The following is a 121,366-nucleotide window of genomic DNA, read 5'->3' on the forward strand; positions in this document are numbered from 1 at the left end:
CCGCTATGTGTCCCAACAGCTGCAGGCAGTGCCTGGCTGTCGTGGGGGACCTGTGGAATTGGTCGATTATGGCAGCCATCGCCTTGAAGCGAGGCTGTGGGAGGAAGGCTCTGGCCTGAGTGGCATCCAGGGTGGCCCCGATGAAATCTATGTGCTGCACCGGGGTGAGTGGATTTCTGCTCGTTTATGAGCAGCCCCAGTCTGGTGCATGAGGATTAGGCTGTTCCGAACGTGGGCCCTGGATCTGCCCCAAAAATCAGCCAGTTGTCCAGGTAGGGGAAGATCTGCACTCCTCTGCGGCGCAAGTGGGCCGCTACCACTGCCATGCATTTTGTAAAGACCCTGGGGGCAGACCAGAGCCTAAAGGGGAGGGATAAGAACTGGTAATGGCAGCCAGCTACCATAAACCTGAGGAAGCGCCTAGGGCTGGGAAGGATGGAAATGTGGAAGTATGCATCCCTCAAGTCGAGGGCGGCATACCAATCTCCTGGCTCCAGAGTAGGGATGATGGAGGCTAGGGAGACCATGCAAAATCTGAGACGCCTGATAAACTTGTTTAGACGGTGGAGCTTTAATATGGGTCTCAGGCCCCCTTTTGCTTTCGGAATGAGAAGATACCTGGAGTAAAATCCCCTCCCTATTTCCTGAGAAGGAACCACTTCCACTGCCCCGAGGCGGAGGAGGGAAATGACCTCCTGCGAAGGGAGTTTCTTGTGAGAGGGGTCCCTGAAGAGGAATGGGATGGAGGGGCGGGGGGAAAAAAGCCGTAAATTGAAGGGCATATCCCCTGAGGACTACACCGAGGACCCAACGGTCTGATGTAATAGCTTGCCACTCAGTGTAGTAAGGTCTGAGCCTCTCCGCAAACGGGGAGGTGCGGATCCAGGAGAGAGGTATCGGTGCCACCCTCGGGCACACCCTCAAAACAGTGTCCCGGGGTTTGGCCCTTTAGAGGGCCCTTGCTGGGGGGGCCCCCGGAAGATCCCGGGTGGTTGCGGCGCCCAACCCCCCTATTTCTATCGCGGCACCTACAGGGCTGTGATAGTCTGGGTGATCGCCTAGGGGGCAGTTGGGCCTGGCGCTGGTGCTTCAGCTGAGACTGGCACCTCAAGGCCTGGGGGGTGTAAAGGCCCAAAGAGCGGAGGGTCGCCCTAGAGTCCTTCAGGACGTGCAGCTTCTCATCCGTTCTGTCAGAGAACAGACCTGCCCCATCAAAGGGCAGATCTTGGATGGACTGCCGCACCTCCTGGGATAGCCTGAAGGCTGCAGCCACGAGCAGCGGTGCATGGCAATCGCAGAGGCCATGGCTCTGCTGGCATTTTCTGCAGCGTCGCTAGCAGTCTGTAAGGCCGCTGCTGCCACCATGGCACCCTCTTCCAGTACCGTGGCAAAGTCTGCTGCTTGGTCCTGGGACAGGCCCCCTGCAAGCCTCCTCAATGAGTTCCACAGGTTCAGGTTATAGCGACCCATGAGTGGTTCACTATTCGCAACAGCATGGCCCCTGTGGAGTAGACCTTGCGGACAAACAGGTCTAGTTTCTTGTTCTCCTTATTTTTAGGCGTGGTGCCCTGTCCACCTTGCCTATCCATTTGGTTGGCCACGTCAACCACCAGGGTCCTGGGTGCGTGTACAAAAAACACAAACCCCTCCAGTGGCACATAATATTTTTTCTCGGTGCCCTTAGATGTAGGGGCAACCGAGGCAGGGGTTTTGCCAGAGAGCCTTGGCCAACTTCAGGACTCTCTCATGGACAGGCAGGGCCACCCTGGACGGTCCCGCTGACCCAGCTACCCCAAAGAGGGGGTCCTCCTCCTCCGAGAGCTCCTTCAGTTCCAGGTTGAGGTTGCTCGCCACCCTCTCTGGGAGCTCCTGGTGAGGGTCCCTCCTCAGGGTCTGATTCCTACTCGGAGGAATGGCCCTTGTCTGGATGAGTAGGCGGGGGAGGTGCCAGTTGGGCCACTGATAACGGGACCGAGCCTGAGCCTTGCCCCATCTGGGCCCCCCATGGCCCCCAGTATGGCCACTGCCATGGTCCCTGTGGCCAGCCCGGTGCCAGCACGGGTGCCGGCTGCGGCGCATCTAATTGGCGAGCTTGGGACCCCGAGCCGCTGGAGTGGCGCTGGCGGTGTCTATGGCTCCTATCTGCTCTCGTCAAGAATCTGCTGTGCGAGGACCCCGATGACGAGGAGCGCCGGTGCCATTGTGTGCGGTGCCGGCTAGGAGGCGTGTGGCTGGACGAGGTTGAGTGCGACCTCTGTCTCGATACCAAGGTTTTGCGGCAGCGCTTCCCCTTCGGGGACCAGGAGCGGTGCCAGCCATGCCTCCACAGTGCTGAGTCCAAGGAGCTCAAGCGGCGGCGCGGAGCTGTCGGTGCTGCTGGTGCCAGTGCCGCTGGTACCGTTGGCGCTGTTGATGCCGTTTCCTCCGGCACTGGGATCCACGCCGGACTGCGGTCCGGGGATCGGGACCGGTGCCATGGTGAGGGACTCTGTGCCAAGGAGCTGTGCGAGGCGGGACTGTAATGACGTTGCCTTGAGTGGGACCTTTCCGGTGCCACGGGCTCGTCGACGGCACCACGGAGCTCGATGACCCGGAGTCGGAGCTGAGCCCGCACGCTCTACCCTCTCTGACCGTCTGGGGGGAGACTTCGACTCCTGTCTCTGCCACCCACCGGGGCCACTCAGCGTGGGTTTACCCAGAGACACTGGTCCCTGTGCCCTCGGCCGAGGGGGGGGACGGAGGCGTGGGCATACCCATGAGGGCGCATGCTGCAGCGAACGCCTCCAGCATTGATTGTCCTTGCAGGGGCGCTCCCCCACCCCCAGGAGTCGGGGGAGGCTCCCTGTGAGGAGATGCAGGTGCCAGAGTAACCTCAACGGCCCATGGCTGGTGCATCTCCTGACTCCCCCCAGGCCGCGGTGCGGGGGAGTCCCGGCGCTCGATGCCCTAGCGCTTCTTCTTTTTCGGCACTGGTGACTTACGACGGGTCGGCTCCGATGCCGGTGGAGTGCTCTGCACCGAGGAGACGCTCGGTGCCGTGAGCAAACGCGCTGGTTCAGAATCCTGGCGGAGCGCGGCCTCCATCAGAATAGCCTTCAAGTGCTCGTCTCGTTCTTTTTGCGTGCATGGCTTGAAGGCTTTGCAAATCCTGCACTTGTCCTTACGGTGCTGCTCTCCCAAACAGTGGAGGCAGCAGTCATGAGGGTTGCTCACGGGGACGGGTTTGCCACATGCTGCGCAGGACTTGAATCCTGTTGTGCCAGGCATGGCCCAACAGTACGCCCCTAAGGGCTTCTTATCTAATCTACTATACTTTAACACTATTTAACAACTAATTAACTCTAAATGTTCAACTATAAAGAACAGTTCAAACGGGGAAAGCTACTTGCTTGTAAGGCAAGAGGCAGACGTTCCAGTAACCGTCACGGGCGGAAAGAAGGAACTGAGGGCCCGCAGAGTCGGCGGTGCCCTATGTACCGCGGCATGAGTGCGGTACTCCAAGGGTCACCTGAGCCGACCCTACGGGGTCTGCTAAGGGGAAAAAAGTGCTGGGAACCAGTGCACAGTGGCGTGCACTCACCTATATTGGAATGGATATGAGCACTCACTCAAAGTAGAACACTAAATTTAAGAATATAAAGAGGGAAGCAATCCCACCCCCTAGCAAGTGCACTTGAAGACCGAGAAATCATTCCAGGCACAAAACTGTCATCTTGCCCGGCTTTCTTCTGAGACTACAGATCCAAGCTCTTGAAGAAGCGATCAAGAATTGAAACCACTGCCTCTAGCCTGCATTGGTGAGGAAAATTGCTTTTGCAGCTAATATATACTAGACTTTTGGTTTGGGGGTTCATTTTATAAGCGTAGTAATTAAAACCTATTATCGAACAAGTGTCATGTCAATTCCAGAACGCACTAATATCAGATTCCAGTTGTTCAGGTAACATGCAGAAAAGGCAGGCATGTTCAATAAATATTTCTGTTCCATATTTGGGGGAAAAACAGATGTAATCTCATCATATGGTGATTATAACATTCTTTCCAGTTCTCTAGTATCTCTGGAGGATGTTAAACAGAAGCTACTAAGTTAGATATTTTAAAATCAGCAGACCCATATAACTTGCATCCAAGAGTTTTAAAAGAGTTGGCTGAAGAACTCACTTGACTGTTAATGTTGATATTCTGTAAGCCTTGGAACACTGGGGAAGTTCCAAATGACTGGAACATAGCTAATGTGCCAATTTTTAAGAAAAGGTAAATGGGATGACATTATTATGGTAAGTATAGGATTATCAGCCTGACATCGATCCCAGGCAAGAGAATGGAGAAGCTGAAACGGTCAAATTAATATGGTATTTCTTTTGAGATTACAAATTTGATTGATAAAGATAATAGTGTTTATATAATATACTTAGACTTCTGTAAGGCATTTGACTTGGTACTGCACATTATTTTGATTAAAAAATAGAATATAAAATTAACATGGCACACATGAAATGGATTAAAAACTGGCTAACTGTTAGGTCTCAAAATATAATTGTAAATGAGAAATTGTCACATGACCAGAAGCAGGAAGTTCGGGTTTTTCAGCTGGCCCACCCGTCAGCCAGAGGCCCTGCCAGCATATTATGTCTGGTTACGCCCCTCACTGATTCAGAGAGATTTAAATTGCTTGGTGAACCAGATGCAAGGAAACAATTTGCATTTAATATGGCTAAATGTAAATGTAACCATCTAGGAACAAAGAATGTAGGTGTCATGACAGTTCTGTGCATCCAGTGGGGTTCACCCTTGTTTGCTCAGTATGGTGTTTGTACACTCTGTCACACGCTGATCTAGATTCCCTGCTGGGTCAAGCAGTCACGATTAGGGACTCCAGCCCTCAGGGAAGGGAGAAGCAAACAAACGAACAGTCTCTGGCCCTTGGCCAGGGCAAATAAAGACAGCCCAAGGACTCCAACCCTCTGGGTGGGGCGGAGTGAACAAACAGACTGTCAAAGATTCCCCAGGGGCAAGTGTGGGGTTGGGGTAGGGGAACCCAAGCCCACCATACTCCCTGAGTTCTGACCCAGGGCCCTATGGAGTCAGTAAACTCCTATTAAGGGTTCAAAGTTTTGGGTCCCAACACATTCCCTGGATCACCTCCTACCTTTAAGCCTGCCTCAGACATCTTCTTGGTTGGCAGTGGTTTGGCAACCCTGTAGGTCTCCATGGTTGGCATTTCTCCATATTGGAGTCAGGGTCCACAGCCTTGGCAGTCTGGAGGGTCAGTGGTTCTTCTGCAGGAGCCAGCAACACATCCTTCCTTCTCCTCAGCCAGCCCAGACTGAACTGACGCGTTGCCTTTTATCTGTTCCCACCACAGGGAACATGTGCAACGGGGCAATGGGGTGTGGCCTCCTCAGCCAAAAGTGATTGGTTAAGCCCCATTTGCCCAGTGTGGGGTTTATACACCCAGTCATAGTAAGTCATACTTACAGTGTGGGAGACACTGTCCTAGGAAGCAGTGATTCTGAAAAAGATCTGCGAGTCATGGTGTGTAATCAGCTGAACATGAGCTTCCACGGTGATGCTGTGGCCAAAAGAGCTCATGTGATTCATGGGATGCATAAACAGGAATCTCGAGTAGGAGTAGAGAGGTGATTTTACCTCTGTATTTGACACTGGTGTGACCAGTGTTGGAATCTGGTGTCCATTTCTGGTGTCCACAATTCAAGAAGGATGTTGATAAATTGGAGAGGTTTCCATGAAGAGCCACTAGAACGATTAAAGGATTAGCAAACATGCCTTATATAAGGATAGACTCAAAGAGCTCAATCTATTTAACTTAACAAAGAGAAGGCTAAGGGGTGACCTGATTAGAGTTTATATGTACCTACATGGGGAACAAACATTTAGTAAGGGGCTCTTCAATCTAGCAGAGAATGGTCTAACACAATCCAATGACTGGAAGTTGAAGTTAGACAAATACAGATTGAAAAGAAGGCGTACATGTTTAACGGTGAACATAATTAGACATTGGAACAATTTACCAAGAGCCATGGTGGATTCTCCATCACTGACAATTTTTAAATCAAGATTGGATGTTTTTCTGAAAGATCTGCTCTAGTAATTATTGTGGGGAAGTTCTTTGGCCTGTGTTATACAGGAAGTCACCCTAGATGATTACAACAGTCCCTTCTGGCCTTGGAATATGTGAATCTATGAAAATTGAGTGTCACAGCACACCACATACCTAAGACTAAACTCTGCTCTGATTGAAAGCAGAGCTACCTCCTGACATTAATGGACATGTCCCAGAACAGCCTTTAGTATCAACAACCCTGTGACTTAGTCTTAAGATCAAGGATTACTGGAAGTTACTTATACTACAGGCACATTTTGTATTAGAGCTTATTTGCGAAACTAACAAAGTAATTTAATGCATAATTTACTGACTGTAATAATAAAATGATAGGCCATCAATTACCCAAGCAGGACCACAACCAGCTTTGCTTTAATTTCATGACCAGCTATGTTCCGGTACTCGTTGTAGAAGCCCTGATAGTCTGGGTAACAATGGTGCAGTAAAAGCGGAGTTCAATGCTCAAAAGCTGTTATGGGGAAGGACCTGGTTTCAATTATTTGGTTTAAACTGATGCAAAACTCCTCCAGTGCGCTACCCATTAATGCTAAGGAGAGATGTGGTAAGCAATAAATGGTGTTTGGAACGGCCCATGGTGACATGAAAATACATCCCAGAATTCCTCTGCGAAATTTCCATACTGGTCTCACACTTCCATCCCAACAGCACCACCTATAGGTGAGTTGCATCCTGCAGTCCCAATCTCACCACCTGAGTTTGCATCCTGCCTTTGGGTGAGGCTGTCAGAACTACCTATGAGGGCTAGATGCTCAAATCCCACTAAATTCTTTGGTATCTAACTCCCTTCAGTGGCTGAAAATCTCTGCCTCTGAGTGCAGAATCGGTTGTTTCCTCTGAGGAGGGGAACCAGAGAAATACCAGTTTACACCCCAGTGTGTTTTCTCTTCGAGGAGGCAACAAGCATCAACTGGTACGGCTGGCCACAGACAGGTATTTGCACCCACCCACTCCTGGGCATGGAGGATGCATAGCTAATTAGTCATTTTTGAAGTTTTCAGCAAAAACCTGAATATTTTAATTGAAAATGAATTTTCTGAGATTTTTTCCACCACCATAATCCCATTTTTTTCAGTGCAAAAGTGTTTGCTGGGATCGAACAGATTTCACCCTGAAGACTTAGAATCTAAGTAGAAAAAAGCATGACAGAAAGCAAGATATAGTCTCCATTTCACAGCTGGAAAAGTGGGGAACAGGAAGATTAAATGCCTTGTTCCAGGCCACTCCAGAGTCTGGCTGAGTAGGGAACTAAATCCAGATCCTGTAAGTGTCAGGCTGGGGCCTGAACCATAAGATCATTCTTGCCCTCAGTCTTATTTTGAAATTCCTAATTCTGAGGGTTTTCAGTACTATTGAGAAGAAGTGTGACTCTCACAGCAACCCCAGAGGGCCAGGGCTGGTTGAAGTCAGTGCCTCCTTGAGATTTGCTTCTCAGTAATGTTCGAAGAGCATGTGGGAATGTGAGGCACCCCTCGCCAGCCAGAGCTTCAGATGCTAAATGTTCCAAATGAAGGCAGCAATTTTCAGTTCTTTGCAGTTCCACAACCCAGGTTAATGGTGCTGCTTTGTGCATGGTGATCATCACTGTGGTCTCTACTGCAAAGTTCTGAGAGCAAGCCCACGCTTATTACCTGAGTGCCCGGCCTGGCAAACAGCAGGTCTTGATCAATGCCCTGTCACCTTGCAATATTTGAGCTATGTGATTCTGCTCCAACAGCTGGCTTTGGCTGTCTCCACTCAGATCTCATTTTGCAGTCAAGTAACAGTTGCTGTGCGACTTCGGGCCATCTCCTCTCTAAACTGTGAGCTACATAATGTAAGGCAATGATCATATCAGCTTATCAATTCACAGACTCAAGTAAAAGGAAGAAACATTCAAACAACAGCTATTTAACTATTTCCTAGTGCTTTAAACACCAGCTTTCAAACAACTGCCAAAAAGAAGCCTGTCTTTAAAAAAAAAAAAAAAAAAAAAGCGCAAGCTTTGGCTGGCCACGTCTTGGCAGGGTATAAAAGGCATTTTCTCAGCTCTGGCGCCAGACTCAGGGAAGCCTACTGAGCCCAGGTATCAGCGTGCATGTTAGATGAGGCTAGGGTCAGACCCTGGTTGCTCTGTCTGCAGGTCTGGGATATGCTTTCTGCTCTTTGCAGGCTGCAGACATTCTGACCCTTTTTAATGAAGAACAGGTGCCCAGGTACTGCATGCCCACACATGCTTATTTGCAACCTTCAGATAAAAGAAGGAATTTCATTTTGGTTTCATTACATATAATCTTGCAAAGTGCAGGCTTCATCAAGATACTCTCACCACAGGCATCCAATGCCCTTCACTGCTTTTTCCCCCACAGATTAAGGCTGAGCAAAATGAGCAAAATAATTTTAACATGGATCAAATACAGCAACCATACCACAAACCTGTTTTGAGTTTCCTCCTTATCTTTCATTTTGAAAGAAGGTTCTGGTCCTAGTGAGGGGTTTTTAATCTGTCAGGCACTTTGAACAGCGCTCTCAGAGCTCTGCCCAGCTTGAAACGCTGCTTTGTAAACTCAGAATAGTTGACTCCGAGTGTGTTTATTGCATTTTGAAAGAGCAGAGCTAGACTGAGCACGAGATGTTATCGGATGGTCCTGCAGCCCCCACTGTCTGGAGGGGAAGATTCCACAGCAATGCAGTTAAACAGGCTGCTGCTTTATCTCCTGCAAACACATTCCAAGAAAGGGGATGCCTGGAGTGGAGTCTGGGAAGAGCCGTTGCTTGTCATTTGATTACCCGGCACCCCCAGGAGCAATCTGTCCCCAGATCCGCAGGATGGCAGCCCCCGCACAGACTCACATGGTATAGTGAGCCTGCACACGTGTTGTCCTCTCACAGTAGCCAATAGTGGAGTCAAGCAACCTGATTCTACACCCATCAGAGGGGTTGCCACCGATTTTCATAGGAGCAGCAGGACCGGGCCCCAAGAGCTGACTGAAACTGCAGTCAGAAGGGCAGATCTGGGCTGCATACTGGGACCGGCACCACTCCATTTGTACTGTACCTTAAAACTCCCTGTGTAGACTGTCTGAAAGAGGAGGGGCTTTTCCCAATTTAGCTTAAACTGTTCCCAAGTGACAACCTAAACTGCACAATGGCTCTCTTATCCTGGAACAGGAGCATCCTACGAGGTCGAACCAGCCTAACCAGAGCTTGATGAATTCACACTTTACCCCATAGCAATGTAGCGCCCCCATGCCAGACTCTGATGGACTTCTGCGGCCTCCTCAGCGGATTCCCACAGCAACAGGAGCATGGCTAGCAAGGCAGCTGTGCTGCCACTGACTGGCCATGGTCTCTGAAAGCCATAGCGGGGTGCAGGGCTGCCCAGCACATCAGGAACACACGGACACACATGGTACTTTGTAAATGCCACTGGCCTGATAGGTACCCCAGCTGCAGAGACCAGATGGAAGTGCTCAAGGAGATATTTACGATGGAGTTTGAGGAAGGGTATCTGTATCTGGCTTTTAGGGATCCCTTTTGACAATATCATAGAATAGGTTTTAATTGTGTGCAACATTTCCCATCACCGGGCATGGATCAACACCAGAAGGCACAACACTACATGTCCATAGGATGTTTATTTTTTTTTTAGACCCCCTCTTCTTGTCCCTTCAGCTCCAGCCAAGTGAATGGGAAGGGAGAACGACCCATCACTGATGGAAGTTGTTCTATTGGGGCTTTTGAAACAAACACGGACACACATCTTCCTGTTTGCCGCCATTACTGCTTTTCATTACAGCCCTCACCACACACGTTCTCCTCATGCTTTCCTGGGGAGCCCACTCCAACAGAACTTCCTCCTCTGTCAGTGGAGTGCTGTCTGGTCTTGCTGCCCTAATTGCCTGGATGCAGGACCAGATCTTTCCCATAGTGGCATGGGGACAGCAGAGCACTGTCATGTCTTGTAACAGGCACATGATGATATGCTGTCTGGGCAATGGCCCATCCTCATCTCAGGGGAGGATGCCTAAGACTGGCAGCTGGGAGCTTGTGTGGCAGACCTCTAAACACTTCAACACATATTGCTTTTACATTGTGCCCACCCTGCTGTGGGTCAAAAGAGACTAACCATGTCCTTGGTAAGGTCCTAAACCTGCAGGATCTGCCCCATTCTTACTCGTATATCTCCAGGAGCATTGTGCTCATGTGTGGAGTTTCAGAGATTCCAAGACCATAAGGGACCATTAAGATCATCTAGTCTGACCTCCTGTATCACACAGGCCAGAGAGCCTCTCGGGGTTAATTCCTGCTGCATCTAGAGCAGACCTTTTAGAAAAGAAATCCAATCTTGATTTTAAAGTGTAGATGAAGGAGTATCCTTGGTAAATTGTTCCAATGGTTAATTGCCCTCGCTGTTAAAAATGTGTGCCTGTTATGAGCTGGGTGAAACCTTGTTATGGGTTGAGTTAAAAAAAATCCATTGAGTTTGGTAGATGTGAACTCACCCTTCCATTAACAAACTGAAAGACCCACACAAGACAAAAAGGTGTGAGAGAGAACCTGCCTAGGAGCTTTTGGCTGAGTGTAGTTTTGGATACATACATGTGGGGGCAGGAAAGAGATCACATAGAAACTGAGGCCAGCTGAAAACTGGAAAAGAGACAGAGAGAGAGCACGCCCAAATAATCAGCTGAAATCAAGGTGGCTGACCCTGAAAGAAACCTGGGAAGTCTGGGGTGCAGTGTGAAAAGAGCACTGCTAGTGCTATGAACAAAAGAAGCTGTTTCCTGCTATTTGATTCCTTGTAATGCTCAGAGACAAGACTATGTATATTCTTTGTAAATACACAACTGAACCAAAGACATACCTGCCTCCCACGATTTTCCACTCCCAACTGGAACACTCCCAGGTCACCAAATTTAGATTAACTGTTCAGCTCAAATGAGGTAACAATCCTCATTTCCAGTCTGAATATGTTTATCTTCAACTTCCAGCAACTGAATTATGTTCAGTCTAGCAGAGAAAGATCTAAGAGCCTATTATTAAATATCTGTTCCCCATATAGGTACTTATAGACTGATCAAGGCTACGGCTACACTGACTGTGGCAAAGTTGCCGCCGTCAGATTGATTTCTCTGGATCGACTGAGCGGTGAAGACCCACTCAGTCGATCCAGAAATCGACATACTAAGACCACCTAAGACCACCTTCGCAACTGGTGCAGTGCAGTGAAGACGGCGCAGAGAAGAGAAGCAGAGAAGTCGACGGGAGTTACGCAAGTTTTTTGCATAGCTTGTGTAACTCCCGTTGACTGCCGCCAAATCCCGGAGGTAAGTCACCACTGACCACTCTCTTTGTTAAGCTAAATAGACTGAATTCTTTGAGTCTATCACTCAAAGGCATGTTTTCTAACCCTTTAATCACTCTCATGGCTCTTCTCTGAACCCTTCCGGTTGATCAACTTCCTTCCTGAATTGTGGGCACCAGAACTGGACACAGTATTCCATGAGCAGAGAAACCAGTGCCAAATACAGAGGTAAAAATCACCTCTAATAGGAGTAGAGATTTCCCTATTTATGCATCCAAGTATCACATTCACCCTTTTGGCCATAGCATCACACTGGGAGCTCATGTTCAGCTGATTATCCACCACAATCCCAAATCTTTTTCAGAGTCACTGCTTCCCAGGACAGAGTCCCCCCTCCTTCTCCTGTCCCCTCCTTCCCAGAAATGGTTTAGAAGAGGAATCCAGAGGGAGGGTGTTTAAGCCAGGATGCTCACATCAACCACACCCCACCAGACCCACCTCATTCAAAACTGGTCCGTGTCTGGCCCAGTGCGAGCAGGGATTGTAGCTCCATCTGGGGAGCTGTCTGCCAGACCATCCGCTGAAAAGGCAACCAGAGAGACTTGGTCTGGCTTCCATTTAATAGATTAAGAAAACCTAGCTGTAAACTGCTGGAGCTAACTTTATATGCACGAGGCGGATCACAGAGCTAGCACTCAAGAGAGCTGGGTTTGATCCCTGGCTCTTCTACCAATTTCTTGTGTGAGCGCAGACATGTCTCTCAGTTCCCCCGGGACAGACTGCACCCCACCTCCATGCAGGATCTTGGGAGACACTTACCATTTAGTGGAAACAATCAGAGTTGATGCAAAACTCGGTGTTTGATTGCCTTTTCCTTAAATAAATCTAACACCCAGAGTCCTGAGTTGAGCCCATGCCAGCATGCCCAGCTGCTGAGCTGTGAGAGCATGTCCCCTGCCACAAACCATGGCTGGTCCCATGGACAATAACAAGGTTGTACCATGCCTGTGGCACAGGATGATGGAGGTGATATCAGGGTGGACATGTCATACCCAGGAGCATTACTCCGCTAGCCACAGGGGGCACTGGGCAGTGGGCTGCAGGGTCAGCTCTAGCCATCTGATGGAAGATGGAAATCCAGGAAATGAGTCATCATCATCATGAGGCTCAATAAGGGGAAGCTAGACCGTATGTAGGAGCTGAATGGCTGAGTCTTTACAAAGCCCTGTGCAGGGAGTGCAAAGTCCTGCCCTGGGATCTCTCTGGAAGTCCAGTCTCAGCCAGAGCTAGAGTGAAACTGAGTCACTGGGTGTACTCAAGTGCCAGCGCTCCCCACCTCACTCCGTGTCATTAGCTCTTCTGGATCTCTAAATCCAGATCCAGTCTGAGGCGCACACTCCCAGGCAGGGGCAGCATCTGCCTGAAACAGTGAACAGCTAATGGTCAGAGGGACTAGCAAGTTCCAGATAAGAGCAGACCATAGTCCAGAGTGATCAGTGCCAAATAAAATCCATTGGGAAGTCAGATAACTGCAGAAAGTGTCTATAAAACAAGCAAATCCCTAGTGATTCTGCTTTGAAATGGCCTAATCTAGGATTTGGAGTACAGCAAGCAAAGGAACTTGCCCCAAAGTTATTGTTGCATAGGCCAAGTTTCTGCTCAGAGCAAATGTTTAAAGCCAGGTTCTAAGCCCTTGAAAAAAAACAGGTTAATAATGCAAGTGCTGACAGGCCTTTAACTCTAAAGTCACGTGTGACATGGCAGCGATTCACAGGCCTGACAAACTAGAGTCTGGATTCAATGCTTTCCTGTCAAACCTCATCAGTTTAGCCGTCAGCTGAAAGGCTCATCTCCCCAGCGCCCAGTGACAAGTGGCTGCAGATCAGCCCCGTGCTCAAGTTGCGCGGTGCACTTTGCCAGCTCTGAACCATAGTCTCCTGCCAACGCAGCTCTCACCAGCTGACTTGCCCTCGCTCTGCTCTGTTCCCAATGCACTTTCTGGGGTCGAATTGCTATATTTTAGCTGAGCAAGTGGAAAACAGGTGAAATAAGGAGCAACCCAAAATTAACATTCTTGGGGAGCATGAAAGTCTTTCCTCTTGGGTCCCTCGGCACTGCCCACTTCCCGCTGCAAACCAAAGCGCCCATGAGAGCCGGTGTCCTGGCCAGGCCCACTGAAAATTCCAATTCTCATCGAAAAGCCAAACCCTCCAAAGCTGAAACTTTTTGAACCAAACCCAAACATTTTCAGCCAAGAACCAAAAATAAAAATTGGGTTTGGGGTTTTCACTTTTCCAATGGAAAAAGTCAAAAATCTTCAAAGAAAGCAGATACTTTCTAGGAAAACATTCATTTAATCCAAAATTCAATTTTCTGTCAAACCTTCTCTGACGGAAAATTTTTGACCAGCCCCAGAAACAATGTTCTTGTGCCACTTTCCACTGCAGTGGGGCCTGTGCTCTTCTGTGCTGCCTGTCCTAAGATGCTGTGCAGTATTGCTATCCCCTTTCAGAGCCTGCTGCACTTCAGTGATTTCCATATCTACACAGCTGTTTAGAAATCTGAACCTAGAACTAAATTTCCCCATAGTCTAGAGCTATTCAATTCCCTCCAAATTTCAAGGCTGTTTTGATCCAGGGGTTCAGTTTGGGCCAAGCGCTAGTACTACATAGGACAAAGCATATCTCAGGCTGGCGGTCTAGGCGTTAGCGCAGAAGGCAATGGGTTGCCATTCCAGGGTCGCTAAGCCAAGATAGGCCTGGATTTAGGCGCCTAGTTCCATGAGAGGGATAGGGCTTAGCACACCCACCTCTCATCGGCATCTCCCATTGGCTAGCTTAGGTGGCTCCCTGCCTAATAGGCTGGCTTTTCTGGATCACATTCTTAGGCACCTGGCTCTCCCCGAGTGTTGTACTGGGAGCCTGGGCACCTAAGGCAGCTTTGTGGTGAGCACTGTCTGTATTCCTGTGATTTTTCAGGCACCTAAAAGTTAGTTGCCATGACGCTCAGTATTGCAATGCCTAAATCCCTTGTGATTAACTTCTCCTTAGTTATGTTAATTGAAGGGGGAGTTCAGACATGAGGCTCAGTGAGATCTGTGATTCATCCAGTCATTAGTACCTCTAGGTAATAGTACAGAGCAGCAGAAGGAAATTGTTGTTTTTCTGGGGAAGGGGGGGGGAAAGAGGGGCGTCTAGGGTGTCCAGATGTCCTGATTTTATAGGGACAGTCCCAATATTCAGGGCTTTGTCTTAAATAGGTGCCTATTTACCCACCCACCACCCCCTCATCCTGATTTTTTTACATTTGTTGTTATCTGGTCACCCTGGGGGGGGGGTCTGTAACTCAAGAACCCTTTGGTCAAATGACCCCAAATTTGGGATGCTCATTCTATCTGGTGCCCTTATGAGGCACACCACATTTCAAAGCAATTCAAGTAATTATTTGGAGTTTAGAACACTTGAATTTTAAAGCATATAAAATGGTGGGAATGGAAACCCTATAGCCATTTTTCTGTATTGGTGCATGCGCCCTGCCAAAATATACATTTTCTTAATTACCTGTCTCAGTTTGGGTCCCCCAAAAATCTAGTAGGTGCCATGCATTACCTTGTGTAAACCTCAGACTGACCATTTTGATCTGCATCGTATCAGTGCTTTCCTCTCTAGCTCTGAACCCTCACACCAAGAAACCTTTTGAAACAAGGCCATATTTTCAGAGCTCATTTCTCTGCAATACCAAGTTTGGGTCATTAACCCTCCACTGAACCTTCCTGAGGCATGATAAATTTCAAAGGAATCCAACTAAGCACACCGATTTTAAGGACATAGCAAGGCCAACCTTTAAACAGAAGTTGGGATAGAAACTCAACTTGAGTGGTGCTGCCACATCACTAGAATTGCAACAGCCCTGACTGGCTCAGCCACTGCAGCACAACTCTGCCACTCCCACCCACTGACTCCAGGGAGGGAGCATACAAGCATGCAGCCCCAGTCGCTAACCTGCCCCCCAGACCCAACGGGCACGTGGTCAATGTCCAGATTAATGTTGAGGTGCTAGTGACAGGGCATTGCACCTCCGCCCAGTCTGTGCACAGCAGCAGATAACAAGCCCCTCCAGCTGGACTTTCCTCCCATCTTGACTCTGGGCCAGGCTACAACTCAGTGTGCAAAAGGTGCACGAGAAGCCGTCTTACACCCCTGGACGGCCCCCATCCTGGCCTTTGTGTAAAGTGCTAGAGAGCCTCACACCACCAGAGACAGGACTTCCAACAGTGGATGGAAGGGGCTGGGTGAGGGTGAGCTCAGGGACTCAGTCCCCCTCCACACTTAGCACCATGTAGCATTATCACACAGTCTTGCTAAAAGTTAACACATTCACGTGTGTGCCTCCCCAAAGTCAGCCGGGATGGATCTCTATGCACTGCCACAAGAGGCATGGCCACATTCCCACTGCAGTCACACCTCAGCCACGATCCCACTGCAGTCCGTATGGAACAACCCAAACAGACCCCTTCTGTGGTATTAATCCAAAATCTTTAAGCACTCCTGGCCCTGGTAAAGGGCTGTACCACCCCAGAGCTTCCTCCCTGGGGACTCTTTACCCACTCAGGTCTGTTCTGGCCCAGCTTTCCTGCTGTGCCTCTTTAACAGTTCAGATCCCCTACTGAGGTTTTATCAGTATCCAGTTGTAGGCCACTTCCCCAGGAGCTAATGGGGACCCAGGCCCACCCATTACTCCAGGTCCCAGGCCAGGGACCCTAAGAATAGCAACCACATGTAGCTGTGACCCTTTAACTAAGTTCCCCACAACCCCAGCCTTCACCATCGCTGCACCCTTACCTCAGGGGTCTTTTGTTGTCAGGCCCAGCAGCGCGCGCTCGCTCGCTCACGCTCCCTGCCAACACTGAGTGTCTATAGTACTGCAGTCTTTCAGCCTTCCTTTGCAGCTCCTTTTATATGGCCCTCCTGGGCCCTGATTAGCTGCTCCCTGCAGCTGCCCTGATTAGCTGTGTCCCATGCAGCCTCTCTATGCGGCTTGGAGGACTCCTCTACTACTGTCCTGGGATGGGTGTGGCAGGACCATGAGGCCTCCAACAGGGGGCCTCAGGGTCTAGTCCACCCCCTCAGAGGCGCACTGACTTGCCACTCACATTTAAAAAACATAATTCTAGCACATATCCATAACTGTACACACCCCACACATATACCATGCAAGAATATTAATGGTGGGTGAGTTTTTAGTTTTCTAGTGATACATAACAGACCACCTTTTGGGCATGTATCATGACAACAGTATGTTAGGTGTAGGTAGAATATCAAGAGTTGCTGACAGACTAAATAATGAATTACCAATGGGTCTCTGTGTCACACTCACCTTATAGTAATTAGATCACATTTCCTTACTGTGCTTATGAGAATGTCATGTGGGACTGTGTCAAAAGCCTTACTAAAATCAGATACATCACATTTACTCTTCTCACCTATCAAAAAGGCCAGTAAACCTGTCAGAAAAAGACAATAGGCTGGTTTGGCATGACTGGTTCTTGACCAGTCCATCCCGGCTATTATTTAACATCTTATCCTCCAGGTACTTACAAATCTATTGTTTAATAATTTGTTCCAGTACCATTCCAGATATCAAAGTTCAGCTGACTGGTCTATAATTCCCTGGGTCCTCTTTGTTCCCTTTTTTTGTTCCAGTCTTCTGAGCCCTCCCCCATCTTCCTTGAGTTCTCGAAGATAATTGCTAATGCTTCTGAGATTGCATCAGATACTTCCTTAAGTACCAGAGGACAAATTTCATCCGGCTTTGCTGACTAGAATATATCTAATTTATCTAAAAAAGTTATTTAACCTATTCTTCTCTTATTTTGGCTTGCATCCCTTCCCTCTTGTTGTTAATATTAATTGTGTTGAGTATCTGGTCACAATTTACATTTTTAATGAAGACGGAAGCAAAATAGGCATTAAACACATTGGTCTTCTTAATCTTAAGCATTATTAGCTCTCTTTTTCCACTAAGTAGAGGTCCTATATTTTCCTTCATCTTTCCCTTGTTTCTAATGTATTTAAAGAACCTCTTCTTCTTGCCTTTATGTCCCTTGTCAAGTGTAACTCATTTTGTGCCTTACCATTTCTGATTACCACGAGACTGATCAACATGACCCAGGTAGCGTGTGTAAGGGTACTAGACCCTAGGAAATGTACGTAGCCTATTGCTTTGAAGGGCCAGTGAAGTAGGGTGGGCTCTGGTTCCCCTGCCATCCACTCCCACAGGGACTGTAGACAATAGGTAGAGTGGCCTTTGACTCTCACCATTGGGTGACACTGCTGTGAACTGTAGCTGATAGGCAAAGCAGCCCTGGACACTCACCACTAGGCAGCACTGCCAGCATGGGCCACACAGGCACCCCCCAACACCAGCTCTAGACACCACACTTCAGAAAAGATGTGGACAAATTGGAGAAAGTCCAGAACAACATTGACCGAAGGTCTAGAAAACACAACCTATGAGGAAAGATTGAAAATATTGGGTTTGTTTAGCCTGGAGACTAGAAAACTGACCAGTGACATGATAACAGTCTTCAAGTACATAAAAGGTTGTTATAAAGAGGAGGGTGATTGATAAATTGTTCTGCCTAACCACTGACAAGAAGCGATGACAAGAAGCGATGAGCTTAAATTGCAGCAAGGGAGATTTAGGTTGGTGTAAGGGTTCTCTGCTGCAGCCCCTCCACTTCAGCCACACTCTTGGTCACAAATGACTCCAAGACCCCCTGGTTCAGCAGTTACCAGTGCAGTTTATTTACAGTGTGCAGTCCTACCACCTTCTTACACCATACAGCTTGGGCTAGCAGCCTCAAAAACATCTTGCTTTTGCTGGCGGCGGCGGCAGCATCACCTTTCACCCCCTGGCTCCCCCCCGGTATCTCTTTTACCTGGGCCTGTATATAGCCCCTGGCTAATTAGGCAGACAGCTGCTTCCCATTCACAAATCAGGTGCAGGTCTCCCTAGCAGCTCCAGTTTCTCTCACTTAATTGGGGTTGGTGTAACAGATACTGGCTAATGGGTTACTGCCCAGCACTCTGTCACAGTTGGACATTAGGAAAAACTTCCTAACTGTAGGGATAGTTAAGCACTGGAATAAATTACATAAGTAGGTTGTGGTGGGTGCACTGAGTCCCCCTCCAGAGTAAGCCCCCTGCTGGGGAAGCATGCAGGCAGCCCCTGATGCCAGCCAAGCTGGGAAGAGGTCTCTGTGTGAGCATTAACTTTAGGCCAAGGGTCACCATTTGGGTTGGAGCCAAAGCAGCAGTAGGCTCGGTCTGGGCTGGAAGGTGACACAGCTGGTGGGAGTCATGGGCCCTGAGAGTCAGACAGGTCCACGATGACCAGGGAAACCGTCCCTGACTGGCCACCAGCGTGGGATGAATCAGCTCCAAGTGGTTCTTTCTGCAAACTGCATCCAGTGTGGGATCAGATCTGTATCTGGACCTCTCAGTCCCAGGGTGTGACTCCATTTGGTGCCCCCTGAATACAGGCTAGGGCATGTCACCCTGAGGTTCTGGGTGAGCCTTTCTTTGCCTCCAGCAATGACTGGGCCCAAAAGCACTGCTGGGGCTGCAGATAGGCCGAGCTCAGCACTCGGATCCAACCAGCTACTCAGGACACCCCACTGTACACTCACTCCTCTGGTGCAGGGCCTCTCCATACCCGGGGGGTGGATCTGAAGCAGGAGCAGAGGCGGCTGGGAAGGATCCTGGGAGCAGAGAGCCCCATGCTTTGAATCAGCCCCCACAGCGGCATTCACTGCCCTGTGCCTCCTCTCTCTGCTGCCTGCTGCAGTCTGTACTCTCCCGTTCCTGTTCCTGCCCCAGGGCAGCAGGTAGGATTGCACCCTGCAGTACATCAACCTGCTGGCTACATGTTTTTGGGAGGTGGAGGAGGAAATCAGCCCCAGTAACCCCTCAGGCCAGCTGTTCCCATCTGCATCTTATTCTGGAAATGGTGCCTTCCAAGTGGTTTAACAAGTGAATGTCAGGCTGCTTTAACCTACATGTGTGGCTGAGATCAGGCAGAGCTAGCCTGTGACTGGCTACCTGACTGCCACCCATTTCTTCTGCTCTAGTGCCTGGCCCTGAATTTTCTGGGCGTCGTGTGTCTGAAATCCTTGGCTTGTGACATGCTCCATAAATATTGGCTGGGTAATGGTTGTTCCAGTCTCTTTCAATGAACAGCAAACAAGTAACTGCAATGGCAATCCAGGGACTAATATTCTGCAGTTTGGAATAGATGAGACAAATGTAGCTCTTTGGGCTGCAGAGGTCTATGCTTTATAAAGTGCAGAGGTCCAGATTTATAAAGTGCAGCATTCAAAGTCTTGCACTTAAAATGAGGCATTATACTTAGGAAACTTAAAGGTAGCACTTGTATCGAACAGAGACACTGCCAGCAAAGCATGGATCTCCTCAGGAAAGCCAAAAGATGAAGAAAATGATTGATCTTTGAGTTATGAAATCCATATATGGAACAATACAGCTCTGTAAATTGTAAGGGTGCTAAAGAATTTCACACAATCATCTTTCATAATGAGCAGGTCTCTGTGCACTATCTGACTTGCAGGAAGATAGCTCATGGGGATTATGAAAACGCTAACAGCTTGAGCCAGGAAACAAACCAAGAAAAACATGGAATTTTTGAAAAACTTGAAGTGTTTTTTTTTGTTAGAGGTTTTGCTGAATTATTCCTGAAAGTCTAACTAGGTGCTCTGGAAGAATAGCTTGCCAGGCAGCCCTAGTTCTGCATTTCTGTATGTAAGCGGGGGAATGGTGCTGCTATTGTAGGGAACTTTCCTGGCTCATACACTACCCTGGTGGAGTTGGCTAGCGAAAGGATCTGAGTCCTCGCTCCCACTCCAGTCACTCAGAGGCCTGCCTGACCTCGAGGGCCCCTCCCACTCTCCTGTGTGGTGGAGTCTCCGTAACCCTGACCAGGCTGGGCCCAGGATCCCTGGAGGAGGAGCCCAGAGCTCAGGCAGTTCCTGCAGATCCCAGTCAAGGGGCCCCTGTAGCTCTGAGTCTCCAGGGCAGGGGCGCTGAATCCCACCCTCTCTACTCATTTCCTGCAGCAGGGCTGGGGGTCTCATCCTTGTCAACCCCATTTTGTCATGGTTACTTTTAGTAAAAGTCAGGGATAGGTCACAGTTCCGTGAATTTTTGTTGAGTGCCCATGACCTGTCCCTGACTTTTACTAACCATGACAAAATCTTAACCTTAACCATCGCCAAAAATGTTAGCTCAGTCTGGGAATACTTTGCATCCTGTACTCTCGCTGTGATGGAAGCAAAGAGAACCAGCTGGCCCCCCGGAGCAGCACTGTGCCCAGGAAGTGATTGCAGGCATCAGTCTGAATCTCTATAGGCTTAGTGAGGCGCTGCACAGCCACATCAAAGGAGGACTTGGGCTCCGATAGGCCATTATAAATATCAGTGCCATCACGGTCTAAGCAGTCTGCAGCAAGGGTAACCTAGCAGCAACGGAGAGTTGCAGGATCTGTACATAGTTCTGAAAGTTCTGAATGAAAAATCTCCAATCAACAGCCGAAAGATGTGCAGGCAGCATGGATTGCAGGATAGAAGCACTTATCACCATACTATAACGCTCTGATGCTCCGCAGAACAGCAACCCCAAAAACAGAAGGAAATCAAAGCAAGACACGCAGGCAGGTGGTCAGTCAAAACATGCAAGAGAACCATGAACCAGTTAAGTCAGCAGGAGTCTGAACAAAATGTATTAACATTCCTAATGGCAAGTGCACACACACCACACACACACACACCACACAGAGTGTTCAGGGAGCAGGAAACTAACAGGAGCAAGGAGCAGGATGTAATAGGCATGAACGCAACACACACCAGTCATCACAGACAGGCATGCAGACCAGATATGCACCCACCGCTGGGAAAGACCTGGAGCAGACTACAGGAGCTGTTGTAGGAGAGCACGGAGGATGCTGTGGAAATACATTGCCAACGGGGGAGTTTACAGGGCCAATATCACAACCTATGCACTCACACTCCCTTCTGGAGGAAAGGAGCAGCAACTCAAACACAGCTGGGTTACACTTTGCATTACAGCTCCATATATAAAGGGTTAATGGATGTGCTAAGCATGTTCTAGACAGAAGCAGTGTGTGTGATGGATGGAGAGAAGCTATCCCAACAGGCATTGATTTAAACATCTACTTGCCCTTTATAACTAGTTATAAATGGAAGCTATATGTCAAGTGTTATGGGCCTAAGAGCCCCTCCATGCCCACTGCCAAGTAACAGCACACTCCTGTCGAGCCTAACAAACACACTGCACCTAATGGCTGTTCGGATATTTATCTATACAGAATGTCTTGGAAGGTGTCAAAGGAGAACTTGCGTCGTACTGGTCATCACAGGCATTGTGTGATGCCTGTCCAGGTGTTAATTTACAAGTTGTATGTGTGCACGAACCATATGTCAAAAAGCAGGCACGAGGCAAAGTTGGTGTAGACTGAGGAGGGGGCCTGTGTGGGCAAGCTTTAGGCAGGGATTAACTCTCCACCGTCTGTCGCCCTGGGCCCTCAGGCCGGGCCAGGCAGGCATTCCCAGGCAAGCAGTCTGTAACCCAGGGAGGCTTCACAGGCCAAAGTGAGGCTGTCACCCGAGAGGTAGGGCTGCAAGGGGAGAGCGGGAGGCAGGCCCTCCAGACTCCACCACATCCCAGTCCAGGACCCTCTCCGTGGCAGGGCGCTCCGCCACAGCGTCAGCAGGGCTCCAGCCACAACTCACTGACAAGTGCTCAAGCACAAGCCCGGCTGGACCTAGGTCGGCTACCCCTGGGCTACTTCCTCCACCCCTGTGCCCGTGTACCTGTGAACATGGTCATCCTCCACCTCCTTGGGGTGCATCACCAGCAGCAGTCCAAGCAAGCCTTCACTGTCTGGGCTGTCCAATGGCTCAGGCGGGTCAGGTGAGTCCTCGCTGCAGCCAAGGTCCTCACTAGCTCTTTGCTCCAGCAGCAGGCAGGAGACATCTTTCTCCTTCAGCAGCTGGGCTCTGACTGAGCTGTAGGGCCGCCCTTTATACTTCCTGTTCTGGCTCCACTTCTCTGCTTCCAGCACCGCTGGCGTGGCTTCTCTGGCTTCACTCTCCAGGGGTTGAATGGCAGTCCCTCCCTCTCAGAGGGTAACAAGTCTTCCCCAGACAAAGGAAGGCTGGTTCACCTGTCTGCCTAGGTGCCTGCTGCGAATCAAGTATTGCGAAACTAGCCCAAAGAACAGTTCATTTGCATTTTAAGTCAACAGAAGAACAATTTACAAGGATGATGAGAAAACAACATGGTGTCCGCTCTCTGGCGCACATACAGCAGAGGAGAAGACTTCTGTCTGGGGATACACTTCAGAAAAACACATTTCAAAGGTCTATAAGAAGAAGGGGAGAGAACCCCTTTGTTATCCGTCGCTGAGGAGACAAAGAGGCCAATGCTCTCTGTATCTTTGAATGGTGGATACCCTAGCATGTGGGACGGTGACACTGAAAGGTTGCTTTAGGTAAGAGGCCCATCTTAGTCAAGGATTGCAGCCTGTTGAGTTTTGGTCACTAGGAAGCATGATTATATTTTTGATATATTTGTAGCCTTTTCTGTTTCTATTATCACTGCTTAGCATCACTTAAATCTCTGGTCTTTCTTCATACACCGTTCTTGTTTTATTACAGATTCATCTCAGTGCTGTTATATTAAAGTGAGCTGTGCACCCTCGGCAGAGCCAGGAGGCTGGTGTGTGTTCTGTCTCTTTGGACAATTTCTTGGGAATTTCTGCGAGTGGGCAGTGACAGGAGCTGGAAACACTCTTCCGGGGGTTCAGGAACTATGGGTGCCAAAAGGTACCCGTGGGGCAAGACAAGGCCTGGCAGAGAACTGAGGAGCTTGTGGACTGGCTAACAAACTGGAGCATCAGGGAGCTGAAACACAGTTTAGCGGCACCAAATCTCTCTCTCACTGAGACTCTCTCTCTCAAGTGGCTCACAGTTCTGGCCACCCTCTCTAGTGCTGGCCCACACAAAGGATAACAGCTTTCTACTGCTATCAGTTACTCCATTAGCTCAAGTGGCAGAGGTCAGTGGGGTGGATCTAAAGGCTCCAACCCTGCTGAGGAACCATGTTGGTGTCAATATGATGCCTCAGGATGGAATTTCTGCATTTACAGTTTGCTTTTTTAAAACCTAGGAAATGACACACAAAAAACTACATTGAGAACATTATTAAGGTTGTAAAGCACTCAAAAGTTAGGAAAGAAAGGTTGCCCATGCAACCTTAATGCGGCCCCTTTTGTGTATGCATTATGACATGGTTTTTAGTGACATGATCACATACTGTTATGTCCACAGACTTTGGCCTCATGCAGTGCACAGGGTGGGCCTAGTCTGGGGGGTGAATCAAGACTGTATGATGAAGAAGGCTGTTGTTTGTAGGGAAGCCAGAAGGAGTGTAGTGACTGAGGCAGGGGAAGGCAGGAAGGAAAAAAGATAGTCTTGTAGCTCAGGCAGTTGAATGCTACCCTGGAGAGAGGGATTCTATCCCTGCCACAGAGTACCTGTGTGTTCTGGGCAAGTCACTTAACTTCAGCTTTTCCCAGGTGGTCACTATCGGAGCATTCCTCATTCTCTGATTGCCCAACTTGAGAGCCTGGGGTCTGATTTGCAGAGGCGCTGAGCCCTCGCAGCTGCAGTAGAAGTCACCGAGAGATGTGCTGTGAACCTTAAAGTGCTATGTCATGCTAAGTAGTCTGAAAAAGAGGTCCCTGGTGTCTCAAACTGGGCACTCAAAAGCAGTGGATACTTTTGACTTCAATCTCTCTGCACCTCCGCTCTCCATCTGTAAAATAAGGCTACCACCACACCCTCACTTTCTAGGGGTGTGTGTGTAAAAATAAATGAGTTAATATTTATGAAGCACTGCAATTCAGGTTCAGCAGTGATAAGTTCTACAGTGTTGTATCTGGGTTGGTCCCAGACCTGAAGAAGAGCTCTGTGTAAACTTGAAAGCTTGCCTCTTTCATCAACAGATGTTGATCCAATAAAAGATATTACCTCACCTGTCTCCCTCATGAGGAAATTACTAATTCTGTCTTCAGATCAGGGTTTGAATAGTGAGCAGGCCAAGAACTACACACTGAACAATAAGAATAAAACAAAATATTGACTAGCTGCGCAGTGAGCAAGCACTACCCAGCCTGTGCACTGAATGAGACAGGGCTCCTCTGGAAAAAACTGTTTGTGATTGTTGTATGCCGTGTAGTTGTAGCCAGTCAGTCCCAGGATATTAAAGAGGATGGGTGAAGTTAACATCTTTTATTGGACCAACTTCTGTTGGTGAGAGAGACCAGCTTTCGAGCTCTTCTTCATGGCTGGGAAAGGAACTCCCAGCTTCACAGCAACAAGCAAGGTGGAACAGACTATGCCAGTTATGCCAGTTAGCATAACTAGTTAGCCACATACTGTTAGGGAGCAGTCAAGGTAGAGTGGCTCCTTAGCACTTCTGCAGTCATAAGACAAAAAGAGTGACTGTGTCATTCAAGACTATACCATAATGCACACTCATAGGGGCAAGAATTAAAGCTGTACAAGCAACCTTAATCCTTAATCCAATAAATTCTAACTTTTAAGTACTTAACTTTGCAACTTAATAATGTTCTTTTAACATAGTTTTTGTGTGAGTAATATATAATCTATAGGGTTTCCATTTCCATTGATCTGAGTTCCTTCCTTAGGGTCTTTAAACAGACATGGGAGAAGGTAAGATATCAGACATCACACATTTGCTCATCTCCCTTCAGCATGAACTTCCACTGCTAGCAGTGGAGTGTAAAGACAGACAAGCAGACCCGAGTCTGAAACCAGGGCCAATTCCCAAGTACACAGGTGCATGAGACTTACCAAACAGTATAGCCACAGCCTGATTTTCCACAGACATCTGCTTCCGTATTCCCCCCGGTTCATATTTATTGAGCTCATTTGGCTCTTGGATGGTCTGTTCTTTCACAGTAGTGAAATGTCATAGAATCATCAAAGTTAGCAATGGGAAAAGGCCTAGAGAGACATTTCCAAAAACATCCTCTAAGATTGCTCCTCCAGCCACACTCTCACAGTTCCTGCTGGCTGCAGTTTTGCAGGCACAGTCACTTGGAGGCAGGTGCAAATATTCAAAGTGAGACCTCTACTAATTGCTCCTTTCTACCAGATAACTAGACATCTTGGGTGGGATTTCCAAAGACACCTCAGAGATTTGAGTGCCCAGTTTATATTAATTCCTACCCTTAGGCAGCTTTGTAAATCTCTTTCCTGCATTCTGTCATTTGCATATGTGACTGCATGTGCAAAATAACTAGTTGTTTGTGCAAAATTGCAGGTGCCGTTGTAGAAGAGGCAGGATTGAGGCTTTTTTGAAAATATGGCCCCTTTAACGCTTTTAGTCTGATTCTATTAGCATTAGCGCACTTGGGCTCTTCAGTCATCTACTACCTATTCCCAATTTGGAGCACTGGTCAGAATTTTCCATGCAGAAAATGTTTTTGATGGAAAATGTGGTTTAATCAAAAACACAGTTTCCTGCAGGAAAACTGAAATTCCAGCAGGAAAATTCCAAAGTGTGAGAAAGGGTGGACAATCTAATTTTTTCCACTTTCTGAGTGATTTCCAATTGGTTAAAGTTGCAAAACAGAAAGAAAATATAAAAAAGTAGGTTTGCTTCCTCTTTCTTGCTTTTTCAAATTCTCCTGTGTAAGAGTTGGAAATTCACAATTGGAAAATTTTGAAAGGGAATTCAAAAATCCCCATGGGAAAAATTGCTGCTTTCCAGGCAGCACTACAAATTCGTTTCAAGATCTGATGGCGCTAGAGTCTCAGGCCTTGTCTATAACAAATTCTTTGCCAATACAGCTATAATCTCTGCACTATCTACACTAAGCTGTACTGGCATAGCCCGCTAGTGTAGAGATGGCGTATGCCATCAGAAGGTGTTTTTTGCCCAGCATAACAACACCATTCTTATGACATTAGCGATGCCGCAAGAAGCCCTCGTCTGCTGGCACAGCTGTGTCTATACCGGTTTTTTTTTCTGGCATAGCTATGTTGGTTGGGGGTGTGGTTTTTTCACACCCCCTTACCAAAGTAGCTATAGTGATAATAGTGTGTAGTGTGGACCCGGCCTCAGAAATCTCAGACAACAGAAGCTCTGAAAGTGGTGTTGGTTTTGTATCTGCTGATTACAGGAACAGTGAGGGTCTTATGTGATGTGACCAGAGGCCTCCTGAGGGTTGGACTATGTTAAATGAAAGATTTAAACAGCTGACCTGTGCTCTCTATTGTTCACCGCTCAGTCATTATGAGCACCAAGGCTTATCCAGTAAAGGTGGGCGGGTGTAACTAAGCCAGATGTGCCATAGTCAGAGCTTTCCCTTGTGGCCTTTTTCAGCAGTAGTTCAAAGGGTAGCCAATGTTTGCTTGTATTGCAAACTCACCATTGCAAATTGATTTCCCCTACTCTGTGCCTTGGCCACTTCCTGCTTTCTAGATCTAACAGCCTGCCTTCTCAGTAGTATTGATCTTCACCTCTTGGGATATCTACACACCATACTGAGCAGAGCCTGATCATGTCCGCTTTAACTCAGCCCAGCATGGCTGTGTGATGTGCATGGACAAGTGAGTTGTCCTTGGGACTTGAAGGCTCTGTTTATTCTGCTATGGAGCCTTCCTTTTAACTGGCTTTTCCTCAGTGAACTTCACTTAATGCCTGACTTACTTAATATTACCCCTTTGGTCTCATACTGAACATATATTTTTAAGAATCCTGGTACATTACCTGCATGGTAGCCAAATGATAATTACTATGGAATTATTCTCGTTGATACATGTATTCACTGCAAAATCCTACAAACCAAAGTTTAATAACATGGCTTATCTCAGTTCATGGAGTTCCTGTTAATTATCCTCCCACCATATTCTCCTAGAATTACATCGCATTCCCAGGGAGCTATTTCCATTTCCTTTGTACTTACATGGCCCTGGACATAGGTAGAGAAACAACTGATGGAAGAAGGCCTGCTGTTTAAGTTTTACAAGGTTGCCTTGCCAATGTACTGTAGTTTGAAGTGAACCCTTATTCCTGTCTAATTTCTGACTGAGCCACGTAATCATATGTCATTGTACTCTGCTACAGTGTATATTTCTAAGCCAAATTGAATTGCTTTCTTACTGCACTCACGTCATTACATGGAGTATCAGGTACCTAGCTCCATTTCCTGTCTATTTACATGTAAATGTAACTATATCTAGAAAGAAATAAGAACATAAGAACGGCCATACTGGGTCCACCTAGCCCAGCATCCTATCTTCTGATAGAGGCCAGTGCCAGGTGCTTCAGAGGGAGTGACAGGACAAGGCAATTTTTCAAGCAATCCATCCCCTGTCGTCCACTTCCAGCTGTCAGAGGTTTAGGGACACCCAGAGAGCATGGGATTGCATCCCTAACCACCGAGGCTAATAGGAAAGCAGACCTGAGGAAGTGCTCTGTGTGGTTCGACAGCTTGTCTTTCTCACCAACACACCGGTCCAGGAAAAGATATGACCTCACCCACCTTCTCTATCTAGTTGGGATTATGTTTCCAATGTGCATTTATCAATTAAATGTCACCTGCACTTTGTTGCCCAGTCACCCAGTTTTGTGAGATCTCTTTGTAACTGTTCACAGTCAGTTTTTGACTTAATTAACTTGAATAATTTTGTATCATCTACAAACTTTGCCACCTCACTGTTTACCCCTTTTTCCAGATCACTTATGACTATGGTGAACAGCCCTGGTCCCAATACAGATCACTGGTATTCCTTGTAATCCTGCTATTTACCTCTCTCCACTGTGAATTATTCATCTATGAAGGCCTGAAATTTGTGCAACTCCATGAAACGTCTGCAGCAGAGAACAAGAAGGGGAGATTGCTGGGAATTGTAGTTATAATCTTTGCATACAGGACAAAACGCAGCTACCAGCACATGCCATTTCTTGGTTCTTAACCAGCCCTAAAGGTCAGCAAGGTCATTTGTATTCAGTGCAGAGAACTGTACTGAATACTGAAACTGCTGTCCACTCCTCATTCACCAGCCAGCATGGAGGACAGAGCACAGACCTGTGTGGATTGTGTTTGGATCGCCAAAGGGGAGCAGAATTCTACAGCCCTTCTCTGGGCATGTGCATGGCGCTCTTCAGAGAGCAAGAAGTGAAGACGTCTGCAAACTGTACATATCTCCTGCCAGCAGGAAACGCCTCTGCTCTCGACTGCTGCGTGACTGTACCAGCTTGACCAGCATTTGGCACAAACATGTTGAACTCTGCACTGGGGACAAGGATGTGGCAGATGCTGGGAGCAGGGATTTTCATGTAAACACGAATGATACCAAATCCTGTTGGGAAGGCACATTCAAGGCATCTGGCAGACCTGAGAGCCTCCCAGGGAGTCCTGCCCATCACCCTGGAGGAAGGCGTCTCTCTCCCACAGGTGAGTGAAGGGCAAAGGAGCCTCTCCCTTCTGGGTCACTGTATGGAGGAACCAGTGGAAACATGCAAAATCAAAAGTGCAATCAAAGGTGGGCTCTTTTACCCAGACTCAGAAAGTCTGAGTCTCTCTGCCAAGTGCTGCCAAAGCTGTTCCAGCTGGGCGTGGGGACAGCTTGTCCTCGGAGTCTCCTGTCTTCTTTGGCAAAGGAAGAAAACCAGACCAAGAACCAACCGACAAATTCCAAAGGTGCAGGAAGTGACTTTATCTCCTGGGAAATGCTCTTCTGACTGAGGGGATGTTGGTTCCTTTCCTGCCGTACTGTACTAGGGTTGAGAGGCCACACCTGAAGATGGGAAAGGTCTTATGTTATTGCATTAGCTGTTACATAAGTCAGCACTAGGGATACAGGGGTATGGCTCTCCACTGCTCCAGGGAACAGCCAAATAAGCCAGGCAGCATGTGGGCCAGTGAATCAGGCAGGAGACTTGGGTTCTTGTCCCAGCTCTGCCACTGGCCTAATGGCTGATTTGGAGCAAATCACATCCCCTCTCTGTGCCTCTGGTTCTCCATCTGTGAAAGCTCTCCTTTGTGCAGTGTAAGAGCCAGGGATTTGTCACATTCCCGCGTGACTTTTGCCCTCCTGCCTAGTAGCAAAGACAGAGGTTGGTGAAAGAGACAGACCACACGGCAGGCCGCACTGGAAAACCTCGACAACCCCGCAGCACTGTCAGTCTTCTGTGGTGCTTGGGAGCCCCTCAGGTGACAAGAGCCTGATGTCATTGGGAAAGGGCTAGGGAGGTTGGTTTGATCTGGACCATCTCCCACCCACTCTGTTTTACAAGCAACTCCCACAGCAGAAAGGGAGTAAGGAAATACTTGAATATAGATTAGATTAAGGCCAGGGTTTGGGCTCCTATTTTGAGGCTCAGTCAGTACTAGAGTCAGGGTTCAGACTCTGAACCAGATGAGCAAAATTGATCCTTTCCAAGTTTGCATCGAACCCAAAACCAAGGGGGCAAGCTTAGAGCAGAGGATGCAAATGAAATATTTATAATATCTAAATGTTTCAGCAGGGCAGCCAATTAACCTTGGGATAGGGCGTAGGGCACCTTAAAATCAGACACACTGTAGCTCAACCAGGAGTTCTGGGCTGGCTGCAAGAGTCACGGGGTGAGACTCTCTGGCCTCCGACTGGATGATCAGAATGGTCCTATCTGGACTTAACATCTATGAAGCTCTGAAGCTATTAAATTCCATGGCACTTTCCCCCATGCTGTAGCAATGATGGCAGTGGGCTCCTGAAGCAGGACTGTGTTGCAGTGATTATGAATTTGATTGTCCCTTTTAACACGTCTGCATTAGGTGGCCAGACTTGGCACAGCTGTACGCATGGCAGTATCTGAGTTCTTGCAAAGAAAGACTTTAAAAAAAAATTTAAAACCAGAAGAAGAATGACTGAGCCAAGGTGAGGATTTACATTTATTTTTACTTACAGAAAAGCTGCTGATCACCACATTCATTTTGGCACTTTGATACACTTGGAAGTGCTTTGCTGCAAGGTGACAGATCACAATTTCTATAAAAATGTACAAAGTGTTGTAAAATCGCCAATGTTGGTCCACAGCGCACAGGCCTAAAAGCAGAAGTACACAGACAAGGTGCAAATGAGAATGGCACAATGATTTCACACTAATCAGCTCATACAGACGCGAAGAAATGTTAATGACAAAACAAAAAAGGTACCCTAGCCAACAGCAATGTAATTATATGGTGTCAGATTTAGCCTGGTAATTAGCACTCAAATTGCAACTGAGATTGGTGAAGCATAAATTACATTTAAAAGCTGATTCAAATTAAAGTGCAATGCCTCCAAATAGCACTGATAGCAACGTTGAAGCGCTTAGCTGCTTTAAAAGGTTGCTATTTTTGTGGTCTGCCCATAGCACATTTTCTCCCCTCCTGACATAAAGGCGGCCATGGGCACTCAGCAACCACTGTGTCGAAAAACCATTAAAGAAACACTACTGAACGGGGACTAAAAGGTCCTTCTGGTGCTAATGCAATGTGTGCAGGCAAAAGCTGACCCCTGTATAGCACGAAGAGTATTACTTCAGTCCATCTCAAATTATCCGTGGAGGTGCAGAAAAACACCAGTAGTGCATCTCAGCCTCAGCATGACATTGCGTTTGAATGGCTACTTGGCCTCTACGTCTACAGATTCCCCCAGCAATAAATAAAAGCAAAGAATAACCATTCGGACAACGGTTTTAGGCTCAAGAAGTTGGGGGAGGGGCATCTCTCAGAATGGAGCAAAATCTGTTCTCTGTGCCCAAAAGAAAACAATTTGTTCCTGCCCTAGGTGCCCTTTCAGGATTGTCTTTTTGTTGGTTGGTTTTGGACACAAAACTAGCGTTGAATGGATTAATACCCTCCTTTAAGTGAATTCACGTGCTCCTAGAATCACAGGCCAAGTGTGTCGGGCTCCTGGCCCTTACTGCTGAATGCCAGCTGAATCCTCTGTGCTTTTCTCAGCTTCCTTCAAGACATTAATGACCGGTAACCAAGGGGAAGGCAGCTCAGAGCTGGTTTTCTTAGCTTGATTTAAGTGGTTAATGGCTGTGTAGAGACTTCCTTGGGGTCCCACTTCCTGCTCCGAATAGTACATTTCCAGTGCAGCGGGAGTGCAGCGCTTGTGCTGGGGAAAAGAACAGCAAATGCCATGAGCAAAAGAGACCTTTGACCTGCAGGCTTTGGTTAGAGAGAGGAAGGCACAGTGATGCTGGCTGGGGCCCAATAACTGTGCCGGCCCATATGCTTGCATTTGGTGAGAGAAATGATGCAGATAACTCCACCCAATGCAGCGCCTGTTGATCCAGCAACATTCCCTGTGGTGGAGTCTCCTTTACACTGGCATAACTCCACTGACAACATGGGTTACTCTGGATCCGCACCAGGAAGCGGAATCCTGCTCTCCCTCCAAATGTCCTAGTTGGGAAACAGGGTGGGTGGGCTTTATATATGCTGGGGTCCCTGGCCTGCCTTCCACATCACGGGAGTTCCACATCATGGGCGATGTAGTCTGGTCAGACAGCCCAGCCCACGGCGGACATGAAGCAATAGGGACATGAGGCAACTAAGCTGCAACTCCCATGAGGCCTTGCAGCAGGAGACCCCATTGAAATTGTTCATTTGGGGGGCACCTGGTCTTCCCACAAAAAAAAAAAAAAAAAGTCACTTTTCATGAAAAATTTCACTAAGTCAAAACACCTCTTTTCTGTCAAAAAATAAATTCACCTGAGAATTTGAGACCATCCTAAATTACTGAAGCCAATTGACTTTCTGAGTTTGGAGTTTAACATGCAGAGCTGGTTCAAACTTCTGACGGCTCCCCAACCTTGCTGAGCCGCTATCCCCGCAGGAAGCGCATGCAGGAGTTAGGCCAGCTTCCCCGACAGAAAGGCTGGTCCTGCCCTGAGAAGGTGCAGGGTGGGGACAGACAGACGGACAGACAGATTATTCCCCTATTCTACAATGCGAGAGCACCAAGTTCAGAGTTCAGCTCTGGGCATCGCAGCATCAGAAGAATGTAGGCAAATTGCTACACAAAGCCCTATGGTCGTACCACCAGGCAGATCGTATCAGCAGGAGATCTCCTTCACATCACTCCTGGGACACTCGGCCCTGATCAAGAGTAGAAGGAATCTCATTCTGCAGGTGTGATGTTTCCTGGGGTCCCCCAGGAGGATTCCTGTGGGCATGGGATGTCCCAAGGAAGAATGTAACCAGGGGCTGTGAGCAGCTGGTTATCCCTCTCACCCACTCACTCATAGAAGAGAAGGGTTGGAAGGGACCCCCAGGAGGTTATCTAGTCCCACCCCCCTGCTCAAAGCAGGACTAACCTCAACTAAATCAACCATCCAGGACTTTGTCAAGCCGGGCCTTAAAAGCTTGTAAGGATGGAGATTCCACCTCCACATGAGACAATTACTGGGAGATACAGGCCAGTATTAGGGTTTGGCCTCTCAGAGGCACAATGTCTCACTGGTCCCAAAGAGAGCAATCCCATTCCTGCAGGAATCCTGGTGAATTGTGCCACTGATTGCAATGGCTCATCCTGCAAAGCCTAGAGCATGGAGAGCTGAGAGCCCTCAGCACCGTGCAGGATCGGGGCCTAAATGTATAGCCAGGCACAGTGTAGTGCAAACATTCTACACAGAGGAGATGGCAGCATCCTTCCTCTCCCAGCTTTGCTGAGAGCTCAGCTAAGGCGTATCCCCTCCAGAGGTAGCACAGTAACCGAGACAGGCTGGAGGGCAATAGGGGGTCATCTTACCTTAAACACAAAGCCCTCTGGGCAGCTTAGCTGGTCGTACCACAACGCCTTGTACATGACCAGCATGAGCAGGCAGGCCAGGAAGGCCATCGTGATGAGAATCAACCCCGTCAGCTGGAAGGAAAGGGAACACAACAGAACAAATGCCATGAGCCCAGATGAAAACAGCCAAGCACCAAGGAGGAGGATTTGGGCTGTGCCTTGGTCCTGGTGCTGGAATCCAGCTGCAAATCCACTGCCTTGCATGAAGTCACTCGGCAGTCATGCTGGCTGGGCTGAGAATAGGAACCAGCCCTGATTTTTATCACCACTCCTGTGTGTCGTATTGACTGATCTTGTACCAGTGTGGCTGGCTGCTGACTTTGTTGCCCAGGGAGGCCAATATGGACAACCACTCTTATGAGCAAAGATGCCCTATTGGCTCCTAGCTAATAAGGCGTCCTGGCTGCCTGCACAGCCTCCTCCTTTACCGGCCCTATTTTCAGTGCAAAGGCTTACACAGTAATAATCTCATCTAGACCACATTTCCCGCGTTTGCTTATGAGAATGTCATGTGGGAAGCAGCAAAAGCCTTACTAAAATCAAACTCTCACAGCATAATTGGTAGAGTTGGTCGGGCAATGTATTTTATTTCCCACAAAATACTTGGAAGACAATGAATTTTTAATTAACTGGTTTTGACAAAAATCCCCAAAGCTGAAAACACCAGTAAACAACGAGAGAAAATACACGGCCTTGTGAGACCATCACTGGAAACTGTATCCAGGCTGGGTGTCCACCCAGAGCTTATCGTGAGAGGGATAGTGTGACCGCTGTATATGGCATTGGTGGGACCATCACTGGATACCATGTCCAGGTCTGATGTCTGCACTTCAAATTAATTGAACCATCTGGGAAGGGTTTGGAAGAGCACAACACAATTCATGTCTGATTCATGTCAGACATGATTCAAGTCTAGAAACCTGCCTTGCAGTGAGAGACTAAAGAAACTCAGTCTATTTAGTTTATTTAGGAGAAGGTTAAGTGGTGACTTGATCATGGTCTTCAAGTATCTACTTGGGGAAGAAATTTCCAACAACAGGGGGTTCTTTAATTCTAGCAGAAAAATGCAGGATAAGAGCCAGTCGGTGGAAGCTAAAGCTGGACAAACTTGAAGTAAGGTGCACATTTTCAAATGGAGGCTAGCCAGCCATTGGAACAGCTCACCTAGAGACATGGTGGCTTCTCCATCACTTGAATTCTGGAACAAACGTATCTTTTTACAGGCTCTGCTCTAACTCAACAGCATGTTCTGGGCTGGCTGCAGGAGTCACTGGAAAGGGATGGGGAGCAGGACTCGCTAGCCTGTGGTAGGCAGGAGATCCGACTGGATGGTCAGAACTGTCCCTTCTGACCTCTATGACTCTATGGATTCCAGAGAGAAGCAAATGGCCATTGCAGCTGCATCGGTGGCTCCAGGGATATGTGTAGGCCCAAGATAAGTAGATGGAGTGACATCAGTCGGAAGTTACTCATGCCCTGCTGGGACACAAGAGGACCCCAGGAACTGGCACTAATAGACCATGTGTGACATCATTTATAATGGCTCATCAGTGCCATTTCTCCTTCCATTGCCTGAGAACAGAAATGCCACTGCTGCCAGGGCTGCAAAGCATGGGCACTATCATGATGCCCGCGTCAGGTGTGCCGGCTAAGGCCAGGCATCCAGTCTGCATGGATATGAAAAGGCAAAGCCAGCAAGGGAAGGCTCCTTTCACTTCCAGACCTTGCCTGACTAGCTGTGGGCTGTGCATGGTCTGATGTTATTTGTCTTAAAGCAAGTGGCTGCAAAGCGCTATCCCCGCTTAAGCTGACAAAAAGCTTCTGGCAGGGGCGGGCTTGTTTGTTCTGAAATTTTATTTTTGGCCGTGACTCATCGTGTGAAATGTTAGTGGGGAAAGCTTCCAGTTGCAGCTGCAGTAAAGCACCAGGGCCCAGATGTGAGTCAGATGTAAAGACAGGGACCTCTGGGGTCATCTCTGTCCATCCCAATTTGTGCCACTTGTGCAGAAGCAGCTTCCATGGCTCAGCATCTGACCTCTCTATCACTTGCACCCGTGAAAACTCTCTGATCCCCCTGGGGTCATACAGTGTAGATGGGGGCACAGTCAGAGCTCTGCAAAAACCTGATTTCTAGTTCGCTGCCCTAACCAAAATGTCAACAACAAAAAAATGGTTTCGAGTCCAGTTCAATGTTTTGTTTCATTTTTGAGCTTTAATCTTCTTCAATTTTTTAAAAATAAAATTGAAGTAACTTTCAAAATGAGAAGCTGCTTCAAAAGGAAACATTTTATTTGGGGCGGGGGGCGGTTTATTAATCAAAACAGTTCAGTGAATTCAACACAAATTCACAGAATGTTTTAGTCGATCCAAATCTGCACGTGACTTAGCAAAGAGAAGGTGAAGAGGTGGTCATGGGTCCCTTATAATGCCAAAAGGAATTTTCCACATCCAACAGGATCCTGGGAGAGAACTGGGCCTCTGGTTCTAGGCCAATGGACAGAATACGCCCATACACCATGGAGATGCTAGTCAGGACATCACAAGTAAAGCTGAACTGAGTGTTGTGCTCATAGCAGGGACTCAGCCTCTTTGTTCTGCAGGAAGAACGCACCATATCCTCCCCAGACGTACAGCACTCAGCCTTTAAGTGTCGAACAAGTTTCCTGTGACTTTACACATATACGTTAATTAGTGTAGAAGTTAAAATTAAATTACGAAGGGGTCCTGTAGGAAATGCTGCATCAGACACGTTCTTCTCCCAAATGGCCTTAATAGACTAGCCCAGCCTCTTCAAACTTCCCCTGTAGTTAAAACTCACTGAAATCTAATGCACAGGCTGCATTTGAAGAAATTAGGTTATAATTAAACAAAGTTATTGACAATGTTTGAGCTAATTGTTATGATTTTTCCCAGACAAAAAGATACCCCAAGATGGAGTTAAAGCTGAGCATACATGTCAGTAGTTTAGGGTAAAAATGTTACAGGGATGGTGTAATTACCCCCAAAATAAGTGTTATAAACCGAGGAAATTCAGAGAAAATTAAAAGAAATTAAAATTAAAAGAAATCCTACCATGATAGGCTCTGGAAAAGCATCCAAACAACCTTTTAACTTGGCTGTGCAGAAATGCCATGTGATAAGCCTACATTTAAGGACAGGGCTTGGGGTTTGTGGATGCGAAGAGACAGCTAGATGCACATAACAGCTTTGACCACACATGGCTGCAGTTCACTGCAGGAACTAACCCGTGTCTGTAAAAGTGGAGATCCGGTTGAGACCGGACTGAAAATCAGGCTGAGCTTGTACAGGCGTGATACAGTTCTGGCCATGGCCTCGGCAGACTGGTCCAACAGCAGTTAGGACCAACGGCTGCAGGGGGAGGGGCAAGAAACCCTAATGGGCATGTCTGGAATAAGCTGCCCAGGGACAGGGGGTGTTGGGGAAATGTTGTGATGTGCTTTTGTCTATGTAAATAGTTCGCATAATCCCCCTGCTGGCAAGACTAGGCCCGACTCCATCTTGGTTAAGATGGGGTCTGACAAAGACACAGACACCAAAGATGATTGGCAAGGTGCCAACAGGGCATGTCTGCCTGGCAACTGGGAAAAAGGCGGGAAGCCTACAGATTTTGGTGCTGTGTGCAACACCTGAGAGGGTGGTGTGCAAAGGGTTTAGTGCCGAGTGTACAAGAATGGTGCCATGTGCACAATGCCAAGGCGGGAAAATCCCTAGCCTCTGATTGGTCCAGGACTGGAGGGACCAAAAGAAATAAAAGGACACTCAGCCCCTAGAGGCTTGCTGCCCATCTGAGTGGCAGTGTGGGGAGGGTGCGCGTGATTATTGAGAACAGCCTGTATCAAGGAAGAGAAGCAGACGGCGTCGGACCTGGGACTGAAGCAGACGGCGTCGGACGTGGGACTGAAGCAGACGCTAGACCAGACCGTGACCAGCGCTCTCTGGGCAGAGTGAAGAATGATAGTGAGCCATAAAAGACTTTTGGGGAACCCGGGGTTGTGTTATTGGTCGTTGGGACCTGGGGTTCATCCCCATCTCTTTATCCTTCTTGACTTTAGTGGTTTTGATTTGTTGTCACTTAATAAATTGTCACCTTTGTTTTGAAAAACCCTGAGAGTCTGTGATTCCTTGTAATCCGCTCCGACTGGTGATAGATACGGCAGGGTAAAAACCTTCAATAGAGAGACCCTTTTTTTTTATTATTCTGTTTTACGGTAACAGGGGGTTCTTCCTAACCCATCTCATCTGGTTAATGCCCTGCCTGAGGGTGTGGAGCTCAGTCTTGTACCTTCCTGGGAACATTACGGCTCTGACACAGCCCAAGAGTGTCAAGTGTCCAGAAAGCACATGTGGGGGAATGAAGAAAGTGAAGATCAGATTCCCCGTAAGCAGCAGCCAGGGGCTACTCAGTGTGAATGAGGAGGGCAGAATATGGCCCCCACAGGTCCCTACGTGCAATGAGGAGAAGGGCTGAAATTCAGGAGTAAAAGAAAAGACTGGTGAGCACTAAAACAGGCCCTACATAATGTGCACTAAGGACAATTACCCTGGAAAACTGAAGGGATGAGAAACAAAGGACAGGAGACAAAGCCAGCCAGTGCAACGTAGAGAGGGAAGGCAGAAAACCTAGCAAAAAGGAGCAGCTAGACCCTGCAGTGGAGAGCAGCCGCCAGTGCAAGTGCAGCAGGAGTGAATGCCAGCCCAGAGGCAGCTAGGAAGGGCCTTTTTCAAACCAGTCCCAAGGGAGTGACATGCCCAATGAGCAGAGACGTGAGGGCTCGGAAATACTGGCTCGACTCCGTTATCCAGGTCACTGTAGAACGTTCGGCCTTGGGCTCCCCAAACACTCTGGGTGCCCGGAGGCAGAAATCACCGGGCTGCCAGTTACTCCAGTAGCAGTGAGACGTTGCGATGCCAGGTGAGTGGAAGGGCATCTGCTATCCCCTCCCATCCCTCCTCCGCCCAGCAGATGCAATCGTGCTCCCTGGAGATGTCCATGCCAAGTGCGTGTCCAAGCCCGGGGCATGTGAGCCTGGGATGTAGAAACAGCAGCAGTGACTGATCTGCACCTCCTTTGTGATGAAATCGTCACAAACCACTCGCCCCTGGGCTCCATCCTGCCTCTCCTCTGAGCCTGAGGTGAGCAAAACACAGGGATCCATGGTGTCCAGTCTCATGCCACAGGCACACGCCCAGGGACCCCAAATTGGAGGGGCTCAAGGGACGGGCAAATGTCACAATTCTGGCGCCTGGTTCTGCCATGCACTGAAAATTCAAACCCCGCTTACCTGAGTCTGCCCCTCGCCCATGGCCCCACTCCTCTGCCGTCCCTGGAACAAGCCCTGTCCCAGCAGGCCCCATTTCCCTCTCATTCCTCATTGCCATCTGGGACTCCATGGGAAGCAGCACAAGTGGACTCTCCTCAACAAAAGCTGACCCAGTTCCAGGGACCAGCACCCCCACCCTGCCCCATGCTGTGGGACTAGGCCATCTTCCTGCCACACTCATTGCAGTGACCCCCAGGGGCCGGTCACCACAGGGGGTCTCCTGGCCATGCTCCAGGGAATCCCATGCTAGCCATCTCCTCCTGCCCTGTCTGTAGGACTGTTAACCCTTTCTGCTCTCCAGCTGGGAAAGCAGGGCCAGGCACAGACCGTTTTACAGCCTCACGCCCTCCCCCTTTCCCCCCCTCACACAGCCCATGGGAGATGTGGGATCTCCACCAGCTTTCTGCCCTGCCTGTGGAGAGCACAGGCCAGCCCATGCCAACTCTGCACTATTCTGTAAGGAATGTGAATCGACTTGCTCCAGTTTCAGTCGTCTGGCTTCTCCCCTGAGGACAGAGACATTCTCCCGCTGCCAAGCCTGGCTCGCTGGCCTGGCTCCTTCTAAAACAGGGCCAGTCTGAGTTAATCTGGATTATTCACTTTCCCCATTCAACATCAATGTGAGAGAAAATCCCTCAAATCACAATCTCTGCTGAGGTGCACGCGTGTGGCTGGGGGGTAGAATGCTTTACCTTGACCTTTTCTGATACTTCATCATACAGATTTATGTTCAGCTTTTTAATTCCGGGGACATGCAACTTTCTCTTCTTCTTCTGCTGGAGCTGGTATTCCGTTCTGGTCTTGACGATCACCTGTGGAGAGAAGAATCTGTGAGCTGCCAGCGGCCTGCTGCGTGGGTGGAGCGACTGCTCACAGAGCTGCAAATCAGCACAGATACTTTGTTGGAAGACGCCTGGTATTTGAACTCCCAGGGTCTGAGGGGGGGACATAGGCCTGAGCCATTCGCATGCAGCGACTCACCAACGCTGCTCTGCTTTTGCAGTGAGACCTCGCTGCGTTTGGGGTCATGGCCAGCGCTAACTCCGGAGTGTCCCCATCTTGACCCACCCTTCATCACAGCTGCCTAGGGGCCGAGGGCAGAAAAAGTAGCAAGGCAGCAAAGTTCATATCAAGAAAGTGCAACCCCCATGACCCGCTCCTACCCTAATCCCCCCGGCACAGGGCGCAGGGATGCTGGCAATTCCAGGAGGGCTCAGCGTATTTCAGAAGGGAGCTCCCAAGAGTCCTGCTCATTGGGCACGGAGGCCCAGCTCCTCAGGCTGCTCACTTCCATTGCTTCCATTGCTTTCAGAGTAGTTCTGTGGGGATCACAGCTACAGAGAGCAGCTGGGTCTGTGCTCTCTGGAATATCTGCCCCTGAGAGTAACACATCTCCCAAGCCACATTCACTCAGAAACTGTCATGTAGCCACTGACATTTCGTCCGCCATCCATGAGGCAAAGGCAAAAAAGTCAAAAAGCAAGCTGTCCTCCAGCCAGATTCATGCAGCAATGCAGGTCCGGTCACCACTTAGTAGCGTGGATGCCTAAAGCTAGGCACTTAAATCCATAAGAGGTGCTGCGTACGCCCTACTCCTACCAAATGAACCAGTCGGAGCCGGTGATTTTGCATGGCTGACCATCTTTAACTGAGGTGCTGGGTGTGGATGTAGGAGCCGTCTGCAAACGCTGGCCTGAGTTCAGATCCCACAGTCAGAGCTGGCGTTGGCTGCAGACCCAAGGCGTGGTGCGGAGACAACACACCATGGCCATCAGGAGCCAGGCTGAGCTGGGGCTAGCAAGAGACAAACGATGGTCGTTTTTTCCACAGGTAACTTGGGGAACACAACCTGAGGCACTTTCAGAGGGGCTGGTTTTCAGCAAGTTCTGAGCAGCCACTCTCTGGAAATTTGGGTCTCTGTAGGCATGTCCAGACCCCAGAAGAGGGGACTCAGAGTGACTAGTCACCTGTGCAATCTTGGCCCAAACTTTTTTTGTACTTGCCAGCTGAGCGAGATGGACCTTATTACATACATCACACATATGTAATGAAAGAACGCCCTGCCCCCTTCACTGCAAGGCCCACAGTGCAAGGGGAGTGCCTTTCATTGGAGATCAGAGGATAGGGATTCCTCCAGGCCACGATGTGCTGGTGGAGTCACTCACAGCTAAAGGCGTGGAGGGGTCACAATTCACATCTAACACCAGGCACCCAGAAGACCTTTCTGAACCTGCACTAGGGCACAAAGCACCTTACAACTACACAAAGTCCCCACAAGAGCAGCCAAGCCAGGCAATCCCCAGCCCCACAGCCAGTGAGGAAGGATCACGCTTTGAACGTAATATCGACGCCACCACAGATGAAGAAAGCCCTGAAATCCTCTCACCTCCAGTGGGGAGACCCACTGGATAGGTTCACTACAACACACGCCGGGCTGCAGCAGGGAGCATCTGAACACAGAAGGGAAAGGTAGCTTCAGCCCAGGAGGCAGCAGCAGCAACCCTGGCGGGAACGTAAACACAACAGATAGCAACACGGAATGGCCAGATCAGAGGGGAACACGTCCACGGCCTCCACGAAGGAATCCAAGCCAAATACACTTTGTTTGAAACCCAAACAGCCTCCCTCAAAAGTGCCCTAGCTGCGCCAGACTGTACCATTGAGATCTAGCTGCCTGCGATGGGCCAGTCGCTCCGAACACGGTGACACAGCATGAGCGCAGCCAAGAAGCCCTATCCAAGCTAGTGGGTGGGAGGCACACAAGCGCCCACCTGGCGCAGGTACACCAGTGTCGTGGGGTGGTGTTCAAAGGCATAAAGGCCCCCTGCGCCCGCTGACTTTCAATGGCTTTAAGTGACTTTGGCAAACTCCACCCCTTCAAAACTAGCGCCTCAATCAGGAAAGTTCCCTGAGACGCAGTCAGACGGGCTCACCCAACGCACCCTGGGGAGTGTGCCCAGAGGACACAGCAGCAGACGCGTTCACCACACTGGCTGCAGGTGACTCTTCAGAGCCCCAGGTAACTGACCAGTGGTCACACCACGTGGAGAAGCTGAGCACCTGGATCCTTGCCAGAGAAACAATCCAGCAGCTCCGGCTGTACCTCGTGAAGCTCATTAACAACCAGGGGCGATGCAAACACACGCCAGGCCAAGCTCCGAGGCTCCAGACAAGATTGACTCTTCAACCACTATGACACTGACTCGGTGGGAAAACATCCGAGCTGATTAAATCCATGAACCAGTCCAGAATTGTATGGCGCAAACACGAGCCACACAAACCAGTCAGGGAGCTAACCTGAGCCCTGCTCTTTCCACCAAATACACTGAGGGCCAATTGACCCTTGCGGGACAGATTCCTCAGCCTGGCTTCTGCTAAGCCACTCGGAGATAAAGGACCAGAAGCTCAGGTCCGGCTGAGCTGTGCTTGGCTCAGGGAGGGGGCAAAGGCAGCTTTAAGCCATTTAACCTGGGGGCATCTTAACCTGACCATCTTTAACTGCCAAGCAGCCGCAGGGCTCTAATTTATGTTGTGGTAACAGTCTCCTAGGAACCATGCCTCTGGCTGGGGATGCCTGGAGCACCAAGAGTGATCAGGGGATGCCTGGAGCTGTTCAGGGACCCCTTGGGTGAATTATTAGGGATGGATCTGACCCAAGGGTGGCATGGGGGGGGTCTCTTCCGAGAGCCAGCAACCCATTGGTCATCATAGTCCTGTGAATGCACGTACGGGTAATAGCTAGGAAGTTGTGTATTTATATTGGAAATTATGGCCTTAAAGCCTTGATGTTAAAAGCAGGTCACCAGGGAGTGACAGGGCTTGACAGATTCTTTTCAGGCAGGGGTAGGAGGCACTTCTCCCTCTGTCTGGTCAGGTATGTTCTGTGCATTGCATGCGTCACAGTGGAGATCTAGCTGCATCACCGATCCTGATGCTAATCTACATCCTCAGAGGTTTTTAAAGCCCAGCTTGACAAAGCCTTAGCTGGGATGATTTAGCCAGGGTTGGTCCTGCTCTGAGCAGGATGTTGGACTAGGTGACCTCCTGAGGTTCCCTGCCTAATCTTCTATGATTCTATAAAAAAAGAGTGCAAAACCTACAGGAGGAAACCCGCAGGGAAAACAAAACCAGCAGGGGGCAACCTGTTAAGCAGCAAAAACAATGGATTCTTGGGGCGTAGCTGCAGCTACAAGGTACAACTCGCATCCTTCACCATGGAGCTAAACCCTCAGCATCTTCCGTCGTCAGAAAGGAGGGTCACAGCCAGCCTGGCTGGAAAGCGTTACAAAGACTGCGTGAGGCACAAATAATTAGACAGCACAACCTCCTGTTAAGTAACTCTGAACTCTAGAAGGCATGTTTTGATTTTATTTTACATGTAACCACTTGTTTCTAGTAGTTTGACTTGCTACTCCTTGAATCTCTCTATACCTTATGAAATCAACCTTGACTTGTTTTCACGGTAGACAGGTCTAAGTGCTGTGCGTTAAGCGGAGCTGTGATCTATGGTGGAACTGGCAGGCAGGGGCTATTGTTCCTTTGGGAGCAGTGTATCTGTGAATACTGTGAGTGAGGGGACCAATGGCTGGACACTCCAGGGGGACATTCGCAGTGCTAGGGGGCTGGAGTGTGCCCATTGCTAATTTGCAGAGAGACAGCAAAGCCCGCATAGGCTGACACAGCCCTGGGCACCATGCCACAACCATGGAATTCATGTTCACAGAGTCCTAGATCCCAAAGCCAGACGGGACCATTGTGATCATCTAGTCTGACCAGCTGTGGAGCGCAGGCCAGAGACGTGCCCTGCAATGATTCCTAGAGCAGATTTTGCAGGAAAACATCTAGTCCTGGTTTAAAATTTGCCAGTGATGGAGACTCCACCATGACCCTTAGTCAGCTGATCCAGTGGCTAATGACTCATTGTTAAAAATGTGTGCCTTATTTCTGGGAAGGCCAAGAGGGAATGAGATATGCCTGGCACACCCAATTCCACACCTGCTGGGGAGTCATTGTTGGCTGGCCTGTCATGGCAATTTTCTGTCCCTGAAGCTCTGCAGGAGTGATGTAAATGGGATGGGATGTAAATGGGGTGAGAAACTAGCCCAAAAGCCTGATTCTGCCTTGCCCTGCACCTGATGTGGTCAGATCCCAGCATGAACTGCTCTGCAAGGCACAAGGCAGCCCACACTGGGCCCACAGTGTCTGCAGGAGCCGGGTGACGAGGTCCTGTTGTTGTGACTGTCAGCACCCTAAGGATTGAAGGGGGACCTCCCAGGTGAAAAGGCCTCGTGATCAAAAGCCAGGCTGCCTCACTGGGACTGTAACTGGCTCAGAGTCTCTGCAAACCAGCGTGGGGGGGATCTGTCACACCCACTCCCCCGCTGGTTACACTAGTGTCCTCTCATGACACCCACAGGAGTGTGCGCCAACCAGGGAGAACCTGGAAAATAACAGACCCCAAGACAGTTCAGAATCAAGACCAGAAGGACCCGCCCCCCATCCCGACCAAATCCTCTGACAGCAGAGCCCCAGCAGCCGCTGAACACAACATGCACTGCATGCACATGCTTCACCAGATGGACCGAGGCCTGGCCTGGCCTACGCTACACGGTTAAGTTGACGCAGGCTGCCTTGTGTTGACCTAGCTGTTGAAGTGTCATGACGTAAATTTGGCTCCTGCTGATGTAAATGCCTCTCTCCGCCGATTTAATAACACCCCCTCCTCAAGCGGCACAGAGAGCCTGTCACTGTAATTAGGTTGAGGCTGTGTCAGTGTAGGCGGGCTGTGTTGCTTCTGTGACTGTTACTGGCCTCCAGCAGTCCTCCCACAATGTCCCATGCTGACAATACAATCGATACAGGCGCTCCTGGTGGGGACGCACGCCGCTGATGCAAGGAAACGTGTGCGCGCATGCACGCGCGCACACACACACACATACACACGCACAAGCAATTTAATAACTGTGGTGGTTGTATGCTGACGTAAATTAAGTCATCATAATTTCATAGTGCAGATGTGACCTGAGGAGCTGCAGATGACTCCAGTGTAAGAGAGAAGCCCTACAGACCTCCTGTGCCATAAAGACACTACTGGATAAATGCAGCCCTTGGCTGAAATGACAGCTGATGCTATTCAGCAGCATCCCCCAACTCCTTCTGCAATATAGAGTGAGGTCTGGGCCCAGTGGTAACAGATGATCGCCTTGACTGGGAGAAAACCCCCCAAAGCAACTGTGCCAATGAGATCTGTGCCCTGAACCCCAGGTAACAACAGCTGCGATCCCCAGCGACCAACATCGCAGGAGCACACCAGCCTCCTGGTACCACCGCTGCCGCAGCAGCAAACCCCCTCCAACCTAAAGCCACACACTCAATGCAGAGCGAACCATCATTCATCTCTGTACAGCTTCCCCCCAAAGCTCAGCAGAGGAGCAAAAATCCATCCCCAGAACCAGTGACACTGGAGGTCAGCACACGAGTGATCAGCACCAGCAGAGACAAGGCAACAACCACCACAACTTCCTGCCCATGATTTAGCAGACTTGCCTCAGGCCCCCAACAGAGATGTGTGCAAAGCCAGGGCAAAATCTCACCATATGCCAAATGCAGGGACATTCGCTCCCACGGTGACTGACCCCAGGTCATGGGAGAGGAGCAAAGACTGTGCATTCAAAAAACAGAGCTGAGAACCTGGGCTTAAGGAGAGAGATGACAGAGACCACATCACCTGGGGCAGCCCCCAGGCCTCGACCCAGGAGCGCCGCCCTGGGCCATCCGACACAAGACACTCAGCCTACAGTGGCTCGGATATTTTTCTGATGGAACTCTTTTTTGGTGGGAAAAAGCCAACTGTGTGAGCATTTTGATAAGGCCGATACGGGAGGCTGAGTCCAATCTGGTTTCTTCTGGTCAAACTCGCATTCCTGACAGACATTCATGGATGTTCCAACTGGTCCTCACTGGGCTGCTGGGAGGGACCCTGAGTCTCAAATACACGCCACGTGTCCTCAGGCAGTGCTTAGACCACGGCCACCCCCCAGCAGTTCATCTGACTGCCTGACGAAGACGTCCAGCCCCACCAATTGGCTGGGAAGCTCTGCTTACTCCAGAAAGAGACACAGGAAGTTGTATGAGCAAACAGAGGAATCACTGGCTGGCTGCTGCTATGGACATTGCCCGACTCCTGAGCCCTGCCTTCCCACCTGTGCCTGGTTCCTGATTCCCAGCCTGTGCCTGGTTCCTGTCCTCGTTATCCCAAATGGGTGTCTGTTCCCAGTCTCCACTCCTGTGCCCTGCCCCAAATCTGACTCCAGCTCTGATCTTTGGCTTGGCACCTGACTGTCTCCAGCACTGCCTGACCCCAGGAAACGGGCAGTGCACAGTAGTTTCCCAGCAGGTGCACACCTGGGTAAGCTTGCCCAGCATAGCCGCCACTGATTCTGGTCCTCAACTTCCATCCAAATACAGTGACTATGAAGATGTCTTTGGAAAAAAACACAAACCAAAAACACAGACACCTTGCCCCTGCACAGGGACTCAGATTGCCCAATCAAGCCACAATCAGTGGCAAATATTCTGTTCAGGCACCTATATGCCATGTTGGTGCCCGGTCTAGCCATGTTGCATGCCAACTTTCAGAAGAACCTAGCCAAGGGCTTTATTTGTAAATCCATGTCAACTGGAGGGGCACTAGTCCTCTTTTTTTTTTTTTTTTTTTTAAAAAAAAAAAAAATAAAGGATGGAAGTCTCTGACTATGTATGGACTATTGGGCTCTGAATCAGGTCACCATTAGAAACTGATACCTGTTATCACTAATCCCTGAACTAATGGACGGCCTGGGTATTCACAAAGCTATACGTCTGGTACATGCTAGAGCTGGGCACGAATAGAAAACCACCTTTTGAATGCGTTATGGTCACTTTGAATAGCTCGTGATGCCCTTTGGTTTGACAAATGCACCTGCAACCTTCCAGCATTTTATTAACGAGGTGCTCCAGGATATTCTGGACCAATACGGGGCAGCAAACCTGGACAGCACACTTATTTTTTCAGACAACACCCAAAACCATAGAATACGCATCCATTCCGTCCTGAAGAGACTACATCAGCGTGGCCTCTGTGCTCAGCTAAAAAAAATGGGTCTTTGCTCAGTCCCTTGTGGAATTCTTAGGGCTCATCCTATCCCCTGCTGTTATCGACACAGACCTGTGCAAGGTAACAGCAGTCCTCCAGTGAGTGGCACCACAGAACATCTGTGAACTACAATGGCTCCTGGAGGTTCACGAATTTCTATTGGCAATTCATGCCAGAGCTCTCAGAGGGGATCGCCTCTCTCACTGCTCTGCTCCACAAAAACACCAGCTTCCTTTGGTCTCCTGATGTCCAGCTGGCCTTCAAGCAATTAAAACTCACATTTACCACTGCTCCCATATTGGCCCTCTCACACACCTCGCACTCTTTCATTACCCATGTGGACACTTTCAACGGGCACAGTCCTCACCAACGGCTACATCCATGCCCGCCTTTTATTCCAGGAAACTCATAGCCACAGAGCAAAATAATGACTTTTGGACAAAGAACTCTTGGCTATTAAGACTGCCTTTGAAGAGAGGCGCCACTATCTAGCAGGCATCCGGTATCCTGTCCAGGTGTATACTAACCTTGAATATTTGCATAGAGCCAAGGCCCTCAATTAACAACAACTTCAGTGGGCCTTATTATTTTTTCCCTACTTTGATTTTGTAATCGTCTATCATCCAGGAACAAAAATAGCAAGGCCAACACGTTGTCCTGGAAGGGCAAATATTGCACTGACCTAAAGCAGAACCCTTGTTTGACTCCTGATTCTGACCATTAGGCCTGGGGTTCCAGGCTCCTGATTCTAACCATTAGGCCTGGCTGCCCACACCCCAGAGCCTACAGCTGCTTGGAAGTGGTGCCACAGAGATGACTCAAGGTCCCTGACCCCAAATCCCCCAATTCCCTACAACACCAGCAGCTATCTGACAATACATTGCAGGTGTCCCCCAATGCACAGTGAAAAGTGCCAACAGCCAGTAGGCCTTCGGGTGCTGTGGAGAATGCTGGGAGAATGCTGTGGAGAATGCTCAAACCAGACAGCTCTCCTACTTGCAATGTTGGCAAATCTTACTCCGGAGCCATTGCTGGGTATTGACAGGCCCCTGAGATAGCTGCAGTGCAGCCACCAGCCTCTGGTATCACCATCTGTGTGACATGCCTCGTAGGGCCTCAGTTCCCCAGCTGGTTGTGTTTGGCTGAGTGGAGGTGGGAAACAAAGTATTGCACAGAACCAGAGACCTATTGGCTTGCACACATGGACTAGCCAGCATGCAGATGGCACGTTTGCTCAGCGAGCCGCTGGGGAGAGTTAGGGGCCTGTGGTGAGGGGCTGATGCTAATGCTATCAGGGTGCCGTCAGTTCTGAACGTTCACTTTAGTCTCAGAGCCAAGCCACGGGCTAAGCACAGCACCACTCTGCGTGTTCTCAAACCAGCAAATAAAGAGGCACAGATACCAGGGCCAGTGAGCCATTCTGGGCCAGGTACCCAGCTGGTGCAAAGAAGCCAATGTATACCATCTGAGAGTCTGGCTGTCCTACGGGAACAGGTGAGGTGTCTCTAGCTAATCACGCCCCCACATGCCCAGATAACTGAATCCAGAAGAAACTCTCTTTATTAACTTCATTTTTTCTTTTTTGGGGAAAAAAAAAATGGCATGAGGTAATTTTCCCTCATGAAGGACACCGTGGATGTCCCATGTCACCGGCCAGGGGGTGGATTCTGCTGCATTGACTAGAGCTGACGTTCCCTGAACACGTCGGGGCATGGCCGTGCACATCCCAGTTGGCACAGTCCGGTTCTCCTCGAGCAAACCCAGCTCCAGCAGCGGGATCGCCGTCACAGGCAGAACGCAAGGCCTGGCTGCCGGCTCCACACACGGCACAGGGGCCAGGGAGAACTGGAAGGTGGTTAATATCTCCCAAGGGGCAAACGGGGAAGAAAAGTAGCACTGCTGCCCCGCCACACAGGCGAGGAGGGCAGTCAGCGAGGGTGGAGGGACTCGCATTTGGTGTTGGCACTGATGGGCACCGCCGCTGTTACCTTGTCAGGGAAGGGCTGCTGTAGCTGGCTGACGTCGAGCGGTGTTATCAAAGGGATGTTGTCAAAGCTGTCATCACCGCCGACGGCGGCACCCGGCTCCTTGTCCGGCTTCTTGGAGAGATTGCTGCCGAGTTTCACCATGGTCAGAGAGCGATGCTGAGAGAGAGGGAGGGAGGGTGGGAGAGGGCCTGGTCAGATAGCTGCTCGCTTTCCAGAGACAGCCACATGTTACCCAGCTTCCCGTTTTGTCAGGCCGTGATTGCAGCAGCGTCTCTCTGTGCACAGCACCACAGTGCTCTGAGCTAACCGAGTCCCACAGTCCCAGGCCAGGCTGCTGGGGTGTTGGCTGCACAGGGGCATGGCCGTGAGTGGGACTGTGCTGCGAGGTGCTGGTGTGACCCCTTCACTGAGCCAGGGGAGCTATGCAAGCTGCTCCCAGCTGGAAATCCCACCGTGCAGCCCTTCCAACCACTGCCACTGAGAAATGGATCAAACCGTCCCATCCCTCACCCCCAACGCTTTTGCTTCCAGCAGTCTCCCAGCAGTAGGTGCAGCCCCCCCAAGACCAATGTTCCCAGAGAGGGGCTGAGTCCCCATGTTCAGATCTGGACCCAGTGCCACCAGGTTCAGAGCTGGGTAGATTGGGGACTTTGTACAGCAGCAAGAGGGCTCCAGCAGCCTCTAGCCTCCCCTTCCCGGCCCTTAGCCAAGTGCATGATACCAACGCCCAGTGCCTGGGGAGCAATCATGGCCCATGGAAGGGGTCTAGTCAGAGTGAGTGGGGCAGAGCAACTCCCCCGCCCCCTGCTGCTTGCCACAGCTCCCCAACAAAGACTGCAACACTGATGGAACATCTACACAGCATTCCTTGCAAGCATGAACACTGCTGGGGCATGCTGAGACCAAGAAATTGCAGGCTGTGTGTTGCAGCGCCCCCTGGTGATTCCTGCCCTGACTTTATGAATGTACTACTGGTCACGGCCCAGGCCTGAGGGTTTTTGAGAGCCTCCCAAAATCTCTCTCAAAGTCATAAAAACACACATAGCATCACCTGAGCCCAAACCCCACCTCCCCTTAACTAGCCAGAGCCAAACTACAGCTCAGAGCCAACCTTACTGAAGCAAAGTGCATGCACATGCCAGTGTCTCTACAGCCAAGTGTTAAAAACCCAGCAGTCAGGCCCCAAAGTCAGGAGACTGGGTTAAAACCCTGAGGTCTGTTTAATAGTCGATGCTGGGTTTGTTTTCGTTGCCCCACTTGGGTTATACTTTCCAGCTTTCCGCTGCAACCCGAAGGACTAAAAACTTTTTAAAAATGAAAGCTGAGTGAGATTATTTTGGCTCCAAGAGCTGGGGCTTTAAGAAAAGCACCAGCTACCGCAAGACTTGTGACAACATCACCAAAGTTGGCAGGACGGGAAGTCCATGGATTTCGGCAGGAGCATAGGAGGTGATCTGACAGCAGCACAATGCCCTTAGATCAGAACACCTGCGAAATACACCGTCTCTCCCAGCTCCTGGAGTTGTCTCATGCTGCAGTCGCACTCTCAGTTCCACAGTGTGCTGTAACCTACGTTTCATTGATTATTCATTTTTACCAGGCTTTCCATCCTTTGTCCTCATTTCCCATAGATGCTGCAATTACCTACTTTCTACAGCCAAAACGTGCACATGTGAATGTCCAAAACAAGACTTAGAGGCCCATATTTAGCCACCTAAATAACATCTTTAAGGGCCAGAGATTCAAATGACAAAAGGTTTCTAGTCTGGAGCAATGCATGGGGAGCATCTGCACCAGCCCATACAAAGACATTAAAAATTTTGAAATAATTGGCCATCAGTTCATGTGATATCCAAAAGTCTAGCAAGCGCAAGCTCTTCAGCACTTAAATACAGAGGCCAGGGTAATAGTATGCTCGGCCTTTCCTGTTATTCTTCATATACTCTGCGGAGGGCTGGTCACTTGCAAAAATCTGTCTGCTCCATTTAGGTGCTTTAAATGGGAGCGGTTGGATGCTGAACTCTTTGAAAATCTGGCCCCAGGTGCTAGATATGGGTCTAAACAACAGTGGACTTCGGAGCCTGACTTTAGGCCTCCTACTTTGCTTGTGTTGGCTGTATTTTCAGCATGGTTTTATGATGTTGTTCAGAAATGTGAGTAGCTCAAAGGGACTTCAATGGGAGTGATGATCAGCCTCAAATAGTCCTTTCAAAACACCTGAATTATTCAACCCTAGGATGCGAACATCTCAGAGACATGGTGACAAAAGATGTGAGAGAGAAGATGAGGATGGGCATGGTTGGGTCATGGGACAATTATTCATACATTCCTAGATTCCAGGGCCCGAAGAGACATTGTGATCATCTAGTCTGACCTTCTGCACAGCCCAGTGACAGGACACAGAACTTCCTCACAATAATTCCTCGCCCTGATCTTTTAGAAAAACATCCCATCTTAATTTTAAAATGGCCAGTGATGGAGAATCCACGACAACCCTTGATTAATTGTTCCAATGGTTAATTACCCTCACTATTAAAAATGTATGTCCTATTTCCAGTCTGAATTTGTCTAGCTTCACCTTCCAGCCATTAGAGCATGTTATGCCTTTCTTTGTTAGATTGAGGAGTCCATTATTATTTGTTCCCCAGGCAGGTACCTATAGACTGTAATCGAATCACCCCGAAACCTTTTCTTTGTTAAACTAAACAGTTTGAGCTCCTTGAGTATCATTATAAGATAGGTTTTCCAACCCTTTAATCATTCTCATATCTCTTCTCTGAACCTTCTCCAAGTTTTCAACATCCTTCTTCAATTGTGGCCATCAGAATTGGACACAGTATTCCAGCACCGGTTGCACCTGTGTTAAATATGAAGGTAAAATAACCTCACTCAAGATTCCCCCCTTCATGCATGCAAATACTGCATTAGCCCTGTTGGTCACAACATTGCACTGGGAACTCATATTTAGCTGATTATCCACCTCTCCACCCCATGGCTTTTTAGAAACTTTAATTTTTCCAAACTCAGGTCTTGTCTACACTAGAGAGGGTTTTGCCTTATAGCTATACTACGTGGAGATGCAGCTTATACCAGCTAAAGAGCTATTTTGCCACTATAGCTTATACTGGTTCCCCAAATAAAATAATCCATGCAGGCAAAAGGATTTTTATGCTGGCATAACTGCATCTACACCGGGGCTTTTGCTATTGTAGACCAACATTATTATGCTGGCAAAAGTTTCTAGGGTAGATCTGACCTCAGGCTGAGCCCTGCCATTGTCTGTGGGTTCTTAAAGCCCTTAAAGCTGTCCATCTCCACCTCCAACAGCACAAACCATAATGCAGAGGGCACAGCCCACAAACCATCAGTCCTAGGGTCAGTCCTTAAATAAGACAAGAACAAAAAGAAAGGAGGGTTGGAGGCCAATGCAGGGCAGAGTTACAGCTGTTTGAATGCCTTTGCTGCACATTTCCTGACCTTCTGGGATTCTTTCATATTAAAGATTAGCTCTGAATGGCCAGGGTTTCTGATTCTTATTTATGGGATAATTGCAACATCCCTGGGAAAGTGTTCACCCTTAAACCACTAATATGCACTCTCATCCTTCACTCCCATGGAACACGCCCTTTATCTGGGAATAGCTTGGGAGATCGGGGTGGGGGTGGCTGGGACAGAAAACAGCCCCCAGTTCAGAGCCCCATCATAATTGTTATTGTTGATTATTTGTTTGCTAGGTGATTTCCATATATCCCTTGTGCCTGAGTAGTGCTCCGAGCCCCCAACTCTCCTATTTCACTGACATGGGGTCCCAGTGGCCCTCTCTGCCTTTCTGTCTATGTTAAATAGCGTAGGGCCAAGAACCGATCCCTGCGGGACCCTACTGGAAATACACCCACTCGAAGTGATTCCCCATTTACAATTACATTTGAAGACCTATTGGGCAGTTTTTTAATCCATTTAATGTGTGCTGTGTTCATTGTATATTGTTCTAGTTTTTTAAACAGCAGCTAATGGCTGGGTACAGCCAAACAGCACTCACTGTAGGACCCAAGACAGGCCTGAGGGGTAGCTCTAAGCCACTTTTCCACTCCCTGGTCCTGGTCCTAGCCCAGGCTGATTTGGTTATGATGGCAAAGTTGTTCTGAGCAAGCCACTAAGGGCCTCTCCACTGGCCAGAGATGGCTGGGGCAAGGTATGCTCCAGCTACACCTACTCCTGTGCCCACCACTCCTGTCCATGGCCCCAGCCTGCTCTGTGGCAGAAGGGGCGGGGAAGGGAAGGCTAGGCTGGCATGGAGCCAGCAGAGCAGGCAGGTTCTGCGCAGAGAGTCTTTTCAAAGAATCTGAATTCTCCAGCCCAAGGATGCAAACTTCTCAAAGACATGCTAATAGCAAAAGCCACTGGGAGGCAAGGGGCCATGGGCCTGTTATACTGACACCTGCAAACTCAGGCTGTGCACAGCCCTCAGCCATGCCCTTCTGAAAGACCATCACCTCCCAGAGCACAAATCATAATGCGAGGCTGCAATCCAGACACCATCAGTCACAGGAGTCAGGGTTTGCAGGGCAGATGCCGACCAGAAAAGATCAAAGAAAAAAAGGCTGGAGGCGGACGCACCGCAGAGCAGAGTGCAGGCTGCTTGGGTGCTTTCAATACACATTTCTACACCTTAACACGGATGGATTTCTTCCGAGTGTAACCGTAGCTCTAAATTTGCTGACTCTAGAGATAATTACACCATCCCTGTGCTGCTTTTTACCCATCAGCCACTGTGACGTGCTCCCAACCTCAGGTCCTCTTTAACTCAGGTTTGTGTGATTTTAGTCTTGGAATACGCGTTCAATGTGGGTAAGTCTGAATCCAGTCGGCACCTGGGAAAAGGACCCCAGTGTCAACACTGCCTCCTGATGCTGCAGCAACAAGGGGGGAAACCAGAGAAATGTGAATTTGTTTAAGAATATTTTATTAGAAATCCAAAAAGCCACAATCCCACAATTGAGAAAGAAGGCCACACTGGTTAAAAAACTAACCTGATTTAGAGGGGAGGTGAAGACTGCTATCACAATTAAAAATAATATATTAACAAATGGAAATACAGTAGAGACGAGAGAGCCAGAAGCATGGGGCCTGATATGAGGCCAGAGGCCTGAATTAAAGTCAGGCCCTGCTTGCAGGTTCACTGTCTGGTATATGAACTTGGCAAGGACATGGCTGGTGTTGCAAAAACACAAGCATTCCTAAGAAGTACTAGACACTATGGAATCATGTAAACACATTCCAGAAGGATAGTACCAGAACACCCTGATACAAAGATATGGAATAAACACACTCCCCAGAGATGATACTGACCCCACCTAAAGAGAAGGTCAGGATGACGGCTAGAGATGTTTTGATCGAATCAACAGGTACAAGGTATAGGGTGGTAACTACCACATCAGAGGGGTAATGTGTAATTTGTTTGTATCAGTGTATAAAAGAGGGGTCACAGAGAGGGTGTCTTTGTCTGGCCTGGGGGAAGCAGAAGGTCCGGTGGCTCACTGAACTGGTCCATTGTAACGAGCATACGTGTTTTAGTATCTCTGTAGAATCTATGGGGTGCTGTAACTGTTCTTCATTGACAATAAATCTGACCAAGCGCCTTTGCCACTGAACCAAGTCTGTGGTCTTCTTTGGCAGTTTGATTGAGGTCTACTGTGCCAGCTGCCTGGCCAGAGCTGGTGCAGCACACAGAAAGAACACACATGCAGCCAAAAACTGACAACAGGAAGCAAAGGGAAGTTGAAAGTAGCTCAGAAGCGAGCAGTTGTAGAAAACTGATAAAAGAAGCAAAATGACAGATGAAGAACACTATGGCCAGCAGAGTTAAGGACGATAAGAAGGATAATAGGAACAAAAAGAATCCAAACAATGGTATTGGTCCATTACTAGATGGAACAGGTAGAACTGTCAATAATAATGATGCAGAATAAATAATGATCAATAAATATTTTAGTCCTGCATTGTGAAAAAGCCAGATGATAGAGTCCTATCACATGATGATGATGCTTAAACACCTTCCTTTCCACTAGTATCTCTGGAGGATGTAAAACACATTTTAAAATCAGCAGGTCTGTATAACCTGCCTCCCAGAGTTTTAAAAGATCTGGGCAAGGAGCTCATTAGACCACTGATGTTGATTTTGCACAATTCTTGTGACAATAGAGAAGTTCAAGAAGACTAGAAGGAAGCTAGTATGCCAGTATTTTCAGAGTAAACAGGATGACCTGGCTAATTATAGCCTGACACTGATCTTAGGAAAAATAATGGAATGACTGACATGGGAACCAACTGATAAAGAATTAAAGGAGTGTAATGTAATTACTGCCAATCAACATGGATTTATAGAAAATAGATCTGTCAAACTAACTCCATATATTTTTTGATGAGATTCCAAGTTTGACTGATAAAGGTAACAGTGTTGGTGTAATACACTTAGAGTTCTGTAAGGCAAGTCAAACGACTTGGTACCACAAGACATTTTGATTTAAAAAACTAGAATGATACAAAATTAACATGGCACACATTAAATGGATTATAAATTGGATAACTGATAGGTCTCAAAATGTAATTGTAAACAGAGAATCACCATCAAGCCAGTGTGTTTCCAGTGGGGTACCACGGAGACCAGTTCTTGGTCCTACATTTTTGTCAATGACCTGGAAGAAAACATAAAACCGTTGCTGACAAAATCTGTAGATGACACACCGATTGGGAGAGCAGTCAGTTCAGTAATGAAAAGGACAGGGGTCACTGATACAGAGTGATCTGGATGACTTGGTAATCTGGGCACAAGCAAACAATAGGACTGTAATGCAGACAAATGTAACGATATACATCTAAGAACAAAGAAAGGAGGCCATTGCAGTTGGGGGAGGCTATCTTGGGAGGAAGCAGTGACTCTGGGCTTGTCTACAATACAAAATTAAGTCAACTTCAGTTGACGTACAGCCACCACAGTAATTAAAATGGTGGTTCACGTCTACACTTGCTCCTTCTGTCGACGGTGCACGTCACACTGACAGCTGGGCCCCCGCCACCCTGGCACTGACAACCCGAGGTGGGCCTGCAATCTCTGCCCTGCCCTGGGTGCCTGTGCAGAGCTGGACACAATCATTAAGCATCACCACTTGGGTTTGGGCCTGCATCCTTCAGAGAGGCGTGAGTTCTGGCACAGACCCCGGGAGCTGCTCCATGCTGGGGCTTCGCAGGGCGTGTGGGATTGCAGGGCACAGGCCGGCCAGCGGCACTGACATGGCCCTTCTCTGTGTTCATGCCGGGTTGGCTAGTCCCCAGGGTCAGGGACCGGGCAAAGCAGAAGGAACATGGACCAATGTAGCCTCACTACACGGGGGAACTGAGACAAGGAATGCAGCCTCTCCTGAGAAGCAATGCCACTCTTGACCAGGCAAAGGCTGAGGGGTGGGGCCCGGTGGGGGTTCAGGGGCTTGTTTGCGGTTGATTTGAGATTTAGCTGTTCTTCCCATCTGATATCTAATGACGCTGTATTATCAATATTTCCACCAACTGGAGAATCTGGAGCTGTGGGGGAGGGGGAGTGAGACCCCTGCCACATTGCAGAGGGGGACCCCATTGAAGTTATGATGATGTAGATTTTTACCGATCACAGGACACCTGCCTGACCTTCCTCTCACTGACCTGTCTGGGGAATGCGATTTGATTGCCTTGTGCTCCCAGACTGCGGTGGAAAAGCCTCCTGGAAACTAATGTTGCCTTCAGCAACTGTGTCCCAGTCGAGGGCAGTGCTGCTTTCCCATCTCCCCGCAGCGCCGCGGGGCAGTGGTCTGAATGCAGCGGGAGACACGTCCAGCTCAGATCAATGCCCTGCACGTATCACGGGCAGCTAAACAAAGTCACCCCAGACGTGGCTGGTGGCAGCGAGAGCCCGGGGGCGGTTGTCACCCACAGGAGCAGCTCTCAGGCCAAAGGCCGCCTGCTGGTGAGTCTCACCTGAGGTACAGCACTTCCTTCCTAGCCGTGACCGCAGCCCTCTGCTCCTCACAAATAGCTCAGACAGGCGTCCTGGAGGGCAGGGCACCAACACGTGGGCACACTCCGCCCTCAGCACCGCACAGCACGCATCATTGCCGCTGCCCTGCTTTCCCAGGGAGTGAGGAACTGCAGAGCCAGTAGCTGGGCGGACTCAGCGCAGAGCTGTGTCCTAAAAGCATTCGACTGGGGCTGGATACTGATTTCACCTGCCCCACAGCACCAAGGACTCTGCAGGGGAGTGCGGGAGAACAGAGCCTTGCCCCTGCTGACAGACTGGTCTATTGGCGTCACAAGCATTAGCCAGGGCCGTGCAGTGGTACACAGTGCTGCGCAGTGAGAGCAGGAGCGGCCTGGGGAGGTCTTAAGGCCTTGCAATTGGTCCGCACACACACACACTGGAACTGCCCTTTGTTCGGATTTCAGCTTCGCCCAGGCGACGGTCCGGGTGCAGATACAAAATCGACTAAGAACTATGCAGAAACGAGGCACCCTGGGCCAATGCCGAGATGAAAGAAAGCCTCTCAGCAGTGCTGTTCCTCCCACCCCGCCCACTAGAGAAAGCCCTGCGGCAGAGGTGAGCTGTGCAGAGAGCCCTGGCTGTCTGTGCAATGCAGCCACAGAGGCAATGGTCACTTCACTGAAAAGGCCAGCTCTAGGCTTAGACCCATCCCCTGGGATCCGCCAGCTGACTGCCAGTGCCATGACCTGAGGAGGGGACGGGGCATCTGGCCACTGGGCCCCAAAGTGTTTAGCACTTTGAATGGTACAAGCAGCTTAAAAAAGCTCCTGGAAACAATCTGACACCTAGGGCAGGTCCCAGCGTCCTGAAGCAATGGGCCCCCTGCAGGAATCCAGCCCAACTCCCAGGGGCATGGATGTAAGTGCCAGCCCATGGCTCAGGCTCAGTTCTGCACACACGTCCTCCTGGGTACAGTGTTTACCCCACTGACGCCTGTGGGGGGGCTTCTAGTGGCACCCCTGGGGGGTCAGCAGGAACAAGTGACTGGCTGGCCCCATGCGCATCACACTAGTCTGTGCAGCACCCAGCACCCTTTGAACACAGATACAATTTAAATGCATTCACCCATGCAGAACGTCACTCCTGTGTCTCTGGATCTCTGAATGAACGGCCCGCGCGCTTTTTCTTAGCAATCGGCTCCAATGGGGAGTCAGGATTCGTTTGTAAATAAAGCCAGCCGTTATTTATTGAATATGTTAAATGCCACCATGGACATAACAGCCAGGCAGGTCTCTCCCTAGCTTTTACATACATGGTGCACCTGTGATGAAATCGCTGGTCATTATGAGGATCCCAGCAGCAATGCCCCCCTCCCTGGGGCTAACTCCTACTCGAACTATTAATTAGGCTCACACTGATAATCTCTAAATCGCAGTGTATTAATCTGCTCGTGCAGAGCAGGACTCTCTGCTAGCGACGCCTCCTCATGCAGCTGACCCTTCCCAGCCAGAGGGGAGATGACAATTTCCTTAAAACCAAGCATTTTGTTATTATAGATTCATAAAAGAAAAACGCTGCTCTAACTAATCACTCAACCGTAATCAACAGTACAAGCCGGTGTGGTCCCCAGAGCAGCTCCGCAATGACACTCCACACGCAACCACCCTCTGACAATGCTTGGTTGCCATTTCCAAAGAAGACAGCTCAGCCCCCCATTAGCACCCCCAAACGGAAGCAGCCATGTGCAATGGGAAATCACCCCTTCCATTTCAAAACAAGTGTGGGTGCATCCCCACTTAGCATCACACTTCAGCTACTAGACACAGAAATTCCCCTGCATGTCGTTTATTTTCTCTTACGCACACCATGCTAGCTTGGGCCTTCTAGCGCAAGTCTGGAATAAAACTCCCCCAAAGTCACAGATTTCAGCCAGAAGCAAGCATTGTGGTCAGTGAGTATGAGCTCCTGCACAGCACAGGCCAGAGAATTTCCCTCCGTGATTCCTGAACCCAGCCCATATCTTGTGATCGAGCTAGGGTGTCTCTTTTAGGGTAGAGCTACTCTGAGTTTAGCCCTGTAAAACTGAGAGCAAAAATCCCACGCACCCACTTCTGACTTCAGTGGGGCTCACCGCAGTGTCAGTCAGGACAAAATGGGCTCTGGCGTCAGCGAACTCTCCAGTAGCTGTCGTTGCTGGGCTAAACCTGGGAGAACCTGAGGTGTCGATTTGACTCTGAGAAAGGACTGTTGGGACCTGCCTTATTTATTACCAGAGCCAGTCCCAACAACCAGCTCTAAACCATGAGCCAAACCCTCAGCCGCTGAACTGCTCAAACGCCCATTGATTTCAATTTCCACCTTCTAAGACTCAACCCCCATGTCTGCAGTGACTGCTAGGTGGCAGGGTCCCAGAGCTCAGGCTACAACCTGAGCTGGAACATCTACACCGCAATGAAACAGCCCCTTAACCCCAGCCCCGCCAGCCTGAGTCATAGGCTTTAAGGTGAGAAGGGACCATCACAATCATCTAGTCTGACCTGCACGTTGCAGGCCACAGAACCTCGCCCACCCACTCCTGTGATAGACTCGTAACCTCTGGCTGAGTTACTGAAGTTCTCAAATCATGATTTAAAGACTTCAGTTACAGAGATTCCACCAGTTACACTAGTTTAAACCTGCAAATGACCCATGCAGGACTGCAGAGAAAGGTGAAACCCCCCAGGATCTCTGCCAATCTGACCCAGGGGAAAAAGTCCTTCCTGACCTCAAATATAGCGATCAGTTGTTAGTTCCTAAGCATGTGGACCCGAACCACCAGGCAGACATCTGGGAAAAGAATTTTCTCTAGTAACACAGAGCCCTTCCCCTCTAGTATCCCGTCTCTGGCCATTGGGGCCAGCTGTGGGTTATTAGTTGCAATGTAGACATACCCTCCACAGGCAGACAGGCTGCTTTGGGGCAGGAGCCACACCAGAGGTGGTGGAACTTGTCTTCTTGGCCCCTAGACTCTTTGAAGGTTGCACTAAATGGGGCCTTAGACCAGCGCATTGGGGCTGACAAAGTCTGGCGGGATCTGTTTGTGGGGCGTTATGTGGCACAGAATATCCCTTCCTCTCTCTGCTTTGGGATTTCACCTGGACCTTCGACCCAGTGATCTCACATTTCGATACCAATATTCAGCCCTTAAGCCTCACGTCCCCTCCATCTGTCTCGGGTTTTGTGCCTGGTGCCTCCCACCATGCGGTGGTAATGAGGCATTGCTACCAACCCGCTCTATGGGCTGCATATGGACCATGTGGTTTTACAAATGAAGAAAGGGCCAAAGCGCCGGAGGTGGGATTGGGAGCAGCAGCCAGGCGTCCAGACCCTTGCGCACGCCTGGCTCTAGCATGAGCGCTGCACCGTCTCCTTTAGGCTGCCATGCTTCACTTCACTGCCCGCTCCTATAGACGGGGCCTGCTGGCCTTTGACATGCAGCCAGGCTGCTCGGATGTCGCAGCCAGCTTCTCTGGGGGTCGGAGTGTGGCAGCAGCAAAGTCCAGGGGTCAGTGCAGCAGGAGTGGTGAGTGGAGGTGACAGTGGAAGCCCATTACAGCCACACAGGGCTGCAACAACAGATAAAATGTCACATCACTGCTGATTTGCGCCAGTTAGGGCTTGTTAGCAACATTAGTGATGCATCAGAGGAGGTGGCTAATTACAATGAGTTGGGAACAGCCTGCCTTCAACCCTCCCCTTGCCCCTCCCACTCGAAGGGAGAGCAGAGGAGGAAATGCCCTGCGAAGCTGGCATTTTCTAGGATAGGGCCATGTCTGCCCTAGCACATAGCCTTGGCCGTTTTATGCATAGCATAGGCCATAAACCCTCATCCCTCGGGAAAGCCACTGCTGGGTTTCAGAAGAGTTACGCCTGGGATGAATTTGGTCCAATGGTAACTTTACTTGGAAAAGAGCCCAGAGTGATCGTTTGCTTTGGCAAAAGGCAGCTCAGCTCCCCCACTACCCCAGCACGAAAGGCCTGGCCTTGGCGCATCTTTTGCAGCATGACATCATTCATAGTGTACAGCGCACATTTTGAGTTATTGTGGGTTGCGGTGGCTCGCAGACAACAGGGGGCCTGATCGCCCTGCTGGTGTGGGCGGCTCAGGGATGAGCAGTGGTGTGCTGTTATCCGACACACCGTGGATTGTGGCCAGGCCAGGGATTTTTCAAAATCTCCTGAGGATGCTAAAGATTTGTATCCAGCTGCATGTGACATCTTTTCATAGGAGGACAGACGGGGCTTCCACAAGTAGCTAGCTCCACCTGAACATGAGGTGGTGCTCTCTGAAACACTTGGCAAACATTTATTATCCCACTTCCAAGGCAAAGCTAGTGAAAATGGGCACAGAACTAGACCATGACCCTGCTCTGGGGACCCCAGGAGTGGTAGTTACAATGCTGGTGTTCCATCCCCCTGCAAAAATGCTGGCTGCACTATGATTGCTTGTTTTTTCCCCATATGAGGCTACTGAAGCACTTGTCCAAACCCAACACAACCCCTGGGAAGGGACAGGCTACAGACAACGTGCCCGCCAGCCCTGCTTTGGGCTGAAAGACTGAGCTTGACGCCTCTCATATGGACTCCTTTGTTAAGGACTGGGTGGAAGAAAAAGCTCGATCTGCTACTTCGACCTAGCCTCCTACATCAGACGCAGGAGTCAGGTCCAGCCCCATGCCTGTGACGCAAACACGGCTCAGGTTATTTCTGAGCCCCGCCGCATTAGCGAACGGAGCCGCAGGGAAGCAGAGGGCCTAAAAATAGGAATCCCGGTTTGGCGAGAATGCCAGGAATCGATGAACCGGTACTGGTGGGGACAGAGCGCTAGGGTCTGCTTCCTGCAGAGGGGAGAAGGTAGGAGTAGCCAAGTGAATGCCTTTTCCTGCGCAGACACACAAACCCCATGGCTGTTGGCGTTTTGCCTTTCATCAGCGAGGCGTACAGTATCCTCACAGAGCCTGAGCGATCCACACACCCCGTCACCACCCCACGCTGCAGGCCTGGATCCCAGAGCCATTAAATGGGGGAGGGGCTGCAGCTTCTGCTAAAAAAAGGGGAAAATACAACCCATTTCATTTCCTGCAGCAAAGCGGCTGCTGCTCAGAGATAGCAGCCAGCCGGCATTTCAATGTGGACGGCTATGGAGATGTAAAATCCAGGTTCATCTAATCAGTTTCCAACATCCCCAGCTCTTTGTGTCTCTGAGCTCTGCAAGGGCGGAACCCCCAGGCACCGAGAAGTTTGATAGAGCCATGATTATAATCGCAGGAGTGGCAATGTGAAAACACCAGCCAATACCATAGAAAGAGAAAGCAAGTGTTCTGCTGGGGGCTATTCCCAAACCGCCTTCTGTCCCTGGGTATTCTTGCAATATCAGCTTGTGGTCTGCGACAGGCAATTCCTTTCACTCGTTGCGAGACAATGGTGCTCAGTTCCTCCAAACTTCGCCTACCGAGCCCCTTGATGTGTCAACATCATTTCCCAGCCCAAATTCTGTGCTGCCCGGATCTACCAGGCCTCCCTCCCAGCCCTGAAACCCAGCCACACGCCACTCGTCTCCTCCAGCTAGATGCAAAGGCAAAGGACGGAGAAAGCTGCCTGGGATATCATGCCAGTCTCTGTCTGTGCAATTAACATGCAACCCACACAGTGCACCGGCTCCACAGTGACCATTCCCGCCGCCCCCGGTCTGCTAGGAAGGATTCAGAAATCACTTACGCGGTGGAAGACGCTGCTGTTCTCCCTGCAAGGATACTGCCTGAAAACGCTCTGCTGGGGTGAAGGCAGGCAGGCTGGCTGGGACTGGTTTCCTAGGTGATGTATTCCAGGGCTGTGTGAAGAATTGGAAAGCTTCAAGGAGCAGCCTGTCTCTTTAACAGCACAGCTGCTCACAGCCCTGACTGGCTCCTTGCCAGCTGAGGACCTGAAGCAGTCCCAAACAGCTGTCGCTCCCGGCTGTGACTGGTCTGCATCATCCAGGGGCAGGTACTGGGTGCTCTGCCTTCACATTGACCTTGGGGCTGTCCCCAGTACCAGACACAGCCTCCCTGCCCTTCCCTGGGCAGCTCCCACCAACCTGGTGCACCAGGAGGGGTGGGCACAAAACGCCATCCTTGCCCTAGGCACTCCTGGCACAGGCAAGCACAACCTGCCCACTCCTGGGCAGGGCTGGGCAGGAGCCGGGCCATGGCACTGCAGGGCTCACCCCACACCTCCCGAAGGGCAGTGCTGTGCGCCCGTTCAGCTTATACCCAGGGGAGGTCCGGGTGGCATCGTACTTCCAGCGGATGGCAAAGTGAGCCCTCACTGCCCAGCGGGGCCTTCACTGCACCCTCTGACCCTTTGTGATCATGCTGCTCCATGGTGCCTTTCTCCTCCCCAAATCTCGCAAAGGGCCTCAGCATAGCAGCAACCCCGTCACTGGCTGCTGGTAGCAGAGTACACAACCCACTGCCTTGCTGGACTGGGGTCCTGCCGCAGAGCAGCTCCCAGGGCACCAGCTGTCCCTGGGGCACTGGCGCTGGGCCTCGTTCGTCCTGTGATGGCATGATTGACCCTGCTGTGTGCCTGCGGCCAGGGCACACAGCTCTGTCTCTTCCCAGTGCTCCTGAACATCACACCCTTATTCGAGGGGCTCAGAAGAAAACTGAATCTTTGCCAGAAATGGGACAAATGAAGCTCCCTGGATCCCTCCACCAGGAGCTGAGCCGTGGGTTGCAGTGCTGCAAGACCGTCCCTGGAAGCAGTGGTTGGGGCTGGACTTGGCAATCTTAACAACATTTTTAAGATGGTTCTTTGGTGTGAAATTTCCTAGATTTGTAAAATAAAACTCATCTGAAACCCCAAAGAAATTCCATCATGTGCAACGGCCGCCTCCCCCTCCTAGCGCCATCCCTGGGGTTCGTGCCCAGGCCATCCCCTCAGCACACACTGCTGCCTCGAGCCAAAGTAGTGCTCACTGCTCGCAGAGCTGAAAAAGGCAGAGAACAAGGTCATGAGGGCTGCCGGTCCTCAGCAGCACACGCCGAATGGATGCTAGCATCCATCTAGCTAGCACTATGGCTGACCGCACTGAGACTGGCTTGCTAAAAGGCCTGCTTTCGCTCAGCCATTAGTGCTTGGCTCATGGGATGCAGGCGTCCCTGGGTGGGGTGCTCTGGCCTGTGCTAGTGAAGAAGTGAGACTCAGGGTACATCAGACACCCACGGTGGGCCCATGCCAGCTGGCTTAGGCTAAGGGGCTGTTTAATTAGGGTGTAGATGTTTGGGTTCAAGCTCCAGCCTGAGCTCTGGGACCCTTCAGCTCGCAGGCTCCGCAGTTAGACAGCCCCGTGAGCCTGAGTCAGCTAGCATGGGCTTGCTGCGGGTGTCTGATTGCCCTGTAGACGTATCCTGAGTGATCAGAATGGTTCCTTCTGGCCTTATCGTCTATGAATCTCTCCTTTCCCATCATGCACTAGACCATTTTCTCTCCACCCTGGTACTCTCTCTCCCCATCTCCCCTGTCTCCCCCCAGCCCACTAACCCCCACTAACCCCCCAAAAAACATGCATTGTGAACATTCAGATTCATTCGCTCCGTCTGATTTGATCTGACTTGATCTGACTTGAGTACTGCCCCTCTCTGAAACAAAATGGAACCAGCTTAAGCATGAACCACAAAATGACCCTCTCTTAGGGAATCGTCCTGGATGGATGGTCCAAGGCACAGCCAGGCACCTCATCAGAAACGTGTTTTGCGCAGTGAGATTCTGTACAACAGCCATTGTGTCTACCACATACTACAAGGTCAGAAATGCTGTGCATGAGCCACAGTGCACCACCGTGCAGTGAGAAGTACAAGAACACAGTACTACGCACCACAGCCACCACATTCCCATGATGCATCACCATGACAGGAAATCACTGTGCAAGATGGGAGATGTAGTTTGGCTGGGGAGCCTTGCACATAGAGGAGAATGGGGTAACTATAATTCCCAGGAGGCACTGCAGTGGTATTTGCAAATAAAAAATGTGGGCGTTCATTTTTTGCTGAAGAGCTAGCATTTTCCCTGGTGCTTGCTGTGTTGTTGTAGCTAGATTAATATCCTGGGACCAAAGAGACAAATATTTTCCATGGGCAATTTTGACCAACAGGTTTCTTTTTTCATTGTCGTCAAAATTTTCTGCAAAACAATAACCCTTTTCCAACAGGCTGTACTGGACAAAGTAACAAGGGGATGAACTATGATGCCCCCTTGGTCTCTTTTTGGGATTATTAAAAAAGAGTCTTTGAAAAAACATCTTTTCTCATCTTCCCAGTGCATCCCAGCTCACCTTCTCCCTCCCCATCTTCCCTGATCATGGAGAGAAGGGGCATTAGACCAAAGGACTTTTGTCTTGAGAAGAACACCAGCAGGCCCTGTTCTTCTTCAAGGAGCTTTGTGTTTCACCTGTGAGTTGTGCAAACAATCATGACTTCCAGTCCTCACCCATTGGGGGGAGACGGGTGTGTCACCCAACTGCCAGCACTGCAGAAGCACAGAGTCTGTTCTGGGCCCCACCTTCCTTCCTTTCTTCCTCTCTCTGAGACCCTTTCTCTCTGCTTTCCACCAGGTCCTACAATCAACTACACTGCATCATCACAGCCTGACAAGAGGACCACAGGCTTGCTCTGTCTTAAAAACAAAACAAAAAACCACCAATCCAATAACGTCCCTGGCCAGGATGCAAATCAGTGCCCAAGCAACACATGTAGTAGTCGAGCCGCCAGCCCAAATGTCCATTTGTAACTGGCTGGCATTCCAACAACGTCAGCAAAAGCCCTGCTGCCCTCACCTTTTCTACCCTGCGTCTCCTTCAGTTTGTGTCTGTCTGGGTGTTGGAAACAGGAGACATAACTACCCTTTATACATCAGGACTGATGGTAAAATTAACCCTTTCCTGTTAATAAAAAAAGTTAACAAAAATCTTTACTATTTTGCCTCCAAAAACCAAAAACCCATTAATAGATTTTAATGAACTTTATTTTGTGTAATCTCTTCATTTCTATTTCAATATAAAAACCTCTTTCAGTTTCTTGTTCTTCCTTGTGTTTAATCAAGAAACTATCAACTTTAAAATAAATCCTTTTTTTAAAACAAAGGCCCCTGCAAAACAAAAACCCAAACATAAGTCTCACTGTTTTAGTGGTGAACTGTAAAAAAAAAAAAAAAGTGTAAATTCCTTCAACTCTTTTGGCCCTTGAAATCACTCCCACAGGCTCGTCTCTCTGGGATAAGATGCGTCCAGAAGCGCCTGCGCCAGGCTGCAGAAGGGCTAATCTTCCAGCTACAGAGGAAGCGGCAGCTGGCAGGGTGCCAGGTTTCGCTCTGCTGCTTCACAGCTGCATGGCTTGGGACCTGCCTTAGGATGGCTGTTATACCTCTGGAGCACAAGCCAGCACTCACGCACCTGAGCATGCCCTGCCTACACTCCCACTTCATAGCTGCCCCTTCCCGACAGGCCCCAGCTCCGCAATGAGCTCTTCTCTGGACCGGCCTGCCAAGACTGTCAGTGATCTGGCCTGGCCCATGTCCATGGCAGGCTGCAGCAAAAATGAGAGTAGGTCTCCGAGCTAGCCAGCAGCAGCAGCCCGTCGAGGGATGATCGCAGAGCCCTGAGAAAAACTGGCTGGGTTTGCAGGAGTGATAATGTTCTCGCAATGTCCATCTGCCCGTTCACCCTCCGTGGGACAGTCACAGCACTGGTCACAAGAGGGGAAAACAGCACAGGGGCCTAGTGGCTCCAGGGGAAGGCAGGAGTCGATTGGCAAAGAGACAGCTCATTGGGAGCAAGCGGTAATCTCCGTGGTAGTGGGGAGGTGGAGATTTCAGAGGCACAGTAACCGATTTGGAGCCAGGTAAGCAGTTCCCAAGCTGGCAGGGGAGCCAGGCTCGGAGGACAGTCACTGAGCTGGGGCGAGAAGGGTAGTTACCAAGCCCCGCGAGGGAGCTGGGGCCAGGGAGGCAGTTCCCAAGCCGGCGGGGAGCTGGCAGCATTCATGGGGTTCATATCACAGTGCAGCGCCTGCCAGAGAGAGGAGCTGCAGCACCTTGGCCCTACCAGCCTGGGTATGGCAGCCCAGGCAAAGAGGCTGAGGGAGCTGCATTCCCATCTTGCCAGGGAGAACCCTTCTGTGGCAGACATTGGGACCAGCCGTGGAGAACAAATCTCCAGCGGCTGGGCCACGCACTGTGAGCTGTGGCCTGCACTGGGCCGTGGTCTCAGCAGCCCTCCATCCTGCACGGATTGCACACCCCTCACCTCAAAGGAGCAGGTCCTTCTGAGAAAAGGTCATGGCAGCGTTTCCTTCTGCTTGGTGGCGCTTGCGTGGCCTTTCAGCACCAGCTGCTCTCTCCCCACCCACCTCTACTCAGAGGCCTTCTGTGGCCCCTGGCAAACTTACGGCACCTAAAATAGGGGCAGCAAGGACTGGGAAGCCAAGTTCTGGCAGTGCGTGGAGGGCGGGATAGCTGCAGCTCCTACAGGCAGATTGCTGATGGGTGATTGTTTCTAGGCTGCAGCCTGAATCACGTCCCAGCCCCTTTGGCCTTCCTGGCCAGGCTGCGCATGGGGGCGGGGGAAGGAGCTCCCAGACCACCATCCCTTCTGAGCACAGGGCATTGCTGTCGTGGCCTGGGACCCTCCTGCCCCCTGTCCTCCCAGCTGGAGAGTACATTAGGGAAGAAAGCTAACAGCCAATCCTACTCCCACTGACCCTGTAAATCCAGAGAGACTCTGGGCCGCTGGGGTGTCACAGCTTTGCGCCGATCTCACTGAGAGCAGAGTCAAATTTTCTGTGCTGGAGGTGTGGCCACAATGCAGCCAGGAGGAATGAGCGTGGTGTTGGTGAGGGGAGAGCTTGTTTCATGCATCCCAACCATTACACCAGCCATCTCGCCTTGGAAGGGAACCCTCAGGGCAGCAGGGCCTCAGACCCCCCCAGTGAGGTGGAGTTCTAGCTAGGGAGAAGAAGAATGAGGTTTGGGAGGTGGCTGCTGCCAGGAGGAAGTGACAATCCAATCTGTCTTGCCCAGCTCTGGTTCCTAAGAAGGCAAGAGGGAGGGAATTGAGACTGGCAGGTCTTCAGGCTAGGCCAAAAAAATCAACAATCAAAACATTAATGGGAGCACATTTGCTGGCATGAGCCCAATTCTGGGTATGTCTCATCTACACTGCAGCCAGGAGCATGCCTCTCTGCCCTGGGACAAAGGCATGAGTTGACAAACAGGTTTCTTTCAGACAAGACCCTGCCTTTTGACCAGCTGTATAAATTAAGCACTGTAAGCCAACAACCTGCAGACTCTATTTACATACAGCATCAATGGCAGTGACATGAAATCAACAGGGAGGTAACACGCTGGAAAATATACTACAGGGGATTATCCTGACTCAAGAGACAGATAATGAGCTTTGGGGATATGAGGGAAGGCAAGGAAGAAGCCCTTTATCCTGCATCTCAGAAGCAATCAGGGGGTGCAATTGCACTCATGAAAACAGGATCACACCCAATCTTGGTTGGAACGCTGCAGAGGATATCTGGATGAGATAAACATCTTTAGACAGGAGGTTAAGCTCCAAAGTTTACTCTTGAAAGCACGTTATGATTTTGTTTTATACGGAACCACGTTGTTTCCATTATCCTTACTCACTAGCTCTTGAATCTCATACCACTGTCTTCACTATAAATGTATCAGTGCTGCAGAGTAATGCAAGGAGCTCATCCTGAGCTGATTCGTACAAGCCGGGGTGCACACTAGTCCGAGGTACAGCTGACCAGGTATTTCTGTGAGTGTTCAGTGGATAAGGGGCAGGACACGACAGGGGAAGACTTTAAAGAGATTTGGAGACTGGGGTGCTCCTATTGTTAACCCGCAAGACAAAGTAAGGGCTGACAGTCCAGAGGAGAGCAGTTGGGTGGCAATCAGGAAGCTGACACACACTTAAACACCCGCAAGTCTCCCTCTCGCTAGTGGTGGGGGGTTGACAAGGTAACTCACAGTCCTGGACACCCTGAGAATCGTCACGCTAGAAACAAAGACTTTCGGAGCAAACTGAGTCAGAATATTGACTTGACCAATGCTTGGTGCCTGGGTAACAAGCCAGAGGAACTGAAGTTGCATCAGTTCGCTCTAGGTGGTACTACTGTAACCTGGTGGGGGTGATTTGCACCATAGGAACGTTAAAATCAATGGTTATAACCTATTCAGAAAGGATCAAGGAGTCAAAAAGTAAGGGGGAGTGGCACTCCATGTAACAAAAGGCATTACTTGTTTTGGAGTGTGACGGGGCTCCACTCACTACACTGGAACCCTGCTTCCTGTCTTGGGGATTAGCTCTGCTGGTTGGTATGCCCTCTCTCCAGGGTGCCTTGCCTGGCTTCATGTCTGCCCTCTGACCCACGCTACTCCAGGGACCGCAGCATCCTCTTCATGACATAGCCCCCCGGCTGTGTCACTCTCTGTGCTCCCCCCTTCCGGGGGTTAGTACTGCAGTCCAGCCATCCAGCCACTTCCCCAATAGCAAGTGGGGAGGACCCCAGCCTGCCACTATTCCGGGGGCCAGCCCACAGACCCTGTCAATGGCAGCCTGCTGCTTCTCCTGAACTTCCCAAACAACCGCTACGCTTCCTTGGGCCTCTTCTCCTGGCCCCCAGAGCCCGCTTTACTCTCACCTCAGGGCCTGCAGGCACTGGTCTGTTCAAGGTGCTGGCGCTCCTTCCTCTTACTGGGAGCCCTATCATCCCTCCTTGAACTCCAGGCACCTACTGAGCCTGCTGCTCTGCCCTGCGGCTCTTCTTATATGGGCCTGCTGGGCACAGATTGGCTGCTCCTAATAGCCTCTCTCCTATTGGCTGTTTCCCTGTGCAGCATCCCTAGGCCTCTTTTAACCCCTTACATGCCTGTGTGGGGCAGATGTCCCACTACACTGAGTCACTGATAACTCTGAGCCAAGTGCATTCAAGATAGTTTTTTTCTATGTCCTGAGGGAAAGGCTCTCACCCACAACTCACTCCACCCACAATAACTCCCTTCCCTCCCCCCCCCCACACCCTCCACAACTCACCCGACACCCCAATACTCCCCTTCCCCCACACACACTTCCCACAACTCACCCCACCCCCCAATACTCCCCTTCCCCCCCACACACTTCCCACAACTCACCCCACCCCCCAATACTCCCCTTCCCCCCCACACACTTCCCACAACACCCCATTCCCTCCAGAGCTCCCACAACTCACCCCCCCCCCCCAACAGCCCGCATTTCCCTCACAGTCCCCAGAGCTCACCCCACCCCCTGTGACCCATCCATGCCTAGGGTAGACCACATGAAAGTGTCAAGATCAGGGCAAGCTGCAAAGGGAGAGCGGATTCTCCCAGCACTGGTGGGTGACACTGAAGTCAGACTTCCCAACCAGCCACAAATAATGCTTCTGATTCCCCACACTGGTTATCAAAAAGCTAACACAAAAATCTACACAGTTCTCTTTACTGCATTTCTGTCTCCGGCTCCTAATCGGCCACTAGCTCCAGTAAAGAGATACGTTATTTAAAACTCTATGCTCTTTACCAAAAAGGGTCTCTTGACCCAAAAGGGTCAGCCACAGTACAAGATCAATACAAGTTTGGATCTTACCCAAAATACCATGCTGCCAGCCAATCCTTTAGTAACTAAAACTAAAGGTTTATTATAAAAGGAAAGAAACTATAAGAGAAATGTTAAATAATTAAAGCAATCAGATACATACAAATGATTGGAAAGTCCATATATATCAGGTTTCCAGTAGAACTGTGGCATTTGCAGGCTTGTATAGTCCCTCTGATGCACATGCAGTACCTGGATGGGTCTCAGTCCTGTGATTCACAGCTTCAGTTGTAGATGAGTTGAGCCAGAGATAGGTGAATACTGAAGACAAAATGGTGGATGTGGGGCAGCTGCCTTTTATGTCCTTTGGCCTTTGCCATGCTGCTTGTGGAAATTTCCACAAATAAGAGAGTCCACAGTCATATAAGTAAGTCTTGGTGACTCATCAGGTGTAGCCCCAGCTTCCCTCCCCAGGCCCATTGTACCTGTGAGTTTCCTTAATGGGCCATTAAGCAGCTTATTGCTGCTGCCATCCTGTCTGGGGAGTCGCCCAGAAAGCACAAGTTGAAATACAGATACAAACATATCCATAACTTCCAATACAAATATGACACACAAACAATAGGAACATCCTTAGCAAACTATAACCTTTCTAACAATACCTGACATGGCCTCTCATGTGAATTATTGTAATTTTGAAATGTTGATGTTAAATAGTATCAAAAATGGCCCCCTAATCCAGCCAGCATCACACCCCCAACACCCCTATTGCCCTCACAGTCCCCATCACCCTGCAGCCCCCCAACACTTCCCACTCACTTTGCATTCCATCAACAACTCACCGCCAACCCTTCACCCACCACCCTGGGACCTTCTTCAACCACCAGTGCCCCCCTGACTCAGTGCTTTGCTTGCATCCTGAGATGTGCTGCTGCTGAGCAGTTCTGCTCAGAAACCAGAATAAAAAGTAACATACTGGGCAATATGATGAGAAAGCAACGAAAGGACAGCCTGGCATTTATTCTGTCATGAACTTAAAGTTTTCAGCAACAGGACAGTTCCGTGTCAATTGTACTGCACACCTTCCAAATGCTCACGGGTTCACTGAGAAAATGTTCTAATCAGAAGGACACTGGCTAAAGTTAAAGACAAATAAGGGCACACTCTAAAATAAAGGCTTGCCAGGAGTAAACGGTCTGGCAGTACTAGGTTAGCTAAGGAGAGGGGTTTGCTGGCTGGCCTTTGAAATTGAAATGTGAGCATTCCATTCTGTTCCATCCATTTTCTGTCATTAGCCAAACAAAGTCAGGACCAGATGCTCACAGGCTGTGCAGGAATAAGAAAAGTGTACACTGCATATGGTAGCTGAGAGAAATTTGTTAAATAAGAGGAAAAATAGATGTGTGCTTAGAGGGACTAAGGAATTGTGGAAGGAACACTGGAAATGTTTCTACCCAAGGCAAGACACTGGAGCTTGTGCTGAGTCACATGTCTGCCATGACTTTGGGTCAGCTAAAGCTGGTGATTCTCTGGCTGGTTTTGCACTTGGACCCTGGTCTATCCCTGGGGAGGAAGGAGGCGTGATCTACATAATCAGAAAGGAGATTTTTTTCCCCTTATTTTAGTTGCTTCACATTTTAAACTTTATCCCTCTAGTTCAGGGGTCAGCAACCTATGGCACATGTGCCAAATGTGGCACGCAAGATGATTTTGAGTGGCATGCATCAGGGATGGGGGAGGCGGGAAGAGACGGGGCTGGGATGGGGGCAGCTGCTGTGCAGCACTGCTTGGCATTGAGAGCAGCTCCTGGCCAGGGCATTGGGCCCATGTCAGCTAGGACAGAGGCTGGGGCAGGAGGGGGAATAGTCGGCACCCATCATTGCTTGGGGTTGGGAGTGGCTCATATGGTACATCACTGCTGCTGCCCCCACAGACGGGTGGGGTTTGGGGGGGGGGGGGGCAAAGGGAGAGCAGGAAATGGGTCCACAGACTCCCGCCGCTGCCGCCACAGCTGTTGGAGGATGGGGACACAAATACAAATAGTAGCCCCCAGGTGCCGGACACCCATATGCCACTGGCAAAGTCCATTCAGTCAGAGTAGTTGAGGCTTATTCACAACCATTGATTAGGAGGTGAGAATGTGTGAACAGTGACAATTACTTTTGTAATGAGATAAACTGGGCCTAAATAGTGACTTGGTTGATTGTGTCAAGTTTGCAGATGAGTTTCAATTCTGCAGCTTTTCTTTGAAGTCTGTTTTTGAAGTTTTTTTTGTAGAAGTATAGCAACTTTCAAGTTAGCTATGGAGTGTCCTGGGAGGTTGAAGTGCTCTCCGACTAGTTTACGGATGTTACCATTTTTTATGTCTGATTTGTGTCCCTTTATTCTTTTGCATAGTGACAGTCCAGTTTGGCCAATGTACATGGCAGAGGGGCATTGCTGGCACATGATGGCATATATAGCATTAGTAGATGTGCAGGTGAATGAGCTTCTTATGGTGGGGCTGAGGGGGTTAGGACCTGTGATGGTGTCTCTAGAGTCAGTGTGGGCAGAGCTGGCAACAGGGTTTGTAGCAGGGGTATGTTCCTGGTTTAGTGATCTTCTTGTAGGGTGTACAGTTGCTGGTGAGTATTTGCTTCAGGTTGGGGGGCTGTCTGTAAGCAAGGATAGGTCTGCCTCCCACAGCTTGAGCGAGTGAGGGATCATCTGCTAGGATAGGTTGTAGATCCTTAATGATGTGTTGGAGAGATTTTAGATGGGGGCTATAGGTGATGGCCAGTGGTGTTCTGTTTTCTTTGTTGGGTCTGTCCTATGGTAGGTGACTTCTGGGTACCCGTCTGGCTCTGTCAATTTGTTTCTTCACCTCTCCAGGTGGGTACTGTAGTTTTAAGAATGTTTTATGGAGATCCTGTAGGTGTTTGTCTCTGTCTGAGGGATCAGAGCAAATGCAGTTGTATCTGAAGGCTTGGCTGTAGACAATGGATCGTGTAATGTGGAAGCTGGGGGCATGAAGATATGTATTGTGCAGTTGGTTTTCAGTATAGAGTGGTATTAATGTGACCATCCTTTATTTGCATTGTAGTGTCCAGGAAGTGGATTTCTTGTGTGGACTGGTCCAGGCTGAGGTTGATAGTGGGGTGGAAATTATTGAAGTCCCAGTGGAATTCTTTGAGGGACTCTTTCCTGTGGGTCCAGATGATGAAAATGTCATCAATGTAGCGTAGGTAAAGGAGAGGTGCTTGGGGACGAGTGTTGAGGAAGTGTTGTTCTAGGTCAGCCATAAAAATGTTGGCATACTGTGGGGCCATGCGGGTGCCCATAGCTGTGCCACTGACTTGAAGGTATAGATCGGCTCCAATCTGATTTCTATTCCTTACTTCTGACGAAGTGGGTTACAGCCCATGAAAGCTTATGCCTGCAGAAATCAAATTTGTTAGTCTTTAAAGTGTTACAGAACTCTCGTGTTTTTTTAGATGAGGATAGTTTGACACCATGATGCCAGCACTCTGAAACCAGACACCTCCCATTAGGAACTTTGGGTCCTTAGTCTTGTCCCATAGCCCTTCCTTCTCATGCCTCTTGCAGCCATACAAGCAAGCAAAGCAGGGCAAGTAAATTAACTGGAGAAGAATTAACAGATTCACTTGAGTAGCCCAGTCTTTACTTTCAGCTTATGTGCTATGAATGTGGGCGAAATTACACTGTATTTGTGATACAAAATAAAGAAATTTATCTTCTGCTTTAAGTGCAAGCCTCAGTTCAGCCTTAATTACGGAGCCACCTATGATGCCTCTCTAATATGAATAGCAGTTCATAACTGTAACTATTACTGCAATAGATCTCTCCAAAATACAAGGTCTTGTCGTATATTAAATCCTCAAATGTTATGGGTGTTAGCTGCTAATATTAAAGTGTGCAGTAAACAGGAACTGGGATTTCTTTGCACATATTTATGCGCAGTTACCCTGGGGCTAAGCGGTGTTTGAAGTATGGTCACAGGCATATTATATTCTTTGATCAAGCGCTCAAGCTTTCAAGTTAATGCATCTCTCCCTTTTGCTTAGCATAGCTCATGAAATATTTATAGGGGCATCTTGTAACTAAAAAGATAGAATCCTGGCTGGGGAATATTATTTACAATAAGTGTTGCTCTTTATGTGGGGAGCCAACGCAGAGCAGTCAAATGAGGCAGTCATTAAACATCCAAAGCGACGTGTATGATGGACAGCAAGACAGACCACAAAAGCGAGACGTTATTCATCTCAGCCTCAAATCCCAAACTAGGGCTCAGTCCCAGTGCTGACCAGTCCTTTCTCCCCATGGCTAACACTGAGCTAAAACTGCCTGCTTTGAGTCTGTCTGCAGCCCCCAACAGGACCTGGCAATGAGCAAAATACGCGAAGGATTCTGTATGGAGTGGGGGGTCACAGATCATGTGGTAGCCAGGCCCATTTGCTGGGAGTCTATTCATTCAGCTCAGAGGGACAATTACCAGATTAACGTTCATTCAGGAACAGCTGGCCTGTCACTTGCTGTGACTGTCCACTATTCCCTCTCTCGATATGTAATGGGTTGCTTTGTCTCTGCTGCTGTGCTGGATAACCAGGGTTCTTCAGCAGGAAAGCAATCACGTAGAGCTGGCTGGGGCAAACCTGTCAGGAGCCGCAGTTTGCCGTTGTTGAAATAATCAATAACCAAGTATCTGCACACCCAGTTGCACCATCTCACGGCCGATTGCACTCTGTTAGAGGGCAGGATAGAGTGTGACACCTGACATGATGATATCACACCACTGCACTCCCTGACACTAATTACACACTGTGATGCTTCGTCACACCCCAGGAAAGCCCACTGCACTTGATCCAAAAACCTGATCATTTTGAAAATTCCTCTTCTGGGGTAAAATTCCCAGTTCCAACATTTTGTTGCTGTTCAGAACAAAAAAGTGCCAGTTTAAAATTTTCAACAGGATGGAAATTGCAGTCCTCGCACAGTGCTAGCTGGGTGCCAGGAGCTCTGCATTGTGCCCCTCTCTGACATGGGTTCACCATGTAACCTTGAACTGGTCATGTCACCGCTCCAGGCCTGGGTCTCCCCACTGGTACATCAGCCTGAGAGCCTTGCCCAGTCTCCTGTTGACTCATGTATGACTTTGGACAGTCACAGGGACCAAACTTTTCAGTAGCACCCAGTGAGTGCCTGGGCCGAGATACTGGGCTTCCTGTCCAGAGCCTGGGAACTCCCTGCTAGTGGCCACGGCTGACCAGCTCCCTGCCTCCAGAAAGGACTCGCAGAGCTGTTGCTGAGCTGCATGGTGTACAAGCCAAACGTGCTGTATCCTGGGCCTATGCAGGAGTTGGAGGTGGGGGGCTCTCTGGCCTGTGCTAGATGAGAGCTCAGGCTGGATGGCCAGAACCAGAACCATCCCCTCTGACTTCCCCAGCTCTGGCTCTGGGGCTTGTTTCATTCCAATGTCCATTTGAACGTGCAGCCACACAGTGGCGAGACCCTCTCCCTGAGAATGTTAGATTGTCCCCCCCGAGACGCCCCACTTCAATCAAAGCCACATTCTCATGCGGGAGGAAAGAAATGGAGAGGAAACCAAGAGCGGCCCCGACTGGTCACTGAATCCTGACACTGGAGCAGCCCCTCCCCCCGCTCAGCGCTGCAAAGCCAGGATGCCAGAAATGGCCTTAAAAGCCCCGATGAAGCTACTAATTACTCCACAAATATCAGTCATCTTATTTATTTATTTTTAAAAAGATGCTCAAAGAACATTAAGGTAGCAAACTCTAGCCCCGAGAAGACAGGAAATGGCAGGTTTAAGATTAACTCTGCCCCTTGTGCAGCTGCATTATGAGACAGTCTAAAATTACATGCTATTCTTTCCCTTTTGCTCCTATCTGCCCCATCCCCTCTTTTGCTGCTATCCCTTCTGCCTGGCGCCTGCCCCATTCCTCTCACACATCTTCTATCCCTCCCATCCTGATCCTCAGATCTTGCTCTTGGATCAGAGTATTTCATGGCAAATGACCATTGGCCCTTTCAAACCAGTGCCGCCCCTGCCCCCCCGCAGCATGTGCAATGCCAAAGGTCCAGCCAGAAGAATCTCCATCTCACTTCTCCTGTGCTGAGAAAATTGCTCTTAATGAATAGATGGAAATTAATCGTGGAATAATTAATGGAAGCCAAACTGCATCTCTCTTCCCTCTTCAAAGACAGAGCCAGGGGCTCAGGCCCAGCTGCGCTCTCAGAGCCACATAGACCCCCAGTCCAGTGTCCTGCAGTGGAGGGAGGAGAGCCCTGAGTGTGGGCTGGTCTGAGTCAGAGCGGGCCCTTCCATTTCCACCAGGGCTCTCTGCAATGGCAGCTGCCTCCTTGCGAGACAGCCACCGCCCGCTCTGCAGGGACCTATACCTTAGGCTCCTTCATTGTGACTCTGCCAAAGGAGCAGAGGGAGGCTGCTTAGTGTGGCAGGAAGGCAGAGCAGGGAGACTGTCCCTGGGGACCAGAACACTCCCCTATGCAGAGCCCAGCCCCAAGGAGCAAAGGGTAACAGGCCGGATGCTGCACGGTGCTGTGTCTGCGGAGTGATGGGCACCCAGCACCCACAGGATCAGGGCCTGTGACAGTCCTGGACTCTGGACGCTCTGCACAGCCTGCAGCGCCATAAAAGGCAGGAAGCAACAAGCAGCTGCCACACACTGGCCCAGCCACCAGAGCTCTCTGTAGCGGCCACAGGCAGAGAAAACAGACATGGCCTGGTAAGACCCTTCCCTTCCGTACTGGGTGGCACTGGTTTGGGCCACAGCAGCTGGGGGCCAGCTGCCACTAGGGTGGCAAATAGGTCATGGGGAAAGAGGCTGGTGAAGAGCAGGTGTGACGTCTCTCTGGAGGCTGCTGGGCAGCTTTTGACACACAGCTGGGGGCCGGCTGGCATACAGCACTGGGCTCTGGGGGCCTTGTCCACACAAGGGAAAGGGGGACCCAGAACTCCCCAGAGGCACAGCTCTGCCATGGCCACAACAGCCCCAGCGGCAAGTGCGCAGCCATCACAAGCCAGATCCCAAATCAGGAGATGGGCCCTAAAATCGGGAGATGTATTCGTTAATTATGAAACCGGGGAGCGGGGGAGGAGGGTTTTGTGCAATCTCCTTATTGCTGCACCAGATGGTCAAGACCGGTCCCTGCTGGTCCTAACCTCCCTGGGACTGAGACTCTGGGCTCCTGGTCCTAGGATGGGACAGGAAAGCTGCTTCCTCAGGGGGCTTGGCTCTCCTGTCAGGGGAGGGGGTTCATATCAGAGAGCCAAGCCCACCCACACCTGACTTCCTGACCCCCTGCTGCTGTGTCCCTGAACTGCCCCTCCGGGGGGCTCAGGCAGGGAAGGGACGAACTGCTGGTGCCCGGTGTGCTGGAGACTGACAGCCTCTCTTGCTTTGTCACCACCACAGGGGCTCAGCCCCTGCAACATCAGGGTCCAGGATCACTGGGAATGTGCCTTCCTGGCATCTCCCTGGCCAGGCCAGCCTCAGCAGGGGACAGTGCAGTCCCCATGCCTTGATGGCAAAGGTACCTGCCGTGGCCTGATGGTAATTAGAGCAGGGCCCAGAACTGGGGGTGCTTTGCCACTCGGGGCCATCCCTCCAACAGGAGAGAGCGTCACTAGCCCCTGGCCAGATGTGTGTCCCCGTGTGTTACCGTGGGCAGTGTGCGCTGATGTTGGGGAGGAATTCTCAGTGGCTTCTCTGCTAGGATGGGAATCTGCCCGGCAATCAATAGCAAGGTCCTGGCAAGCGCTATTTCCCCTCCGATGTCCCTGCCTGGCACCAGCTGGGCTATGCAGCCAGCGGCAGGGCTAGGTGGTCATAGACAGGAGGCTCTGAGTTACAGGTGTGCCTTCACCCTTACCAGCCAGCTGCGTTAGCCCTTTGGTCAGGATGCCTGTTACGTCTGCAGTTACAAAGGGCAGGGGGAGTATTCACACAGCCACGCCCACAGCACAGAGTTTAGCTCCTGGCCAGCTTCTCCCTCAACCTCTAGACTCTTTCTGCAAAGCTAAGTAGCAGCAATAGAGCTGCCAGCCTCTGCCCCCATCGCCACTGGGGCAGCAGCAGCAATTTTACCCTCTTGCCTCTCGAGTTGTCACTGCTCAACTCGTGGCATGCGGGCTATTCAGAGTGGGAGGTGGCTGTGGGTTGCACAGGCTCGTGAGGCACCAGCACAGTTAACTTTGGCTGGCCTGCCAATCTCTCCTGCCCCGTCGGCGCCGTTGGGAACAGGACGGCGCTCTGCCTGGGGCTGGGCGCGGGGATTCACGCTCTGCACCTCGCCAGCTAGCCTAGCACCAGCGTAAGGCTTCAATGGAGTTAAACAGACACTAGTCTAGGCAGAGGCCAAGGGGCTGGGTCATGCTTTCACCCAGGGAATGCCTGAATGTGCCTTGCACTGCCCAGCTCTGGCAGACAAGGTCTCGCTGTTATTACTCACACACAGCCGATGCCTAAAGAATTAAGGCTGCAAAGCCAGGCTCTGAGAAGCTAGGAGAGGCTAGAGTGAAGGCTGCCCTTCTTTGTGCAACCTTAATTCATCCCCCTCATTATACACGTGCATTTGAGACAATCTTTAATGAAATGAGCACAGACTAACTTTTCTACAGGACTCCTGTCTTCCCCTCCCGCCCCACGGTGCTCCCCCTAATCCTCTGGCCTCTGGGTTGTCACCCTAAACAGCTTCCCCAGGGTGCTCTCCACAAACTGCTTCCACCAGGGTGCTCACCCTAAACCGCTCCCCTACACAGCTTGGTCACCCTGCGTCTGAGCAGTTCTGTCTATGGGGCGGAGGTTGAAGGTGGGGAGACGAGGTCTGTGCTTCTTTAGCAAACGTGACAAAAGGCAGACTCACCAGGACAGTTTTCCCAAAGGGCCCATTTCAGAGGAATAGCAACTCAGCACAAACTACTTCTAAAGTACTTAAAAGGTCCATCTTCCCTCCCAGCCCTTGGGCTGTGGCTCTGAGGAAGGCAGTTGTGCTGTGTTCAGCAGACACTCAAAGAGGGTCACACTGCTTAAAAGTGGAAACTCAACACAACCTTCACTATGGAGTTGCAACCAAAGCCCACATTGCAAACCTCTTTCAGCAGGAGGCAATCTCCCCAGACACACTTGGAGAGTGCATTCCAATTGCAGCTCTATATTACCAGTCAGCCATACTGGGGAGCGCTGCTGGAAAGAGTAATAGTCCTAGGACTTAGGGTCTGAACCTGTTTACTGGAAGCCAGTGGAGCAGACAGACAGACTAAGCTGTGCTGCAAGTGCAGCGCTGATGGATTTGTTTTGCAAAAACAAACCTTCTCCTTCTGTGAATCCTTGCAGGTTTGTCATGGTCATTGGCGTGGCTGCTCTTCTTCGAGTGGACAGCACAGCCCAGGTAGGTCTGCGGTGAACTCCTCTTAGTTCTGTCTGTTGAGCTCCCCGATCACAGCCCCAGCATGCTTGCAATAGGCTAAGGCACTGCTTTGAAGTAACAGCCCTGGGAGCCCACACCATAGATCAGGAGGATGTGCAATTTCTTCCCCCATCCAGCTGGCTCAAGGTAATGGAGCTGATAATAGGAACAACATCCTCTGTGCCAAGCCCCACTAGGACCCTGAACTGATGCATTCCCATATGAACCAGGGATATAACGGTCATGCCTTTCCAGCCCCTATTGTCTTACAACCCTGCTGCTATCTGCGGTGCATTTGTTGTTTAGCTCTGATATTTCTGCTAAAGCATGTGGGGCAAGCAGTGCACCTCTGAATGCAGTATACTCCTCTTAACATCTTTGCCACTCTGAATCACCAAGTCGGTGAGCGAGGGCTGTGACTCACAGGAGCAGGGCTCAAGGCAGCAGTGGGAAGTAGAATGACCTTAGCTCTTGCTCTCCGACTCCTAGATTGTCAGGTCAGAAGGGACCATCATGATCATCTTGTCTGACCTCCCGCACAACACAGGCCACAGAACCTCACCCACCCATTCCTGTAATAGACCCCTGACCTCTGGCTGAGTTACTGAAGTCTTGATTTAAAGACTGAGTTACAGAGAACCCACCATTTACTCTAGTGAACGCTGTCATGCCCTGGCTCCCCGCTCATTCAGGGCCCTGTACAAAGCTTGGACGCAGAATCAAAGGTCACCAGGGCTCAGGAGTGTTCAGGTCCCAGTGCCTGGTTCCACTGATTGGCACCACTTTTGAGGGAGGGTCTGCCCCAGGTTCAGCTTTTGCTCTGCCCCAGCATTTTCAGAACAGCATTTGGGTTTGGGCCTCCCATTCTCATACAGCCAGTCAGCACTCTCTGTCCTGTGAGACCAGGTCCCTCTAGCACCAGCCCTCAATCAGCAGCAGAATTTCCTAACCCAGAGGGCCCTAGCAGAGGAAGCCAGAGTGAGAAACTAGAGGCGGTTTTGTACAGGGCCCTGAAACAAATGGGGAGCCAGGATGTGACAGCCTTCACTCACCAGAGCAGTGCCGGCCCCGGTCACCTCAGGTATTAGCTCTTCCAGCTGGCACACCCTCTCCTGGAGGTGCTCTTCCTGCTGCCTTCTCCACTTGCACACCTGTCTCAGCCCAGGAACCACAGCAGCCATTTTATGACTTGGACCTCCAGCCATGCCACCATCCCTGTTTTCCCCACGCACGGGTGGGGGTATCTCAATCCATAGTCCAGCCACTTCCCCAGGGATGAGTGCAGGGGACCCAGGCACACCCACTACACCGGGTCCCAGCCCAGGGACCCTATAGATAGCAGCCACCTGCTTCCTCTTCTTAAACTTCTCCACCAATACAGCTTCAGTTCCCTGGACTACTTCCCCACAACCCCAGCACCATCTTCGCCCTTTTCTCACAGCCTCCAGCCCACAAGCCCCAGCAGCCACCAGCAGCTGCCTCTTGCTCTCCCAGTCCCTGCCAGCAACAACTCTGTCCAAAGTGCTACCTTCCTACAGCCCTTCAGGAGCACAGTCCTCTCTCCTTGGGACTTCTGCAGCAACTGACTGGCTCTAGCCCTGCAGCTCCCTTTTAGGTGAGCCTGCTGGGCCCTGATAGGCTACGTGGAGTGGCCAATCTCCGACTGGCTGCTCTCTGCGCAGCCTACCTAGGCTGCTTTTAACCCCTTCCTTTCCAGCATGGGGCAAATGCCCTATCATACAGGGGCACTGCTTGCAGAAGGCACAGATGTGGTCCCACGTCTGTGTGTGGGAGGGTGTAGCAGCCTCCTGCCCATGCCAATCAGGGGAGCTGACACTGGGGGAGTTCCCCAAGCCAGGGAATGTGCACGGGATGGCTGCCGGATATCACCATGTTGGTAGCTGCTTTTCCTGGCCTTTGCCTCTTGCTCACCCACTGAATGTATGAGCAACACACTCTCTCCACTCACCCCACTAACATCCAATGAGCCAGATTCTCATTTACACCAAAGCCCCTTTACTGGGTCTTACAGTGCCTGAAAGACCTGCTCTGCCGAGGAGATCAAGGGGAACATTTTCAAAAGCACCTAACTGACTTAGGGTACTGGCTGCTGGCTCAAGGGATGAGGTGGGAAGGCATGCAAGTTACCTCTGCTGTGCTGGTGCACGTGGACACCCCCATCTGGTCCTTACACACTGCTGCATATTCTACTGCCCTGACTTTCGAGGCCCTACCATAAAACAACCAAACATACCCAGTGTCCCACTTATTCCATCTTCTGCCCACCCCCTGACCCTCAATGAGATCCAGCAGTTCCACTGCACCACACAATGCCCCTCTGGATTGCTCCCCACTGCATGGCTTTGAAGTGTCATTGGAAATGCAGCTATCTCCATCACCTGAGCTGCCGCTGCTGCTGGCGGATGGCCCTGCACTGCACTGCTGTAATGGCAAGGCAGGACTGGGTACACAGGCTGAACTCCAGGCTGGGAGGCTAGGAAAGGTATGTTTTGTTCCTGGCTCTGTGCAACCTTGAATAGGTTCTTCAGCCCCTTTGTGCATCGGTCATCCTCGCAGTGCAATGGGACAAGAAGTTTCACTGTTGCTGCCCTGCCTAGTCCAGCACTTTGGGACCTACTGTGTCACTCACTGTTGCTTCAGAGACTGGATTATTTCACAGTGAAGCCCAAGGCTGCTGGCCATGGCAGAGGACACAGGAGGGGTTTGCTTCCTGGCAATGGAGCTTGTCTTTCTGCCCACCTAAGGCCATTAGCTACCCACTGAAGGGGGATAGTCAGGGAAAGTCACCTTGTGCTGATTTGCTCTTTGGTTTCAGGTTCTGAAAGAAGTCAAAGAAATGCAGGGTTCACTGGACCAGGACATTGAGAAGCAAATGTAAGATGGTGTCATCACTGTGACTATATGGCAATTTCTTGCACTATCCTTGAAAAACCTTAAGTTGAATCATCTTTGGGCTCCACTGTATTAAATGCAAAGGTTATATATTATTGTGGGCCAGGATTGAAACAAACCTCTTTCTAGGGGGTGATGGGATGTGAACGTGGGAAGTGTCATGAACTGCTGAGAACTGTATTGAACAATGAGCCAGACATGAATGGACTTTTGGGGTAAACAATGTTGAGTGGATTTCCTGGGGAGATGAATGCAATTCCCCCACTTCCGGTGATGCAAAATCCCAGGCTTTGGGAGCTACATCCAGAAAAAGGTGGAGAAGTCCCCACAACCCAGGGAGGCAAGAAGGCACTCAGGGTCTGGCAGGAGGAGCTGTGGAGGCCTGGAAACTGTGCAAAAACCCCAGTCAGGAGGGAGCACGCCTTGCTAAAATGCATAAGAAATTCTGTATTTTCTTTTTGAATGAATATCTGACATGTTCTTCATGGATTCAGAAATCATCTAGCCTGAATCTCATCTTGTGGTGGAGGGAATTCTCAGGCAAGCCAAGATTTTCCTTAGACACGCAAAAATGAGTGAGGCTCAGGCCTTGGGGTAGTGGTGGGGGGGTGTTAGTAATTGCTTTCCATTTGGCCATATTCCCAATTGTTTGTTAGTTGTCCCATAGAGGATCTGCGGTTACATAGTGTTGTTTAGAGTGAGATAAAACTTTTGCAGTGCAAAGTAACATTGCCAAAAAATGGCTTTTGTTAAAAATGAAAATGGTCAAGGAAAAATTTCACTTTCACTAAAATTTCCCATTTTTTCCCCATTGAAAAAACCCAATGTTTTCAGTACCAGCATTGTTTACTGAAAATGGTTTTAGAAAAGGAAAAAAAAAAGTGTTTTAGTTCCCCCACGAAAAAAACAAAACAATTTGCAGGAAGTTTTAAAAGAATGATTTTGGTTTTTGGTGTTTATTTGCCAAAAGTTTTCAACACACTCCAGTGGTATTCCATGCCAATGTTAGTAGATTTGCCAACAGTTGCCACACAGTAGTATCCGGGATGCCACTGTTTTCTCTTCCATTTCCAATGCAAAAATAGCAGTTGTGACCAGGTGGGGTCTGTTGCCAAAGGCATACTTTTAAATGGTAATCACTATAAAAGCAGAAAACCCTGGCTTGTGATTAACTGAAAACAGTCATGATGTCAATAAATTTCAACTATTTACCACTCCACAGGACCACAGGAGTGTATTGAGTTCTGGAACAAATTAGATCAAATATGCAACTAACTGTCTCCTAATTGGCTTCGGTGCCAAAATAATAGTTTAGCAGAAACTAAGGCTTCAGTCAACCACATCACATCTGAAGGTCTCTCAGACTGATTCCTGATGAGCCAATCACCTCTTTTCTGCCTCTCTGACTCCATCTATGCCTTTAAAACCTTCACATAATGAAGGAAATGGTTACTCTGTTTAAATTCATGGACATAATGGAGAGCTTCCTGGTGACTGTGATATTCAGGGACAGATTTATATATATTTATTAATAAAGTGGCAGAATGTTCCACTCCCTATCTGTATCTGCCAAGTAGCTAAGAAAAAGTCTAAATCTGTTATTTATACATACAATCTGATGCAAGCACAAAATAAGAGGTGGAGTAGAGGCCTCTTTAAAGGGGTGCCCTTGAGAAATCAGAATGTATTTAACAATAGAGATATTAGGCCAAATTCACCAAAGGCCTAAACAGACAGTCTGTTTTACTATGTGGAGAAAATACTCTTTCTCCGTAGCATTTTTGTTTTTCACAAGCATCACTGGAGCAATCAGCTTGAATGAAAATGTGGGTGTATCTGGTACTGGCCCAGCATTAATTCCCTGGTCAGCATTTTGCCTTTTGAATTCTCTCATGGTTATAATTAAGTGCTGTGTCATGAAAACCCTCGTTCATGAATTTAAGAAGCCAAATCCCAAGTGTAAGTCTCTGCTACACAAACATTACTCATGTTTTCCAAGTTTTAGTATTTGTTCTTTCGTTGCAAGAATTCAGATGACTACTGGGTTTCCATGGAAAGGTTTCCTCAGTCTTGAAATACTCATCAGTTGTAGTACTAATAGTTATTTGGCCCAACACTCATTATTGGCTACTCTTTATTCTCCTGTTTAATAGGTTTCAGTATCATCAGGGAGAAGGACTTAGCTATTCAATCACCTATTGCGAATAAAAAACAGCATTGAATGACTAGTGTGAAAATTGCCAACCAAGTGATGCAGGGAATAGCATATTAGGCAAAATAATCATTAGTGCTAATCCTGGACCATGCAAGTGAATTCTGGGGCATCTAATATTGTTCTCAATGAATAATGCATCCCGCTTTACTCCTATCCAGTCACAGCGGTGAGGGAAGGTCACATGGCCATTAGGAACTGGGACATGGTCCTATCGGGGCAGCAAGGCTGGTTCTGGTCGTGTGTGGGGACTCACCAATGTGCAGAGGTCTAGGGAAGGAACCTGGTCTCTTCTAAGAGAATCTTTGGTGAAATGTTCCTGCAAAAAGAGTTTTAAAAATCTAATGAGGCTAATGATTTATGTGGCTTGGGATTTCCTGGCTGAAACTGGGGTGGTGGTGGTGGGATTACAAGGCCAGAGACGTGCACTGGGAGTCAGGAGATCTGGCATCTATTCCAAGCTCTTCCACTGGCAGGTCCGGTGACCTTGGGCAAGTCACTTCCCCTCTCTATGCCTCAGTTTCCCCAGCTGGGGACAACGAAGCTGACTTTCTTTGTAAAGCCCAGATGAAAAGGGCTATATAAGAGTTAGCTGTTATTATTATTAATATTTCTTTTTCCAGTATTCTTGGCATAAGAGCAATCGAGCCACCAGTGGTGGAGGAAAAACTCGATATTGATCCCGGAATGAAGCAGTTGTCTCGTGATGGTCAAGGCGGAAGTGGTAAGCGAGCTGGAGGATGACACTCCTTCCCCTGATAGCATCCTCAGCACGCCCAGAAAGTTAACGCTCTCCCTGCCTCCTCCGTTTGCAGCGGCCTGGAGCGCTGGAGCCCCGCCAGCTCCACTGGATGCCAAGTCTGCAGCAGTGCCAGAGGAAGACCGAGACCACATCTACCACCCCCCAGATGCTGCTTTGGAAGTGGAAGCCCCCAGGCAGACAGCAGCACTGTATGAGGAAGTGGTCAGTGGCCCAGAAGAAGACAGAGACCATCTCTACCATGGCTAAGGGGAGGAGATTTGATCCTGTCTGCTCACCAAGAATAAAGGAAGAGGGGGCTGCGCTGTGTGCCCCCACGACTCCCTCTCCTTGGCTTTGTGTTTCCTTGGCCCTTTCCTTCCCTGGGCAGTGGGTGTCCCAGCCCCTCCCTCCCCACCGCACCCTGTCTTTGCTAAGGAGAGGGCTATGGTTTCAGGCTGGGTCAGGCTTCAAAATGAGCTCTCACTGTTGGCGGCAGTGAGCTGAGAAGGGAAGGTGGTCTGGGGAAGATGGTCTGCTGGCTGAGGGCTCTTGGCAGGACAAGCCTCATGAAACCTACACTTTCCTGAGCGCCATGGGGGCTGAGAAATGCCAGACAGCTCCACTGATCGAGCCGTGACCCCAGCATGGGGCTATGAGAAGCATTTGTTCTAGCACCGCACTAGGCAGGGAACCAGCTTGCAGCTGTCATTCCTTTGTGCTGAATTATAGCTGCATGCAGATTCGTGGCAGCTAAGAGCCAGAGCAGCCCTGGAATCAGCATGCACCCACAGCACGCTGGCAGCCTCTGGGTGCCGAATGCCTCCCCCAGACTTGGGGATTGGGTATGTCTATACTGCAGTTAGACACCCATGGCTGATCCAGGCCAGTCCTTTCCTTCCACGTGGTGCACTCCTCCCCCAAACTGTGCGCCCCCACACACCATGCACCCCACACATTCACTCTCCCCCTTGCTGTGGACTCTCCCACACTGTCTAGCCCTCTCCTCAGGGCCCTGGGGCCATAGTCTGTGCCTCTGGTCACAGCCAGAGGACACCTCGTAAGCCGAAGGGCAGCCAGGAACCAATGGGGCCCTTTTCAGCGCTGGTTCCTCCTAGCCCAATGGCCTGTTCTGCCAGGTTACCACCTGGGGCTACCCGCTGGCAGGATGGGGCTGGGATGAGCAATGCCTATTCACTGCGGGGCTCATCAGGGTTGAGTCAGAGCAGAATGGGCCCAGTCCAACTGATGCTGGGGGTGGGTTGTCTCTTCCTTTACCCTCTGTGCTCACTCACCTCCAGAGGGAGCCAGGCCCCATAACGGGCTGCCGCTGGGCTGAGAGCAGGGTGGTGCCCCAGAAGCCCTCGTGCAGGGGCATGGGGGTTGGGTTAGCATCTTTGGTTCTCTTCTAGGCCATGGCCTTCGGCTCCATGGGACCATCTGCATCTAAACCCCCTGCAGAGGGTGATGGAGAGAAATGAACGAATACACATCTGCACCCTTCTGGTTTGGTCTATCTGGGTTTATATTATTCTGCCCAGCTCCCGTTGAATTAAGACCCTGCTCAGCCACTGTCTCAGAGACTCTTGCACCAGATCCAGGGCTGGCTCAGTGTTGGCGATGGACAACCCGTAAGGAGTCAGGACTGAACACCCCACACAATGCTTTCCATTGCCCTATTCATTGCTGTTCTGACTGCCCCCCTCTGCAAGGGCTGAGTCCCAGCAGCAATAGCTGCCAGAGCCAGTCACTTGCTTCACAAGAAATTCTGGCAGTGATTTATTAGACACTCCTACACAGTAAAGAGTTTGTGTATATGTGGGAGATGTAGTGAAGTTAGCGTGCGTGTGGGAGATTTACTGAAATCCCTGTGCCTGAGGGTGTGTGCATGCGTAATTTAGTGAGTCACTATGTGCGTGTGTGTACATGAGATGCAGTGATCAGTGTGCGTGTAAGTTGCAGCGAAGTCCCTGTGCATGCATGTGTGAGAAAGGAAATGAGACATAGTGAAGTCATTTGTGCGTGATATAGCGAAGTCAGTGTGTGTATGCGACTTAGTGAATCAATGTGCATGTGTGCGCGCATACACGTGTGAGCTCTAGTGAAGCCAGCATGCATATGTCTGTTGCATGATGCGTTGGGGGGGGGGGGGGGGTCTCTGCCAGGGCATCCCATGACCTTGGCCAACGCCTTGTAACTGGCTGCCCCCAGCTCGGCCGTCCTGCTGGTCTGAAACCAGACCCTGTTTCTGCACAAGCAGAGTGTGGCCCATAGAGCAGGGAGAAGCTGACAGGCCCATGCAGCATGCACAACTGGCAGCCCTATTGCTGGGGGAGTGCCCCCATCCCACTTAGCCTTCACTGGCCCTTGGCTGTGCTTGCTGGGCCTGTAATTGCTTAGCCCCACTGACCCATCCGTGGGGCACGGGGGAGCTGCTTCCATCTTGCCTGGCCATCCAGCAGAGTGCAGTGTGCTTAGGGCTGTCCTGGCCAAAGGAGAGCAAGATAGGGGTGAGAGCAGTAGGGTGAGGGTTGGTGACTGATGCAAGGGCAGGAATAGAAGGAATATCTAGCTTGTTCTAATGTGCCTAATAAACCAGCCACAGGCGGGAGGAGGCAGGGATTTAAACAAAGAAATGTGTGGCTGTTTCAGGGCTGTGTTGTATGTTGTTGGAACCGTGAAAGCGTGGTGCTATTGCCAAGATGCATGCATGCTTCCTGAATAAAGAGACATGTTGGCGCACGTCTGGTTTGTACTACAACATATGACCTCACAAGAGCAAAAGAGGGGAAGAAAGAAATTGGCTGGGGAAGTTCTCTGTAAGCAAGGCCTATACACTCTTACCAACACAGTCCCAGAAGTTGTGGCTATTTTCCCCTATTTCACCATTTAATTCACAACCCCACACTTGGGATGAAATTTTTTTCAATTTATCTTCTACTTTCACTGCTTGATAGGACAACTGAAGGTGAGACAAATGCTATCATACTAAGTAGTGTAGGGGCCAGGATTTCAGGTTAATGAGAAGTCAGTTAGCCCCTGAAAAGCCTGGAGCTAAAACTTTTCATGAACTCGTAAATCTGTTTTAGCCCAACACCCAGCGATTTGGTAGAACAATTTTAGTTTAGCTCTTGGCAGAGGAAATCCAGGGAGACAGTAAGAGAATTTGTGGCAGAACTGAGGAAGCTCTCTCAGGATTGTAATTATGGTGCGAGTCTGACACAAATGGTAAGAGACAGATTAATTTGCAGAATTAATGATGAAGAAATGCTAAAGAGATTATTGTCTGAACCACAGTTAACATTTGAAACAGCTCTGAAATTGGCTCAGTCTATGGAATCTGCAAATAAAAATGTACAGGATTTACAAACAAGCCACAAGAGCCTGGAGAGATGGAAAAAGCATGCAGGAAACACATGGTACTGTGCACAAAATTGCAAGGCAGCCTGCGAAACAGATACAATCAGCTAGAAGAGAGTGTTACCAGCAGCAATCCCTTGATATGAGGATGGTCTCTACCATGGATTTACATCTGAGTCCTGAGATGACTCAGGAGTCCAATCCTGGACCCAAAGATTCACCTGCAATAGGTACAGACATTTCCTAGTGGATCAACTGCCAGCTGGTAGAAAGTTCTCTTTTTCCTTCCTTCCCTCCCTCTCTTTTCAGCTTCAAGGGCCAGGCGCTTCTCCTTGAAGCAGGCCACTGCCTGGAGGAGGATATAGCGCCATTGTTTTGGCAGAGTGTTACCACTGTGAAGGCAAATACATGCCAATGGTTTGCCGATTTAAAAATGAAAAATGTCACGTTTGCAGATGTACTGGGCACATTCGAAGAATGTGTCAAAACAAAACCAAGAAAGTAAACTCACAAAACCATGATAAAAAGCAGCCTCATAACCATGGTACTTTCTATATACTGGAGGAGGAAGTAGCTTATACTATCTATAGCATTATGGAAACAAATATCCCTAAAGCATTCATATTGGATTGACTGTAAATGAAAAAAAGTACGATTTGAGCTTGACGTAGGATGCAGCATGACTATTATGAACCAGGAAGTATGTGAGACCTTGTGGATAGATAGTGAACCACCTTGATTGCAGAAATGTAGGATACAATTATATATCTACACAGAGTAGTAAAGATACTGAGAAACACCAATGTGAAGGTTTGCCACCAGAGTCAAGATAGATATCTGCCTTTGTTAGTGGTGCAGGCATTAGCTCTAAATTACTCAGTAAGGATGTTTGGCTGACTGAACCATTGGTCCTGTTAGTTGGAATTAGTTGATCCTGCTTTGAGCAGAGGATTGGACTAGATGACCTCCTGAGGTCTCTTGCAACCCTGATCTTCTACGATTCTATGAACTGAAAAGGAAAAGTGCATTACTTGAAATCAGAACATGCTCTAGTTCTGAAAACTAATATAAGGAAGTATTTGAAGATGAACTGGACACTTAAAAGGCACTACTGCTAAAAATTTATGTAATCCCAAGTGTCACATCTTGTTATTTTAAGCCTAGATCTGTACCCTTTGCCATGAATCAAAAAGTTGAAATTGAGTTGAATTTACAGGCAACTGGTATTTTTGACCTGGTACAGTTTTTTTGAATGGGCTGCACCACCAGCGTTGATGCCAGATGGTTCCATATGCATACGTGGTAACTATAAGTTAACTGTAAGTAGAGTCTCACACTTAGATCCTCAGTTTTTGGAATTGGATCTTGTTCTGTTTGCAGTTTTAGCAGGAAGGCAGCAGTTGTCCACAGAGTTAGACATGAGCCGTGCTTACCAACTGATCATCCTGGAAGAAGAGTCCACGCAGTTTGTCTGTGTAAATACTCACAAACGGTTGTTTAACTATAATTGGTTGCCTTTTGATGTGTCCTCAGCCCCTGCTATTTTCCAAAGACCCATGGAGGGAATGATTCAGGGAGTTCCACGTGTGGCAATATATCTGGATTACGTACTAAATACAGCTGCCACAGACACAGAACACTTACAATACTCTTGCACACCCTACAAATGCAGTAATGTGAAAACAGCTTAGCTTGGCAGGACTAGGCCCTGAAATCCAGAGTAGACTTTATGAGCAATGCTAAGGCCTCCTGAGGGCTAGATTTGGCCTGGTCCTTTGGAAAACCCCTAGAAGATAAAAGGAACTATCTCCGGGGCCTAAAAATATCCTCAGGATGAAAATAGCATAGAATTTGCTTAGATTAATAAAAACTTTTTGCTTAGATCAGCTGTATGGATGCTTAGACCAACTGTAAAGATAACTTTAACTATAAACAACTAACCACAGCTTTTGGATGAAAAGTCCCGAATGCCCCTGGCTAATAGCCAATAGATTAACAGAAACCAAGTGTTAAGGCCCAATCCTTAAGTGGATTGAGATATACGTAATCAGTAGCCGGCAAACTTATTGCTAGAGTTAGGGAGAAGAGGGGTATGTAGGGACCCCTAGGCACCGTTCTGCTTGAGGCTCTCCGTGGATCAGTCGAGGTACTAGCAGATGCCCTGGGCAGGTTGGCTCTCTGGTTGCAACTTGCTTATAGGGCAAAGAATGGGCCTCCTCGCCCTAGTGCTGGTAAGCGCCTTCTTTCCCACTTGAGTAGATTGTGGCATACTCATAATACCTCTCAGTCTGTAGCCTTAGCACTCATGGGCCCTCAGGTACTGATTGCTAAGTGTTGTTGCTGCTCAGATAACACTAACTACTGTGGCTAAATAAATCCTTGTTTGGGTATTCCTTTGTCCGGTTGTTCCTTCTCAGCACTGAGATCCTAAAATACGAACCGTCCACCTCTGCAGAGCACAGCATTTAGCAGAGGTGCTAAACAGGCTAAAGGAAGCAGACCTGAACCTAAAAAGGGTAAGTGTTCCCTCCTGGCACATGACGTAGTATACTTGGGTTATAAAGTGGATGCCCTGAGGCTACATCCAGTGAGATATAAAGTCAAAGTAATTTGGGATGCTCCTGCATCTACAAATATTTCAGAGCTGAAGGCTTAGTGAACTACTACAGTAAGTTTTTGCCAAACTTATCAACACTGCTAATGCCTCTTGTAACAGCAAAACACCCACCTCTCAGGAGCACCCCTTCTGGTCAAGTGTTTCTGTCATCTTTAAACCAGTCCTGGCCCTGGTATCAAGCCATACCCCCAGGGCTTCCTCTTGGGAGGCAATGATTTCACCCTCTCTGGTCTGTTCTTGTCCCAGCTCTCCAGCTGGGCCACTAAGTAGTTCAGATCCCCTTCTGTGGGATCATCCATGTCCAATTGTAGGCCACTTCCCCAGTGACCTATGAGGGAACCCTGGCCTGCCCACTACTTCAGTTCCCACCCCAAGGACCCTAAGAAGAGCAGCCATATGCCACCATGTCCCATTAACAAAACTGTTTTCAGGTCCCTGGGCCACTTCCCCACAGCCCCAGTCTTCACCAATGCATCACCCTTACCTCAAGGCTCTTTCATGTTCAGGCCTAGCAGCCAGCCAGAAGCTCTTCCTTGCTCTCCCCAGTCCCTGCCAGCACTGAACTGTCCATGGTGCTGCAGTTCCCTTTGGCCAACCAGGCACACCACCTGCATTCCTGTAGTTCCAGCAAGAAACTGACTGTCTCTGGCTCTGTAGCTCCTTTTTATATGGCCCTCCTGGGCCCTGATTGGCTGCTCCCTGCAGCCTCTTTGACTGGCTACTTCCCCTGCAGCCACTCTAGGCTGCTTGGAGGACTCCTCTATTGCTCCTTTCCTGGGTTGGGTGTGGCAAGACCCTGAGGCCTCCAGCAGGGGGCTTCTGGGCCTAGTCCAAGGTCACACCTCTGTACATGTTATTTTAAAAGGGGGTTAAATGGTATTGGTTCAGCTCAGGAACAAGTGTTTCAGGATTCTAACTATGCTGCAGTCCCCAGAAGTCCTGATCCATTATCAAGCTGACCAAGAACTGATTTTGACTTCCATCTCCTTATGGAACTAGAGCCATCCTAGCTCATCGGATGAAGGATGGGTCAGAGAAACCAGCTGGATTTGTATCCCAGTTCCTGTCTTCTGCTGAACATAATTATTCACTGTCAGTGAGAGAAGGATTAGCTGTTATTTATGGGTGCAGAAGTTTCACAGATATATGTATGAGCATAGGTTTGCAAATTGCACCGATCAGAAGCTCCTGATCTCATTGATTAATGAGAAGAAGGCTGTGCCACAGATGGCATTATCCTGAATCCAAAACCAGGCAGTGACATTAAGAGCCTATGAATATGCCATTGTATACAAAGCTGGGAAGAAGCTGAGGAATGCAGATGCTTTAAGCCATTTGCCTTTACCGGAGACATATGAAAAAGACAAACATGAAGAGACAGTGTTACTAATGGACTATCTTGACACACCTCTAGTAACAGTGTTACAGCTAAAATCATGGACTAGTGTAGAGCCACTATTCACAAAAGTTCAAGTTTGTGCTAAGAGGATGACCCCAGACTACAGTGCATCAGGAGCTCACACCTTATTATAAGTGATTCAGTGAACTTAATGTGCAAGCCAGATGTATATTATGAGCACAGGTCATCATTCCAAAGCAAGGACATGATGTAATAATGGATGAGCTACATCACGCACACCCAGGGATGGCTAAATGAAAGGGTTAGCCCAGAGTTACACGGGCTGGCCAAAGAGGGATACTGATATTGAGAGTGAGATACAATCCTGTTGTATCTGTCAAGAGAGACACAAAGCTTCTATTGCAGATCCATGTCATCCTTGGGAGTGGTGGAGGAGAGTACACAGTGATTCCTGGGGAAAATATTTTTAGTACTATTGGATGCATATTCCAAATGGGTAGACATCTAGCTCATGGATTCATCCACTAGCAAAGCCACCATAAAAAAAACTAAGGACCACTTTTGGTATCCATGGTTTACACAGAAAGTGTGTATCAGATAATGGAAGTTCTTTTACTAGCAAGGAATTTCAAAAATTCATGAAGCAAAACAGCATTCAGCACAGTACAATGGCGTCTTATCATCCATCATCCAATGGGTTAGCCGAATAGGCAATTCAGTCATTTAAAGAGGGTATTAAAAGAATAGCTGGAGGTACTATAGAGATGAAAGTGGCTCATTACCTGTTTAATTGTCAGATAACATTGCAGTCAATCACAGGCCTGTTCCCAGCAGAGACGTTAATGGGAAGGAACCGAAGGCCAAGGTTAGCCCTTATCCATCCATACTTAATGGGAAAAATACAGCCAAAACAACAGAAGCCAAAAGCAGCAAACATGACAAATATGCTAAAGAATATAGTTTTACTGCTGGATATCATTCAAGATGTCACAGGACCAGTGTCCTACACAGTAATTCTGGGGGATGGCAGGGTTGAGTGCCGACATGTGGATCAGCTGAGAAAAAGGAGTGTGGTAAACTATGGAGATATTAATGCCTCTGAGGATACCCAGATAGGTTCAGCACTGGTTTGTGGCAGGTTGGAGGGGCAGCTGCTGGTCACAATATCAATGGTTACTAATACACCTCATGGGCAGATTGCTCAATTTACTACATTGCAGAAAGACAGGTTTGAACCAAAAGTTGTTCCTGAAAATGCAACGTTGATGGCGGAATTATCTTTTGCTGAGGTGGACCTGAAATGTTCTATCCAGGAGAAATGTCCATTTACCTATTTAAAATGATATGGTGTAACAGTGACCGAATGCCTGTTTATTTATTATTATTTGCTATTTAAAATGCATTATTTATGATCGTGTTGGTTTTGTAAGTTGTGTAGTAAATAGTTAACATTGGCCCTCCTTTTATCATGTGTCTAACGCACCAGCCACCACTGGGAGTAGGCAGACAGCTAAACAAGGAAATGTGTGGCTGTTCCAGGGCTGTGTTGTGCATTGTTGTAGCTGTGAAAGTGCTGGTCAGTGGAGCTATTGTCAAGGTGCGTGTGCGTTGCCTGAATGTAAAGGCTGGTCATGCTCAAAGGAGTTGGAGTACATCCAGTTTATGCTACCCCACGACTCCTTCCTAAGGAGCTGGCCAGGACCTGCCAGGGGATAGAGATGCCCAGCAGATGCCCAGCGCCCCCATAGCACTGCTGATGACTACTCAGAACAGCAATGTCCTAGAGGGGACTGGGGTCACCCTGGTGCTCTCCAAGCCACACAGTCAGAACCAATCCCAATAATCCATTAGGGTCTGCCTCCCATCTGGCTTGTGTCCATGGTGACACCATAATCCACCAGACCCCTTAGCCCCCCGTGCTCCTCCAAACCAGCTCTTCCTTGAACCCAAACAAATTCCTCCACCCTGCTCCTTGCATGTGGCACCATGCTCATTCCACACCAATTTATATCCCGCCCTGCCAGGAGTCACTGGGGTTTGACTCCGGCCCATGGACACTGGAGAGATGGCTTGTGGGTAACTGAGGGCAGAAAACAGACCTCAGACTCCCCCAGCATGCCAGCTGCAGGGCCCAGCGCCTGCACCAACCACTCCCATCTCCACAGCCCAGCGCCATCCACCACCAGGACTACCCTGGGAAAGCTGGCTCAGCAGCTAGTCCCCACTCACCCTGCTCTGCAAGTGTGGGATGTGGCGTGCAGCCCAAGCGAGGCCTGCCACGTGACACGTCTTCCCCAGCCATGAGGCCTGAACAGCACAGGCAGCTGCGGGGATCGTGCGGCCTGCAAAGCCCGTAGACAGTGACTGATAAAGCCTTTCCCATCACCCAGTGCTCTAGCGGCCCGTGTCGTACCCCAGTAACACATGCCCGCGATTATACAGCCCTCTGCTTTCTGTCAGTCTCTGCTCAATAAATCCATTCTGAAATGTGAACTGTATTGCCAGGCCATCTAAGACATCTTAATCTCCAGTGCAAAGAGATAAGCTGAATACGAAATAAATGCAGCTGCTTCCTGTGGGCCGGCTGGGAGGGGAGCTACCTTGGCTAGTTTGGAGTGACTCAAACCATGGTTTGGCACATTTTCCTTGAGACGGCTCCCCCCTTTGATGCCGGATCCTCTTTAACTGACAAGTCTTCAGCCTGGCTTTGCGGTTCTTGGCCCCCTGTGCCTGGGGCTCTGCGCCGCCACAGAGACTTTGATTACTAATAGGCTGCTCTAACTCATCTTTATGAAACATGATGTGTCACAAGCGACCCATCACGTTGCAGGGGAAGGGCCAGAGGCTTTGGGGAGAGCAAGATGTGCATTTTGCCTCTTTCTGTCCTGACTAGCTGACCTGAAGGGCCAGGCAGCAGGGGTGACCTTGAGCTGAGCGGGGCTGCAGCCAACAGACCTGGGAGGACACAGGCTTGACCCACTGATGAATCCCTAATGCAGACAGGGCTTGGCTTTTGCCAGCAACAGCTGATCCATTAAGACAAACAGTGGGATTTGGGGGGATTAAGGAGGAAGGATGGTTCAGGTGCTGGACTGGAGAGCCCTGGATTCAAGTCCTTGCTCTCCTACAGGCCCCCTTCGTGACCTGGGGCAAGTCCCTTAGCCCCCAATCCTCAAAGATATTTAGGTGCCTCACTCCCACTGAGCTCCTTGATTGCAGTGGAGATAGTCACCTGCATTCCTTGGAGGACCTGGCCCTTAGTCTCTCATTTCCTCATCCGTGCAATGGGGATAATCACCCGTCCCTGGCTGCCAGAGGGCAAACGCCTCGCAGAGCGTGAGTGCTCAGATACCGCAGTGACAGGGGACACGGAAGGAAGGGAGACGGAGTTTGAACAGGCAATGCTTGGTGGATGGAGCCAGTTTCTCCTGCTACTTACACTGCTGCAGCGTTGCCTCCTCTCCCAGGTTCAAGACAAGTCTCTCGATGGCATCTGCTTACTTCAGCCTCGTCATCCTCTCCTGATTTCCGTCTTCAAACTCAACGGTTTACCCCTGTTGGAACGGCTGCTCTCACCCACTGCCATCCTGGGGCTGGAACCACAGGCTCTCTCTGCCGACATGGCTGCCTTTCCCTACAGCCTTTGCAGAGGAAGGTGAGGCTGCCCCCAGCAAAGATGGCCACCAGCTCTCATTGTTTCCCAGTGGTCCTGAAATCAGGCTACCTTCCGTGAAGATGCCTTGGTGGAGGCTGGGGGGCCGGGAGGGGTCGAGGGGCACACAGGATAGCCAAACTGAATTTTCTTTTCATTTTCAGGCATTTAGATTTTTGAGAACATGGAAATTTGACCAGGAAAGTGGGCACCTCTCGGCAATCACGTCACTGAGTTGAACAACCCAATTTTCCATACAAATTTTCAGATGTATAGAGCTGGGTTTAGTGTTTGAAATTTATGAAGTGCTAGTGAGTTGCTGCTTGCATTAATTTTACTTGTAACATCTGTAACCCATGCTATAAGGTAATATAAACGTGTTTACTCTAAAAGTGTACTCCCCCAGCCAAGAGAGAAGCATTAGCAAGTGCGAAATACAAGATTACCACAAGAGGTGTCATCTCCTGCCCAACCAAAGAAGGCCCATAGACAACAGACAAACCACTGGGGAACATCAGTGGACAAAAGATTTCGTTGATCGTTTCCCCCACACCTTGGAAGAGGGGATGCTCATCCCATCATGGCTTGAACTCTGGTGGAAGGGAATGAAAACCCTCAAGAAGAAGAAATTGTCATCTGTGCTGCTTGGACTTCAGGGAGAGAGCAAGACTTCAAAGCATAAGCAAGGGATCCCCAGCTGTTCAGCTTGAGTTAGCCCTAAAGGACAGGTAGAGCTTGCACATTACAGCAGCTTTTGTTACTTTCTGAAATCTGAGACTGTAACTTCTTTGTGTGTATAGGTTTACCTGCTTTAACCTTGCAAATAATTCTAATTCCTTTTTCCTAGTTAATAAACCTGTGTGAGTTTATTATAGGATTAGCTACAGGTGTTGTCTTCAGTGAAAGATCTAGGGGGCACTTGATCTGGGGTAAGCGACTGGTCCTTTGGAACTGGGACTATCCTGACTATTATGAGTTTTGGTGCAAGGGACCATCTATCACCACGGCAAGTTTGCCTGGGTGGCAAGACAGACCAGAGGGCCCAAAGGGACTGTCTGTGACTCCATGGCTAGGTTGTTATAGTGCCTGAGGAGTTTCCATTTGATGCTTTCTTGGTGAAATCAAAGCACAGAATTCACAACCCACCCAGGGCTGTGCCCTGCTTTCTAACAGTCTGCCCTGAGGTTGGCACTCACAGTCATGCGCCACTCCAGACAGCCTGACACCCAGCCCTGACACCGAGCACACAGGAGAGGACAAAGCCTCAAGTCCCCTGGCACAGATGGAGCTTCAGGTTTCTGCACCATCAAACGTGGCGGCTATTCCGGGGCACCTCCAACCTTGGGCGCTCAGTTTCAGACACTCGAGAGGCCCCGGGGGAGACCACCAGAGATGAAGTCCTCCAAAATAAACTGCAGAACATCACAGCAGGGTGTGGGTGGACAGCTATCCTCCTGGCAGTCCTGCAGCCAGGGGACACTGCCCTGCCATGGGATGTGGGCACGTGCCCGGTCCAGGGAATGCGACGGGAGCCAGCTGTCCCAGTTTTGCTGCTTGGCAGTGCAGTCAAACTGAGCAGCTTCTTAGTGAGAGTTCAGGGCATCAGCCTGTGCCACGACCATGGACTGGAGACAGCTCTGCTGCATGTGGGGATCACAGGGGAATTAGGCTGTACTACTGAGGCTAATTATGGGGGGCTGCGGTGATGGCAGGAATAAGCAGCCTGTAATCAGCACATGGGACACTAGTGAAGAGATTTGCAGATGATTTGTAACCTGTGAAACAGCCAGCCAGCAAAAGCAGGGCAGGGACAGAAAGGAACCCATGCGGGAGCCCAGCTCTGGGGCTTCTGAGCCAGCTGTAGTTTGTAACTGGATGTAATAAATAGAGCTGTCTCTACGTACATAAACAAGCATACTGCATGCTCCACTCCCAGCACACACACAGACCAACACACAGACACACACGCACATTCCAAAGCTCCGCACACACAGACAACCACACTAACACAGACACATGCACACACAGACACACGCACCGAAACAAACGCAGACAGACATGAACAAACACCACACACAGATAAACACAAACACATACTACTCGAAAGCTTGTTTCGCTCACCAACAGAAGTTGGCCTGATAAGAGATATTACCTCCCCCACCTTATCATACTAACACAGACACACTCACACGAACACACACAGCACACACTGACACACACCACGCACATAAACAAACACATCTAGACAAATACAGACACACACACAGATATGAACAAACACCACAGAAAGATAAACACACATTAACACAGACACAGGCACACACAGAGCCACACAAACACAAACCATCGCACATACATAAACACATACACAAATGTTACAAGTATACGCTCTTCCAAGCCACTAGGCGCTGTTGTTTCTCTCCCACTCACCAGTGCTGATGTTTCCCCCTCTTGAAATCACATGCAGTCACAATATTCTCCTCAGTGGGCCCAGCCTGAGACACCATTGGTGCAGGTCTCCTTCAACCATGTGGTACTGTGATGCTCCTGCCACCCTCCGGTCCGGATGCCCCAAGGAGGAAGAAATGCGCTTAGTATCAGCTGGACCTTGTGGAATCTCTACAATCCAAAATGGACCAAGCCAAACATTTGCAAGGAGAAATCTGAAACTAGCCTCCCCTCAATGGAAAAGATGTGGGGAGAGGGATAAAGCAAGGAACACAGTCTGGATCTCAGAGCCTGGAAGGGCAGGGCCCCCAGGGGAGACTTTGGGGTCCGGCTTACTCAGTAGTAATGTGAGTGAACGAAGGGGGTCCAGCTGGATTCAAGGACAAAAGCCCAGAATTTTCATAAGGCTCGTCTGAGGCGGAACCAATGAGCGGGGCTGTTGGCGTGACTGCTCCATGAAACAGAAATGCCAGCTGTGGGAGCTGAGGCCGGACGAGTGTGAGAAACGGGAATGGTCCATTGTGCAAGAGACATCCACCTGTCTCCATCAGCAAGCAGATGCCCCAGCTGGTGGGTGCCGAATCTGAGCCAACTAAGCGCGGCTCCACCCAGTCTGCTGGGAGGAAATTGATCCCGGCGTGGGGGGGGGGCTCCGGATCAGTTTGGGTGGGACTCAAACAGACGGGAAGGGTGTGCCTGAGGAAAAGCTCTGACCCTGGAACCCTGCACAGGGCTCTGCTCTGGGCTTCCTGGGGGACTGCGACCATCTGGATGGCACTGCAGAGACGCTCAGGAGACAGGTGTGGGGATCCCATTCTGCTATGCCCCTACTGCAAGGAAAGCCTTTCAGGGGCTCTCCAACAGCAGAGAAAGCAGAGTGCAGCACCCCATCCCATGGGGGTGAAGGCTCCCCTGCCAGCCAAGCAGGAGGCCTGGGCCCAGCCCTTTCCCTGGTGAGTGGGTTTCATGCAGTGCAGTTTTCCTGGGGAGGGCGGCCCAGGGTAACTGGGATACAGGGGGCTGCTGGCCATCCCCTCGGCAGGTGCTGTACTGGAGAAAAAGCTGTGTACAACAGGGGGCCTGACCACCCAGCTCGGTTGCTGCAGGATGTGGAGAAGAATGATCCAGCATCTGGCCTCGCCTTCTGAATAGCAGAGACCAGAGAACCTCTCCGCAATAGTTTCTGGAGCAGATCTTGTCGAAACACATTCCGTCCTGATTTTAAAATTGCCAGAGAGAGAGAATATCCACCACACCCACTGGCAAATTGTTCCACTGGTGAACTACTCCCACTGTTAAAAATGTGCGCCTTATAAGAGCATAGAACGACCATCCTGGGTGAAAGCAATGGCCCATCTAGCCCAGTAGCCTGTCTTCTGACAGTGGCCAGGGCTAGGTGCTTCAGAAGGAATGAACAGAACAGGGCCTCAAGTGATTAACTGGCTGCCCCACGCTCAGGGGTCAGGTGATGGGGCTGGAAGTGCCTGTTTCTTGGCTTTGTTTCGACTCCCTGCTGTGATCCTTCTTTCTTAAGGAAAAGGCTTTGCTGAGCGGCTGCTTTTCAGCTGACTCCTCCCAGCCGTTCCCAGCCCTACGGATGGCATAGGAGTCAGAGCCCTGCAGGCCCATGCACCCCACGTACTCCGTGAGGGGCCCGCTCCTGCGAGGGGTGCGCACTGGGCTACACAGAGAACGGGCAGGGCAGCTGTCACTTAGGGACAAGGACGTTGAAGGACTGAGAAATGGCTGGATCTGGAACTCTCTCACCATATGGGGTCTGACTTAGACACTTCGCTGCCCCCCAATCCCTGCCAGCATAGGGTATGTGCTAGACCTGCTCTATCACCCTCAGAAGGAATGTTGTAGCAGACGCAGTCATCCATCAGCTCACCTGCACAGCCAGTTACATCATCAAACCGCCTTCCTACAACCCCTTGGCTTGGGAGAGAATCACGTTCAATAGCCTCAAATATCCCCCATTCCTTCCCATCTGATAACAAACTCCCATCCCCTCTCCCTGCGCCTGCCAGGCAATTTAACCACAGTAACTAAACCCTGCTTTAACACAGGGCATCCTAGTTCCTGCCACTCAGCCCACCGCTCCAGTCAGTGCAATAATTGTCCCGGGAGAGGCTCGGCAAAGGTTACCCTTTGTGCTCCAGCACAGCTGGAATGGCTGGTGTGCTGAGAGGTTAAGGCACTGGACTGAAGATCTAGGTTCCCTTCCCAGTGCTGCCCCAAACACCTGGTAAGATCTCTGCCAAGTCACCTTCTCTGCCTCTGCACAATGAGAGATAATAACTACTGCTGGGGGTGGGAGGGAGAGGGAGATACACAAAAATTGGGTGAGAACAGAAAGTTTAGGGGAATGACTGAAATGTCTTTCTTTTCTGTTGCCAAAAAAACCAAACCTTTTTTGGATGAAAAAAGGTCATCACAGCCAGGCATTTCTGGGGTGACTCACCTACCCAAAGAGCCACTTCACACAGGAAAAAACATTTTGAACCAAAAATTCGGCCCCGCTCTACGGACAATTGATGAGTGATTACGCAGGAAGAACTGGACGACCTAGGGTGGTGTTTCTCAACCTTGCTGTTATCAAGGACCTGCCTGCTGCCTTCCCAAACTGTGTCAGGGAGGTCAGGCCCCAGGCAGAAGTCAGCGGCCCCCCTAGAAAGAGATGGCTGAGGTTTACGACCATGGGCGGTGGGTGAAGCTTCCCCTCGGAGGGGGGGCTATGGGCTAGTTCCCTGTCCACCCCAGCTCCACCCGCGGCCCTGCCCACTCCCCCAAGCCCCGCTCAGCCCCACCGCTCACTGCTTGCCGCATCCCTCCCCAGCACTCGGCCCCGCCGCTCCGTGCTCGCCCTGTCCTTCCTTTCCCCCTTCCCTGCTCAGCCTTCCCTGTACGGTCATACAGACAATGACCTGTTTATACTGGTCTATGTGTCCTATGCCGAAATGCAAGTACAATATTTATGTTCCAGTCGATTTATTTTCTAATTATATGGTACAAGGAGAAAGTCAGCCATTTTTCAGTACTAGTGTGCTGGGACACGTTTGTATTTTTATTACTGATTTTGTAAGCAAGTAGTTTTTAAGCAAGGTGAAACTTGGGGGGTATGCAAGACAAAGCCAGCTCCTGAAAGGGATACAGTCGCCTGGAAAGGTTGGGAGCCACTGGGCTAAGACTCCTGCACAGATAGCCTGCTGTCAAGACTAGACTAGATCAAGGGCAGTGGTCTTGGGACTGCTTCCTTAGGTGTGGGGTTGAAATGAATACTTGCTGAACCTCTTAAAGGACAACACCGCCCCCTTGCGCCTAGCCTGGCAGGTCTGTTGCTGCTTCAGAGCCCGTCTTTCCTGCAGTTTGCTCCCAGCAGATCCAGGAGCGCATGACCCTAGCCCTGTGTCTGCCCTGATATCATTGCTCCAGAGTCTCCTCAGTCTATACGTCAAATGTGCCGTCACAGCCGCAACTGAGCTCACTGCGATGGTGCTGAGCATGGTGGGGGTGTGTCTGTGTTTGAAGCTAGGACCGGCACAAACTACTTCAGCTCCACCACTTGCTGGCAGCCCTTGTCAATACTGGAGCTGTTCTGACAAAGCCAGAAGAACTAGGGTTTCCCTGCATTGAATTCATGGGGCTAAGCTATCCCCACCATAAACCCCTTTATACCTGTCCCCGCACCCTGGTTTGCACAGGTTGAACTGCACTGATTTCTAATCTGATGTCGCAAAAACCGTGTGCAGAACGGATCCCTCTTTAGAAACACGCTGCATTGTTAGCAGAGCAAACCGACTTCAGTGTCTCTCAGGCAGGCCCAGCCCCCAGCATTTTGTCTGAGCACGACATCATTCCGTGTGTCGAATGGCTCGTGTGCAAAGCAGGCCATTCCTGAACGAGCTGCTTGATCTAACCGCACACCGTCAACTGGAGTTTTTCAAACGGACTTTTTAAAACATCGATCCTGTTTCAGCGGGATCCTCCCTGGCGCTGGGGACAGCTCGAGCTTTGTTGAAATCTCTGCAGGATCATCCGGGCCTTAAACTATTGTAGGTGGCAAACAGTGAAACTGACTAGACTCACAGTGCGGCCAAATGAAAAAAATACAGGCTGGGGAGAAGGTGGGAGGATGTGTCACAGCGACAGGGATCTGAGATGTCGCCCTTAATGCTAGCAGGGAGAACACTGCCAGACGGAGGCGGGGCTGAGGCTGACTGGCTGGATGAGGAAAGCTCTTCCAAACAGCTTCGCTGTGCCCTTCAGCTAGGAAGCGAAGACTTGAAGCTTTCGCCTTCCCCCACTGCTTGGGAAGTGACAGAGGCTGGGAGAAGGCCAGGGCCTGTCCTGTCAATGGCTTCTGTCAGATTTGCTTTGCTTTTTTCAACCCCCTTTTCACACAAAAGCAGTCATTGAGGGCCCAGCCAGGCTGCTGTGCCGTGCCCCATGGGGAGGCTGGCTGCCGCAGTTTTTGCCTGCCTTGGTAGTTTCTACCAAGAGAATCCACCCCCCTGAGTGACGCAGTCATACTGACCTAACCCCCAGTGCGGACAGGAGGGGGCTTCTCCCGTTGACACAGCCAGCGCCTCTTATGGAGGTGGAGTACCTACGCTGACGGGAAGCCCTCCCATTGGCATAGGTAGCTCCAGTGGCTGCACTTAACAGCATGGATAAGCCCTGAGACTCAACATTTATTCCCAAAGCAAAGCAGCAAACTCAACCCTGCTCTCCAGGACCCCTGCCTCTCCCACCCCAACACAGTCGCCCTGCACCAGGGTGACATCCTACTAGCCTGCCCCGTCCCCCCGGCTCCGGGGCCAAACTCTGAGTCCCGTTGGGGATCCCAGGAGCATTGTGAGCCCAAATCCAGGCAGGATCTCCCAGGGGAAGCGCCCTTCATGTCTCCACTGGGAACCACTCGGCCATTACTCGCCTAACTTGTTGCGTGAAAGTCCCCTGTGCTGCACCACAGAGGATGGGCCAAATCAGCACTTCCATGTTTAGCCATTAATCAAGGGGGCAGGGGTGTCACAGTCCCTTCTCCAGCAGCCCAAGCTGCCCCACAAAACCCCCACAAAGAGGGGCCTTTGCTGTTGGCACAGCCCCACTGCACCCTGCTCTGGGGGCAGACAGGGGAGCTGGGCCCTGGGGCAGCAGCAGTGTCTACAACTAGAGGTGGAGGGGCTGGGGCTCCTGGGGGGGCACTCTGTAGCAGCAGGGTGGGGCTGGAAGGCTGCATATTTGAATGCAGGAGGGGCAGGGTCTATCATTGGGGGTGGGGGCAGGTGTAACAGTGGGGCTGGAGGGGCAGTGGGGTGAGGCTGGGGCAGCATGTGGGGATGGGGCAGCATGTAACAGTGGAGGGCAGTGTGTAGAGATGGTGTGGGGCTGGGGGGCAGTGGGGCTGAGGCAGCGGGGCAGCATGATGTGCTATAACTGCTTCACAGCAGTAGCAGCCCTGTGACCGCAGTGAAGTTCCAGCTCCGTGGGGCCACGGGGAGTTGGGCTCTGACTGCAGTAGGGCAGGAGGCCCCTCTAGCTTCAAACCATAGCCTGGGGGAGAGGACAAGGGACACAGGCAGTGCTGGAAGAGCAGCAGGTTTACCAGAGGGCTGTACTGGTTACACTGGCGCAGCGGGAGGCCAAAGGCTCTCGTGCTGTGCCAGGTTGGAGGTCCCGACCTGCCCAGCCTGACCCATCAACGCGCCGCCCGGCCAGCCAGGCCCCACGGGCAGCTGCTGCACAGGCAGCAGGCACCTCCACTGGCAGCCACGGGGCTGGGTGGGCACGGCTCCTGGCGTTCCCTGCCTGCCTGGGAAGCAGCTGCCGGACCGGGGGAGGCCGGGGAGCGGAGGGGCTGTCTGCGCTGCACCGCGCTGCTCAAAGGCCCTTTCTTGGCGCAGGCCCCCCTGCTGCTTGCCCTTTGCCAGAGGCGTTCATCACGCTCCGAGGGGCCGCCCGGCCCCGCTGCAGCGCTCCCCGCCTTTGTGCGCCCCGAGCGCTGCCATGGGCCCTACATTTATTAGTTTGACCTTTAGCCAGGGAGGGGAGCCTTCAAAGCGGAGCCGCCGGGGCTCCGGCTCTCTTGTGAGGGGCTTTGTGCCGGGACGGCCCCGCCCCCCCTTCGTGGGCCTTTGTCCCAGGCGCTGAGAAGAGAGCTCCCTGGGAGCGGCCCTGAATGCCCGTACAAATCAATTCGTCTCCGGGCCAGCGGAGGCGGGGAGGGGGGTGAGAACGGGGCTGCGTGCTAATCAGATCCGCCATGGTGCCGGCGCTGTGCAGAGTGGGCCTGGCACGGGCAGGGCTGGCTAGGGACGCAGCTTGCCCGGCCCACCAAGCGGCAGCAGGGCATGGGAGGGGGTGTTTCCCCAGGGTGTTTGGGGGGCACCTGGCCACAGGCTTCCCTGACAATCCTGCCAACCCAGCCACTACTTGGGAGGGATGGACGGGGCACCTGGCCACACAGCAAAGGGGACCTGAGGAGTGGGGGGGGGGGTCACCCGGGGCCAGAGCATCAGCCTCATGCCTTGTGGAGCCATTGGCATCGAGCCCCCTGGCCGCAGAGACCCCACCATATCAGGCCCCTGCTCTGGGCGTCACATAGCCAGAAGCAGGGATTGGCCAGGCTGCAGCTCAGCCAGGACCCACGGGGGGAGGAGTGTGATGCCCTGCTCTCCATGCTCTAGGGCCTATGGGGCTGGAGTGAGTGTCACCCCCCTTGGGGAATCCTCTGGGTGGGGGAGGGGGAGTAACTCAGGGAATGAGGGGGCATTGGCACTGCCAGCTGGCCTGACTGACCAACTGCAGCCTGGGCCCTCACAGGGCCCCTGCTAGTCCCTGCCCTAGCCTGGCTCGGCTGCCTGCAGCGCCCAGGCTTGGACCCGAGGCTGCCCCCACCTCGCTCCTTTGAGCTCAGTTAATGGCACTCGCATTGTCCCTTGGCCTCTCGCGCGGCCTGGCCAACTCCTGAGCTGCCAGGTACCCAGACGCCTGCTGCCATCTCAGGGCGGCCAGGGAGAGCAGTGCAGGCTGAGCCACCCCCGAAGACCAGCCAGACCAGGCCATCGGGGGCAGAAGGCTATTAGAGATTAACACCAATGAAAACGCCTAATACCCAGTAACCAGCGGCAGTTAATAATTAATGAACCATCATAACCCTGCTGCCTCCCTCGCTGCCATGGCTCTGGCGGGGCCTCACAGGGAGTGAGCCAGGGACGGCCCGGACTGGCCCTCATTCCTCTGCCCCAGCAAGTCAAGTCCTGGCAAAGCGGGTGAGCCGGGAGTGGCCATTCACAGCTCCCAGGCTTGACCACTTCTTGCTGCCAGCTCCCTGCCTGTCCGGGCCTCCCCAGCTTTCTGCAGCACCCACATTTCTTGCCAGGGCTCCTGATTTTCCCTCCAGCTGAATCTCAGACACGTGCATTTGATTTCCCCAAACTGGCTGCACCTCTAACTGCCCAAAGGGACACATCCCCGCGGTACTCACGGCGGGGCTGGCGCTAAATGTGGCGGCCAAGCTCTTTTACAGGGAGAAAGTGTGCTGGGGGCTGGGTGGGCCCCACAGGCGGTTTCAGGGGCTAGGGCTAACTGGATCTACGTTGCCAGGAAGGCTGCCTCCAGCCCTGGGTATTTTTTCCTTGGATTTTGCAAGGACAATGCCTCCCCTTTTCCTGACACCTCTCAGCCAGTTAATATTCAGCCTGAGTGCCAGACACCCCGCTCTCTCCCCCCGTTCTCCTATCATTCTATTTTAGAAAAATTCCCCCTCCACACACACCCTCCGCCCCCATGAAACACAGCAGCCGCTGCCTGAGAAATTCTTCTCTCTCTTTTTTGGCTGATGTTCCTTTGAAAATATCTCCCCTTCCCCTTGCTGAATGAGCCGGAAGCGCTCTACCCTGCAGACGGTGCTGGATGGACATTGGAAACATAGCAGAGGCAGGCTATACAGGGCAGCCCCCTGAGCGCTCCCCCTGCCCATGCTCTCAGCACAGGAGAGCCCCCACCCTGATGGGCACAGCGCATGGGGGAAGATGGCAGGACTTAAGTCACAATCATGTGTTTGCAGGATCAGGGTCCTCGTGCCTGACACACAGCAGTGTGATTTGCGCTCTCACAATCATCGCAGGCTTTTCAACCAGGCCTCTCACAGCAGGTCAGCAACATCAGCCCCCTTTTTACAGATGAGGAAACTGAGGCATGGAGGGGCAGGGACATGCCCAAGTTCACCCAGCAGGTCAGTGGTAGAGGTAGGAACAGGACCCAGGGCTCCTACGTGCTAGTCCAAAGCGCTGCCTGCCAGGTTTTACTCACATAATGGCTGGCAGTCTCCCCTCAGGGATTTCCAGCTGCTGCCCCTGGAAAGGCAGAGAAACAGGAGATTCTGCCCCATGGACCACTGGGCACCAGCCTGTCCCCAGCCTTTGGCCCCCTTCACTGCAAGGCGATTGGCATTTCCCTTGTGAATAGAAGCAGCACAAAGCAAAACCCAGCCATGCGCCACCCTCTCCCAGCTGCGCGGGGAGATGATGGGGAAAACCCCAGCTGCGTTTGTACCGTGTAACTAGGGGACTGGGGGGAGAGGGGGGGGGCAGTAGGGTTACTGCTCAAATTCCACCGGCACACCCCCTCACCTGGCATAGTGACCCCCTAGAAAGGTGCCTGGTAGAACAGAACTGATTCCCCTTGGCAGAGGGGATTAGCTCACCTCTATAAGCTCTTTCATACCACACCAGGGACTGTACCAGTTTGATTATACTGGTGTCCATCCATCAGGCCTATTTGTGTGCCACCTTTCTCCTCCTCCTCCTGGTCCCTGGCTGGAAACACTGGGCGATTTTGCCTTGAGCTGGGGGTGGTTTGTCAGGGAAGTCAGAACAGGGCCCGTGGTTTGCAAATCCCAGTCTCTGCTTTTAATCATTTGGGGCCTAACCCTTCAGACAAAGCTGCTCTAATCCAGAGAGGACTAGAGGCTCCACAGTCCATGAGATCTAGTCTACACTGGGGACGGCCTGTGGTCTATAAGGGCGCCCCGTCCACGCGTGCTGGGGACAGCGCCTGGTTTCTATAGGCGATGCAGCAGCCCCGTGCAAACAAGGCAAGCTGCAATGCAATGGGCACTGGCTTCCAGCAAGGCTCAGCTCCAGCAACTCAAGTGGCCTGTGGGGTTGGCACTGGGGCAGCTCCCCATGCCACCAGCTGAGGGTTGCTATGCCCACAGGTGCAAAGCAGGCATAGAGTGGAGCATTCTGCTCTGGGCGCGTCCGGCTCTCATTGCAGTAACTGATGCCCATGCTGCATCTGGGCACAGGCAGGCAAGGTGCCCCTGCGGGTCTCTCTTACACTCTTGTAAATCAGGAGCCTTACCCCAGGTTTGGCCCCCTGGCTGGCAGGGGTGGCTGAGCTGGCAGGGAGCAGGCTGGGGTCCTATGGTACAAGCCTGACTTGGGAGCAGTCAGGGGGCAGCAGAGAGGAATGCCAGCCCCAGGTGGGGGTGTAAACACGGGCTCCTGGTGGAGGGAAGAGGTTTGTCCTGCTAGCCTGGGCAGCCAGCCCCATCTGACACAAATTTCAATAGCTGCACCAGGACAGGATTTCAGACACCCATGATCTATTAGGCTGTGAACACAGAGGCGACAAAGGCAATTAGAAAAGCACTGGCTCACAGCCCCCGGGGGGGGGGGGGGGGGAGTGGGGAGTAGGGGGTTAATGGGCACCACATGCATCCAACTGTGCCGGGGGGACAGGGGCAGTCGAAGAGCTGTTGCAGGCAGCAGAAAGCGCTTGGGCAGCCAACAGCACCAGGAGAGGTGGAGGAGAGCAGGGCTGCTCATCCAGGTTCTTGCTTGATGGGCATGCCGGCTGCCCGTGCCCAAACGCACAGAGGTCCCTTCCCCACACGAGTGAAGGGCCAGCACCGAGCACCCTCTACTCCCACCACATCCAGCACAGGGCCAGGGGGGCAGCAAAGGGCCCAAACAGACCCCTCGGGAGGGATTATCCACAGGACTGGACAGCCTGCCACCAGGCATGCGCCGCGCCGCGCCTCTACAAACTCCCTCACTTCAGCTTTCTTCAACTGACAACATCCCAGCTTTATACTAGCCCAGCCTGCTCCTTCTCAGCTGGGCTCCATCACCTAGCACCACCTACTTCCCCTCAGCTGGTTAATTAGCCCCAGCTCAACCTCATTAACTCCTTGGGAGATGAGGCAGGGCAGGGGCAGGTTGCTAGGGCTGGTACCAGGGTTGGGGCAGGTCATTGGGGGTAGGGGTTGATCACTGGGGCTGGTAACTGTGGGGCTGGTCATGGGGGCAAAGGGCTGTGGGCAGAGGACAGGGGCAGGTCACTGAGGAAGGAGGCACTTGGCCCCACATGGGGTAGATCACTGGGGCAGGGGACTGGAGGCTGATTACTGGAACAGGGGGCACAGGGCCCCACATGGGGCTGTGAATGAGGGGCTAGTGGCTGGGGCAGGGTGGGCATTAGTCCCACATGAGGCACATCCCTGGGGCAGGAGGCACTGGCCCCACATGGGTCAGCAGTCTGCACAGGATGCAGAGCTCGCCACGGCCAGGCCCAGCCCAGCCTGGCAGACCAAGGCGCAGGCTGCCTGGCCTCAACAGGCACCCAACACCACGTGTGAGCCTTGGGCACCACCTACTGCCAGCCCTGCGCACATGCAGGGGAAGCAGGACCCAGCTAGGGCAGGAGAACCCTGTAGTCGGGGTTTGGGGGCTGGACACAGGCCTCCCCATGGGGTGCTCCCCCTACCAGTGGCTCTGAGGCCTCAGGGCCCTGGTGAAGGAGAGCACTACTGGAAGGGGGCCTGACCCACAAGGCAGGAGCAAGGAAATGAACCGTCTTGCCTGGGGCAACCTGGGAAGCAAATCCCCTGCCCCCAGCCAGGACTTTGTCCTTGGGCGTACAGGGTGGCTGTGGGGCTAAGGTGGTGAGCCAGACCTCCACTTGGGATGGGTTCAATCCCCAGCCAGGCCTTAGCCTCCCTGCCCCGTCTGCAAAATGCAGCCAGTGACCCTCGCCTCGGACACGCCCGCCTGGGCCTATCCTGCATCTGACCCAAAGGGATGCTGAGGCATCACCAGGGTTGAGACACCACACCTGAACGCTGCTTGTTGGGGGCGTTGCAGGCCCCACTCTCAGCATCCCCCCACTCTCCCCCCTTGCTGACTAGTCCTGGCCCAATGCCTTTTGTACAGAAGCCAACTGCAGACAGCAATGGCAGCTCCACAGTTCTCTAAGCTTTCTGCTTGGAGGTCGCTGGCCTGAGCCATGGCCCCTCGTGGGAACGACTCTCTCCTCCGCGTGTTCCCTGCCAGACCCGGGCAGCATGTGAGCCAGGCAGCTCACGCTACTTGCTGGCACCCTTTGTTGGCAGAGGCTCCTCACGGGGCCCACATTTAACGAGCCCAGGGGCAATTTCAGCTCCGGTGAGTGCTTGGGGCTGTCCAACAACCAAGGGCTCCTGCCCTGCCCAGAAATGAATCAGGCCACCCCTCAGCCCCACAAGTCATGGCCAGTGATTCTCTGACCTCCTGAGCTGACTTGTGGGGGGGAGAGAAGTCTGGGCTGGGTGCTCATGCTAAGGAAGGGAAGGAGAACATCAAACTGGAGCAGAGGGAAACGATCCCATAGTTGGGACCCTCCTCCCAGCTGATGTCACGGTATCCTCTCGCACTGAGGTATCTCTCGGGGGGGGGGGGGGGGGAACTCCAGTAACAGTAATGGGGGACTTGATCATTAGAAACAAAGATAGCTGGGTTTGTGATGACTGGGAGAACTGTATGGTGACTTGCCTGCCAGGTGTGAAGGTTGTGGATCTCTCGAGACATCTACACAGACTTATGTATAGTGCTGGGGAGGAGCCAATGATTGTGGTACATGGCGGTACCAGTGACATAGGGAAGGACAGGAGAGAGGTCCATGAGGCCAAATTTAGACTGCTAGGTAAGAGATTGAAGTCCAGGACCTTCCTGGTAGCATTCCATGAAATGCTTCCAGTTCCACACAGGGTCAGACAGACAGGAAGAACTGCAGATGGATGAGATGATGGTGTAGAGAGGAGGGGTTTAAATTTATTAGGAATTGGGGAACCTTTTGAGAAAGAGGGAGCCTCTACAGGAGGAATAGACTCGACCTAAACCAAAGTGGAACTGCATTGCTGGCACGTAAAATTTAAAAGGTCATAGAACAGTTTTTAAACTCAGGGCTGGAGGAAAAGCCGACAGGTGTGGAGGAGCATGTGGATGGGACAGAGACATCCCTTAGGGGATGATCTGTTAGTGGAGATTCTCTAGATCCTAGTAAAGGAGGAGAGGATAGAAAAGGATAAAATATGGGTAGGATCTGGTGAGAAACAGTCAAATGGAAAAGAGATACATTCAATTAAAGTGACAATTTTTTAAAGTGCTTATATACAAATGCCAGAATGAGGACAAGCAATGGGACACATGGTAATACGAGGGTACAAAATATATCAGAAGGACAAAATAGGTTGTACTGGTGTGGGAGTGGCACTATATGTGAAAAAAAGCATAGTCAAATGAAATAAAAATCTTAAATAAACCAAACTGTGCCATAGACTCTCTAGGTATAGCAATTCCATGGTTGAATAATAAGAATATAGCAGTAGGGATATTCTACTCACCACCTGACCAGGATGGTGACGGTGACTTAAATGCTCAGGGAGATTAGAGAAGCTATAAAAATAAAAAAAACTCAATAATAATGGCAGATATTGACTGGTACATGTCATCTCAGGACAGAATGCAGAGAAAAAGTTTCTTGACACCTTAAATAACTGCTTCTTGGAGCAGCTAGTCCTGGAACCCACAAGAGGAGAAGCAATTCTTGATTTAGTCCTAAGTGAAGCACAGGATCTGGTCCAAGAGGTGAATATAGTTGAACTGCTTGTTAATAGTGACCATAACATAATAAAATTTAAGTGGGGGAACACGGAAGCAGCCCACCATGATAGCGTTTAATTTCAGAAAAGGGAATTACACAAAAATGAGGAAGTTAGTTAAACAGAAATTAAAAGGTACAGCGCCAAAAGTGAAATCCCTGCAAGCAGCATGGAAACTTTTTAAAGACACAATAATAGAGGCTCAATTTAAATGTATATCCCAAATTAAAAAACATAGTAAGAGGATCAAAAAAGTGCCACCATGCCTTTGGAAAAACCATGGCTAAGCAACAATGTAAAAGAAGCAATTAGAGGCAAAAAAGGCATCCTTTAAAAAGTGGAAGTAAAATCCTATTGAGGAAAACAGAAAGGAGAATAAACTCTGGCAAGTGAAGTGTAAAAATAGAAAAGCCAAAAAAGAATTAGAAGAACAGCTAACCGCAGACTCAAAAAGTAACAGCAAACTTTTTTTTAAGTACATCAAAAGCAGGAATCATGCTAAATAACCAGTGGGGCCACCAGATGATCGAGATGCTAAAGGAGCACTCAAGGAAGATAAGGCTATTGCAGAGAAACTGAATTAATTCTTTTCATCAGTCTTCATGGCTGAGGATGTGAGATTCCCAAACCTGAGCCATTCTTTTTAGGTGACAAATCTGAGGAACTGTCCCAGACAGAGGTGGTTTTGGAACAAATTAATAAATTAAACAGCAGTACGTCACCAGGACCAGATGGTATCCAACCAAGAGTTCTGAAAGAACTCATATGTGAATTGTAGAGCTACTAACTGTGCTATGTAAACCTATCATTTAAATCAGCTTCTGTACCAGGTGACTAGAGGACAGCTAAGGTGATGCCAGTTTTTAAAAAAGGCTCCAGAGGTGATCCGGACAGTTACAGGCTGCTAAGCCTAACTTCAGTACCAGGCAAATTGATTGAAACTATAGTAAAAAGCAGAATTATCAGACACATAGACGAATACAATTTGTTGGGGGAAGAGCCAATGTGGTTTTTGTAAAGAAAAATCATGCCTCACCAGCCTACTAGAATTCTTTGAGGGGGTCAACAAGCATGTGGACAAGAGTGATCCAGTATGGTGTACTCAGATTTTCAGAAAGCCTTTGACAGGGTCCCTTACCAAAGCTCTTAAACTAAGTAATCGATCATGGGATAAGAGGAATGGTCCTCTCCTGGATCAGTAACTGGTTAAAAGATAGGAAACAAATGGTCAGTTTTCAGAATGGAGAGAGGTAAATAGTGGTGTCCTGTACTGGGACCAGTACTGTTCAACATATTCATAAACAATCTGGAAAAAGGGGTAAACAGTGAGGTGGCAAAATTTGCAGATGATACAAAACTACTCAAGATAGTGAAGTCCAAAGCAGACTGTGAGGCATTACAAAAGGATCTCACAAAACTGGGTGACTGGGCAACAAAATGGCAGATGAAATTCAATGTTGATAAATGCAAAGAAATGCACATTGGAAAACATAATGCCTGCTATGCATATAAAATGATGGGGTCTAAATTAGCTGTTACCACTCAAGAGAGAGATCTTGGAGTCATTGTGGATAGTTCTCCGAAAACATCCAGTAAATCTGCAGCGGCAGTCAGAAAAAGCTAACAGAATGCTGGAACTCATTAGGAAAGGGATAGATAATAAGACAGAAAATATCCTATTGCCTCTTTATAAATCCATATTATGCCCACATCTTGAATACCACACGAGATCTGGTTGCCCTATCTCAAAAAAGATATATTGGAATTGGAAAAGGTACAAAAGGGCAACTAAAATTATGAGGGGTATGAAACAGCTTCCATCTGAGGAGAGATTAATAAGACTGGGACTTTTCAGCTTGTAAAAGAGATGACTAAGGGGGGATATGATAGAGGTCTATAAAATCATGACTGGTGTGGAGAAAGTAAATAAAGTGTTATTTACTCCTCCTCCTAACACAAAAACTAGTGGTCATCAAATAAAATTAATAGGCAGCAGGTTTCAAACAAACAAAAGGACAGTCAACCTGTGGAACTCTTTGTCAGAGGATGTTGTAAAGGCCAAGACTATAACAGGGTTCAAAAAAGACCGAGATAGGTTCATGGAGGATAGGTCCATCAATGGCTGTTAGCCAGGATAGGCAGGGATTGCTGTTTGGCAGAGGCTGGGAATGGCCGATGGGATGGATCACCTAATGATTACCTGTTCTGTTCATTCCTTCTGAAGCATCTGGTATTTGCCACTGTCAGAAGTCAGGATACTGGGCTAGATGGATCATTGGTCTGACCCAGCATGGCCGTTCTTATGTTCTTAACGCTAGACCCCTATGTGCGCAGGTACCAGCCCAGGGGGAACGATCTCAATTAACCCTGCCCCAGGTTGGAGCTGCCTGTGACCCAACCTTCCACAGTGCCAAGCAGCAGCAGCCCGTGCATGACCCGGGGAGACCGTGTCACTTACAGCCTGCTGAGAAGCACAGGGACACAACGGAAGCCGTTCCAAGTGCTGAGGGGAGGGGGGAGGCGCAGGCTCCCTGTGCCGGGGGGACGGCTAGGCTGTGCTGAACTCCTTGGGCATGGCTTTACTGCCAATAGGTTTATCAGCTCCAGGCCCCAGTCTGAGGCCAGTTTGTATGGGATCTATATACTCACGCAGCAGCTGCAGCATTGGGAGCATCTGGCTCCAGTTAGAGCACCGGACCCACTGAGCTGACATCCGGCCCTAAGGAGACAGGCAGGGGGTGGGGGAAGCAGAGCTCACAGTGAACAGCTGGACCACGCTCCACAAAAACAATCAACGTAAAAGCTATATTTGAGAGGCAGCTTGCTCTGCCCCCACTTGGCGTGGTGGCAGGCTACCAGGGCTGTGGGGACAGGACAGCTCTGTGCGGGAGCCGACGTGAGCGTGGGAGCGGCGCCTCTCTGGAACCGCTTGCTGCTGCCGCTTTTCTGGTGCCTGCTGGTGCTGATGTGGCCCCGGGCAGAGGGGACGCAGACCGTCGGGTTCCTGCTTCAGAGACACGCAGCAGCCGGCACCCTGGCCTGCTGCAGGGCGAGAAGTTGGGAGTCGGGGGGGTTGCTGGTAGAGACCCGTCCTGCTGCATTAAGTTGAATGCATAGAGCCTCCCTCCCTGACTGTGGTGCCCCCCCATAAGGCCTGCCCTGTTTGGGGGGGACAACACCCCCCTCCCTTTTCCCCTTAAACCACACCCATGAACCAAGGAATCCGGTTACCCAGCAGTGCACCGGTGAGAGAGAGACTGTGACCACTGGGGCACGGGGCAGTCCCTCGGCCACGAGGAAGCTCTCAGGGCCTGAGGCAACAGGGCTGGCCCAGTGCCCACTGCCGCTGTACCATATTGGCTTTCCCAGCTCTATTAACCAGATCCAAAGCATTGCAAAGGGCAGCCATTGAGCCAGGACTCAGCTAGAACCTCCCTCAGGCAGTGCCAGCCCCGCTCCCAGGGCATGGCTAGGAGTGGCCTCAGGGCCTCAGATAAGCATCCATCCCTGCTTTGCCTAGTGCAGCCATGGCCTGGGACCCCTGAGACGGGGCAGCACCTAGCGCAATGGGGGCCTAGCCCTGGCTCCTAGCATCCCGCTGAATACAGCTACCAAATCACACTCATTGCTGCGGGGAGGCTGGGCGCAGCCAGACACACACAGGCTGGACAGAGAACACCAGCTCTGTTCCCACAGCACGGCAGAGCTCCTGCTGACAAGCATGGTGGGCGTGGAAGGCCCATCAGCATGCAGCTAGCCAGGAGAGGCTGCTCACCTGGGCCGGGCCAGTCACCAACTCCCTTCCCCTCCACACAGCCATGACAGAACATTAGCATGAACCCATTCCCTGAGGCTCAGGCCAGCCTCGTGGAGGGAGGAAGGGCTGTTATCTCTGCTTTACACCCAGGGCAAACTGAGGCACAGAGGGGGAATGTGACTGACCCCAGCTCACCCAGCAGAGGCCAAGGGCAGAAGCAGCCCTGGGCTTCCCCGCCAGCATTTTTGGCCTGATCGTTCTTGTGCACACCCAGCTCTCTGGTATTGCTGCAGCTCCGCCTTTCACATCTTAGGGCAGCTAGATCAGCTGCTCCCTTCAGTCCACTTCATGCTGTGCCTGGACTTTCTGCCACCATTGTGCCTCCTGCACCCTGGGCTAGCCAGGGCCGTTTCAAGCCCCACCAGGGGCTGAGCAGCCTGAGGGTTGACCACACCAGCACCTGCCTACCTCTGTCATCACAGGACTACTGCAGACACCAGGACTAGCCAGAGTCTGCATGCCTCCCCCCGCCCAACTTTGCAAGCTATAATGTAATCCTGTAGAACTTTCTATACACTGACAACTGCCCCCCCCCCCCCCCCCCCGCCCCTTTCTGCTGAAATGTGGGCCCTGCCCATATGGGGAAGGCTCAGGGATGGATCAACTGCCTTGGCAGCCCCAGAGCCAAGGTGCGCGGGACTGGGGCTCTGCACTCTGCCAGGCCAAGCAGCACTGCTGTGCCCCAAGGCCGCTCCCTCCCCCTGCTGACCCCGCACCCTCGCCCCCCACCTCAGCCCGAAAGGAGATACTGCCCAGCCTGAGCCCAGCGCGTGCCAGCACCCCCGGGCAGCAATTTCAGCTAATGAAAAGCAATGAAGAAGTGGGCTCGCCTCCTGTCGGCATTGACGGAGGAACAATGGGCCCTCCCGGGTTAGCACGTTAAACAAGGTAACATGAGCTGCAGACTACAGCTGTTGAAAGGCACCCACCCGGCTGGGAAACCCAACACTCCAAGCGCAATGGTATCCATCAGCAGGGAGGCAGGAGAGGCGGCTGGGAGAGGAGCAGTGTTAATGCCCAGCTGGTTTTAGCTAATTAGACTTAATGCTGATTAGCAAGGGAGAAGGGGCGGGGGGGGGGGGACGACGGACAGTTTTGCTTCCCACGCAGGAGCCAGCATCAAACGCCCATGCTCAAAATTCATCAGCCAGCCTTAAAAAAAAAATCAGGATGCTGGCTTGACAAGTAGGAGGTTCTGTAAAACCACCTGGGGGGTTGGTATTTGGCTGCCGGCTTGGGGGCCTGCAGCTCACACGCTCGAGTCAGTTCCAAGCTTTTCTCTGCCACCAGTAGCCCTGGAAATGGACTTTTCCAAACCGAAAGTCCCTGCTAATCACAAGCCTCCAGGAGCTGTGGCCCAGAGAAAGATTACCAATTAGCACGAGACTCGCAGTGAAAATCACACAAGCTGGCACTGCTGCAGAGAACATGGCAGTTCAACCCAAGCGGCCCAATTCCTCTCCCACAAAACCCCAGAGTCAGAGGAGCTGTTTGGCCCTTCCTGTCTCCAATTCACACTCCAGTAACTGCAGTAGGTGACTTGCAAGGTAGCAAAGGCAACCCGCACTGCTGGAAGGAGTGCTGGGGACACCGCCCGCAGGGACAGGAGACCCATGCACAAATGGGAAAGCACCAGCAGCTGCAGGCCAGGCCGGAGCAGGCTGATCACAGCCCCAGAGCACCGTGTCCCGTGAGCACTGCCTGGACACACGAGGATTCAGCTCCTGGCTGATGCGGGTGGTGAGGATGCCAGCCAGGGCACGATTTCACCCATCCTTCACTGGAGCAGCCTGAGCTGCCGGGAATCTCTGGTCTGTGAAATAGACAGGACTGGTGGCTGTGCGGGAGGAAGGGGGGAGATAGCACTGGAGCAGGGAAGACACGGCCACGCTGATGGCTCCAGAGCAGTGGTTGGATGCTGAAGCCTCGGGGAAAAGCCAGCCCACGCCAGACAAGGTGGGCTGGCAAGCAGAGCGCTGACCTGGCACACGGGAAATCTGAGCTCTAGCTCCCACGCTACCACTGCATTTCTGGGTGGCCTTGGCCAAGTCACTGCATCTCCCCGTGCCTCAGTTCCCAGCTGTACAGCAGGGATAGCAGCATTCCCTGTGCCAGCCTGGCCTGTGAGTCTATGACCCTCTCTCACACCCGTCTGAACAGTGCTGCATGCAAGGGGAAAATAAAAGAGCAGGCTCAGACACCAGCCCAGCACGCATTGGAGGAAATGAAGCACTCCTCCCCACCCACGGAACTCAGAAGCTGGCTCATAGCTGCCTGTGGAGGTTTGTTCCCTCAAAGGATCTGTTTGTATTGCTTGCTGGCCAGCTCCGCTAGGGCCCGGAGAGCTAATGGGGTGTGTGACAGCACCAATTCCACGGAAGGGAGACCTGATCCTCTGCAGGAGGAAAGGAATTTGTCAAGTTTGGTTTTTAACTCAAATGCCTGAGATACAGTTAGGAGGAAAAATCTCACTGTGAAAGCTCTAGCCCCGTCCCTTGGCCCCTCCAGGTTAGGCTCCTGTGATGCATTCTGCTGGGGGTGACTCGGTGGGACTAGCCAAACATGGATCTCTACCTTGGGAACACAACTCTGGAGCACAGCGAGCTGTGCCGTGGCTGGGGCCCGCTGCGTGAAACTTAAGAGGTTGGTCTTACCTTAGCTCAGACTCGAGGGCTTGTCCATATCCTTAAGGCACTCGCTGGCCTGAGCCCAGCATATCTGCACAGGCCTCGAGTACAGTCATTGGCCCAATGGACGGAGGAGCAGAGCACTTGAAGGGTGGAGCCTGTCTGCACAGGAGACAAAGCTTCCTCAGGGGCTGCTCCCAGACTGCCCAGAGACACTAAGGTCCGTCCCCTAACTTGCCACTTTCCTCTCCACGGGCCTGCTGCTGCGAGAGGGGCCGGTGCACGAAAACTGAATCCCAAAATTGCTGTTTGCAGAGGAATAGCCTCTGTACTCCAGCAGAGCAGAAGTCAAACCTTTCACCCCGATTTTGTCTGTCCAAACAACATGCAGTGCTAAGCATGGACCAGGTATTTTTCTAGGATTTCAGTTTCAACTCTTTGCTAACTGTGCACTTTGAGCTGGGACTGTCGAAGGGTGGTTGTGATGATGTCTGCCAGCTGACCCAGGATCTCAAATGCCTCAAACCACCTGGGACCAGCGACAGATTTTTTGGATTTTCTGAGCCAGAAATTACTTCAAGGGGGGAAATTCTTTGTTTGCATTAAGGTGACCTAATCAACCCACATTAGGTGATGCCAGAAGGGGAATGCCCCTCTCTGAGTCAACAAAATGTTCCCAGGGAGAAGTTCCAAGGACCAGGCCACCATCTCCACAAACGGAAGGGAAAGCAGCAGCCACTGCTTTCTGGCCATGGGCCTCTGGCCATTGCCTGCTTCTGGCTCTGGCTGCGAGGCTCTGGCCATGCAACTCCACCATGCCTGATAAGAGTCCGCACTTCCTGCACCCTCTCTCCTGGCCACCAGAGTCCCACAACATGCAAGAGCGACAGTGTAAAACCCGTAAGCATATAGCCTACTGCCAGCCAGCAAGGCGGTCAATGACAGTCGGCCAAGACCAAGAAAGCCACTGGCTATGGTTTCCAATCCTGTCCCAGCTTCCTGAGGCTGAACGGAAGCACAGGAGTTGCGACAGCCGCCCTGCCTAAGACTGTGGGGTTTGCTCTCTTTTCCCCGGTTTCAGTAGTGGAGGGACACAGCCCGTTACATAGCGCTTATAAAGGATTGGTGGTTTATTGCATATGGTTTCATCAACTTGATCATTAGATTAACTGGATGATTTGTGACTCACCCTCTGTGTTGATCTGATTTGTTTGCATGCCTTCAATTTTAGGCTTTTGCCTATTTAAGTTAGTTAACATATAAAACTGGAAGCTGGGGGCCTCAATTGTTTCTTCCCTAATTATAAGAGGCCTGGGCCAGTGGAATCCCAACAGAGAGCTCTGTGCCCCACCTAGTGGCAGCCCACAGAACTGCCCTGATAGTCCTAAGCACATGCCTTTGACATGCCTTTAATAATAAAGAGAGAGCCCTTAAAGTCCCATGTAATTTTTTCCTCGGGGAGAAAATCATAGGTAACAAAATGCTAGCCGTCGTGTTGCTTAATGCACTTCTGGAAGGTACTCCGGCACTCTGGTAACGAGGATGGGCTCAGAACTGGAACAGCATATTAGAGCTCACACTAATATATTGCACAGGCGTCTCTGCTGTCATAAACCTACCAGGTCTCTAATAGTCCACATGGTCAATAAGACATGAATGGCTAAAGTAAAACCACCAGAAAAGCCCTTTAAAAGCCCTCCCAGGCCTCCTTCAGACAGGGTATAAAGCAGTGTGAAATCATGGAAGATGGAGCAGCAACCATGCAGGATAGCAGCGGAGAGTGAGTTGGTGATCATTTGCCATCTCTTCTGTACTGCACAAGAGGGAACAAGTCCGGCTTAAGTCTCAGATCCCAGGCTGATCCTGCTGGGCTGGCAGTCAGAAAACCACATCTGACCTGGCCTCACTGACTAGCAAACTCATGGCTGTGATCCACCACCTCTGGCAGCAGCTGCAGTGTACACGTGGCTCCAGTGTTCTTCCCAGCATGGCATCTAAACCTGGTGTCAGAGCACACGGTGGCAAAACAGCGCTACCCATTGGTAAGAAGGGCAGGAGAACTGCTAGGGCAGCCATGATCTGATAGCCACAACAGGAGTCTCATGGGGCTTAGAAATACTCGCATTTGCTGGGGTCAGGATATGGCTGTGGCCTCATCACCCCCAAAACCCCAGGGATGTGGAGGAGTCCCAGCAGAGCTTGTTGGGTTAACAGACCCCTAACAGGCCACTGTCAAAGGGGCTGGGTTTAACAGCCAGAGGGCAGCTGCCAGCACAGCTCTGATGGTGCAGTCAGAGTAAGTTGCTGACAGATGTACACCACTAACCTGCAATGTACCCAGCTGGGAGAGGATCAATACTTCCCTGCAGCACCAGCACCAGAATTTTTCCAAAACTGTATAAAAAAATAAGGAAATTCCCACAGGAAAAAACTATGGTTAACCTGTTCAGACAGAGTAACTGAAAGGGATAGATGATACCGTGACCCTGGAGCTTTATAAATTCAAAGAGCCAAGGAATTCTATGTTATGCTCACTCAAGTACCCTTAACTCTGCCCCAACTGGCTCAACCATCCCCCAGTAAAGAGTTTTAGCCTGTGGAGGTAGATAGAGATACTCAATCGCCAGGTAGCTTCCCCTCTCTTCTCTTCACTTACACTCCATCGACTGAATTCATTACCTGAGCAGTGGTGGAACCTCCCACACTGCCACTAAGGATACACCTGCCCAGCAGAGGGGAAGTGCC

The 121,366-nt window shown here is 50.5% G+C and overlaps 2 protein-coding genes across 7 annotated transcripts; one reads left to right on the forward strand and one right to left on the reverse strand.

The window, feature by feature from the left end:
- Positions 1 to 30,478: 30,478 nt before the first annotated feature.
- Positions 30,479 to 92,292, reverse strand: CALY (calcyon neuron specific vesicular protein). 6 transcript variants are annotated; one of them, XM_067538728.1, is made up of 6 exons: positions 69,591 to 69,672; positions 48,852 to 49,007; positions 39,422 to 39,541; positions 33,346 to 33,459; positions 32,307 to 32,483; positions 31,571 to 31,707 (listed from the first exon to the last, which is right to left on the reverse strand). In XM_067538728.1, the coding sequence occupies exons 1-5, from the start codon at positions 69,657 to 69,659 to the stop codon at positions 32,331 to 32,333; spliced, it is 612 nt and encodes a 203-aa protein (XP_067394829.1). In that variant the 5' UTR covers positions 69,660 to 69,672; the 3' UTR covers positions 31,571 to 31,707; positions 32,307 to 32,330. The 6 variants fall into 6 exon arrangements, with proteins under 6 accessions (XP_067394821.1, XP_067394829.1, XP_067394846.1 ...); XM_067538720.1 differs by lacking the exon at positions 32,307 to 32,483 and having other exon boundaries at positions 30,479 to 31,707; XM_067538745.1 differs by lacking the exons at positions 31,571 to 31,707; positions 32,307 to 32,483; positions 33,346 to 33,459; positions 69,591 to 69,672 and adding exons at positions 36,303 to 38,536; positions 62,617 to 62,728; positions 92,274 to 92,292.
- Positions 77,213 to 86,154, forward strand: PRAP1 (proline rich acidic protein 1). The gene is made up of 5 exons (XM_067530502.1): positions 77,213 to 77,265; positions 79,876 to 79,930; positions 82,785 to 82,843; positions 85,697 to 85,797; positions 85,889 to 86,154. The coding sequence occupies exons 1-5, from the start codon at positions 77,258 to 77,260 to the stop codon at positions 86,080 to 86,082; spliced, it is 417 nt and encodes a 138-aa protein (XP_067386603.1). The 5' UTR covers positions 77,213 to 77,257; the 3' UTR covers positions 86,083 to 86,154.
- Positions 92,293 to 121,366: the final 29,074 nt, after the last annotated feature.

This window comes from Emydura macquarii, unplaced genomic scaffold (assembly GCF_026122565.2).
Source record: "Emydura macquarii macquarii isolate MOO-44397 ecotype Brisbane River unplaced genomic scaffold, CSIRO-AGI_Emac_v2 contig_67, whole genome shotgun sequence".
Lineage (NCBI taxonomy): Eukaryota > Metazoa > Chordata > Testudines > Chelidae > Emydura > Emydura macquarii.

Bases quoted from the DNA above. Each gene is read 5' to 3' on its own strand.
- CALY (XM_067538711.1), bottom strand. From the start codon at position 69,659: ATGATAGGGCTCCCAGTAAGAGGAAGGAGCGCCAGCACCTTGAACAGA. The intron at 49,008-69,590 runs GTGAGAGTAAAG...CCTCTCTCTCAG, and splicing joins CAGTGCCTGCAGGCCCTGAG to CATCGCTCTCTGACCATGGT. The intron at 39,542-48,851 runs GTAACAGCGGCG...TTCTCTCCACAG, and splicing joins AGCAGCCCTTCCCTGACAAG to GTGATCGTCAAGACCAGAAC.
- PRAP1 (XM_067530502.1), top strand. The intron at 79,931-82,784 runs GTAGGTCTGCGG...CTTTGGTTTCAG, and splicing joins GAGTGGACAGCACAGCCCAG to GTTCTGAAAGAAGTCAAAGA. The intron at 85,798-85,888 runs GTAAGCGAGCTG...CTCCGTTTGCAG, and splicing joins TGATGGTCAAGGCGGAAGTG to CGGCCTGGAGCGCTGGAGCC.